This window comes from Equus quagga, chromosome 1 (assembly GCF_021613505.1).
Source record: "Equus quagga isolate Etosha38 chromosome 1, UCLA_HA_Equagga_1.0, whole genome shotgun sequence".
NCBI classification, from domain to species: domain Eukaryota; kingdom Metazoa; phylum Chordata; class Mammalia; order Perissodactyla; family Equidae; genus Equus; species Equus quagga.
Genome location: NC_060267.1, coordinates 17,918,995 through 18,063,173, shown reverse-complemented (window position 1 = coordinate 18,063,173; position 144,179 = coordinate 17,918,995). Strand labels below are relative to the sequence as shown.

Genomic DNA, 144,179 nt, shown 5'->3' with positions numbered 1-144,179 from the left:
ATTCTCAACCAGGAAGGGGGATGTAGTTAAATGAAAAAGCCCTCCAGATGTTTCTGGAATTTCCCCCTAATTGTTTTCCTTCTTCCAACTGGCATTCCCTTGGCCTCTCTTTCTGGTCTTATCCTCTGCTTTGTTGTCACTTGTTACCTCGATCTGTAACTGAAGCCTAGCCTCTCTGCCGAGATCTGTCCAGATCTGCGTATCCATCTGCCCGGTAGACATCATCACGGGAGCGTTGTGTTGAGCATCTTAATCTATACATGTCCACAACCCAGCTCATGATCTTCTTGTCTGACACTCACTGCCACGCCCACCCCCATACACACACAGTGACACACACCTGTTTCTTCTCATTTTCTGTTTCTGTCAACAGAGTTTCCTAACTTGGTACCCTGGAGGTAATTTCAGCTTTGCCCTAATCTATTTAGTAAATAAATCTTGTTCTGCTTCCAAAATCACTTCTGCATCTGATCTCTCCTTTTCTCCTGCTCTGCCTTAGCTCAGGGTCTAGGAAGAGTTTGTGTTAATTTGAAAATAGGAGAAATCTCAAGTTAGATCAGACAAGAGAAGGAAGCGAGGTTCTAGACACCAAGATTATGTCTGTTAGTAGGTGTGCTGTCACTTCTAGCCAAGCTATACCATCCTGTTTCTCTGTTGGCTGGTGAATGCTTCCAGCCTTCTTTCTCCAGCCCGTTGAAGAGGTGGTCCCATAACTGGATAGCGTCTGGCCACGGTAATAGGGGCTAGGAGGAGAGAGAATAAGTGACGGGGAGATCGAAGGCTGAGATCTCTTTGCTGGGAACTGGCTTACTGCCTTAGTGTCCTGCTCTGTGTGTATGTATTTTCTTCACTCTCTTACACCTGGGGTCTTTTCAAACCTCAGAAACTCTAAACAAAACCATTTCTCATCGTGAACCTGTGCCATTTGGTTTTCTTCCTCTGACCGTATTTAATGTCACTTTCCATAGTCACTTGTAATTATAATTCAAGGAAGCTGCGCCTCGGCTCAGCTTGGGTCCACCCTCAAGGACTGGCTCAAAGGCAGTGTTCAGCCCATGGGACTCACTCTTCGAAGCGTTTAGATATCTCACCCTCCTCCCGACCCCCTAACCAGCGAATCCTGGGCTTTTTCTCTTCCAGATTCTTGATTCTTAAGAAACCTGTTCTCACTAATTTCAGTCAGCCTTTTAATTTCAATTCTGTCAACAGAGAGGAGCCTAAGAACACCTTCAGAGTCCCAAATTGAGGAACGTTTTGTTCAGAATGAGAGATTCCTGCAGTAAACTTTCTCTTGTTCCCTAGCTCAGAATATCCAGGGAACAGTTAAATCAGAAGTAATGTATCTCATGCAAATGTGAGTTAAGAGTTTGCGGGGAACTTACTTTCTTTTTAGCTCCTGGGACAGGTTCTTGGTGTTATGTCTAGAACAGAGAATCAGTGCTGTAGAGGTTAAGTATAATTGAAATAATAGAAACGTACTGTTGGCACTGTCTCAGGTACATTTTGGCTTAAACAGATGCTTGAGGGCTAATCTGGGAGCCCAGCCACCATGAATGAGATGATTTTTGTGGGAAGCAAATTGGATATTGCCTAGCACGTTTCCATTTGATCCTCCTAAAGAGGATAATTCCCTGCTAATGTTTAATTCCTGCTAGCCAGAAAAACTGATGCACACTTAATGTACCAGTTAAGAAGGTTTCTAGGTGGTCCCTCCCAGTCACTTGTCCCCACAAACATGGAGGGCCAGCTGTTAGCTGTGACGTTGTGCAGATGCCCCTGGTTCCCGCTGTGTCTCTGTATCTCGTATGGAGACTTTATTTGCCCTTTTGAATCTTAAGAGTTCCCGAATGGTATCTTCCGGTATACGACTCTGCATACGTTTAGGGGCCGTCCAGAATAGACTAAGCAGACAGACAAAGCAGGGTGCAGAAGGCACAGAATGGCCCTAAACAGGGAAGTGGGCTAGACAGATGAGGCCCCATCCTCAGGTCTAAATCCAGTCTGTCTTTGTAGGGGACGACATGCCAACTGCCAAGCAACTCGCTGACATTGGCTACAAGACCTTCTCCACCTCCATGATGCTGCTCACTGTGTACGGGGGCTACCTCTGCAGTGTCCGCGCCTACCACTATTTCCAGCGGCGCAGCTCCCGGCGCCAGGCCGCGGAAGAACAGAAGACCTCAGGAGCCCTGTAGGACTGGGGGGCTTTTTCCCTGAGCAGAGAGGCTTGAGGCCTGCTGTGCAAAGACCTCACCTGCGATCATTCCCAAGTCAAGAGGACCAGGGCCTTAATAGTTTTCAAACCCTGCTGGGAAAAAATGCGCATGTTTTCTCTGGTACTGCCATTTTGGGGAGGCCGTCAGATCATTACAGGAATGGGAGGGTGAGGCACGCATACAGACATTAAATATTCGCCATGTCTCTGTCTTGGTGTTTTTGTGTGCTTAAATAGGGTATGGGCCACAGAGTGGGGCCTTGCCTACCAGTCTTGTCACAGACTGGATTTCCCTATCTTGAGCTCTCAGCACCCATGAAGTGGAGGCTCTATAGTTGTAGGAGTAGTAAAATCAACTCGCGTGATCTCAGAGATAAGACTGTCCCAGCCTCTGTATAAATCCCCTGAAAAGACTGTAATGACCGGATCTCTTCTTTGGTCAGTGACCGTTCCTGGACCAATGACTCTGTCAGGTAATGGGGTACTCTGGCCAGCGTGGCTGCACATGCAGCTCTTGCGTCAGGGACAGCGGAGGCCCTTGTTTAACAGCCCTGTCAAAATTGCCTGAAGTGGAGGAGGCATAGTTCCCAGGGGGAAGGGTTGGTGGGCAGCCTGTCGTGACGCATTCTACCTCCTTCGGCTCAGTGGGTGTGGGGTCAGCATAAGGGCCGTTTGCTCACTGCCACTGCACGGGAGATCTACCTGCAGGTCTTAGTGCAGAGCTGTGAAGAGGATTTGAAAGAAAACAGTGCATTTAAGGTGAAACCCAACTGTGAAGAGAGTCTTGCCACGTTCCGTTGTGGCCTTGAGGCTTGCTCGTTCATGTCATTCTTGGTGATCACCCAAAATATCAGCCCCCTCGGACACCTGTCCTCTCTCACGCTTCGTGTGCATACTGCTCTGAGCTTTGTCTCCCCACGCCTAAACCTTCACCTGAAAGCCCTCTTCCAGCTTCCCCATGTCCTCAACCCTGTTACTCCCATCCTCTCCGGTTGTGTTAACCAAGGTCTCTGCTGCCTCCTCTGTTTTCTCACTTGCCTGTACAGTAGGGTTGCCATTCTCCCAGCTCCCCGGTGCCACTTTCAAATGGTATAAAATCAGTCCTTTTTGAGGAGCTTTCCTTTTTTCTTTTTTGAGGAAGATTAGCGCTGAGCTAATGTCAGCCACCAATCCTCCTCTTTTTGCTGAGGAAGCCTGGCCCTGAGCTACCATCTGTGTCCATCTTCCTCTGCTTTGTATGCGGGATGCCTACCATAACATGGCTTGACAAGCAGTGCCTAGGTCTGTGCCTGGGATCTGAACCGGCCAACCCCAGGCCGCCCAAGTGGAGCATGTGAACTTAACCGCTATGCCACTGGGCCAGCCCCTTGAGGAGCTTTCTTACATACTCGTTTCCACTCTATTCTAGAGCTTGGAGACTTCAAATCTTTTGATTCCTTCTATTTTCCTCCAATCTATCAGCCCCTTCTTGGCCTAAACTGCTTCCCTCACCAGCCTGTGTCCATAGCTGACCCACTAAACACCTCCTCTGCAGTCTCTGCCCATCCTTACCCTTCTCAACCCCAGATCTTGCTCCGTTAGTTCTCTCTCCAACTCACCCTCTTCTTTCTTCTCAGTATATAAACTTAGCTTAAGGGTTTCTGCCCCCACCAAAACAAACTGCTCGAGATAGTTTAAGGAGAACAGGATGCCCCTTCCTCAGACTTAAAGTTCCTCCTACCTCCACCACTCCGTTGCAACTCCTGGTTAACATCGCCTCCATGGTGCCACACCCACGATGATTCCCGTCCTCCCCTCGCTGTTTCTCTGCTGCCCTGAAGCTCTGCTCTGGCCACAGGGAGGGACCACTGTCTGTTCCCTCCTACCCCCTTGACTTGCCCTTTTGATTTCCTTTGTGAATTTCTTTGCTCACTTTAAACACTGATAGGCTTCAAAGTTGTTTTTGGCCTGTTGCTCTTATTCTGTAACTTCTGTCCCTAGACTATTCAAGGCGCTCTGGTTTTAACCTTACGGAAAGTAGTTAAGTGCTCAGTGGTGGCATTCTGGCTCCATCATTATAGCTGGATTGCAATAGGCCAGTTACTCACTCTTAAATCCTCAATTTACCTCTGTCAAGTGGGGACCAAAAAATAATAGTTCCTAATTTTAAAAGATTAGTTTGAAGATTAAATGAGATAATTCACATTAAGTATTTAATACTCTGTCTAGCACATGATAAGCACTCAGTAAATGTCAGCTATCAACACCTGCTGCTGACCTCAGATCTGTGTCTTCCAGGCTGACCTTTTGAGCTCCAGATAATAACCAATTGCTTGACATAACAAGAGTTTCCTACAGTCCTCTCTAATTTGCCATGTCCATGACTAACAGCATTTCTTCTCATCTCCAGGACCTACTCGTGTGCTTTCCCCTATTTTAGTTAATGGCACTGCCATCCAAGTCATAAATATGAGAGTTTTATTAGACTATTCTCTGTACCCTACTCCCAACCAAGTAATTGTCTTATTTTTACCATTTAAATGTCCACTTAATCAGTTCTACCCTTATCATTTCTTGTTTACACTTTTGCAGAAACTTTTTACTGGTTTTGGTTCCAATCTTAACCTCATAAGCTTTATTTGTCACATTGCTATCCGAGACATCTATTAGGCACAAATTCGATTCTGACGCTCCCCTGCTTTAGATCCCCTCAACCACAGACAATAGGTTAAGAAGCCCTGACCCATAGGGTCAAGTCCTGACTCCTTACTGTGACATATGACGTCCTTAAGACCTCACCCACTTTATGCTCCTACCTCGTCCTTTATGCTCTGGTAATAAACTGCCCGAATGGTCACGTGCTATTTCTTAATTCCATGACTATCGTGCTTTCTCTCCAAACAGAACACCCTCTCTACCCCCACCTCTCTTTTTTTCCAAAAAGCTTTCTCTGACCCTTCACCCTCCCATGCTAGGCCAGGTGTCTGTAGAAGATACTACTTTTCCTCTAAAAAAATCTTTAAAAGCACAAGTAGCTGAGACAGTTTTGAAAAGGAACAAAGAAGATGGGTTGGGCCTACCAGATATCAAGACATAGTAGAAAGCTAATAGTACTCTGAATGGTATGGTCTCAGTGCAGGGGTAGACAAATAGACCAATGGCCCAGAATAGTAAACTCAGAGACAGGTCAATGTGTATGTGAGAAATTGAATATGATAGAGGATACTCACAAGCCCATGGGGAAAAATGAGGTTGGAAATACAAAACTATCCATACTGTGTTGTTTATGGGTACATAGATTATTGTAAAGTATAAACAATGGATTGAAAGGGCACACTAAACTCACAATAGCAGTTGTTATATTGGGGGTGAGGTGAGGTGGAGTAGGGCAGAGGTTAAGGGGGTCTTAAATGAAAACTGTTTCCTTTACTCACAACACTTCTGACACCAAGTGTGTGAGTTTTTTCCACGCCAAATCTCCAACTCTCTGGACACCAACTGGGTGTCCTACAATTCAGTTCTGCCACTAGCTACCCAGAGTGAGCACAGCCCCCACGGGTGAAGGACTTAGTCCCACAAGACTGCCCCCGACTTCAGATGATAATTGCAAGTAGCAGGTCCCCAGGTTACCCACACTTCTGCCTGACTTGGCTACAAATCGCTTCCCATGACCTCCTCATTAGGTTTGATAATTTGATATAATGGCTCACAAAACTCAGGGAAACACTTTATTTACTACTACTGGTTTATCATAAAGGGTGCCACTCCAGAACAGCCGGATGGAAGAGATGCATAGGGCAAGGTATGGGGCATATTACCCTATCAACACCTCAGTGTGTTCACCAACCCAGAAGCTCTCCAAACCCCATTCTTGAGGGTTTTTATAGAGGTTCCATTACATAAGCACAATTGATTAAATCACTGGCCTGTGATGATTAGCTCAATCCCCAATTAGCCCAACCCTCTAATCATGCCTTGGTCTGGTTCCTCTGGCAACCAGCCCCCATCCTGAAACCAGGTGCCTACCAAGAGTCACCTCATTAGCACACGAAAAGGTACTTATCACTCTGGAGATTCCAAGGGTCTCGAAAGCTCTGCCAAGAACCTGGGACCAAATGTATATTTCTTACATCAAACATCATAGATCTCTAATTTTTTGTTTCTTTTACGAATAAGATTGGAACTAAGACAAAATGTTAGAGCTGTTAATTCTGGGTATTGGAAATGTGGGAGCTTATAGTATTTATGTTTTTCTGCCTTTTTTTTTTCCCTGAGGAAAATTCGCCCTGAGCTAACATCTGTTGCCAATCTTCCCCTTTTTGTATGTGAGCTGCTGCACAGCATGGCCACTAACAGACAAGTGGTGTAGGTCCGTGCCCTGGAACTGAACCCCTGCTGCCAAAATGGAGCGCACCGAACTAAACCATTAGGCTACAGGGGCTGGCCTTCTGCATTTTTTTTTTTTCAATTTCTCAAAGAAAAACTTAAGGGGCAAAAAAATACTTGTGATGGCTTCCTATTATTTACTTGAGTGGTTCTCAGCAGAAGTGGCACTCCCCCACGAGAGAAATGAAGGTATTTTGATTATTGCAATGATTGGAAAGCATCTCTGGGATTTGGTAGGTGGAAGCCAGGGATGTTAGGCTGCTTGCAGTGCGTAGGATGGTCTTGCACAACCAGTTGTCCCAAGTCCTGCGCAACTATCAAATGTCCCCACAGATATTCAAGTAAGTGAAAAAACAGTTTATAATTAGCTGAGCCTATAACCTCTCTCTTAGAGATCAACAAAGTATTTTTTGCACCGTTTTAACATACTCTGAATTCTCTAGGCATGCAACTGCTGTATAAATGGGGAGAAGATTGTGCAGTAGTTTGTTTTATTCAGAACTTCTATTCACCATTTCAGAAAAGCATGCCGCTCGGGGCAGAGCTTCTCCCTCGTATTTGAGCCTCTAATACAATGGGATCAGTCTGCATTTGTAGCCCTTGTATTCATGGTGAACGTATGGAAGTGCAGGCATCTGAGTGCTAGCATAACTATGTCCAAATATTTATATATGGAAATCATTTTATTATAAAGTTTTTAAAAATTCTCCTTGGGGCCAATCTCATGGCTGAGTGGTTAAGTTCACGCGCTCGGCTTCGGCGGCCCAGGATTTCACCAGTTTGGATCCTGGGTGCAGACATGGCACCACTCATTAGGCCACACTGAGTTGGCATCCCACATGCCACAACTAGAAGGGCCACAACTACAATATACAGCTATGTGCTTGGGGGCTTCAGGGAGAAGAAGGAGAAGAAAAAAGATTGGCAACAGATGTTAGCTCAGGTGCCAATCTTTAAAAAAAAATTCTCCTTTAGGGGCTGGCCCCGTGGCACTGTGGTTAAGTTTGCACATTCCGCTTTGGCTGCCCGGGGTTCGCTGGTTTGGATCCTGGGTGCGGACATGGCACCGTTTGTCAGGCCATGCTGTGGTAGGTGTCCCACATATAAAGTAGAGGAAGATGGGCATGGATGTTAGCTCAGGGCCAGTCTTCCTCAGCTAAAAGAATAGGATTGGCAGCAGATGTTAGCTCAGGGCTAGTCTTCCTCAAAAAGAAAAGAAAAAAAAATTCTCCTTTATCTTACTACTAGGGCATTATGCTGATTTTTAAAAATTATGTGTGTAGGCAAGTTAAATATCTATTAATTTCATTTAAGGCTAGTAAAGGGAGTGTTAGAAATATTTGTTATACAAGGGAGGTGGTTTAGAAATAATCCATTCACATTTGGTCAACTTTTGCTATGGTGCTGAAGTGACGTTAACTTTAGGCATCAACTTGGCTAGGCTATGGCGCCCGGTTGTTTGGTCAAACACCAGTTTGGGTGTTGCTGTGAACGTATTTTTTAGATTAATTAGCGTTTAAATCAGTAGACTCTGAATAAAGCAGTTTATCCTCCATAATGTGGATGGGCCACAACTAATCAGTTGAAGGCCTTAAGAGCAAAGACTGAGAGTTCCCAAAGAAGGAATTCTGCATCAAGACTGTAACATAGAAACCCTGCCGGAGTTTCCAGCCTGTAATTCTTGGACTCAAGGCTACAACCTAAACTCTTACCTGAATTTCCAGCTGCTGGCCTACTCTACAGATTTCAGACTTGCTAGTCCCTACAGTTGTCTGAGCCAATTCCTTAAAATAAATAATTTTCTCTCTGGTGTCAGGAAATGTATGTCCTTAAATGCCTTCACATGAAAAAAAAAAGCAATACGTGTTGGGCTTTATAGAGATGAGTATTACTGGCTACTGGGTCAAGGTCAGATTCCCTATGATGATATTTAAAACCCCTTTTGCGCTCCATAGCAACTAGTACATACCCCCTTCCATAGCACTTGTAATATTTAAATAATACAGGGCATTCTCTTGTTAATGGCAATACAAGTTTGTACAGTCTTTTTCTATCCAAATTTAAAACGTCTCCACCCTTTGACCTAGCTATTTCACTGCTAGAACTCTAGCCCTTGGAAATATTCACACAACTGCTCAACATATTTGTACAAGGATATTATCTGCAGTATTGTTTAATAGCAAAGAATCTTAAATAAGTTAAAGAATTACTTAATGAATAATGGTATACCCATAAAGTGGAACGTTAATCAGTCAAAACCAACAGAACATGTATGGTATGATCTCATTTTGGTTTTAAAAGAAACATATTTTTATACATGTGGTTATCTGTTAAGTGGTTCTGGGAGACCATATACCAAGCTGTTAACAGTGATTGGGGCCTTTACAGATGCCATGTACTTCCTTAATTGCATTTTTTACAATAAGCATATATAGCTTTTATAATAAAAATAGGTTTTGAATTTCAAACATATACAGAAGCTGAGGGAATAGAAATAAAACCCTTATACCTATCCCTCGGTTTTAACTGTTAATATTTTGCCAGACTTGTTTCAAAAATAGTTTTTTAAGGGAAAAAAAGAAAGAAATGTATTCATTTGTATCATATCTACTAGTCTGTAAGCTTCTTAAGGTCAGGAATACAGGAATATATTTTCAATGTAAAATATTTAAAAATACAGATAAGTAAAAGTAGCCCTTATCACTTGCCCCCCAGCCCATTGCCCTTCTCAGAAATTGTGTTATCGTTTGCGTATTCTTCTAGACCATTTTCAGTGTGTTTACATGTACATAAAGATATATAATGCATGTTGATTGAGTTCTCTTTTCTCTGGTCTCTTCTGCTATTCCGAGGCCAAAGACTCAGGAGAGAAGCACTAAGGGGCAAGGCCTGGGATGCTATGGCTGTCCCCACCCTGTGCTAGTCAGGGTCAGCTTTGGTAGGGTTAGAGCTTGTTCTGGGAGCCCTGTTGGAGGGAGGGGACAGTGAAGGGAAGCGGCCAGGCAGACAACTAAGAGCCACAAAAAGGAACGTCTCCATAACTATGTGAGCCAATTCCTTTTAATAAATTACCATCCGACAGCAGAGCCATGTTCTGGCAAAAAGTTTAGTGTTACTGTTTCCTAAATGACTTTCATAGAGCAGTCATTTGAGTGAAGGCAGATCCCAAATCTGCTTCTAGGGCTTGTGGCTAAACTCTTCTTAGTGAGGCCTATCCTACCAGAGATGTTTAGTGAACAACAAGAAAAAACAGAACTGAGTGCAGATGGCTGAGGTGAAGGTGGTACAGATTATAACCTTACTATGTATTGGCCTATGCCGATTCATAATCCCCTTCTTCGTAAAGCCATTTCCCGTACCTAAGGTCTACTCCCAAGTCATAGGATAACCCTCTCCACGGCTGCTTTTAGAAGACTCATTTTGCTGCTTTAAACCTTTGACCTACTGGCTAAAATGTAACTCTTCAGCGTGATAGTCAAGGTTCTTCACAATCTGGCCCCAAACCACTTTCCTATTCTCATCTCCTGCCATTTTCATCCAATTCCAACAGATTACAATTCCCTGAAAATGCCATATACTTGTTTTTACATTAAAAAAAATTGAAATTATGAATTATTCCAAACTGATTGAAGAGCACCAAAAATCAAACATACCAATATACTCATCTTACCCACATCCTCCCTCCCCAAAGATAAACACCATCCATCCTTCAGTTGCTGTATGGTTCTACACTTTTACTAAAGTGCCATTAATATTATTTTTGGGTTAAAAAACTAACGTTAATTGCATCAAATGGGACATATGCTTTTGCAACTTGCCTTTTTCATTCAATGTTATGTTTTTGATGTTTATCCATTGTGCTGGTTAATTTTATGTGCCACCTTGTCTGGGCCATTGAGGGACCAGATATTTGGTTAAACAGTATTCCTGGTGCATCAGTGAGTGTTTCTGGAGGAGATTAACATTTGAATCTGCAGACTGAGTAAAGCAGATTGCCCTCCCTGCTGTGGTTGGGCCTCATTCGATCCATTTATAGTCTGAATAAAATAAGAAGGTGGAGTAAGAGAGAATTCCTTCTCTTCACTTGACTGTCTTCCAAAAAAATTGGCCATGAAAACCCTATGAATGGGTTTTATATATCAGACAGTAGAGCAGTGTCTGAGATAGTGGGCAGAAGGTGAGAGGATGGCACAAAAAGATTGGCAGGGTTCCGCTCTGCTGTACACAGGGTCACTAGGAGTTGGAAGTGACTGGACGGCACTAACAACAAACTTGACTGTCTTTGAGCTGGGATATTTGGTCTTCCCCTGCCTTCAGACTCAGACGGGAACTTACTCCATCAGTTCTCCTGGTTGTCAGGCCTTTGGACTCAGGTTGGAACTATACAGCTCTCCTGGTCTCCAGCTTGCTGACTACAGATCCTGGGATTTCTCAGCCTCCATAACCATGTGAACCAATTCTATATAATAAATCCGTTTAAAAACATACTATCTCCTATTGGTTCAGACTAATGCAGCCATATTGACAGGAAAACTTAATTCATTCATTTTAATTGCTATATAATATTCCAATTATATAAGTAAATCAATTTATCCCATTCCTCTAGTGAAAGATCATTGGGTTGCTTCCATTTTTTCCTTTTAATAGCAATGCAATGAGTATTCTTATATGTTTTCTTGGGCCCATGTGCTAGTTTCTCCAAAAGAGGAATTGTTACTAATATTTAGCTTTACTAGTTGTTGTTTTTCCAAAGCGGTTATGTCAGTTTCACTCTCACCAGCAACATTTCCCTATTCTGTTGGTGTGAAGTGGTTTCTATTCACTTTAACTTACATATCATTGATTTCCAGCAAGGCTGAGCACCTTCTTATTGGTTTATTGTCCATTAGCATATTTACCCTCTAGGAGATGCCTATGCTTTGCAATGCCCCCTGCCCCCTCCCTTTTCTTGCTATTGAGTTATCTTCGTTGTTTCTTTAATTATATGTATTCCGGATACTAGCATTTTACTAGTTATGTGTTGCAGGTTTGAGATCATCTTTTGGAGCTTATTTGGGGTGGTGGTGGTGTAATAATCCCACATCGCACCGTCACGCACGTGTCTTCAGAGCAGTCCCACAGACCTGATCGGAGACCAGTTTTCACGCAAGTTCTCACCTGGGGCTGGGGTGGGGGGTCGTGATGTTTCCCAGACCTCGCAGGAAGTGTGCATTAGGTTCTCAAATTCACATGAAGTGTGGGTCCAGAATTTGGGAAAATTCTCAGGAGTCTCCTGACCCCACAAGCCCAAACATTCAAACTTCCTTGCTTTCTCCTTTTGCCAACTGGGTGAATTTTTTAGTTTCCGTCCTTTCACTAAGGCTGTTGCTCTTTCAGGGTTCCAGCTTCCTGCGTGGGCCCACAGTCGTTTCTTGTCAGCATTCAAACTCAAGTCCTTAAGTTACTGTCTCCTGATCCCTCCAGCAATTGCATCAGCTGTTTCACCTTCTGCTCTAGTTTTCAATTCCTTTCTTTGTGTCTTCTGTGTCCCTTTCTTGGAAGCTCAACTGTGCATTAAAAAAAAAAAAACCAAAACAAAAAACCTTAATCCACCATTTCTAGATGTTTGTCTCAGGTTTTTAGTCTGCATTAAGCCAGAACTGATCTTTCATATACTCTCACCTCTCTTCTAAACATAGTATCTTTCCATTCCTGTTTTCTTGGCAAAACTCTACTCATCTTTAATGGCCCAGTTCTACTTTCAACTTTCCTCCCACCTTGCCAAGAACAATCTAGAATAGCTCTTACCGCATTGTATTATCTTTTTTTTATTCATTATTGGGGTATGAACTCTTTGAGGGTAGAAAGCAGATCTTGTTCATCTTTCTGTCCCTAGTTTCTGTCATCGTGCCTATCATAAAGTAGGCACTTAATAAATGTTTTATTGAACTGAAAATATCTCCCTGCAGGAACACTGGGTCTAAAGTCTGAAGAACTTGGTTTAAAATCAGCATACTATCACCCACTAACTAAACTCCTATGATTACTTTTTTAGGATTGTGACACTATGAAAACTCATGATACATGATGGACAATCTAAAGTGTTTGTGTTTTTTAAAGAACTTCGGAGACTCAGTTTCTTCATTGAGACAGACTGAATTTTTCAAAGATGAATGCAACTCTATCTTCCATTCCACATTCTCTTCTGCAGTGACCTTGCCACTCCTTCATCAAGAGGCAGAGCCTCTATCTCACCACCCCCTTGAATCTAAGTGGTCCCTGTGACTACTTTGATCAATAGAATACAGTGGAAGTGATGTGTGCCTGTTGCAGATGACATTTTTAAATGGCCAAGCAACTAATATGCTTCTTGCCTCTTGGAACACAACCACTTGTGCAGAGCCCAAGACACATGGAGGGGTCATGGGCAGGTACTTTAGTTGATAGCCCTGAGTGAGTTCCTAGGGAACAGCCAGCATTAACTTCTAGCCCAGCTAGCAAATCATCTTAGACATCCAGTCCAGTCGAGTCTTCAAATGACTCCATTCCCAGCTGCCATGTGACTGCAGCCCCATGAGCTGTCTCCAATTGAGCTCAGTCAATCAATCAAACCATGAGCAATAATAAATTGTTCTTTTAAGCCAGTGTATTTTAGGGTGGTTAGTTACTTAGTGATAGACAATCAGAACACTCATTTATGGAATGGGGATAATAACTCCTACTTTTACATAAGTGTTTTGAAGTTCACTTTTTTTGATGTATACGAAATCATTTTCTAAGCGGGAAAGCACTATACAAATGTTATTTTTTCAATAAAGTTAAAACCCTTTTATATTCAACAGAGAATAGAATAGAATTCTCTTACAAATATTCCTAGTTCTCTGGTAGTGATGCTGGGAGTCTGCATCTAACCTGCTCTCCACTGATTTGGGTCCTTCTTATCAGGCATGAAACCTTCCCAAGCCACCTATACAACTGGCCTCTGACAGTCTTGCTGCCCCAGTAACACTATTATCTTCCAGTTCTGTAATTCAAACCACCTAGCAGCCTCTCTCTCACCCCTCACTCCAATTGTATGCATACAGTTCCTTCTCAAAACAGGACCCTGTTCCTGTAATTGACCCTAATCTCAATTCACTCATCCAAGGGAAACTAACCAATCTATGCCTCTGGCTAAATGCTTCTTCAATATCTATTCTTCATTATTATGAAATCTTGGGAAGTGGTATAGTATAGTGGTTAAGAATAGACACTGGGTTTGACTCTTTACTAGCTGTTTGACCTTAGGCACGTTAACCTCTTTCTGCTTCATTTTTATCACATGTAAAGTGCTTAATACAGTGCCTGGCATGTAATAAAGAGCTATGTCTTAGCTATTACTGTTTTTATTATTATACCACTTGGTTGCATCTTTCGTCAGATTAACTGGGCCAACTAATCCAGATTGTATTTACAAAGCAAATGTTCAAATTTCAAAAGGCAAAAATATATATCTTGTCTGAATTTCAAAAGCATTTTCATTCATATTTCACAATTACTAGTCTATTCAACAATATGGCAAGATGAGGAACTGAATGTAAGACCTTAGTCTTTTAGTCTTCCTGACTATCTCTGACCAACTAACAGGATAAAATTTTTAGAACTTAATTTTCCCATGCCCCATAGTAAGTCTTTTTAAAATCCAGACACTCAGTAAGGTAAGTTTAGTAGGGTCAATATCCCAATAATGTTAATGAACATCAAGTGAGTATCTGATTCTTAGAACAATAACCTACTTCTTTCCATTTTCATCCATCTCCCTGACAATGAAGCATTCCATATGTCTTAATGTACACAAGAGCATCTGGAAATATTTTGATAATCTGAATATTCATTAACTGGAAAACTATTCTGAGAGATGAATACCACTATTGGTAATTTTGCCAAGATCTCAACTAGAGAAAAATCTGGATTAGGAAGACTGTTTCTCCATGGGCTAAAAAGAGAAAATAGAATTAAGAGAAAACATCTGCTCAGACTCACTTATCGCAATCTTAAAATGGGAACTGGCAGTCTCTGTATTCAGTAATATGGGAAATAGAGGCATCTAATTAAAGGTGTCTTAGCTCTTCAACCAGAGCCTCTGTTGGTTTTGGCAATATACATGCTTTTATCTGCTCAGTATTTTTTCTTATGACCACCATAAGTGTTTATTTTTCCTTAAAACTTAAAGCCCTAAAATGTAGGTACTCTCTTCCCAGCATGCACAGAAAGGAAAAATTTGGTGTGCAGGGGCCTTTAGAATCAGACGTGAAAAAATTCTTAATTAGCTTCTGGATTCAGGAAATTGGGGATAGAGTCACTAAAGAGGCTAAGACAGCAAAGGAGGGTTGAAGCACTTTTAATCACAGAATAGTAAACAATAGTACAAACCATTAACAGCTCACCCAGTGGCCGTTGTCCTCCTATAGCCCTCAGCTCACCCTCTCCCACCCCCAACTCCCCGCGTACCATTGAGTAAAGAGCAGGGTAGGAGGTGGATCCAGCTAGGGACCACAGCAATCCTAGCCACCCATCCATGCTTGTCTGTTTCTATACAACTTCACGCGAAATATTCCAGCTCTGAAGGAACCGTGCAGAATTTCGAGCTGAACTTGGCTGCTCTAATTCAGATGGCCAGAGCCATGGGCAGCAAGGGAGGGGACAGTCTGGAGCCAGCATAATTCAAGATGCAGCCAAATCTGGAATTGAGGTGAGTTCAAAGGGGACCAGGCAAGGCCTAGTGGCCCCAGTCCAGAATTGTGCCCCAACCCAGGCAATGAAACTCATGCACATGCACAAATGCACATGCACACACATACACACAAACACACACACAGAGCAAATAACATTATTGAAAGAACCTGGAGGCTATTAAATACAAAATGGCAAAAATTTTTTTAAAAGTGAAAATATATGCTTCTTTGATTCTCTTTAGTGCCCTGCAGACCCTGTAGTCACAGGAGGGTAGATGAGGAGAGGCCCAAGAGGAGTAGGCTGCCAGTGGGCCGACAAGTCCATGTGTGCTGAAGTCCCCACACCAAGTGCCTCACTCTTCAGCCCAGTAGCTGCCTCCCATGTGACCATTCACTCGATTGGCACCATTGCTGGAGTTACCGCCACGGGGGCTTTTTGTGCTGGTGGTCACATCTTCTTCCTCTGAGCTGCTCTCCACATCGCTGCGATCATCCTTAGATACCTGGGTGGGATGCACCAAAGGCAGAAAAGGTGAGGACGGAAGTTTTCTGGAATCATAAGACAGACTAAGCCCACAGAGCCCATCTTTGGGTACTATTCCCAATCTGGCCTACTTTCTGGTGGCACCTGACTCAAAACATTATCTGGACCATGGCTACTGTGGTGAATATCCTTTGTCTGCTTGCTGGGTTTCTCTCTCCTCCTCTCTGATTCTGTTCTTCATGGAATAAGAATTTGCTCTGGTAGAGGGGTGTATCTTTCAGGAGCAGCCTAAGAGAGCTGAAATCCTTCACTGAGGTTTAGATTTGAGGGAAACTCCAGACACCCGTTTCCCTCTTCCACCTCAAAGAACGGAAAAAGCCAACACACAATCCAGATGGCTGTCATCACTGCTTCTATCTGCTAGTGGCTGCGGCCACTGCAGTTCATATTGGTTATCTTAAGTTTTGCTTTATTGCCAAAGCTGATCCATAACTGGGCCTTTTTCAGTAGTTCTACCCTTCCTGGGCTCAACTATCAGCACGCTATGACATCATTTCTCCGAACTTCTCCCTTTTCCCAGTAGCAAGATCACTTCTCTTGTGCAACTTCAGCATCCTCGAGAAACAGATGGTGAAAAGAAAAGCGGATTGGCAGTCAGTGAGAAAAGAATCCCAGCCCTAATCATGCTACTATCTGTGAATCTTTATCTCTTAACCTCAGATTTTTCATTCTGTATTTTCAAATGAAGAGTTTGGATTAGAGCTGTGTCTTCCAATCTAAACTACCCTGCATATCAAGCAAACTATTTCAAATTCTCTACCATGGACCATAAAAGTAAAGGAGAAAAATCCAGTGAGACCTGTGTCAGACTTCTGACCTCCAGAACTGAAGGATAATAAATGTCTTTTTTAAAAAAAGGTGAAAGAGAGAAGGGGTGAAAAAGAGACAAAACTACAACTGCTGTTGCCAAGGAGTGGGGCACTTGCTTTGGTTACTGTAAGATTCTATAGCTGGTGACCTCTGAACCCAGACAACTAACTTACTTACTTGATCTTTAGGAAATTTCCACCAGAGGGCAGAGTATGTCTAGATTTGAAGCAGGGAGGCTCAAAAAGGGGGAAAAAGATAATAAAAAAGGAAAGTAAAACAGAAAGGAAAATAAAGAGTAACTCTGGGGCTAGCCCTGTGGCCAAGTGCTTCACGTGTTCCACTTCGGCAGCCCGGGGTTCACCAGTTTGGTGCCTGGGCACAGACCTACACATCACTCATCAAGCTGTGCTGTGGTGGCATCCCACATAGAAGAACTAGAATGACCTACAACTAGGATATACAACTATGTACTGGGGCTTTTGGGAGAGCGAAAAAAAAAAGAGAGGAAGATTGGCAACAGATGTTACCTCAGGGCCAATCTTCCTCACAAAAAAAACCCCCAAAAAACCACAAAAGAGTAAACTCTACTCTTGCCCCAATTTAGGAAAAAGAATCTGGCAACTTGAGCTCTAGTCAACAACGGCACCACAAAGCCAGGAGACAGCGTGTGTTCTGAGACAACACAGGGGAACAGAAAGGGAAACAGGAAGGAAGAGCAATACGTTCAGACAGACATGCTTCACTGAACACTAGGAGCACAGGTACACTTACATGCAAGAGATGAAACTGTCCAGCTCCCACCAGCCATAGAAAAAAGGAAGGAGGTGAGAAAAGAGTGGAGAGTACAGAGTCTGGGTTTAATCCTTCCTGGATAGGTCACCTGGTCAGGAAAGAAAAGCAAGGGAGAAGAGAGATGTCCAGTAGCTACAGCAAGATGCACACGCACACTGAGCAAGTTCTGAAACCAACTGCAGCCATAAGGAACAGTGACACAGAGATCATATATGCCCGAGTAACAGCCCATCCCTTTGTCCTAGAGTCAGTATCTTCTCTAGCAGAACCCCTTCCCCTTGGGATTCTGTATTACTGAAAGCTGAATCCCCAGCCCTTGGGCTAATCAAGGCCTGACTGCTTCAGAGCTTACAAAATTCAGTTATGAGTTTTAGCATAAATGACACCTTTCTTTGTGCTTTGGGCTCTTGGCATAAGATGGATTTGAAACCCTAAATACGCATCTCACTTAGGACCCTTGCCTCATACAACAGTGGGGTGAGGCTGGTACTTAGACCCTTGCATAAACCATATCTTGAACATCTCAGTGTGGTTATCTTGGGGTGGTTTATAAACTACCACACCACTCCTAGGCAATCTAACATCTCTGCTTTTATACAATTTATATCTTGGAGCTCTGCATATTATTTCCTTTGAAAAAAAGCTCCCATGTTAAAAACAAAAATATGAAATTCACTGGAGTAGGGAGGAAAGGGGTAGGAAATGGTTGAGGCCATCTCCAAACGTAATCCTGTTCATTATTTAAGGACAGTTATTCCTAAAGGACAGGAAGAAGGCAGATCCTTCCTCTTGCACCTAAAAGGTGAAAACTTTGGAGCCCTATGCTTTTTGCTGGGTCTGCTTGTATGGACGGGGCTCACCAGGCTAGACAGAGAGAGAAGGTCTATTGAGTAATACCTATCTTCCCACCCAGCCCCAAAGAAAGAAGTCATTTTCATCCTCACCTTTCCTCGGATCAAGGCTTTGAAGGCAATTCGCATGATTAGGTAGGACCAGATGATGTGCAGAACCTGCAGGATCAGGAGAAGCCCATTGAAGAGCCACCAGGAGGGATAGGGCCCGATCATCTCCCAACTCTCAAAGAGTGTCGTGTTCAGAACCCTAAAACAGGGAGGCCAACGGTCAGATTCTAGAGGCAAAGCCAGGCACGCAGGGATGAAGCTGAGTTCCCTGGGAAGCAGAACCCTGTGTGTTTTCTCCTGATACCTTCCATCTGTTGAAGTTCCAGGGATATTCATCCACAGTGAGAAAAGAATACAGAAACAGGCCCATAGAATTTTCTATCTTTAGGGACAGGTGAAAATATATAGATCTTAGGGACTGATGAAGTAAGTCATATTATTAATCGCTTCAAATGTGCAGAATTTCACAAAATTGGGACAGCAACAGGGTCATAATCCTAGGAATTACTCAGCTCCTTAGGCACATATGGGATAGTCGGTAGAAGATTCCGTCAGAATAAGAAGAATCTCCGACCCACAGAGTCGTTCACTTTGCACCATAAAGTAGCGAGTGTCGAAGTGCGAGTGTGTGTGCTGGTCAGGGTGGGAAAGGAAGAGGGTCCAGGGCAGGAAAACAAGCAAGAAGAGCCTGAGAATTTTGTAATTAATGCAAAAGAAGGGAAAGGAACTACTCAGGCATAAATGAGGACTCTTTCTCAGGATGAATCAGGAAAGCCACAGCTAGAAATCTTGTGCATGGGAATGGAGGTCCTGTGAGAGTCCACAGAGGGTCCGGTCAGGCCATGGAAAAAGCAGGGCAATAGAGTTACTAGTGATCTGTTCCCTAAACTGGCAAAAGGTATTATTAGCTACCTACCTATCATGGCTCTCCAGCCCTAACACTTACCAGAATGGATAGATTCCTAGACGAGTGGCCACAAAAACAGCACCGAAAATCACAAAAAGGGTGTCACAGAGGCGCTGATACTTGGCATAATTGGCCAGCTTGGCTGCCTGGAGAAAGGAAGATAAGAAGTGAGTTGGGGAGAAAGCCAGTTCTCACATAGCAAGAAAAGGAGAGAAAGAGAAGCATAATTAGGAAAGAGGGGTTGGGGTCTTACCTCCAGCAGGAAGTCTGAGGCATCATGTAGACACATGACCAGAGTTCCCACACGAACCATGTTGTTGATATAGGAGAAGGTGATGAGCCCGATGGTGGCCAAGTGATGCACAAACATAATCAGGAAGTCCTAGGAAGGAGCGGAAATAGAAGAGGCAGCTAAAGGCAAGGCCATAGAGATGCAATCCAACTAAATGCCCTGCATGGTTCTCTGAGGATCTTATCCCACCCATTAGAGGTTCCATTCTGCTTAGACTCTACTCTCCTTTAGGGCGCTCCCCAGCAGCTAAACCCAAACTCTTTACATTAGTGACTGACCCATAATCTATGTTAATATAGCTCAAAGCACAGGAAAGACCAATTTTCTCTGATAGTTGCAGAATATGTAGAGCATGGATGCTGAGCTGACACTTAGGAATAATTTCCCAGGTGGCAGTCAGACATACAAGCCTTAGATATCCCTGAGATTCGAAGAGTCTCCTACTTTGAGAAAGGAAATTTCAACCAAAGGGAGCTAAGAGAAAGGAGAGGTTTGTGGAGGGGCAAAGCTAAACTCTTCCAAAAAGTTTCAGAGAAATGCTAAATAATCCATCTTACTGCAAACACAACCTACTTTGATTTAAAGCTCTAATTTCTTCTTGGGTTCAAATGCCCAGGTTAGACCTGGAGAAATCTCTGAATACGTGGAGTTATCAGACACATCTAATAAATACTCGGCCCAGTGAGGGACAGAGAATGGGAGAAGACAGGTGAATTTGGGTCAGAGAAACAAGAATGAAAAGTCTGTGCTCCCCAAACAGACAAATGCAATGGTATGTTCTAGTTCTTGAGCTGGGGATAGGTTCACAAGTATAGATTCTAGTATGTTTTAAAACTTACATATATATTACAAACCTTTTTATATGTGTGATGCGTTAAAATAATATTATTATTTTTGGTGAGGAAGATTCGCTCTGAGCTAAAAACTGTGCCACTTTTCCTCTATGTTATACGTGGGTCACCACCACAGCATGGCTTGACAAGTGTAGGTCTGCGCCTGGGATCCCAATCCACAAACCCGGGCCACTGAAGCAGAGCACACCGGACTTAACCACTACACCACAGGGCCGGCCCCGAAATAAAATTTTAATAAGGGGTCCTGTGTCTCCTGACCACAGGAGAGGGAGAGGTATCTGAACTGAGTATCAAACTTCTAGGTTACACAACAACTAATAACCCAGATTAGTTTCAATCCATTCCCACAGATGCTAATCCTGGTTTTCCTCACCAAAGATAACCATGAGTTAGTGACAGATTAGGGTTAGAGCTGCTGGAACCACATTATGTCAGGTGGACACCAATAAAAGGTGAAGATTCTGTCCTTTCTGTCTGCTTATAAAAAACCTAAGTCATTTCCAACTTTGTCACTATGTGGGCAAGTCAATTCATTTCTCTGAATCTTTGTTTCCCCCAAAAAAGCAAGAAAAGGGTAAACTAAATTATCTAAAACCCCTTCCAGTTGACATTCTTTGAGTAAGTGAGGTCACCAAGATGTGAGAACAGAGAGAGAACAAGGGTCTCTAATGCCAAACAAAAGCCAGACCCAGCTTTTCTGGAATCAGGTCTTTTCCTGGATCAGGCCTTGCTATCCCTAAGTTCTAACTAGTTTTCTGAGGTTTCTACATGTAAGAAATTTGGAGAAAAATAAGGAAAAAGGTATGCTTCTTAGCTGGTTAACTGTTCTCATCCTGGCTGCTCTGAATGTCTCAAATATACCTCATTTCTGAAAACATGACAAAGAGCTAATAATCCCCTCAAACCTCCTTTCTCCCTCTTTTGTGATCCTATCAGGGCAGAGAAGCCCTCACAAATGGCAGTAATGTAGCTGCTAGAAAGGAGGATGCGATAAGTTAGGGAGTTGAGGGAACCGATGTCCTTACCTTTCTTTTAATGTCTGTAAACTGAGAAAACATAAGAGACCAATAGAAGGCCAATTCCATGATATAATAGTAATAAAGCCCACTTGTGAGAGACTGGAAGAGAAACAAGTAGTTAGAATACCAGCTAGTCAGAGATTCATTCCATTTCTGCAACTTTCTTTTTCTTGGAGGACCAATATTAGACTTCCTCCCTCCCTGTTATCTCCCTAGATCTGCAACAGCTAACAGACTTCGGATTGGTGTGGAGACTTCGACCTCTTCCCCCTGCCCTTCCACACACATATCTTCAGCTCTCATCTTTCAGAGATCAGATAAGGTTAACACATACTACAGCGCAATCAAATCAGTGCGCCTAGAATTCTGGGCAGTTAGCGCTTTTCAGGGGATTAATACACTCAGGCCTTCCCTTCTTCCTCTCTGTTAGCAGCCCCCTGACATTTTTCTAGTATAGATTAGAAGCAAGGTGCTCTTGAGGGGACTCCAAGTTATCCTTGATTCAAACGGGATGCTTGAACTAGAAAGCACCTCCTTAAGTGCCAGGAAACTGCTTTCCTTTCCAGCCCAATTAGGGTGAATATAATGGGGAACCTGGAACAAAAAGATCACTGGATTTCACTGCTGTGGGGGCCCCAGAAATATGAATATATGACTCAAAGAGACTCAGCCCCTAATCCCTCAAGAATATCAAGGAAACATGCCATCAGCCCTGGGACAGGCAAAGGTACTCGCCCCATCCCACCTGACACACCCACACAAGGCCCCTGTCTTGAAAGGGCTCCCATCCTACCTGATATGGATAGCTATGCCAGCACTGTCTGGTGTCCCAGAACCAAGTTGACTAAGAGAAAAAAGGAAAGATAATCCAAGTCAGCCTTCAGGATTCTCTCCTGGCTCACTCATGTAATTCCCTTCTTTCTAGGCTAGGGGCAAAAGACAGATGGGAAGGAAAAAGGAACCCCCTTGACAGAATTTAGGAATCCTTAAAGAATCAATAAATGGCTATACTTTTCTCCTAGAATGAGAAAGTGTTATACAAATAGAAAAACCATGCTTTGAGGTAAGTAAGAGTAAGGAGAATTCTAGGATAATTTTTGGAAACATCATGACTTGGGACATAGGAAATAGGGAGGCAGGAAGACAATGATTCCATTTGATAACCGAGAGAGATCTCCATGCTGAAGAATCAAAAATCAAAAGTAATCATCTCTAATGGAGTTTCAATTAAGTCCTTTAAGGAATTTGTCCATTTCATTTAAGTTGCTGAATTTATTACTATCAAATTGCTCATAATATTTTCTTATCATTTCAGTGTCTACAGGATCTATAGTGATAATTCCTTTTCTTCCTGATATGGATAATTTGCATTTTCTCTCTTTTTTTTAGGGATTTGTCAATTTTAATCAAACCTTTCAAAGAACCAACTTCTGGCTTTATTAACTTTTCCCACTGTTTGTCTAATGCCTATTTCTGGTTACTTTTTATTTCTTTTATTGTTTCTTCTAACTTACTTTGGTTTTACTTTGCTCTTCTTTTTCCAGATCTTAAAGTGGAAACTTAGATCACTGATTTTAAAGCCTTCTTTTTTCCTGATATAAACACTTAAGGTTAAATATTTCCCTCTAAGCATGTTTCAGCTACATCCCACAAATTTTGGTATGTTGTATTTTCAGCATCATTCAATTCAAAATATTTTCTAATTTCTTTTGGTGATTTCTTGTTTGATCTATGGGTTATTTAGAAGAGCTGTTTAACTTCCAAGTATTTTCTAGATATCCTATTATTATTGATTTCTAATTTAATCTCATTATCATCGAGAACACATTTTGTAAGCTTTTAATATTTTTAAATCTATTGAGACATTTTTATGGCCTAGCATATGGCCTATTTTAAGTGATGTTCCATCTACACTTGAAAATTATATATATTCTTCAGCTGTTGCTATAGTGTTCTATAAATGTCAATTAGGTCAAATTGGTTGATTGTGTTATTCAAATCGTCTATATCATTAGTGATTTTTTGTCTAGTAATTTAGTCAATTATTGAGAGAAGAGTATTAAAATGTCCAACTATGATTGTGTATTTGTCTATTCTCTTCCTTCAGTTCTGCTACTTTTTGCTTCATGTATTTTGAAGCCTCAATTGTATGACTTGGAAAATAGTGTGGTAGAGTGAAAAAAAACATGGAATCAGGAATCAAAAAGCCTGCAATTTTTGTTTGATTCTGACAATTAACTGGAAAGCGGGAATAATACCTGTTTTTCCCACTTTAAAGGGTTACTGATTCCACTTCTCTATCTGTCTCATCCTTGGAAGAACAGGATTTTTGTCAAGTATTTTGTAAACCATCACGTACTATGCTGATTTAATTAACACTAATATTATAAGCAGTATTTAGGGGACAAACAGTAGGGTTATGAGGCTACTGAAACCAGGCCCCAGCCAAAAGACAATCTATTTAGCATATAAACCTGGGCTACAGGCATCACAGAGAGGAAGAAAAAAGATCTAAAGGTATCTAACTCTTATCTCTAGAGATGTCAGCATGATAGAAGCCAAGAGAGGACCAGAGAAAGTTTAGACTCACCGGCCAGAGAAATCTAATTCCGTAGCAGAATATACATAAATAAAAAGTGAATCTCCACCTGGGAGGGCAAAGAGGAGAGGTCAGATGAATATCCACTCAAAAGAAAGTCTTTGAAGCCAGGGAAGTCAAGATAGCGGGTATGGGGATAAGACAGTTACTGGTGAGAAACAGAATAAGTTCCCAGAATAAGGACAAATACTGTTGCCTGAAAAGCCAAAGATAGAGATACCTTCCAGCTTCTATTTAAAATAGATTTCCACAAGGGTATTCTGGCTTTGATCTTTTCTTCCATATCAGACTCCCTGATGATAGTATCTAATATTTTCTTTTTACATGACAATGATAAATACAGTGCTCTGTTTCCAGAGGATAATTAGTAAAAACCCAGTAAAATGAGGTATAGTATGTCCAGAAACGGGATGCTTCCCATCAAAATGTCAATGTAGAGCAAGCTGGCTCTATGCGCATCAAGGTATACAAGGGTGTGCACGTCTACCCACGTAAGTGCAGTTACAGGAATTCACTCCCAATCTATTTGGGAAAGGGGAGTAAAATGGAACCACATCTACCTTAGTGGGAAGCATGTGCAATAAACTAAGGGTGACCAGTCTTCTAGTTCTCTTCCTTCCTGCCTATAATAAACTAAGTTAGCCCTCCACATTCATCAACTCTTGTCCTAACAACAGAAGTGATTTCCAAAAAGAAAACTTTAGTACAGTCATACCCCACCCTTCTCCTCACTCCCCACCGCCCTCTGCACACCTACATGCTTTCACAGAATTTGGTGAGCGTTGGGGGCTTGTCCTGATTCCTCCGATGGCGAAACCAGCACTGGATTTTTCGGACATCCCAGTCCAGTTGCTTTGACAGGCCCTCCAGCCTTTTCTCATCAGGATACTGTAGATGTACGACCAGAGTCAGAACATCCCTTTCTCTTCAAACCGTTTATTAAATCCTTTTGACTAGCTGAGTGGCAAAGAGGTGATAACTACAGCAGATTAAGGGATGTTTTATATTTCCAGGATTCATCCCAGAAGTCATTTTTAGTAAGAAGTCCTATTTCACATATCAAGGACCTCTGCCACTCACCTATACACATCCTTGTTTAGTCTTCTCCTTTCAGCCCAAGCTGAGTTAAAAAAGATATTACAAACCCAACCTGCAAAGGCTATCAGTATGTCCTCATCTTAATTATGCACCCAGGTAATGATGGAAGCCGGAGCAGGGAAAAACAAAATCAAGATATGATGTGGGGGAAAAGGGGTGGTGGTGGCTGCTGGGCGTAAAACTCAAATGTACATTAACTCAAACGTATGACTTATTTAAGGAATCCTGGCCCAAAGCTATTTCCCTGAGGGGATAAAGTTTTCCTTATAGCTACATGGACTACCCAAATGTGAAAGATCATCCCATCCTATACTTACTCTTGGAGATACTTGCTCTCTATCCTCCCCTGCCCTATGGGGCAATCCCTCACATGAATCTTCCTCTCTGTTTCTTTGCCCACTTACCTTGGTAATAGATATGAACACCTTTTCAAGGATGGCATTGGGTTGGGTCTGATAAGGACCACTGTCCTGGATGCCAACATGGCGTGCACAAGGTTTGGCAATAAATCTGTAATAGAGAAAACCCAAAAGCCAATTCTAAATATGGTTTGCTAAGCATGAAGGAAAGATCCTGATTAGGGGACCAATGAGAGGAAAAGGGGGAAACACTTGGCTGGGAGCCAGGACATTTTGATTTAGTCTTGAATTCTGCCATTGACTCACTTGAGAAGTGACCTGTTTAAGAAATATTGGAACATAAGCTCTCTTTCCATTTTTCCCTGGCTTCTTATACCACATGTTGAGCTTTCGAGTCAGAAAGACCTAGATCAAATCACTAGTCTACCATATAGTGACTGTATGAACTTGGGTAATTTATTTAATCTCTGTAAGCCTCAGTTTTTCATCTATAAGATGCAGATAATATCAACATCCTTGCTACTCAGTTTAAGGTCCACAGATCAACAGCATTATTGGCTTTTCCTGGAAGCTTTTTAGAAATGCAGACTCTCAAACCCCACACAAGACCTGCAAAATCAGAATTTGCATTAACCAGATCCCCAGGTGATTTATATGCCCATTAAAATGTTAGAAGCACTGGTCTACTTTACAAGAATCTTCTAAGTATTCAGTGAGATAATATATATGAAGACCCTGGCAAAATGGAGGTGCTTAATAAATAGTAGTTTTCCTTATATCAAAAGATCAAGATCTTATTTGGAGGGAAAGTAGAACTGAGATTGAGCTCTTCCTAAATACAAATATCCTGGGTCATAGTCACCTTTCTGCCTAATCAAAAAGTTATGAAAATACTTAGAACCTTCAGAAGTCCTGGAGACAGAAGTCAGGAAACCAGGAAGGACGAGGAAGAAATTATCTATTAGTACTCAATTCTAGTCCCAGATCGACCACTAAGTCACATCAACTTGGTCAAGTCACTTAACTCTCGGGTCTTGGTTTCATCATCTAAAAGAAGGGGTTACATGAGATGATTTCTAAGATGTTTTCCTATATCTAAGATTTCATGTTGTTATTGATTCCAATTAATTCCTAACTTTTAGATCTTTGAAAACTGAGGAACTATTCCCTGGTTCTTCAGGAAAGATCTCACTCTTCTCCACAACCATAGATTTTTGTGAGTATCAGCTCTATGTAGTCACTTTCAGGATAAGTCAAAACCAGTTTTAGCTCTCTCAACATCTTAGGGAGTCCCAGGATGAAACTATGACTGAGGCAGCATAAGATAAAATGCTCCTGACCTATTTTCTTGATCTGCATTTGAATCCAGAATTTATCTCTAAAGGAAGGACTGAGAATAAGAAACTTTGTTTATTATCCTCCTCTATGAAAACTTCTTTTACCCTTATCACCAAAATTCCTGAGCCATGGGGAAACATTTATTCCGAGCACAGTTAGCCACATCTGTAACCCCTTCTCTCCTTTCTTTTGTACAAAAGAGTTTCATTCAAAGGCAAATACTAATAGATACTTTAATTTATATTTGCTGGTATATTATTCTGTGTACAAATATTTTCACTTCCACTCATGCTTAAACTCCTTGTAAACAGAGAATACCGCTTTTGTATTTACCAAGGTTCTGTGCTTAGCAGCTGCTCAGTAACTGACAAGTGACAGGTCTAGCAAATCCCACCATTGTTTTATTGGAGCTCAGATTGGACCCAGGATGGATCAGCATCCAGAAGAGTAATTAAGGCAGTCATTCTTTGCTGTTGAGTTGGTGCCATATCAGAGACAAAAGAACTGAATCATCTCTCCCTGTCTCCTCCCATTTACATTAACTGTATGAAGAGGTACATCCAAAAACAAAAACAGCCTTTCCAATTCCTACTCTTACCCCTGATCCAGGACTCTTCCTCAATCCAGAAGCAGTCAGGTGATTAAAGCTCCTGGAATCAGACATATTTTGCCCCCTAAGAGACTCTGTGGAAGTTACTCACCTATAGAATGGGATAATAATATCTACTTCACAGGCTTATTTTATTTATTTTAAAAGATTTTATTTTTCCTTTTTCCCCCCAAAGCTCCCCAGTACCTAGTTGTATATTTTTAGTTGTGAGTCCTTCTAGTTGTGGCATGTGGGATGCCGCCTCAGCATGGCTTGATGAGCAGTGCTAGGTCTGCACTCAGAATCTGAACTGGCAAAACCCTGGGCCACCGAAGCAGAACGCACTTAATCACTTGGCCACAGGCCGGCCCCCTCATAGGGTTATTTTAAAGATGAAATGAAAGGATGCATGCCTAGCCTGCACTTGATACTTAGTAAATATTCGTTAAAAGGCATGGATTATTATTCTTATTAGAAACAGACAGTTCAGTCTGAGTACTCCCTGATGGCACCTCCAGCAGAAGGCAGGAAGAGCAAGAAATCCTCTTTTATACAACAGAAACAGGTTTGTACTCTGCTCACCTGGGTGAAGCCAAGATAATTTTTTATTATCTGGACCTTGGAGCGGACTTAATATCCTGGAGTTGTCATTAACTCACATCATGCACTCATTAGTTCAGAGTTCAATGAAAGACATAAAGCTACTGGCATCTAGTCAGTTCTAGCTATACAGAACCTAAGCAAATGTATTTGATAAATATTTATTGGGCACCTGTTTTGTGCTACAGCATGAAACATAAAAACAAAAATAAGGACTTATGATTGAAAAAGAATTTTTTTCTATGATAAAAAATTAAATACATAGATTTACTTACGTATTTAATGAATTACCTTAATGAAGAAAGTGAATTATTTTAAGTCAGAACTCCGAGGAAGTCCAGACTTAATCGTGTATCCATTCTACATCATTCACCTGGCATTTAATATAACTTATAGGTATTTAGGTTGGTCAAACTCAAACAAAGAGGCTGGCATTCGTCCTTTCTGCTAGATCAGCATTTCTCAAAGCATGCTCTGGAGACTCCCAGGGGTCTCAGAGATCCTTTCAGGAGGCCTGCAAGGTCAAAACAATTCTTAAAATAATCCTATAATTTCGTAATAATTATTTTCTCTCTCATTCTCTCATGGCTGTGTGGTGGAATTTTTCACAGGTTACCTGACATATCACAATAGACTAAATGCACAACCTGACAGGAGAATATAGCTACCAGATATTAAAGAGACTTGCAAAAATGTAAAATAATGCTATTCTTCTCACATTTGTTTTTATCTTGGAAAATAGTTATTTTTCATAAAATGTCAGTTATATTACCAATATAATCAATTTATTATTTATAAATGAATTAATAAATATATGTTAACATTTTTTCCATTTTAGTTTCTAAAACAGTACATATTGATAGATATTATCCATATAAACAAAAATTCTCTGGGGTCCTTGATAATTTTTAAGAGTGTAAAAGATTCCTGACATCATAGTTTGAAAACTGCTATGCTGGATGACATTGCGAAATCAAACTTATCTTGTGATTTTCTGTCTTCTCCAGGATCAACTTGTCACTCAAGTTTTAAAATAATTTGTCAGACCAGGCTTTCCTTTGCCTGCAGGTCTGAATAAGTGGTGTATAATGGTAAGCTATTCCCTTCCACCTGCCAGTCCAGGAACATGAGTCTAGTGACCTAACTTGATTGTAACATATCTATCCTGCTTTGTAGAGATCATTTCATTCTGCCCTTTTCCTGCCCTCAGATACACGGCAGCTGCTGACCTAAGCCTGGGTTAATTAAAATGAAATTGCTTACTGCTTTGCCTTTTCATACCAAAGATAGGAGCTATACGAACAATTCTAGGTTTGTGATTCATTGCAACATCATTGATGGATATGAACTATATACAAAGAAATTTGAAAGTCTAGATCAAGCCTCTCAATTGGTGTATCATGGCAAGTAACATAAATGGGCTATACTTATGCTGGGATATTGCAGTTAGCTCTCAGGGTGGTCCATGGGACCTGGTGTAACCAGAAACCCTTAGTCTATAGCCTTTGGCTTCATATACCCTACTGTGCAATGCAAATATTATTTTCTACGTGTGCAGCAACATGATCCCGTTGGAAAGCACTGGCTTAGATCAATTTCTGGAAAAATATAAGTAGTCAAAATTTTTATATAAAAAAGAAAACCATCAAAGAAGTTGAAATAGGGAATGGGATGAAGAAGGGAAAAATACAATAAAAAGGGGAAGGTGCTATACAGACTGATGAGGATGGTGTATCATTAGGTGACGAGTATTGAATAACTAAATTATCTGACCCTGAATGTTCCCCACCACATACACACACCCCCACACACAAGTAAAGAAGATAGCTGAAATGTTTAAATAAAGATTCTTAGGGCCAAGTAAAGTTTGTGTAAAGAATTCAATCCTTAGGGACACAAGCAGCATTTGAAAATTCTCCCCTGAAACATATGTACCTCCAAGAGGCAAAGGCAGAGACCCACAGGAAACAGATTCAGAAAGTCCTTTCCCTTTACAACTGAATTCTTAATAAACCAATCACATAAAAAATTTGAGTGGCTTCTGTAGGGTGGAAAGAGAAGGAAAAAGCAAAAGAAATGACATTCAGGCAGAGGGAACAGCATGTACTAAAGCAAAGAGATAAAGTATGCTTAGAGAACCGTGTAATGTACAAAGTGGGGGCGGGGTTAATGACAGTGACAGGAGAAAAAACTATACGGGTAGTTAGGGGCTAGATCACAGGTGCCTTTACCTTATGCTAAGCTTGAAACTTATCCTATAGTTGATGGAGAGTCATTGAAAGGCTTCAGGCCGGGGGCAGAGAGGAGATGAATGGATCTGTATATTAATAAAGAAGCATGATCAGCTAAAGGCTATTGTAAAAAAAATCCATGCTGTAAGTGATAAAGCACTGAACTAAAGCTATAGAAACAGAAAGGAACGGATGGATTCAAAAGATGCCAAGGAAGTAAAATTGATAGGACTTGGTGACTGATTAGATGTAGGAAGCAAAAGAAAAGAAAAAGTCAAGTGCTCCTTCCATGTTTCTGGCTTGGGAAACTAGGTTGATTATGGTGCCTCAACCTAGCAGAGAATAAGATAAGAAAAGCAAATTTGGGAGTGACAGATGAGTGTGTGTATGCTGAATTTGAAGTACCCATGGGATACTGAAATGGAACTATATAGCGGGCAAATAAACTTGGAAAAGAGGCTTGAGTAAGATACACACACACAGATCTGACAAAGAGAAAGAGAGAAAGAGAGCGAGAGAATGAGAATCTAGTTGGTAACTAAAATTGTGGAGGTGGACGTGACTGTATAAGAAAGGAACGTAAACTGAAAAGAGAATCAAGGTCAGAATTCTGGGAAACACCGGCATAAAAGGTGAATTTAGGGGACAGGAAGGCCAGAGGTAGAGTCATATCAAATAAGGCAGAGATCAAGTAAGACAAGGATCTTAGTATCCGCTGGACTTGGCAATTTGGAGATCTATGGTAACCTTAACCAAAGAAATTCCAGCAAAATGAAGACTCAAAAAGACAGTAGTGAATTAAAGCAGTGAAAGATATAAGGAGGAGGATGAAAGAAGTAGAAATAGCAAAGACTCAAGAATCTCGGCTAAGAAGAGAAGGGAATGCCTTCAACCTCCTGCATCAGAACCACTCTATCTAAAACTAATATCCCTGTGCTTTAGATCCATTCTCTTTCTCATCAGAAATTTCATTCTATTTATTCCTCCTTTTTTCTATTATCTTCAGCCTCACTCTCTACTTGTTTCTTCTCGTCAGACCTTAAACATGTGCGAGTTTTTCCCATCTTAAAACTACTCTCCTTAGAGCCCAGAAATAAACCCATACATCTATGGACAACTAATTTTCAACAAGGGAGCCAAGAACATACAATGGAGAAAGGAAAATTCTCTTCAATGAATGGCGTTGGGAAAACTGGGCAGCCACATGCAAAACATTATCTTACACGATACACAAAAATTAAGTCAAAATGGATTAAAGACTTGAATGTAAGACCTGAAACCATAAAACTCCTAGAAGAAAACATAGGCGGTAAGCTCTTCGACATCAGTCTTAGCAGTATCTTTTTGCATACTATGTCACCAGGCAAGGGAAACAAAAGAATAAACAAACAAATGGGACTACATCAAACTAAAAAGCTTCTGCACAGCAAAGGAAACCATCAAGGAAACAAAAAGACAACCTAGGAACTGGAAGAAGATATTTGCAAATCATTTATCTGATAAGGGGTTAATATCCAAAATATACAAAGAACTCACACAACTTACCAACAGAGAAATAAACAACCCGATTAAAAAATGGGCAGAGGATATCAACAGATATTTTTCTACAGAAGATATGCAGATGGCCAACAGGGGCATAAAAAGATGTTCGACATCACTAATTATTAGGGAAATGCAAATCAAAAGTATAATGAAACATCACCTCCTGCCCACCAGAATGGCTATAATTAACAAGACAAGAAATAACAAGTATTGGAGAGGATGTGGAGAAAAGGGAACCTTCACACTGCTATGGGGAATGTAAACTGGTGTAGCCACTGTGGAAAACAGTACGGAGATTCCTCAAAAAATTAATAGAACTAAAATATGATGCAGCTATTCCACTGCTGGGTATTTATCCAAAGAACATGAAAACACTAAGTTGCAAGGATATTTGCATTCCTATGTTCACTGCAGCATTATTCACAATAGCCAAGACTTGGAAACAACCTAAACACCCATCAATGGATGAATGGATAAAGAAGATGTGGTATACACAATAGAATACTACTCAGCCATAAAAAAGATGAAATTTTGCCACGCGCAACATGGATGGACCTTCAGGGTATTATGCTAAGTGAAATAAGTCAGACAGAGAAAGTCAAATGCCATATGATTTCATTCACAAGTGGAAGATAAAAACAGCAACAACAAACAAACACATAGATACAGAGATTAGATTGGTAGTTACCAGAGAAGGGGGAAGGGGAGAGGGCGAAAAGAGTAAAAAGGTGTGCACATGTGTACAGTGATGGATGGTACTTAGTCTTTGGGTGGGGACATGGTAGTCTACACAGAAATCAACATATAATGATGTACCCCTGAAATGTATGTTATAAACCAATGTTACTCAATAAGAAAATAATAATTTTTTTTTTGAGGAAGACTGGCCCTGAGCTAACATCCATGTCCATCTTCCTCTACTTTATATGTGGGATGCCTACCACAGCATGGCGTGCCAAGCGGTGCCATGTCTGCACTTGGGATCCGAACTGGTGAACCCCGGGCTGCCAAAGCGGAATGTGCGCACTTAACCGCTGCACCACTGGGCCAGCTCCCATAAATAAATAATTTTTAAAAACTAACTCTCCCTGTTCGTAGCACCCTCTGGCTCTCTCCCACCTCACAACCAGTTCTTGAAAAAGTTCTCTCCTCATGACTTCTCTTTTAACTCCCACTCATTCTTCAACCCTCCTCCCTCTCTCCTCTGACTTCTGTCTCTACACTCCACTGGAGGTGCTCTTGCCAAAATCATCAATGGTCTCCTGACTGTGAAATCGAATGGATGCTTTTCAGTCCTGTATCTTACCTGACCACCCAGCACATTTTACATTATTGACTACACCCTCTTCCTGAAATGCTCTTTTCTCTTAGCTTCCTTACTGCGATATTCTTCCTAGTTTTCTCCCTCTGTCTTTCTGGCAGTAGAACTAGACTACTTGGTATGTATTGCTAGTTGAGTCACCTTGGACAAGCTACTTAACTTTCTCTGTGCTACAGTTTTCTCATATGCAAAATGAAGTATCTACCTACCTCATAAAGTCACTATGAAGAGTCAATGTTTAGCACTTAGAACAGTTCCTGGGACAAAGTAAGGACTTATTAGATGCTATCTACTGATATGTTCAAATACTGCATGGCTGTCATACTTCTTATCTCCTTTTGGGTTTCTTTTTCCTCTCCCTTGTCCTAAAACACACTGTTTCCTCAAGGTTCTATGCAGATTCTTTTCTTACTCTACACACTCACCCTGGGTGATCTCATTCAGTTATGGCAGAGGGTCTCAATGTATGTTCTGTAGACCCCGGGGTCCTGAGATACTCTCTGGGGGCCCATAAAGTCAAAACCATTTTCATAATAATATTGAAACATTATTTGCCTTTGTTACTGTGTTGACATTTGCAACAATGGTGCAAAGCAAGGGTGGGTCGAACAGGCCACCTGAGCACAAACCAAGGCAGTGGCCCCAACTGTAGTAGTGGTTGTAATCCTCCTTGCTATGTCCTCTGAGATTTAAAAAAAAGCCAGTTTCCCTGAAGAATGTCCTTGATGAAACAATGTAAATGATTAAGTTTATTAAATTTTGACCCTTGAGTACATTTTTAAAGTATTCTGTGACAAAATGGGAAATACACACAAAGCACTTTTGCTGCACACCCAAGTATATGGTTGTCTGAAGGAAACGCCCTCATTTGACTGTGAGTTGTGTGCTGAACTAAATCATTTTTTTCATAGAACACTATTTTTATTTGAAAGAATGACCAACAGGCAAAGTAAGGTTATTCAGATGGGTATTTAGGAAACATTCCTTAAAAATAAATGAAATAAGCCTGTCACTTCAAAAAACAAACGTTGTTGCTAATGATAAAATTGAAGCTTTCAAGTGAAGACTAGAATTTTAGAGAATTTATATCTGCCTTTGAGTTTGGCTACTTCCCAATACTTCAAGATTTTTCTGATGAGATTAACTAATATGATTTTTTAATGTTGTATAATAAAATGTATTGACACTTGCAAGATCTGTATAACTCAATGAACCAATATTTTTCAAATGACTGATACATGATATCCATTCAAAGTGCAAGACCATCAGTGGATTTTCACACGAGAGAATGAAAACCTCACTGATATAGTTTCACATTCCACAATGCAACCAACCTTTAAGAAACTACTACTTGTTGTATTTCAAAGAAACAATACTTCTCCTTTCCAGAGACAAATCTGCGCGAGGCTGGCGTTTATTTATATACTTCAACCAAAACAACATATCACAAGAGCTTGAACGCAGAAGCTAGCGAGGAGAATCCAGCTGTTTCTATTAAGCCAAACATTAAAGAGATTTGCAAAAATGTAAAATCAACCCAGCCATCCCACTACTGGGTATCTATCCAAAGAACTTGAAATCAGCAATTCCAAAAGTCCCCTGCACCCCTATGTACATTGCAGCATTATTTACAACAGCCAAGACGTGGAAGCAACCTAAATGCCCACCAACTGATGATGGGATAAAGAAGATAAGGTATATATATACAATGGAATACTACTCAGCCACAAAAATGACAAAATCGTCCCATTCACAACAACATGGATGGACCTTGAAGGTATTATATTAAGTGAAATAAGCCAGACAGAGAAAGACGAACTCTGTACGACTCCACTCATAGGTGGAAGTTAAACATAGAGACAAAGAGAATTGATTGATGGTTACCAGGGGAAAGGAGGGGTGGAGGGAGGGCACAAAGGGTGACTGGTGTACCCACAACGTGACTAACAATAATGTACAACTGAAATTTCATAAGGTTGTAAACTATCATAATCTTAATAAAAAGTTAAAAAAAAAGGAAAATCAATGCTGTTCTTCTCACTAAATATTTTTTCTTTTGGAAGATCATTTTTCAAAAATATGTTATTTATGTTAACACGTAATAGGTTTAGTATTACTTTTAACAAAATAACTACATTTCTTAAATATCTCAATTTTAATTTTAAATATGGAAAAATTGGTGGGTATATGTAACCCACATAAACAAAAGCTCCTTGGGATCCTCAATAAAATTTTTAAGAGTGAAAAAGAATGAGACCAGCCCCGTGGCTGAGTGGTTAAGTTTGCTCGCTCCACTTCGGCGGCCCAGGGTTTCGCCAGTTCGAATCCTGGGCGCAGACATGGCACAGCTCATCAAGCCACGCTGAGGCGGCATCCCACATGCCACAACTAGAAGGACCCACAACTAAAAATACACAACTATGTACCGGGGGGTGGGGTGCTTTCGGGAGAAAAAGGAAAAATAAAATCTTTAAAAAAAATTAGGGAAACAGAAGGCTGAGAACAAAAAGTTTAAGAATTACTAAATTATACTAATACTATTCATTGATGTGCTGGTGACTCCCAACCACACATTATTTTGTTTATTCCCTATACATATGCACCCATGTCAGTGTATTTTTCTGAGTAAATTCTTTTTTTTTTTTTAAAGACTGGCACCTGAGCTAACAACTATTGCTAATCTTCCCCCCCCTCCAAACCTCCCCAGTAAATAGTTGTATATTTTAGTTGTGGGTCCTTCTAGCTGTGGCATATGGGACGCTGCCCCAACATGGCCCCATGAGCGGTGCCATGTCCGTGCTCAGGATCCGAACCCATGGTCCCGCAGCGTAAGCAGAGCATGTGAACTTAACCACTCGGCCACTGGACCAGCCCCTGAGTAAATTCTTAGGAGGAGAGAATTTGCTGTGTACAAGCAAATGTACTGTACACATTTTTTGTACACACGTTCTTTTAAAAATTTTTTTCTGCTTTTTCTCCCCAAATCCCCCCAGTACATAGTTGTATATTTTAGTTATGGGTCCTTCTAGTTGTGGCATGTGGGACGTCGCCTCAGTGTGGCCTGATGAGCGGTGCAACGTCCGCGCCCAGGATCCAAACCAGTAAAACCCTGGATCCAGAAGCGGAGGGGCCAACGTAACCACTCGGCAGCGGAGCTGGCCCCACGTGTTATTGCTGTCTAACAGGTACTGCACTTTTCAAGGACACCTATTCACCAAATCCAACCTTTCTTGCATGGTTTGTGCATAAGAAATCTTTGCAGTTTTTTTTGAGGACTATTTTTTAAAATTGGCAGATTTGCTCTTAAATCAGAAACAGACTAAAAAGAAAAGGACCTCTATGACATATACTATCCTAAACCACAACAAGGCACACACTGTGGATTTATGCCAGACTATCCTTCACTCCTCCTCCAACTTGCAGGGAAGCTATTTTCACTTAGTCCTATAACAGGGCCTTAAAGAATTAAGATGACTAATACCTCTGCACTTTGATGAACCTACTAGGTACTGTGATGAGAAAGAAGTATCAGACTCCTGCTTACATCTTAACCTTATTATAAGAGAAATAAGTTTTAAGACAATAAGAACTACTTAAAGTATGTGAGTATGTTAAAATGCTTCAAACAGACACTAATTTAAGACTAAGTTGTTTTATTGTACAGTAGCTAGTGAATATTTTACTTGCTACAGAGCAGCAGTTCTCAAAGCATGGCTGCAGGATAGCTGGGAGTCCATGAGACTCTCATTGTTTAAGAATGCCTCCCTTTTCCAACTACTACATTTATATTTCTTTCATTAAACATTTTTATCTTTTTTAAATGGATGAGTGATTATACAACTTAAATGTATTTGCTTAAAATAGAAACACACAAATGTACATGTGCCAAACAAGGGGTGGATTAGAGAAAAAGGTTAACAAAAAGCTCTTTCTCAACAAGTTTTTACCATCCTTCATAGGCCAAGAAACAAGTGTTTGATAGCGAGACATCAATCCTATATGGTAGATAACAACTGTTAAAAGGAACTGAATCCACCTGCTCCAGACTTCCATAACTTAACCTTGTGCACACACTTCTAACATTGTATTTTAACCACTGATTTTCTTGCTCTCTTCCTGAGGATAGACACCATGACTTACTTACCTTTTTATCCTTGGCACACAGAATTTAGTATCTGGCATATACTAAGCTCTCAACAAATAATTGTTAAAGAATGAACAGATGATAAAATGGGTAAAAATTTAATTCTCAACTAAAAGGTGAAGTGTTTCAAGGAAATGTGCCACCTATCGTCCTGGGTCATCAGATAACCAACCAGTTCCATGGAGGAGAAGGTCATTGATTTCTGGAGAATCAGTAGAAATTCAAGTTAACCACTTTCTGTCTATAACCGGAGATTTCCCCCAAAATTAAACACAACCACACCAATCTGATTTAGTTTGAGATCCTCTGTGCCTATAATGGAGACTTCTTACAAATGCTGACACTACCCCAAAGCTAAAGACTATAAGAAATACCCTTTTTAAGAAACTCCATAATTTTGAGGAGATATAATAGTGATTATTCTTAATACCTTATTAGAGCTGTGCAGCCCCCCATGTACATTTAACTACTTGACAAATTTGTTTGTTTATAGAACATTAACTACTAGACTGAGAAGATATATGCAGAAAAGCAAAACTACAGAGCAATGCTTGGCTAGAAGACACTGTCAATCGAAGATTACTCAAAATAGACTATAACTAGTTATTTAAATCATTCAGGAAATGATTTACAATTTAAAAATCCCATTTTTACTAAAATTTTTTAGAAAGACCTGTTGTCTAAAGCATAGTCTGATATACTTAAGATCGATCACTTTCTGGTCCTAAAAAGCTGAACCAAATGTGTTTACATTCAAATTCTCTTCTTGGTTATTAATATTTGTTTGAATCGCTCTCATCAGCACTGCTCAAAGAAATATAATTTGAGCCACATATATAATTTAAAATTTTCTAACAGCCACATTAAAAAAGAAAGGTGAAATTAATTTTTTCTTCCCCTTTTTCTCCCCCAAGCCCCCCGGTATATAGTTGTGTATTTTTAGTTGTGGGTCCTTCTAGTTGTGGCATGTGGGATGCCACCTCAGCGTGGCTTGATGAGCGGTGCCATGTCCGCGCCCAGGATTCAAACTGGCGAAACCCTGGGCCACCGCAGTGGAGTGCGCAAACTTAACCACTCAGCCACGGGACTGGCCCCTGAAATTAATTTTGATAATATACTTTATTTAACCTGATATATCTAAAATACGTAATCAGTGTTAAAAATTGAGATATTTCACACTTTTTTTTTTCCTGCACTAAGTCTTTGAAAACCAGTGTGTATTTTACACTTAGAACACATCTCAATTCTGACGAGTCACATTTCAAATCCCCCAAAGCTAACAGCTACTGGTACTAGCTAGTGTCTACTGTACTGGACAGCACAGTTCTAGATAATTCAGAGAGTACTGTTCTTCATATCTGGGGAAACTGGTTTCAGATTCTTTTTTTTGGTTAGAAGTGATTATGGTTAACTCCTTTTGCAGTAACCCCTCAATTAATTTCCCCAAATGTAAAGTAGGAGTGGATTCAAGCAAAAAGAGCCCAAAACAGTGAAATCTTTAGAAGGCAGCTTTTATCTGCCTAAAAATAACTCGAGAGGCCAAAACAGGTATATCTCCCCCTTCCCACTCTATAAGGAGGGTACAGATTTCACTTGTTGCCTCCTCTTCATTAATTTCTTCTTTACCCATGTAGGAGATCCTAGTTTTCTGAATCAGGAAGTGGCTAAAGCAAAACTATGTGACATGTTTCCTTTCAGTGAGGAAAATATTGTCTCTAGGGATAAACCAGGAACCTGACCTCAGGCATGACAGTATTCAGAGTTGTCTGCAGAGCATCAACACCCACTGTGCAGAAAGGGTTGGGGAAAGAAGTTTTCCCAGAGAGAAGAGGGACACATGAGGCTTCTGACCATCTGGAGCTTATTAAGAGGTGGATTCTTAGGTAAGGGCAGGGCCATGTGACGATCTTTTTCAATCTCGCTCTGCTGGATCTGCAAACCTGATTTCATTCTGTCATTTACAATTCAGTGAGGCCCAGCAGAATACCTTTAGGGATGCAGTGGAATGGGCAGTCTCCCTTCAGCCTAGTCAGCAGCTATGCCCATTCTTGCCAAAGCCTCTCTCCCATGTCAGGAGGACCTACTAACACTGGGTCACAATGCTGTGACATGACATGGATCTGCGAGGAGGGCAGCAGGCCTGTCATGAAGAAAAAAAAGTTCTTCCTCCACTTAGACAGCAGAAGTGGGGGAGAACAGGGAAAAAAAAAGGCAGTATGCAGCCGAGGTAGCAAGGATTACAAGAGGAAGATGAAATAAGTGGTTAAGAAACGTGCATGAAAAAAATGAGTCACTAGTCTTGTTGTCAGTTACAGACAGGCCAGCAAGTGAGTTTGTTCAATCCCCAGTGAGAGAGAATGGTACTGAGAAGCCTCTTTAGACATCCCAGTAAAGTTGCCTTGGAAGTAACAAGAGAGAAGAGGGGATTGGAATAATGAATAAGCAGCAAGGAGAGTTCTAATCTAGCTCCTGTATAATTCACAAAGTAATTTTCTTCTGGCAACATAAAGCTCGTATTGCAATACCATATTCAAAACAAATGAGCCTATATAGCTCTGATGGTGTCACTATTAAGTCTCAAGCTCCCACCTGATCCCAAGGAGCAAGTGCTCAAGGGACCAGATAGTAAATTTCAAACAATTTTATCTTTAAGATAAAATATCTTAAGATCCAATTTAAGTAAGACACAGCAGACCTAGCTTGCACCACTCTTTCTCTCAGATCTCAATTATCAACATAATATTAAAAGAAGTTTTAAAAAACAGATGGAAGAGTTTCTCATCTCTCTTTTGAGAGGGTACAGGGTACTCTGTACAGGTATAGGTAGCATGAATTTATATGTGGGGGGAGGGGAAAAAGAGAGAGAAGCTGTAGAAAGGTGCACATGTAAATATAGTATAGTGAAATTTAACCGAAACAAAGGAATTATAGTTTTTTCTTTCTCAGTCAAGCCAAACATCTATTTCAGGTTAAAGATCTACATTCTGGTTACTCCTCTGAGTATCTCAGTAGAGGAGGGTGAACCCCTCTCAAACATTTGGAAAGTATTGACCACAAGCTACACCAGAAGCAGTTTGCAAGGTGCAGGCCACTACAATGCAGCCAGTCAGCAGAGGCCCACAGAAGAAAGCCCCTGTTCTTTGGTAGGTAATGATCTCCCACCCACAGTTCTTTAGCAAAATAGTTAGCTAAATACTTTATTTATGGTCAGGTGGCTTTTCAAGTCATCCCTGTCAGGTGAGGCTGCTGTTTTCCAGGGAATATGGGAACTTAAAACCCTACATTTATTCTTTGGGACATTCTTAAAACAATACAAATAGAGATAATTTGTCACGGGACATAGTGTAAGACACTAAAATATGCAGAACATTTGAAATGAAAAAAAAGGAAAATTCAAGTCAAGCACATTATTTTTATTTTTATCTTTTTTAAGATTTTATTTTTTCCTTTTTCTCCCCAAAGCCCCCAGGTACATAGCTGTATGTTCTTAGTTGTGGGTCCTTCTAGTTATGGCATGTGGGATGCCACCTCAACATGGCCTAATGAGCGGTGCCATGTCCTCGCCCAGGATTCGAACTGGCGAAACACTGGGCTGCTGCAGCAGAGCACGTGAACTTAACCACTTGGCCATGGGGCCGCCCCCCAAGCACATTATAGTAAATAACCAAGAACAAGATGAGCATGGATTTGTTTTCCAAATCCTAGGAACTGGGAATAGGAGGTTAAATCTTAACCCTTGAAAGGGGGTTAAGGAAAGACAGCCACATCATACAGTGGAAAGAGCATGAGGCTGGGGAAAATGATCTGGATCTTAGTTCTAGCTTCTCCCTCAGGTGAGTATGCAACCTCCTTAAAGCTGCAGGATGCTTCTAAGCCTTAGTTTATTGTCTGTAACAGGAGGCTGGGGTTGTAACTCTTACAGTCCATGATTACTACATGAATTGCTTCTAGAACCTAAGTAGGTGGGATTTGAGAAATGATAAAATGTAGGAGAGATGACTAACTGTACCAATATTTCTGATATATCTTTTACTATACTTTAAGAGTGGCTTCTATTACCTTTATGCAAGACTAGCACAGTAAAAGAAGAACTGGTAATCCAGCAGCCAATTCTATTGCTAACTAAGGTATTAGGTCTTGAAGAGAAACCAAACAGCAAGAACGCTTCTAGAGTTAAACATTCCTAAGACCAAACACAGGATGAACAAGGTACCTGTCCTTACTAGCCAAGAAATATACTAGAATGCTTTCAGCTCAGTGTTCCCATCCACCCCCTCTCCCCTGACACTGGAGCACCATAGAAACATTCAGATAGAATTCCCACAGGTAAAGGATCTTTTCCAGTGGCTCTGCCAGGGGATATATGTCTTCAGCTATCTGGGGGGAACTCTTTGGAAATCTGAAGATATACGTAAGTTTATATAAAACAAGTGTTTACAAGCAAGCTATTTCCTCTTACCACTAATGTGGAGAAATTTCCATATTGGTATATATTTATATGAGAAGCAGAGATTCTTTTCCTAGGACAATGAACTTCTTTTTTCCTGTCCTGAACTGTATATTTTCCTTTTTACTTATTACATTGTCCTTCTCTTTTTTCAGCCCTCATATACAGAGGTTAAGGTGGAAAGTACCTGGATCTAGGTTACCCCTAAGAGAGAAGTGGTTTGTGCCTCTGCCACAAGAATACTTAATACAAGGACTATACTTAAAAACTGCGGCACTAAGTTCGCAAGGACCCAGAAAAGGCATTTAGAGCTTTGGGTTTCATTTGATTCTTTATTTTTGCTCTTGAATGTCTTCCAGAGCACTGTGATGACAATATACAAGCACTAAGAATGCATGGATGAATGACCAGTTAGTTAGTTACTAGCTAGTTACATATAACAAGTATTTTTTGCAAGATTTCTGTGTCAGAAATAGCAGGTAAATCAAAGAAGTAATCCAAAAACAGATAATCCTAATTTTCCAGAGAGTAACAGATTATTGTATCTGCACTATATTCCCATCCTAGAAAGGGCAATCCTGCTCTAGATAATGTCCAAATGCACACAAGATGTCAAAAGTGCCATCCTCATTACCTGAGACCTATGGGGAAAGAAGTTTCTTTCCCTGAAGTGTGAGTAGACTTGATCAAAATCACTCACAGCTATAAATCCACATTACAAAATCACCATGTTGTCCTCAGTGCATATCTTTATCTTTGACGGCAGATACAATCTACTCCTTCAAAGAAAAGTGAAATCACTTTTACCAACAACACGTGGTCCGACAAAGTATGTTGCGATTCTGCTACACTGACTTAGACGCTGGCTCAATACAGCTGTCCTCTAATAAGCCCTGAAGCTCTCCATCCTTTCAAGATGACGGCTCCTCCTTCCACCTCAGGCTTCCAAGGCCTGTTCTGCAACTCATCTGACAAGCTTTCCATACTTTGGAAGCCTCAGGCTCCACCACACCCTACTTCTATGAGATCTCTACTCTCCTAAGGGCTCTGGCGGAATTTCATTGACATACATACACACAGACACATAGATATATACATACACACAGATGTTCATAAGATGACAAACCAAGGCTTAGGGCCTAACTAATCCTGTTCCCTTCAACTCTCAGAAACCAGCATCCTCACAAATCTTAGATTCCCATGAACCCGCTCCTTTGGCTTGGAAAGCCTGGGTCTTGCGTGGACCCTTCAGCTCCCATGGCCACAACTAGCTCTGGCTCGTGTGGCCCTTTCTTGTTCCTCGCTTCAGGTCTCGGCCGCAGCTCACACTCAACCTGTTTCCTCGTCTGTAGAATCCTTGGAGATTGGGAGGAGGCCTATAGGACCCCCCAAGCCACCTCCGGGATCTAAAGCTGAATGGGCCCAGCGAGCCCCTCGACTCTCTCTTTCACGTGCCCACGCGCCAAATCCCTGTGTTTACCTAGGTTCCACGACCACCTCGGCCACCCTCTGAGCATCCGCGCGGCGGCCCGCGCTCCCCTAGACCCCTGCTTCCGGGCGTTCCCTGCAGTTCTGCTTCCGGTGCTCGGCCTCCCCCGCGCAGCCGCCCCAGCCCGCGCCCCCGGCTCCCCGCGCCGCCCGCTCAGGGGCTCTCACCGCTCGAAGAGCCGCCTCACGAAGAATATGCCCGCCGCCAGCGGGAACACCGAGAGAATGTGCCGGGCCCGCGGGTAGCCGTAGCCGTCGGCCGGGCCCTCGAGATCGGCCCAGCTCACGTTCTGGGGCAGCCAGAAGCGTTCGCTCCACAGCCAGCCCCACAGCAGGCCCAGGGCTCCCGCCACCGCTGTCGCCATCTTACGCCCGCCCTGCGGCCACTGCCGCCGCAGCCTCAGCTGCCGCCGCAGCCAACGGAACCCGCCGGGAAGCGGCCCCGGGGCGGGGCCGGACTGGCGGCCACCCCCTTCCGGCCCCTTCTTGCTCCCCGCGCATCTCAGCCCGCCTCCTCCGTAGGGCCCGGCCTCTTCCCCGCCCATCTCACCTCCCCGCGCACCTCCCTCACCGCAGTCTCCGGGGCCGCCTTTCCTTGGAACCCCGCCCCCAATCCTGGCCACGCCCCCCGGCGCCACGCCCCGGCCCCACCCCCCAGGCCCTCCACGCTGGCGCCGCCCTTTTTTCCTACCGGCTTCGGCCGCGCTTCTCCTCCTTGCTCCCTCACGCGTCCGGCTACGACCACACCCCGTATTTCAGGCCCAGCTCCCTTACCGGGACATTCCTCTTTCCGTGCCCAGCCGAAGCTGTTCCCGCTCCAAGGCAGGCCATACTTCTCTACACCCAGCCCCGCTCTCGCTCGGGCTTCTCTCTGCGTCTCAGCTGGTCCCGCCGCCGCCTCCATCACCAGTGTTCCGCTCCCAACCTTTTCTTCAGTTAGTGCCACTTCGCGATCTCAACCCCCTTTCACTGTTTTATCCCTTAAAGTGGACTTTTAAAAATCCTTTTATTCTCATGGGGAAAAGGAAATGGAAGATATACAAAGGATATCATCCAAAGGAAAATATAAAAGAAAAAGGAAAATAAATGATAGCCAATGTTTAATGAAGTTTACTATGTGCTAGGTACTGCACCGAACATTTTACACAGGTTAACTCCATCACCCTATGAAGTAGGTATTGTTTTATTTACTGTTTTATGGATGGGTAAACTGAGGTCCAGAGAAGTCAAGCAGCTTGTCCAAGGTTATATAGATAAGTGGTAGAGCTGGGCTTCTGAGCTAGAAAGTCTCTAGACTGCAGAACCCTGAGCCTTTATCCTATAAACTTCCTTACTTTTAGGTTTCCACATTGAAATCTTTTGTGGACCTGCATAAACAGGGATGGGAGCCATAGACTAGGAACAGTCAAATGGCTAAACTCTCCATTGTCCCTCAGCTGCGGGAGAACCCTGAACCCTGGGTGCTATCTGTTAAAACCTGGCTACAAGGTTAATTACCACTGGCTAACTAGACAGATCTGAAAAAAGATTAAAAGAACTAAATCTCTACCTCTTGTCCGAGGGCAGATAAAGTAACTCTATAACTAGTAAGACATGCTTAGACCAGAAGTTAGAGAATTTCAAAGGGAGAGGAAGAAGGGGAAAAAAGGAGCCAACCTAAGGATATAAACTAGAAGGTTTACTTTAACTCAGTGGCTCTCAAACCTCAGTGTGCCCTAGCTCAGACATCTCCCACATTGAGAGTTTGCTAAAGGTTTTCTGGACTCCACCCAAAGAGATTCTGATTCAGGAGGTTCAGGCTAGGGCCCATAAATATGCATTTCTCATTTCTAACAAACCCACAGGAGATGCCACTGCTGCTGGTCTGAGAATCACTGCCTAAAGCCCTTTTTGTCCAAATCCAGCAATGGCTTAATGGTAACCAACCTATATTCAAGATACATTTTTTTTTTTAAGGATTGGCACCTGAGCTAACAACTGTTGCCAATCTTTTTTTTTCCCTGCTTCATCTCCCCAAACCCCCCCCGTACACAGTTGTATATCTTAGTTGCTGGTCCTTCTAGTTGTGGGATGTGGGACGCCGCCTCAACGTGGCCTGATGAGCGGTGCCATGTCCACGCCCAGGATCAGAACCCTGGGCCACTGCAGCAGGAGCGCGCGAACTTAACCACTCGGCCACGGAGCCGGCCCCTCAAGATACATTTTAAAAGAAGTAAGCTCCTTGATCCTATGGGAATTCAAATCAGAGTCCCAAGGAAGAGAGAACATGCTAACTTGGCATGCAGGAACCAGCACACAATGGTCTGGATCTCAAGATCTAGCCCCAGAAAAACACATTCATACCATTTCACAACTCTTAGCTGTTAGGATTGCTGATGAAATATCATGAAAGCGAACTTTGGTACAGCTTTCCCTTTGGCCAGGAGTGATCTGACCAGGAAGCTGGTGGAACTAGGTTGGCCCTGGAGCAATCATAAACAGTCTCCATAACCATCTCAGGTCCCAAGCTGGCCCCTTTTCCTGCTTCAAAGAGAAAAACTCACATCATCCTATTGCCACCACTGACATGCCAATTGGAACAAGCTGCCTTCGTTCAGAGAGCTGTGAGAATAAACACTTTTTGTTTGGCTGTAGGTTATTTTGTTCTCTAAGAATGTTTAGTGTTATCTGGTCATCTCTTGCTAAGGACATTCTTTTATTATATTGATTATAGCACTAGTCCTTCTCTACCTATAATATGTCTATCTTAGCCCTTGAAAGGCATATAAAAGCTTTCTTCTAAGGGTCATCTCAGTCCCCACGTACCTGATATGTGGTGACATACTCCACTGATCTCCATAAATGCTGGCTGTAAGCACTCAGGCTTTTTTGTATAAAGTCAATAGATATGATGAGTACCATGTGGGCGAGTTAGAGTAGCAGTGAGTCACACAGTTAAGGTAGCTAAACTCAAGCCAGGATTGGATATTTCATGAATGTCAGCAGGAGCTTCTGGATTAACTGTTCAGGGAACAGGGCTTTCTAAATGACTTGAGCCTGTCGTGGGGCCAAGAGCAGAAGGTAGTAACCTGCCATCCACTCAGAAGACCAGGCAAGACCCTGGAACACACACTGACCCTGGAAAATGTAACAGATGACTCAAAAAGCATGCCTATCTCCAAGAAAATCCACACTCCCACAGTGCCATTAAAAAGAAAAAAAAAAGTGCCTTAACAATTGGGGCAGTTGCTCCTCACAGGCAAGGAAATCAAACAGCCAATTATGCCTCTGCCCAGAGTGGAAAACAAGCCCATTTTCAGCAGAGGGATTTGAAAATTCTATTTAGCATGTTAGGTATAATTGTACGGCGAATTATTAAATGTTGAGTACAATTAACAATAAAAAATCACCACTGGATTTTGAATTGGTAAAACAAACAGCTTGTTTTGAATGTACACGCTAATTCTCTTGCCAAAGAGAAAGCTGCTTTTAATTTTCAAGAAAAATTTGTCTTTCTTTAGGAGGATGAAGGTCCAAGATCAGCCCAACACCACCACCTAATGGTGAGATGTATCCATAGCACTTCACTTAACACACTTTAGACCCATTTGTCTTTTCCCAAACTGCTAAGGCAAAAAGTAGGTCTGACAGACTGTAACAAAGGAAAATAATAATGGAAAAGGAACATTGAAACGTTCAAATGTAAATTAAAAGCTTTATTGAATAAAAATGTTTCAGACTAAGCAAGACTGTAAGAAAGCAGAATATTTTACATCTCTAAAAAATATTAGAGCTAAATTTCTAAAAATGCAGTACAAAGAAAAGCCTATGGCTTAAAACACCTGTCTCCCCGACATATGATTTGAAGTATCAATTATGTACAACAAATGTACTCAAGTTTATAATGTTCCAAAGCCTTAATACTAGAAAACCAACCCCCCAAAAGGCCTATAATTGGTTTAATTGCACCCCGGGGAAACTGTCTGCCATAAAAATCAATACATTTCTGAGCTGATGAAGTATTAAAAAACTAGTGTCCCAGAAAGGGGACATCAGAAGTGGAATATAGGGTTTGGGGATCTGAGCTCAAGTGGTTTAAGGCGTTTGTTTCTGTTATTCCTCCTTTAAATGCCTCACTTTGCTCTAACATGCAACATGGCAAACAGCAGTACAAAAGATCTTGTAAAAATATTGCAGCTTTCAGTAAATTATGAGCAGCACAGATACCACCAGAGAAAAAAGCAATCACTTGGGGTGTAGTCAAACTCATTGGCAAATACCATAGCTTATTTGGGAGACAGTAGATCTCTCCCAGCACCACAGGGTGCTCCAAAAAGATGGTTGTGTTCTATCCCAATAATCCAGTTCAGGATGTGATTTAGAGAGCAGGATGCAAAGCAATAAATTCCTCATATATATCAGAGTAAGAAAATTAACCTAAAAAAATTTTTTTAAACGACTAAATATTTGATCTCAACAGATGAATACTAAACAATTAAACTGGTATTCATTTAAAAATATATAAACTGTGCCCTTTATACTAAAGTGCATTCAGTCATAATGTTTAGGCCCCTGAATCCCTTCTGCATGTTCCCTAATTCCATAGTTGAATTTTCAGTGTAACAATGTACTACTAATCATCTGTCTATTTTCACACAGCCTTTTGGGAATACAGTGGAATCTGGACTACATCAGTTGGAATATTCTCTCCCTCCCATAAGACCTCAAAGCACTTATGCATATCATCATTGCTAAAATAGAAGATTTAAGTAATGTTATCTCTCATATTTAGAACTGATTCACTTAAGCTGCAGTATGGGATTTTTTTGAAGCAAGAACTCTTTTCCAAAGATACTTCCACATAAATTACAGTTCATGCTAAGATATCTGTTTACGTGCATCACTTTGATAAAGGGCAGTGGCTCACTAACACTAACATAAATTTAAGGCCCAGCACCATTGTAATTTGTCATTCCTCATCCTCATCCTCATCATAGTACCGATTTCTCTTTATCTGTTCCTCCACAGACAGCTCTTTGACTACTTCTCCCTCCCAGAATCCCGCATCCTGGGATTTCTGATTCTGGGTAGTGAACTCTTTCGTGGAGGCGCTGTCTGCAAATCTGGACCAATTTGGAGACTTGGGTTCTAGTGGAGACTGCTGTTTGAGAAGGTTTCTATCATCGTCATCTAAGTCTGCACCATGTTCTGTTAGATTCTCACTCCCCAGCTCCAAACCATGAACTTCCTTACTTCTCCTCCCCGCCTCCCTTCCTTTAGATTCCTTTTTTTGCCAGGTTGTTTTTCCCACACTCCCATTCTTCTCAGAGGCACTGGCATTTTCCACTTGTTTCGTCTCTGCTGCTATTTCTCCTACAAACTCCTCACTCTGCTCTGACATGCTCCAGCCTTTTCTGATAGGCGGGGACAAGGTTTTGGGGCTCTTGACCGAAGCGGTTCGAAATGAAGCTGCTACGGTGAATGGGCGGCTTCTTTCCTTCAGTGAAGAAGATCGTCTTAGCTTCTTCAGATCCAGATCTACATCCTCAGGAGCTTCAGGCTTGCTGATTTCATCCTCAGGAGGCCATTTGGGCTTGGATACTTTGATCCCTTCCTCCAGGCCACTTCCTGAACTGCCAAGTTCAGTGGGGGGCGGCCAGGCGATCCTTAACTTCTTGGTTTCAGCTGGCTTGTCTTCTTTCTCTGGCTGAGAGGAGGCCTTGGCTTCCATACTTGCAGTCAGCACACCCACCTTAGCAATGGGGGCATCTTCTACCCCTGGGCTCTGAGGGGTCTCCCCTGCATTTGGAATCTGGGCTGGTCTCTCCAATGTCTCTTCGTTTTCATTTTTGCTTGCCCACAGATCCTTGTGTGGTCTGTGCCCAAAACCTTCATCATAGTTGCCTTTCGATTTAAAGAGTTGATTGAAGTGAGGCTTGCAATAGATTCTCCCATGTAAAGATGCGTATGTTCCTAGACTGTTGTTAAAAGAAAAAGAGCATTAAGTTATTTAACAAATCTGTGCACTCTTATTTACACCAGCAGGCTAAAACTGGCAATTCCAGTATTTATAGATGATGTGTCGAAAAATATCTTTAAAAAGCATATCAATCACCCAGGATTCTCCTTTTAAGCACATTTGTGGGGGGTTTTTTTGCTGAGGAAGATTCACCCTGAGCTAACATCTGTGCCCGTCTTCCTCTATTTTGTATGTGGGGCACCGCCACAGCATGGCTGCTGACGAGTGGTGTAGGTCCACACCTGGGAGCTGAACCTGGGCCACCAAAGTGGAGCATGCCAGACTTAACCAGCAGGCCCCGGGGTGGGCCCCAAGCACATTTGTTTTATTATTGTTATAGATCACATGCTCACTCTCAGGCCTGAACCTTCACGAGAACTTCTTCCACCTGGTACATGCTCCCATTTTCAAATGATTTCACTCCCCTCTGTTAAAACTGTTAAAAAAAATTACTTCTTCCAGGAAATCTTCCCTAAGGAATCCTACCTAGCCCTGATCACTCATATATTTCCTAAGTTTTTATAACCTAACTATTTGTAATGATATTCCTTTGAATCTTTTCCTTCTAGTTTCCCATTTATGTTATAATTTAAAAGCACATCTCTACAGGAATGGGTATAATGCTCTGCAATTGGGTAGCACTCAATAGATGCTACTGACCGAATAACAGTAAGCTTTGGTCATAGGAGAGCAGTGAGAAGTAGCCAGGAAATCTTCGCAGTGTCAGCGCTAGACAAGCCTTTAGGAGATTTGGTGTTACTTGCAGGGTAACAAATTTTTTTTTAAGTCTTTTTTTGCAGGGGAAGAGTCACCCTGAGTTAACGTCTATTGCCACGGCAACTGACAAACGGGTTGTATGGTTCTGCGATTGAGAAGCGAACCTGGGCTGCCGAAGCAGAGAGTGCCAAACTTTAATAACTAGGCCATCAGGGCTGGCTCAGGGTAACAAATTTTAAAGGGGGTATAAAAACAACAGCATTTCCACAGAAGAAAAATAAAAATTTAGAAAAATGTGCTTTGGCGAAAAAAATTAATACAGTGGGCAGAAAAAGCAGCAATGAATGGAAGTTACAGAGGCACATTTTGGCTCAATAGAAGGGAACATTGTTGAGCTAGAGCTATCTAACACTGGGACCAGCTGAGGTGAGGAACCAACCCCCACAGAAGTGTCACACAGATTCCAGGACATCTTCCAAGAGTATTTTAGAAGGGGTGCTTGCTCTGGAAGGAAAGCTGGAGGAAGTGACATCCTGGTCACTTCTTTCTCTAAGACTCTATGATTCAAATAAGTTAATATGGAATATTTCCCCCAATTTGCCATTTATATCCATATTTTGAGTTACTTGGAAGAAATGATATATAATAATTATTTTCTCAGAAATAAAATGAAGCAACATAGAGAAAAATACAAGCTCTTCACAGCCTATTATTATTGCTATTATTGCCATTTACACAGTGCTCGGGACGTTTTGAAGAAAAGGTTTAGACAAGTATCTTCTTGAGATTTCATAACTTTATGATTCTATGATCCCAGGGGAAAACATTCTACTAAATTAGGTCACAGGGGGTTTTACCTGCAACCCATATGGTTTAAGCTTCAGTCCTAACATGTAAATTAACATATAAGTGTACCAAGAAGTTTCAAATACCATGACCATTTGATATGAAATCTTGTCACTAAATGGTACTTTTCACTTTTTTTAAGGGCCTTTAACAGCACACTATTAGCATGACAGCTTTTGGTACCTGTGCTCTGGAAGCCAAAGACTCCCTCCAGAGCTCCAACTATACAGAGAGATGGCTGACCTAAGTTTGTTGTTGCAATAGGAGCAACGGAAGCAGCTGATGTGAAACACCTGCTGGTTGGCCAAGAGACGCTCCATCGGGTAGACTGTCTTCTGACATTCCACGCAGGTCTCTCTTGCAGGTGCCTGAAACTTCTAAGAGAAGGAAAAGGACAACTTTAACTAGGAAAGGCAGTGATGAGTTAATACTCTGCTGAGATGGGCCCTGGGATTTACTTAGTTATCTAAGGGCTCCCTTACCTGGTCTGTCAATTCTCATAGGAACACTAAACCTGCTAAGATTCTAAAGCCAAGAGGCTCTCCTGAATTCCTTTCCCAAGTTGTCTGGCTGCCCTAAGTGTAGCAGCCACTGAGGATGGGTGGAACTAGGGCTGGACTGCAGAGAAAGGCTCAGACAGCCACAACACACACACAAAAGTACACATAAAACATTTCCACAGATAGGAAATTAGGGGAAATGTCATCACACACAGAAGAAAGAAGTTTGATTGTTTGATTCAAGTGCCAAGTAAAAGCAGGACAGACTTTTATAAGAACAGATTGGCTTTGAGCATTAGGAAAAGACACTTTGATAAAGCATCTTTTAGTCTCCTCTGCTTATAATCTTGACTTGTTCAATCATCTAGGCATAATATTTTTAAATAAGTCAGAACTGACATATAAATGGAATAATTTAAAAGGGATACAAACTATTTCATTAGGGCTCCAGAAGAAGGCATAGCACAATAAAGCTATAGGTTCTATAATCTTTTTAAAAACCAGTGGAGAATAAAACTAATGTAATCGGGAGTAGGAGGTTATAACAGACTGGGAATTCATGAACGTAAAGTGCAGAATAAGGGTGAGGTGAGCACAGCTGTTCTACCAGGTCAACCCAATCCTAAAGAACATAAAGTAACTGCTATTTTATGTTCTGCTGAAAGCACTGATAGAAGCCAGAATTCCAAAACTATAAGTTTTTACATGATAAGAAGTGGTTACATGGCAACTAGGTGTGGGGTTAGGGGTAGGGGTAAAAAATCCCTGGACTTGCCCCAGCAGAAACACCTCAGCCAGAAAATGCAGAAGCAGCTCAGGTTAAGGTGACTGGGAAGCTCTCATAGGCACCTTGGAGGCCCCTTTGCTGCCAAGACCAGTGTGGTGGTAAATAATGCAAATGAGTCCCAAGGCCCAGGACCTGAACCGTTAAGGTAAGCCTAAAATAAACCAGGTAACGGGCAAGATAGAATTTTGATTAAAAAAAACAAAAATAGACCCATAAAAAATTCAGACTGCTGGTTCGCTTGCCACATGATTCACTAGGAGGTGAAGCAAACATAGGAATGGTTTTCCAAGTAGATTGAACAGGAATTGAGAGTAGAAAATGGACCTAAAATGGAAGTAAAGGGAAAGAGCTATGAAAGGGAGTTTAATAAAATTAGTGGTAAACTCCCAAATAGCAACCAGGGATTTAGGAACTGAGTGGAAATGGTTAAAGCACTTCCCTCCACGCCTAGGGGTAGAGTCCTAAGACCACACGCTACAACCTAGTTTACCAAGCATGAGAGAAGCGTTTAAATGTGATCAAATATTATTGTATTGAATGCTGTTGGGAGTAATTAAGGCATTATTTGGAGCTCAGAATTCTTTTTTTTTTATATGGATACTTCCAACAAGATAGGACCTAAGTGGACACATCCTTGCATAGTTTTAGTTAGGTTTTCTCTAAAAGGACTAGGTCCTTGTCTAGTAAGCAGGACATACATTAAAATGCAGAACAAAATTTGGGTATAAGAGTATAGTTGAAGCCATTGGAGAGAGCCTGTACAAATCACAATTCACGTGATGTAAAAGTAATAGGACAAATGTATGTATCAGAATGAAAATCTTTTTTTCAGCTGCAGGGTGGATTCTCTATTTTTAATACTTGACTTCAGAGAATAAGTATTCACTCTGATCAGTAAAGACAGCAGAAGACAGAAATTTCACATGGTATAAGAGGAAATGGATATTATTCTATTAAGGGGAATGGAGGCCCTAGGAAGCACTCCTTCATTACAAACACACAGAGAGGACACACTGGAGGAGAAGGATGCAGCCCAGTGAATAGAAAGGAGAACCTGAGAGAAAGCTGAAAGTTGAGCTCACATTAGGAGGAAAGTGGAAGGCAGGAGCAGAAATTAGGTACCAGGAGCAGGAAGCAGAAGCTGGAAGAGACAAACAGGAACCTTCAATGAATACACAGCATTTAGCGTGCCCTGGAGCGCTTTACCGAACCTAAGCTGAAACTCAGTTATAGCCTCAGATCCAAGAATAAGACCAACGTTTTCTTTCTTTTTCAAGTAACTCTGCTAATTGTGGTAAAACCAGCCTCACTCGTATCTGCCTGAGGCTGGAATATATCCCAGCTCAGGAGAAAGAGCTTTTCTGAGTCTTCACCCACACAAGGAGTGTCTCATTAATGATTCTTTAGTGTCTTACTACCTCCCACATCTGAGCCACAACAGCTCTCTCTCGAATGGAGTCTTCACCCACACAAGTGAAAAGTCATTCCTCCTCCCTAACATCAAATTAATAGACTGCTAACTCACATATCTGACTAACCACAAGCTTCTAACTAGCGAGACCTACCAGATTCCCATTACTCCTATTCATTTTTTACAACCCTTTTCAATATTATTTAAGGTTTATGCAGCAGCTGCCCAAGGGCCCTTGTAGTTTCATAAAGACAAGAGGATCCCAACATGGTATAATGCCAAGTCAAAGTGGCTGCGCTGTGCCTTCCCTTTATTTCCTTTGTCCTGGGCTCTCAGCCACGTTTCTGTAATTGCCCCCATGTCTATTCAGACAACAGGAAGCATAGTCAGTGCCCAGAAATCTCGACCATTATGGTAGGCCTGGAGTACATCCTGCCCATGCCTTCATGGCATGCTCAGACTTGGCACAGCTATGTTTAAAACACTGCCAATATCAGAATGTTAACATTTTTTATCTTTACAATATATTTTTTCAGTTAGTAAGATGTTTTTTCCTCTCCCCTCCCTCATCATTTTTCACATGGAGAAACTAAAGCACCAGAATGTCAGGTGCCTTATCAAAGCTCACACAATCGGTAACAGAATTAAAATTAAAACTAGGAACTCCCGACTCACAAATCAATAGAGCATTTTCTAAATTGTCCTGGAATGTTAAATTTCCATAACTAAAGGAAACTCTTTGGGGAAGAGAGCAGATGCTAACCCAAAGGAGAATAATCTCACTAGAGCACTTTGAACAAACTACAGTCTTCACTTTGTTTCAAATTAAAATATGTAGATAATATCTTTGGGATACACAGGAATGAAGTAACCTATAAATAATTGATGTCCATAAACACTGTCATGTCCTTCCCATATGAGGGATCTCATAAGCCTTCTGTTGATCATCTATTGAAAGTTATTTTTCCAATAAATTTGCATGACTTCATCTACATTCTTTCACCCTCTTGTCTTACATATATTTTTCAGTCCAATGACGGCTCTGGTTGGGGAATATATGTGTGTAAGGGAGGAGGCAGCAGCTGGCAACAGGCAGTGAAGCTAACTAGCCTTTAGATAGTGCAATCAGAAGAAAAACTCTGCATCATGTCAGGCCTCCATTCCTCAGATAGAACATCACAAAACGCCTTTCATGCCCTCCTTCCAATTTGTGCAAAATATCTAGGTAATTACACTGAGATTCTTCACCACACAGTAAATAGTTGGGCTGGCTCTGCGCAGCCTTAACCCTTCCCCTGGATTTCTGTGAAACTCTATTTCAGCTATCTGGCCAGTGTTCAAAATACACAAAATCCTTACTTGTAAAACCAGTATCGTTTTCCTATGTTTTATTAAGCTAAAATTTGAAATGAATTAAGGCTTTACCTTAGATGTCCTATTTTCAATAACAGACAGACAGGCAGTACAGAATAGTTTTTTCCAGGATGTGTGGGATCTAAAAATCTACTCCAAGTGAACAAGTCTATTCTTAGCTGTATATAATTTCCCAAAATGTAGAAACAACTTCTGTTGCATGATCTATAGCCACGAGACCAGTTACGCCAGCAGGTCTTCCCATAAACACTTACTAAAGTGTCTATATACTTGCCTGCAGAAAGGAAAGGGTAACTTTGAAGAAGAGAAAATAAACTGCCCTTAAATAAAAGTGTGATGTGACTGGGTCCCATCTCAGGCTTTGTACCACAACCATTTGAGCTTTGGACCATAAGCAAATATAGGGAGCCAGGCCAGTTTACTCCAGTTGTTATACAATGTTCAAAACCTGAGGTGTATGTCCGGTGAAAACAAGTCTGCATTCTACTGCTGAGTGACCATGGACAAAGAAGTAGGCAAGGGTCTGGGGCAGGTGCAGAGGGACCTTTATCTCCATCTCCTCTCCCTGGTATGCCACGAAGACCTAAGTGAGGTGAATTCCTTCGCACATTGTTCATAAGCTCAGACCCTGCAGTTTGCATCAGGAGGGATCTTGAAGGTCCAACCCAGTACACCAGGAGGTCTAGCCTGGCAGTTGAAGGAGGGAAGCAAGACTGGGCTGAGAATTCAAATATACTCAAGAACAGATTTTAGTTCTTAGATTAGCCACAGCATTTCCCTAGTCCCTCAGTCACACAGAATCCATGGCCAAGTCAGATTTGCTAGCTGTTCTTGAACCAGAACCGCAACCCCAGGACTTACATCTGGGCAGGGTTGCTGCTGGAGAGGAAATTAACCCCATGGCATTTGCTACTTTGTTGGATTCCAAATACTGGGGGGAAAAAGTGTGATGACAGCATCAGCAGACCATGAAGGCCAGAAGAGAGGGTCATGTTGACTACATGCGCAGATTCAATCATAGTAACTCAGTTCTTTCTGCCTTTACTTGCTTTCTCTTGCTACTTTCTTCACCTTTTGTTCCTATTCAATAAATCTTACTCTCCTCATAAAATCTCTGCTTTCTTTATAATTTTCATGATTACCTTCTTCACTTCTCCATTTTAAAAATCCATCCTTAAATCCTGGCTTCTCCCCTTTCCTTCTTTTGTTCCAAACTCTAACCTACATCCTCTTCTCTTCATCCTTTTTGTGCACCAGAACTTTCACCAAGGGACCAATCATGCCCACTGTTAAGTGATAAAGCATGGCAGATGCGTGCATGAGGCTGGGGCAGTGTATACAACCCTAAAACTCATTCTACCTATTGAGTTTGTCTCAAATGTTAAAACTTTTGAAATAAAACTTGGTTATTTAAGAGAGCACCAGAGGAGAAAGACACTAAAGAAATGTGGGTATGTTTGGTTATTAATCCAAATGAGTAAATTAGTACAGCATTAGCAAAACATTCAATTAAAACAAGTCAGGTAATAAGCCTAAAATAGGTGTTGAATTTGTTTTAGCTTTGTGTTTATTTTTATGGGACTATATATTTGCTCATAGAAAGGGAAAAGACTGTTTTTAAAAATTGGTGAATAAAAGGAGACCATCGATTGAGCAGCTTAGTAAAATTTTTTAAGGTATAAGAATTTTGTACATTCCTTAATATCTCATGTTATACCCTAGAATAAGAGCTACTTGAATGCCCATTTTTACAGCAAATGGGCTGGCCAACCCTCAGTGGAATGTACACGTTTTTTTTAAATATGCTAACCAGCAATCACGTTATGATCAAGTTCCTCAGACCAGTGAGCCACTTTCTTTAAGTTGACATTGCACATTCCTGTCCAATGGGCTGATTTTAGTTAAACAGATTTCTCATATTTCCCATTTTGTGGGCTTTTACTCATTCACAGATTTATAAACTTGGACTTAAAAAAAAAAGCAAATTATTTTAACTTTGGGTTCTCTTAAAACTTTCATGAGTTTTCTCTGAGCAGAAACAGCAAGATTTTCATGGAAAGTGACTGACTTAACTGTGCCCTTATTTGGCATTTTCACCCCCAGGAAAGCAAAAACAGGTTAGAATGAACATAATGATAAAAGTGCAATGAGCTCTACCAGTAAACCAATGTCTAAAGGTTCGGAGAGAAATTGCCATCATACCTTCACTGCTTTGGGAGGAGAACTTTCAGAAAGGCTGGAGGCTCTGGCATCTGGACTTAGTGGCTTGGGATGGACAGGCTGCTGGACTTCCCTCTTAACCTGGGAGTTACCTGCTTGAGTTACAAAAGGAAGACATTTTATACTATCTCATGGGAAGTTTCAGCAAAGGTTCCTCTCCAAAACAAAGTTTAGTCACTTCCACTAATGACAAGTCCTTTCAACACCAACAAAAACACTGCTTCTCTGTTGAAGAATATTCTAATGCTAAAAGCTATGCTCTTAGGTTCTCTCACAGATTGGGGTCTCAGCTGGGAGACTTTCTCTCCCTTTGCCACAAACAGCAGGAATCCAAACCAGCTTATATAAGGAAATTTCTCCTCTGTAGCATTTGTCATTTTTTAAGGCTATATATAGTCTTTGATGACTTCTTGGTAGTTAACACTCCCAATAACTCTTTCTAGGGTGTTTCAATTGAAGTTGGGAAAATAGGGGAACATGAGGGCAGAAATTTCATACCTTGTGCATTCATGTGTGCGTGGCTCTGTGTGTGTGTGTGTGTGTGTGTGTGTGTGTGTGTGTGTGTGTCATCTGAAATTGTCTTTTTGGTCAGTCATATAGCAGATATCCATGAATGAAGATTATGGAAAAAGGCTCCATGAAGTTTTTTTCATAATCACTGACGTGTCACCTGCATAAGTTAATTTCCTGCCAATACATTCACTATGTGGAAAACTCAGAAAAGGCACAGAAAAGTCAGTTACACAGCTACCAAGGAACCATTAAAGAATTCCTTAAAATCTAGAGTTAAGTCAACAAAGGACTAAAAGATTAGGCCTATTTTTCAAAAAAATGTTTTGCCAACCTAGTCAAAACTCAGAAAAATTTCTATTCCAAGCAAAATGATTGCAAAAGGAATGTTCCTGGATTCAAGCAGCAAGAGTTTCTCTGTGAAATTTTAAGGGAGGGCTGACTAGAGACCTGTTTCGTTCATACTTCTACTTCAGACACTGAGTTTTCAGTGTCTAGCAAACTAATAACCTGGGGAGAAGCTAGAAATCCATATATAGTTTAAAAAACAATACACTGAAAATCAGAATCAACAGTGGACATAGTAAAGAAAAAAACCAAAGGTTTTTGTCCTTGGGAAAAGTGAGGTTCAAAATGACTCCAAAATAGAATGAAAAGGTGATCAAATTCAGCACTAATAAGAAAATCTCTAGAATATGGCTAGAGGGCAGACTATGGAACACATTTAGGTAAGCAGGGAAAAGATATTTTTAAAAGGTTACTCAAATACCAATTCTTTCTCCTTGTAAATGAATAAAATTCTTTCTGGCCAAACTTCTATCGAAATGAAACTTCAAAATTAGTTCTTACAGCTTTAACCCTGAAAAGGTTTGGTATAAGAGGTAGAATAAGTTCAATGATAGAAGCATCAAAAGTATTCAGTTTGCCCCAAGTTAATCATATTTAATTGAATTTAACTTCTCCCTAAGCCATGAAATGTGCGAAGCGTATTCAAGCATCAGTATTTAACATCAAGTGAAAGATCTGATCAGCTAAATTACTGGATTTCATGTTACTTTCCCAGCACTTGGCAGCAAGGGGGACACCTCCCAAATCAAATACCGGAACAACCACCTCACCCTCCAAATCTAAGAACAAATGCTTACGGGAGTCATCTTCGGCAGGGGTGGAACGGACTGCCAGGCTATTCTCAGTTGCAGAAATCTACAAAAAAGGAGGGGATTAAGAATCGCATTAAAAATAAAAGAGCAAACTGCTGTTAATGTCATAAAAACCTGCTGACTCCAGTCAGTCACTGGCTGCCTGGGGGAAATAACAGGGCCCAGAACAGCTGAGCATTTAAACAAGAGGCAGCAAAATGTCTTTTATGAGGATATTAACTTGCCTCTCAATTACAGAGTAACGGGAGAAACAGACTGCACTCAACTGCCAAAAGTGTGCATCATCTCCCTTTATAAAAGGAGTTCCAAACCATAACCTACTCACAAAAAAAAAAAAAAGGTAAAACAAAACCTGTCAGGGAGAGCAAAGCTTCTCACCATATAACCATAACTCACTCCAAGGCAAGATAGTCTTTACATAGAGGAACTATTCTTATTCTTTTAATTTCCTAATTCCCTATTTCCCACCAAATACATCTGCTGAAACAAGTTTGCCAGTATAGAAGACCTTTTGAAAGCTATAAAACAAATTTACCTAAAACCAATCTCTGGTATTATTGTCAAGGTTAGTTTCACTTTTTAATCCCAGTTGCAGAATGGCAGTGTTTAACAAGATTGTGGATCCTACACATCCCTCCCCATACAGTCATCCCTCAGTATCCCTGGGGACTGGTTCTGGGACCATCTGTGGATACCAAAATCCACAGATGCTCAAGTCCCTTATATAAAATGGTGTATGTAGTATTTGCATATAACCTACGCACATCCTCCTCTCTACTTTAAATCATCTCTAGGTTACTTCTAATACCTGATACAATATAAATGCTATGTAAATAGTTGTTACACTGTATTGTGTAGAGAATAATGAAAAGAAAAAAATGTCTGTACATGGTCAGTCCAGACGCATAGTAGACCTTTCAATCCAAGGTTGGTTGAATCCTTGGATGCAGAACCTGCAGATACTGAGGGCCAACTGTGTATCTTTTTCCCAGAAGCCATCAAATTTAAACAAAAGAACTTTCTACTAGCTCTTTCTCTCCTTTCTACTGGCCCCTAGGCCTTCCTAGTATCCTCCCCTTCACACTTAAAATCATGAAGGGTCAATAGATGACCCAATATGGAATAGACTCTTCGTGTAATAGTCTATCATTCAGATGTCAGGGATTTTATGGGTGATGCCGAGTGTTTATATAAGGATGTCTAAGGTACCGAATAAATTTACAATGGAGATTAAGCTGTTGGCTGACAGCACCTGAACTTTAGCATGATCATGTTTTTCCACTCCTCTCTTTTCATTATAGGAATTCTGCCATGGTATAAAATGAACCAGTATAATAACAGTCAACATTTACTAAGTGTTTACTAAGTGCCAGGGCAGCTACTGGAACGATCACCTTCAGGCATTCTTTCATTTAATGATATGAAATAAATTTTCTGAAAGTTGTGCGTGACCATAAAAAGCTTTTCAGTTCTTGCTAATTAATTCATAGGTGCATCCATCCCAGGATGTTCTTCTCTCACCCTAAATTTGGTCACCTTGAACTTGCAAGGTAATCTTAAGGCCAATCATGACATCATTGGACATGCCTAACCAGATGACTTCACTGCAGGAACAGCCAGGAGACGGCACGTGAGATTTTGCTCAAACATTTCATTAAAGGAAAGCACAAATTCATTCACAAGAGGAGAAAGGGAAGAACATTACCTTGACAAAATATTCTATTTCAGGCAAGTTTACCCTAGCATAAATGTCCTTTTCTAACAAGCTGAAGTTCAAATAGTTTTTAGGTATTGGTTAACAAAAGCCAGGCAAACAGCCAAAAGGATAGCTGTGTCTCTGAAAAATTTTCCGAATTTTAAGGCAGCCAAGGGTTTATGAACCTGCAGTGTGTGCTTGAAAACTATGCACTATCTTTATCTCCTTTCTTCTCCACCCACTCCCCAATTTGTGATTCAGTTTCACTGATGCCCTTTTAAGCTATAATTAAAATGTTCTGATCCTCCAGTTCAGCTCAGAGTTCCAGTTTCAAATCAGCATGAAGACAATAAAGAAGGAAACATGAAATTAGATATAGGGACAATCCAAGCATTATTTTCCAGATGATCCCTTCTCAAACTACGCTCCTAGAGTAGATGAGGGGATTTCAATGCTGGGAATATTTCCCTCTTCTTTTTCACAGTATATAAGAAAAATTCCAAACATATTTACTCAGTTATTCTTAAGACAATCTCCCTCTTTAAGAAATGGGAGGGGGCAGCCCGGTGGCGCGGTGGTTAAATGCGCATGTTCCACTTCTTAGCGGCCCGGGGTTCGCCGGTTCGGATCCTGGTGCGGACATGGCACCGCTTGGCACGCCATGCTGTGGTAGGTGTCCCACATATAAAGTAGAGGAAGATGGGCACGGATGTTAGCTCTGGGCCAGGCTTCCTCAGCAAAAAGAGGAGGACTGGTAGTAGTTAGCTCAGGGCTAATCTTCCTCAAAAAAAGGGGGAAACCAGGTAGTCTATCGAGAGAACTCACTTGATATCTGAGATGTGACCCATGGGACTAATGCCTGAACCCACTGTTGCAAGGATGTATATAATATATTTGATGATTTTAAGATTATGAAACACATTACTGCCAAGAATTTTGTCTTATTATTTCAACATACATTTGTGATATGTTTTTGTAAAACAAAGTGATTTAATTTTTCTAATTTTTTCCTGTTCTATTCTAAAATCCAAATTTTATAGCCATTAATCTGAGACCATTTTTCTGGGTGCCTAATTTGGTCTAAGTGTATCTCAAGAATTCCTATTGGTGTTCTGTCAATACACCATACTTTTTAAAGTCTGTTATAATCAAATAAGTTTGAGAACTATTGCTCTTAACCCACTCTATTTTTTTAAAAAAAGATTATATTTTTCCTTTTTCTTCCAAAGGCCCCCGGTACATAGTTGTGTATTTTTAGTTGTGGGTCCTTCTGGTTGTGGCATGTGGGATGCCGCCTCAGCATGGCCTGATGAGTGGTGCCATGTCTGCGCCCAGGATTCAAACTGGCGAAACCCTGGGCCTCCGAAGCAGAGTGCTCAAACTTAACCACTCGGCCACGGGCCGGCCCCTTAACCCACTTTGATTATCTTCTCACCTTTGGAAGAATGGCCTCAAGGGTGTCAATATGTGGAACAGAAACAATGGTTTTTCTCCTAAGATTAATCACTGTAATAGATTTGAAAGTTCTTTCTCCTTATCTAACCTATTTGATTATCATATTGATGGAAAGACCAAAGAGATCGGGTAATGGATTGGCAGAGAAATGATGAATTCACCTGACATAAATATTGTTACTTACTTCAACCAAGCCATTCATCTAATGATAAGCACATAAAACACAAATTTGACTTGCTTAAAATCTTCCCGTGGCCTTCCACCTTTTCAGTACTACATCCAATCTCTTAAGGGTGGCATACAAAGCTTTTCAGACCCACCCTAGCCCTCTCCCTCCACCTGTCTCTCACTATTGCCTATATGTACCTCATGCTCCAGCCAAGCCATCCTGGTTTGGAGCTCTGATTTCTAAATCTCTGTTGTGTCTGCCTGAAATGCCCTTCTTTTTCTTTATTCAATCTTCCCCTTATTCACTTGGCCTATTTCCACACATTCTTCAAGACTTGGCTCAGACATCACCTTCTTGAGGAAGTCAGGTTAACTGTGCTTAGTCTGAGCTTCCAGAGCCCTGCACAGCCCTCTCACAGCACTTGTCATACTGTTTCATGATAGCAGACCTATTCCTCCTCTCCCTCCACTGTTAGCTCCCTTGCAGACAAAGACCACATGGAATGGTTTGTTTGTATTTCGTTTTTAAGTTTAGCATTTCCTGTGCTTAGCATAGTGCTTAGCTTTCAAAATACTTTTGAGTGAAAGAATGAAATTTTCTTGCATAAAATGTGTTAAATGAAGAATATACAAATACTTTGAAGATAACATGTCTAATTAAAACAGATTTTTAAAAATCACTTTAGCTCTATGCCCTCTGAGCATACGCTGAGCAAAGGAATTTTCCAGTGAAGGTTCATGATTTGGTCAGTTGTAAGCTGCAAAGCTCCCCAACCGAAATTGACCTGCAAAATGACAATCTGTCCTGGCAACTGTTAGCAAATTCCCAGACACTCTACAGCCTAGAGTTAGAGTTGTTTCTAATTTTAAGCATCTAATTTAGAACACATGCTTCCTTGGCAACTGGACAGCAGATTTTTCAACCCACCTTTTCTCCATCCTGATGGGAGATGCAGACCTCAGGACCTGGGGGCACATTCTCCTTTTGCTCCAATTTATGAGTTTTGATTTCACCACCATTGGCTCTCAACTCATTCTACAAAATAAAAATAGTCTGTGAATTAAAAAAAAAAAATCACTCTTCTATTCTCTTCATAGCACATCTATTAAATAAACTTGGTATGTTAAAAAAGAAAATTCTTTTAAGAGGCCTCAGGTCAAATCAACCCCCTAATTCTTACAAGCAAAACCCATTAACTAGTGAAATGACAAAAGCAGCTTTGTGGACACATACCTCTGAGTTAAATAATTGTACACTAGTCTAAAACTGGATGCTCATTAGAATACAGACATATCAACACAGACACACACAGCAACAACCCCCAGCATACAATGTTCTTGTGATTCACTCTTCTAGCAGCAGAGCTTGTGGGAATGCAAAGCTTGTGAGTTTTATCAGAAAAGACCATTCTGGAGCAGGGGAAAGGAGATGCCAAGTGCCAATAATTAAGAAAATATACTGACCATATATATAAATGCCCGGCCTGGAAAGAGAGACAGGGATGATGTATACATATAAAAACTGAAATTATATTTAATGATATCATAAAACAACTATTTTTGGTGAGACATTCAAAAACATGGTTTTCGCATAAAATTCATACATTGCACTAAAGACATACCTATTCTACTTCTCATAACAGAGCCTCAACACAAAAAAGCAGGCATTAATACTGTCATAAGGAGGAAGCATAATCACATTTTTTCCTTGCAAAGAACACTTGGGGTCAAATGTTAAAATTAACTTTATCTACTAGATCCAAAGTCAATACAGAGGTAGATGAATATGGCCATTTCCTACCTTTAGTCTGCTAGTAAACTAATGCCTTTCTGTTCTCTGTGATTCTTTAGGCATGGGGTGGAAACTAGTAATTTACGGCCAAAGGGCCAACGAAGAGAGTATGAGTGTGACAGATTTATTATTCAGGTGTGGAGTTCCAGATTAAGGCACACAGCTCCAGAGGTGCGTCTATGAGGAGGAGCTGGCAGCCAGCACTGCAGAAGACAACAGTACAGCCCAACAACTCATTTCTGACCCCAACTCAAAGCCCAGCCTCTAGAATCACTGCCAGAAAGTGTGTGCCTTATTACAACCACTCTCTTGTAAGGGGCCTGAGAAATTCTTTTGGGATGAGATAAAAACGTACTTTTTACAAGAATTCCTAAAGACTTTTCAACTCTGAAAATTTACAGAGCAGAACTGCAATGCAGAAACTCCATTAGGAGTTTACAAAAAGGGTCACTGAACAGGTTTTTCCACTTAGGAGAGTCACCTGCTCAGAATGGTTACAGCAAGAGGGCATCGAGAAGCAGCAAAATCCTGTAACAAGAAAGAATTGAGCTCCACAGATTACCTATTTGCTGTATCTTCTAATCTGCCTTCTAAGAAAAGCCTAAATTTGCTTATTTTTCACAATCACAGTAAATAATGAGCTTGTGCACTTCGCTATTGATTTACACACATCATCTCTTCTTAAAAGTATAGTGAAAAAACAAGATGAGGAGCCGGCCCAGTGGCGCAGTGGTTACGTTTGAGCACTCTGCTTCAGCAGCCTGGGGTTCGCAGGTTCGAATCCCAGGCATGGACCTATCACCACTTATCAAGCCTCGCTGTAGAGGCATCCCATATAAAGTAGAGGAAGATTGGCATAGATGTTAGCTCAGACCCAATCTTCCTCACAAAAAAAAAAAAGAAAGAAAGAAAAAAATTTTAAAAATCAAGATGAAATTATTCATTGCCCAGAGACTTAGGCCGCCAATAACCAGAGAATGCACACTTAATAATGTGGGGGAAAGCAGGATCAACTCCTGGAATACACATTATGACTTCTATTAGGCACCAGTCCCAGTATGCCTGGGAACAAATAAAATTCATTACTATTCTTCCAACTTTGTTAAAAAATAGGACATCAAGAGATTAATGTGTGATTTGAAATCTTAGAATGAACAAATGTTTGAAAGATACATATATATGTATGTGTACATACAAATAAATGGCTTTTAAGATGTAACTTCAATTCAATTGTAAATTCAATTCAAAGCAGTTCTGTAGTGTCAACCTGCCAGTTAAACCCAGGAAAGTATAAAATGGAATGATCCTCCATTCTATTGAGAATACCAAATCTTTGTGCTTAGTGAGCATGACATCATCTTCCTGTCATTTCTCCCTCCTTTTCTTATCCACTATTCTATTTCTTTAGAAAATCATTACATCATAAGACGTAAAGATTAAGTAGACCATATAGTATATGATTTCATTTATATGAAATGTCCAGAATCGACAAATCCATCAAGACAGAAAGTGGGGACTTGGGAGTGACTGCACACGTATGGGGTTTCTTTTTGTGTGAGGGAAATGTTCTGAAATTAGACAGTAGTGATGGTTGCACAACCTTGTGAATATACTAAAAATCACTGAATTGCATACTTTACAATGGTGATTTGATGTCATGTGAATTATATATCCATAAAAAATTGCAAAGAAAACCCCACCCCACATTAATGTTGAATATATCTGATATTTCTTTCCAGTATTCTGCCTTTCTTCCCTCAAAAACAAAAATAATAAGTAGAAGAGATAGGAAAACTCTCAATGACATTACTGCATGGGAACATCACAAAAAAACAAGACGGGTGGGAATGAGGAAAGCAAAGTCAGGATTAGGACATGGTAAGGATTACGAATGAAGCTAGGGTAGGACTTCTATGAAAGGAGAATGGCTGGGGACCAGGAAAGGAGCCAGAGCTCACAGGCCAGGGTCCGGGAGACATTTCTGGTTCCACAGTCAGTGACCACTGGCTGGATGAGTGAATGAATGAATGATGCAGGACACATACTGTATAGTTGGTGGAACTGCTTTGTTTGGACACAGCTGCCTGGTACTTGGCCATTCGATCCTTTATAGAGGTGTCTGACAGGCGTGGGAACTCCAGATTTCGCCTACTCTCGCTTTTCTCTGAGTTGAATGCAGAAGATGACAACTGACCTGGAAGCATGCAAACAATGTGCTTTATTAGAAGGTAAGATGTGACTGGAATGGGTTCAAGATTCTAAATTTTGGGCTACTGTAATCTAATGTAATCAATTTCTTCTATTAAAACTACAAAGAAGGAAATCAGGAATATAACTGTTATTTATAAGGTAATATTCATTAACTTTCCCAACATTAAAATGAGAACGCTTGCCATAACTGAGTATTGTATATTTAAAATTTCTGGCTTATTTAAGATGTGAAAAAATTAGATCTCAATGCCACTTTAGTTTGCCTTTCTTTGATTACTAGGAGGCTGATGATTTTCCTGTTGGTTCATTTTATTTTCTGTGAAGTGCTTGTATATGCCCCCTGCAAAACACAATAATTCTGCTTTCAAGGTGTTATGTTACCACTGGTAATACAGGATAACTAAAATCGTGACTGGGGATACCGCCCATCCATGGGAGCCCTCCAGCCCCAGATGACTGTGGAGGCAAAACTGTTGGTGGTACTTCCCTTGTAGTCCCGCAGAGGTATTCCTTGGTTACCCAGGTTACCATTGACAAGGACGGATTGAAAACACAGAGAAGCTATTTGCAGAGAGCAACGACACTTGGGAATGGCTTGTATCTAACAGACTTCCTTTTAATTTGTGCCACTCTTCCTTTAGAAGCATTGGCTTTGAGGCCAAAAGGTACTGCTACTAATGAGTATTTCCTAGAGAACTTCACACACGTGGAACTCTCTGCTTACCTGGACCTACTTCCAAATCGTCCAGAGAATAGCTGTTTTCAGAGATCCTCCTTCCAACCGCACTTCGGCTTTTGGCCCCAAGAACCTGTTTGGAAAACAAAACCCAGAAATAAGCTTTGGATAGAAGATGGGAAATCTGGATGCAATGTTCAAAAAGGAGGCCTGCAAATCTCCTTTATAAACAAAATCCAGAAGTGATGAGACTTTATGTTAGTTTTTATATTGCACAGAATGTGTTTTTAGTATTATAAATATCAAGCACTACATATTCACAGGTGCCAGGGAAAAATACGTAACTCTATATAGGTAATGCTCTCTGCTAATGATCACTGCCTAACCAACTTAACCAGAAAACCTTGTAACTTAAACAGTCATTGGAGAGGAATCCTCATGTCCTCAGTGACAATGACATGTTCCCAAATTGCCAAGCTCTGATGGCAATATCTGCTATTTCCCTTCTCAGTCCCACTTTATCCCTGCTGTGGCTACCTTGATACATGTCTTCATCATCTTTTTCCTGGACTATTGAATTACCTTTCTCATTGGTTCTTCTACGCCTTCCAATCAAGTCTCTATGATGCTGCCATCACCCCAAGTAACACAAAGTAATTATCCCCCAAAATAGCACTATTGTTATTCATTGTGTCAAATGCACCCAGATAATACCTTTGCTTCATTTTTAGAAGCATATTCTTTGATCCTTTCTAAATATGACAATTTTGTAGTATCATTTTCTACAGAGAGAATAGAAATATGATATAGTCTTTTTTCTAATATGGTTGATTGAAATTTGTTTTTATTACTAATGGTTGGAATGCATAAAAAGAGAAACTTCACCACAGACATACTGGCTATTTTTATTATTGCTACTGCTTTGTGGCCTACAAACACAAGAATTCTGATAAATTTAAATTTGTGCACTACCATCTATTTTTTTTTAAGATTTTACTTTTTTTTCCCTTTTTCTCCCCAAAGCCCCCCAGTACATAGTTGTATATTCTTCGTTGTGGGTCCTTCTAATTGTGGCATGTGGGACGCCGCCTCAGCGTGGTTTGATGAGCAGTGTCATGTCCGCACCCAGGATTCGAACCAATGAAACACTGGGCCACCTGCAGCGGAGCACACGAACTTAACCACTCGGCCACGGGGTCAGCCCCCACTACCATCTATTTTTTAATTTAAAAATATATATTTTATGAGGCCAGCCCAGTGGCGCAGCGGTTAAGTTCGCACGTTCCACTTTGGCAGCCCGGGGTTTGCCAGTTCAGATCCTAGGTGCAGACATGGCACCGCTCATCAAGCCATGCTGTGGTAGGCGTCCCACATATAAAGTAGAGGAAGATGGGCATGAGTGTTAGCTCAGGGCCAGTCTTCCTCAGCAAAAAGAGGAAGATTGGTGCAGTTAGCTCAGGGCTAATCTTCCTCAAAAAAAAAAATATATATATACATTTTATTAATGTATATAATCATGAACAAACAGGATCTTTGGGACATTAAAGTAAGAACAAATGGCCAAAAAAAAAGTAATTATCCCAAGATATAAATCTATGTTACTTTCTCGTTCAAAATTCTTCAAGGATTCCTAATCACTCCTTGAATGAAATCTAAAGTGCTTAGTATGTCACAGAAGAGCAGTTCTAGATCTGGTCCCTCCCTACCCTCTCTGGGTATTCTCTTCCTCCTCTCCTCCCTTACTCTGGGAAAAAGCAAACTGTGAGGTCTATGATCTTGTAAATGAGTTCCCCTCCACTCGGGATTACCCCTTTTTATCCTTCTGTTGTGTAGCAAATCCCTGTTTCTTCAAGACTTAGTGTAGGGGCTGACCCCATGGCTGAGTGGTTAGGTTCGCGTGCTCTGCTGCAGGCAGCCCAGTGTTTCGTTGGTTCGAGTCCTGGGCACGGACATGGCGCTGCTCATCAAGCCACGCTGGGGCGGCGTCCCACATGTCACAACTGAAAGGACCCACAACGAAGAATGTACAACTATGTACCAGGGGGCTTTGGGGAGAAAAAGTAAAAAAATAAAATCTTTACAAAAAAAAAAAAAGACAGTGTAAGCTAAGAAATATTCCCTGTGCAAAGTCCGCACTACCTCTCCTACATAAATCTAAGCAGTCCTTCCTCTGTTCCTAAAGTACCTAGTCACACTGCCATTACAATGCTTATCAAATTGCTGTGGGTCCCTCTACTGGACTAGAATCTTATTGAAGGCAGAGACCATGTTTTAAGTTTATTTTTTAATAGAAAAGTGGACCACAGGCCAGCCTGGTGGCATAATGGTTAAGTTTGCATGCTCCACTTCAGCAGTCCCCAGTTTGCCAATTCAGATCCCAGGCGTGAGCCTACGCACAGCTCATTAAGCCACTCTGTGGTAGGCATACCACATACAAAATAGAGGAAGATGGGCACAGATGTCAGCTCAGGGCCAGTCTTCCTCAGCAAAAAGAGGATTGGTGGCAGATGTTAGCTCAGGGCCAATCTTCCTCAAAAAAAGAAAAAAGAAGAAGAAAAGAAAAGTAGACCATACAGATTTTTTGAATAAAGTATTTTGTAATTTCTGTAAATTACTACATTTATATCTCTCATATCTAGAGTAGATCTTTAAAGTTACAAATTACAATTTTTAAGTCTGGAAAAGTAACTTAAGAGAAAGCTACTTAGTGTCGCAGAATGTTCCCAGGCAGAGTACAGAGTTTGTCACTTTTATTCAGCTTGTAATGAGAGCCTTCAACCAGATCCTATCATTCAAATCTCTATTTCCATATAACCTAAGTAGGAAAGATATCTGAAAGCCAGTATGACAGGAGATAAGGGTAAAAGATTTAGCACCCTTTTGAATTCAACATTAGTAAATAATTATAAACCTTTAAGTTTAAAGGACTAAGCAACTCAACAGTAAAATTTAAGATAGTGAACTATCTTTTTTACGCCCCCCCCCCCCCCCCACCGTCTTGGAGATAGAAAACATACTACTTCAGAAATCAGAGCCAAGGACTGGTTTGCTTGTACCATACAAATAATAATATATTTTCTTGCAAATTCAATATATTTAATATAATTTATCTCCAGTCAGCTTTGCTATTTACATTATTAACTGGATCTGTTTTTAATAAAAACCAAAATAAGCTGTAGCAGCTCTAACCTTGCCACATCACACTCAGGTCAGCTGCACCAACATCAGCCACATGCCCATGACTTGCATGCGGCAACATATTCTTGCTCCTCCGGGAGCAACCCCCACCTGGAAATAAAGATCACTAGCCAAAGTGAAAACGTAAGTTTGGCAGGGTACTTTTCATCGACATTTTTTTGTTTTCAAAACATTTCTTACTTGCTGATTATTAAAGTAAAGGAAACTCCAAAGATTTGTTCCAAAAGCTGCTGCACTATAAGATAATCACTATAAGAATTAGAATTTTTAGGGCTCAAGAAGGTGGAAACCCTAGAAATACACTTTTTTTTTTTTTTTTTTTAACCAGAAGGGAAGGGGCTCTGCATGCCACAATCTGCAGAGTTCAGTTTTCTGTCTGTACTTGTCCTCACCTGTGAGGTCCCTGCACTGGTGTTACTAGCAGCAAGATCATTTAGAACCAGAACGTATGCCCTGCCAGGGCAGAGGAGTTCTTTGGTTTTAGATGCATAAAATTTCTCATCTTTGCTTTTTATTTAAACCTTTGGGTAAAATAAAGTAACAGCCCCTTTTTAAACAAAACAAAACAAAACAAAAACCTTCTGGTCCATGAGGGTATCAATATTATGAATTATCTTCTTTCAAGTGCTAAAGAAGTGAATGTGCAAAGCTATTTGGTCTTAGAGAAAAAGAGAGAGAAAGGTTTCTGGAAATTAAAATGACACTGACACTGGTTCTGAGGAGGAACACAGCTCTGAGATGAGACGGTTTTTAACGAGATCCCAGGCGAAGCACTAAGCATTTCTTTCAATACCTTTTCACCTCCAAACCACTCAAACATTAAGAATAACAAGCTCTCAAACGCATTTCCAAAAAACGTTATGATCCTCATTTTCCAAGTGGTATTCTGAGGTACAGGAAGAAGGAGGGGTTTCCTTCACCATTTCTCAAGGAAGCAGAGCAGCAGAGAAAGAAAAAAACCAGGATTCTGGTACGGAAATACTCTCCTATAATACATTTTTATCACATTTCAGCCCTTTTTACTCAAATGCCTAAGGGAGCCTTAATCATCAAAATCTGTTAAGAGAAGAGAGAAAAGACAAGACACTTCAAGACTTTCTGGAATTTCCTAAGGCTTGGCCTCACTCCACCCCCACAAGTCCTCCTTCCTGTCAGCTGACAGCAGTAACTCTCATTAGTGTGAACGTCTCTTAAATATTCTCTGTGAATCTATAAACGTGTACTAATAAGAAAATAAGACTTTGGGGCTTTTAGTCAGTAGTCCATAGAATTTCTTTTCTCTGGCAAATTTTTTAAAGAAATAGAGTAAGTTAGGTCTCAAATGACAAGGAAAAAGCAGGATTTCCTGCCGCCTGGACTCATATTTTCAAGAAAAATTCTCTTTAAAAGTTGATTCTCAACACTGTAATTTACTGAAAGCCTCCCATCTCTCTTAGCCACTTCCTCCAACGTTTCAACTTTAACCTTCCTTCAGACTCTCTCATCTCTCCAAAGTCAAAGGTGGCGGGAGGATGACTTTTAGGGAAAAATGGGACTTTGCTGAACTATGCATGGGGATCATAGGGTGTAGACAAAACCTGGCCTTAATTTCTTAAAGAATTAAGAGAGAAACATTTCCTTCTCCAGAGACCCTCTTAGAAAAAATAGAACTCATTTAAGTAAAACAATACACACAGAAGGAGGATTTATTTCCAGCTGGTGGGATTTCTCTACATTTTCTGTATTTCTAAGTGTTCTACAAAAACTATATTTTACTCTTACAACTAGGAAAAAAAGGAAGGAGAGGTGATACTTCGTATTTATTAAATTAATATAAACAGATAAAAATGATCAAACCAAATGCTGATGAGGTTCTCGGGAATTAAATACGTCTTTAGTTGTGCTACTGGTGTGTTAAAATAGTATAATCTTTGAGAACAAACTGAAAATATGTAAGAAAAATGTTTAATGAATTATATCTTTTGACCATGATACCATCACTTCAGTGACATAGCCCTCCAAAAACAACTAAAAACAAAATGTTTCTGCCAAGACACTCAAGAGTTTTTTTTATTAGGCTAGAAATAATCCAATTACTGGGGAATGATGAAACCATATAATGAAATGCCATATTGCCACAAAAGGGTAACTACATAAACTAGGAAGATACACAGGTAGGTCTGTATAAAAAAGACCAAACAAAAGATAAAGCAAACAAAACAGCACACAGTGAGCAAAACCATGTAAAAACTAATTATTCAATGGTAAGGATATCACTGTGCACAACTGGTGGAGATTGCTCTTTTTTCCCCAGTTTACTTGGCTTTTTCTTCTGGTTTACTCTGTGTGTGTGAGATTTTTCAGATGACTATTTAATTCACGTAAGAAAAACAAACCTCCCAAATCCTTGTTTCTAAGTGAAGAGTTTTAGTACAAATTTCTTGCATTCCAATTCATTTCTTCTCTTCATTGCCCTGATGTTTTATATACAGTTACAAGACTATAAAATGTGGGAAGAGGGAAGATAGAGAGCTAAAGTCTTTAAGAATACAGCTGTTGATATGTTCTAAATTTTTCGCGGTTTCCTTAGATTTCAAAGATATGCAAGGCCATGGCCAGTTGTTTTTATCCAATAAACAACTATTATAATATCCATGAAGATAGCGTTATATGGTGGAAGGGGTACTACACAATTTCAGTCCTTGTTCTGATATTAATTAGCCACATGACATTGGGCATATAAATTAACTTCTCTGATCTCAGCTGTTTCCATCTGTACAACAGGGATTTTAATATCCTAACTGCCTGAGGGCAGTAAGCTGGATTAAGTATCTCTTACAGTCCTTTATAGTTCCAGGATTTACGTCAACGATCTTGATAGAGATTTCTCGCTCACTGTAAGTCATCGATGAGTTAGACAGCTAGAGGAATCGACTAATATATTCAGCTGGATACACACCCATGTTGTCTAATCCAGGAGTGAGTCCAATAGCATGAAGACAAAGGTGGTGATATTTGGGGGGTAAATGAAGACTTTCTGGCCCCTCCAAACTTTAATGTAGACAACATTGATTAGAGAATGTTCCTAGAACCCTGACATTACTTTCCAACATGTTTTATTGTAATGAAACGGGCTAGAAACCAGTAAGTAGTTGGCATGAAAGTAAGCAGAAAAGGGATGACAGGTCTCCAGCTGGCACATCAAGGACAACCTCTAACAGTGAGAAAAATCAGAATTCCTCGAGTGGCATCTTTACACCTGGATCCATTATTATCTGACCACAAAAGACCAAAGAGTTACTAACCAAGGGTAAATAAAACAATTTATACTGGTATGAGGTCTTTACAAGAAATGATCCTCTATAGAAAGAAATCACTCAAAATAAGTCTGAGAGCAGTCTTATTTACATTTTGAAATTACAGAAGAAGCTATAAACTATAGGTGAATATAATAAGCAGCAAAAAATTAGTTTTAATAGGATATATGAGAAAGACCGCATTGACAGAAAAAGATAATTCTTGTGTTTATTTAATAAAACTAGTTATCCATATTTAAAGCATTACCAATGTATCTACTGGAGGCTTAATGTTGGGTCAACTCAAGATTTATGATTCACTGATAAGCAAATTAAAGATATACCCTTCTACATTAGGATGACTATATCAGACTCCACAGTGACGTTGACAGTTATTCAAATCCCTTTACTTCCTAAGTCCATGTTAAAATTATGACTTGGGGCTGGCTCCGTGGCCGAGTGGTTAAGTTCGCGCGCTCCGCTGCAGGCAGCCCAGTGTTTTGTTGGTTCGAATCCTGGGCGCGGACATGGCACTGCTCATCAAACCACGCTGAGGCAGCATCCCACATGCCACAACTAGAAGGACCCACAACGAAGAATATACAACTATATACCAGGGGGCTTTGGGGAGAAAAAGGAAAAAAATAAAACCTTAAAAAAATAAAATAAAATAAATAAAATTATGACTGAAAAATATGCAATTAATACCAATTATGAACATCCTCAGAACTGTCTTCTTCTAGGACTATAATTCCAAATAATTTTATTAAAGATATTAAGAAAGCATAAGAAAACTCTTATGAAGATAACATTAAGAAGATAAAGGAACACATGTAGTTATTAATCAAAGAGGAGAAAATAAAATCTCATGGATAATTTTATAAGAATGTAGGGATTCCCTATGGACACCTACCCGTTCTTTGAGAAGGCAAATATAAATTGTTTCTTTGATGCAGATTATGGATGGGTTGGCCATGGCTAAAATTTCTGATGAACACAGATCAGACTTTAGCTTGGTTGCCTTATCTTCTCAAGGACTCACTCCACTACACCAACACATATACACTGTTAGGTACCACTGTTACGCAAAGCTCAACAAAGACCAAGTGTCACTTCCAGGAACTTACAAGAAGAAAACCACAAAAATGCTGAACGGGTTGAAGAAGGATGGTATTACTCTCATACTAACAAGTGCAGCTTTTGTTGGCATTTTGATGCTAGCCATTCGTATAATGATCCCGGTGATAAGAGGAACAGAAATTCTAAGGGAATTTCAAGGGTTTAGGAGAGACATAGCTAACAAGTGAAAAGTGGGATGGGACAAAGGAAACTTCCACTTTTACTTTAGATTCTTCTATTTTAGCTGAATCTACTGTTTTATCTTTGTAATATAAAGCAAGTTAACACAATTAAAATATGAATAACTGGAGGCATTAAAACATACCATGGAATAATGGGGAAAAAAAGGGAGAAAGAAAAAAACGTCTTTTCTAAACAGTTTTAATTCTATTCACTTATGGACAAAGTTATCATTACCTTCTCATTACTATCTCTTATCCTTTGTTAGTCCCCAAAGAGTGAGAAAGTGAGTGTGTTTTAGGAAAGAGGGATTTTTGGTGAGGAGGTATTCTCTCTTCTCTTTCCTCTTTTCTTTCTTTTCTTTGAGGAAGATTAGCCCTGAGCTAACACCTGCTGCCAATCCTCCTCTTTTTGCTGAGGAAGACTGGCCCTGAGCTAACATCCTTGCCCATCTTCCTCTATTTTATGCAGGACACCTGCCACAGCATGGCTTGACAAGCCGTGCATAGGTCCGAACCTGGGATTCGAACTGGTGAAACCCGGGCCACCGGGTTGGAATGTGGAATGTGCGAACTTAACCACTACACCACCAGGCCAGCCCCTCCTCTTTTCATTACCTAACTCCTCTCCTAGACGATGGAAACACTGCATGGAAGAAGCAGTAGTCAGCACCTGTGCAAAAGAATCAAGGGATATCCATATTCCAGCCTTATTTTCTTGCATTACATCTAACTGGGTCAATCTTCACCCAAAGAAAAGACAATAATTTAAATAAGTTATGAAGGAACAAATATACCATCCAAATATTTGGTCTTTATTCTACTGTTCAAGAATTTGTGTGAAACAAATATGTTAGGAACCAAACAGAAAGAACTGAGCCTTAAGGAGCCTGTCATATGCTCCCTACATTGCTTGGTCACTCCTGGGCGTGAAACAGTTACTTAGTTTTTGAATAACCACATCTTGGCTTTTAAAGATTATAGATTCAAATGTCAATATGATGATAACTGAACTCTGGTTATAACTAGTTGATCAGCTATCATAAAAGGATGCCCAGAATAGTTACCTCAGCTACCTAAAACCCAGATCAACATATACTTGAAGTTAGGGATGTTGACCCACATTCAGTATATGTCACTGGGAGGTTTCTTTTTCCTAGTAATGATGATATGTTACATTAACTCATCCACTGTTCATTCACTCATAGGAAGTAGAACCATCATGTTCAACTAAATCATCTAAACTGAATAACCTGTCTATTCACCAAAGGTAGAAAATAAGTGAAGAATAACTTTTATTGATTCTTATTATTTATATGTTGAATTCTAAGCTTCTTTTCTTCCTTTTATTAAATAAACACTAAGAGTCAAGTCATTGTGCTGACCACTGGGGGAGAAAATATCATTACCTTGAAAGAAATTATAGACTGAAGGGTACAAAATTATATATAACTATTAAAGGAAGCATGATATAAGTGTCCAAAGAGAAGTAAAAAGAAAATTCTACAGGAGAGTGAGGAGGGTTAATTCATTTGGGAGAAAATGAGGTAAGGCCTCACAGTCTTAATAGATCTTAAGGAGTGAGATTTCAAAAGGTAGCAATTGGGAGACAGGCATGAATACTTTAGAGAATGAGGAGTAATCCAGGGTTTGAGTATAAGATTGGCTATGAGAGTGGAAAGGTAGGCTGCGCTCAGACTGCGGAAAACCCAAACATTAAATATGGATTAGTTTGAGGCATCAAATTTTCTGATCAAGAGAGTAACATAATTTACAACTACATTTAAAAAAATAAATAGCAACAGTGTGGAGGATGGATGGGAAGAGAGAAATGAAAGGCCAATGGGGAGGTTCAGGATAGAATGGCCCATACCTGAGAGAGGTATAGAGGGCAGACTTATTTAGATAGCTTAGTAAGTGATTGACTGGGAAGAGGAGGCAGGCAGAAGGAAGAACTGATTCCAAGCTTTACAGACTAGGAGATTTGGTGAATGATGATGCATTAATGGACACCAGGGGTAAGGCAGGTTTTGGCTGGAAAGATAATGGGTTCTTTTTTAGCCTTCTTGAATTTGAATGCCTAAGGGATATTCACAGAGATGTCTGATCTGCAGGCAACCAGAAAAGTATGGAGCTGAAGTTTGGGTTAAGAGTTCAGGATTAGAATCTATTTTGGGAATTCATCTCTTGGAGTCATGGAAAGAGATAAGATTACACAGGGAGAGAGGAAAAAACAGGAGCGCAGAGATCAGGAAGATAAGAGGACAAGAACAGAAACCATCTCAGACAAGTAGCAGAGAGACTAAGAAAAGTGGAGCTCAAACCACTTAACTGTGTCCCCTGTAAAAAACTGATAAAAAGATTTCCGAGGACATGACATTAGACCATGTATTTCTGTTATCCCGTGGTCCCTGACCTGGCTTAGCTAATTAGTTGAGATTCCATCTAGTTCTCTAAAATTCAATTATGGAACCAAAGACTCACATGATTTGTACCTAATATAGTCATTTGTCTCACTGAAGTACTAATTTGTTAGCTCTGAAGTATATATTCCTACTTGTATACTCTTGCTCCTAAAAGGAATCCTAGTGTCCCTACCATATTTCTTAGAGCTTCCTTCCAAAGATCCAATTATGCAACTCCTTGATTAAAGCGTTATCCATGATAAAGCTGAAATTTGGTAACAATAACCGTAACCTAGTTTCAAACTGATTAGTTATTCCTTAACCTAAAGTAGATAAAATGGTTTTTTAACGGTTTTATTGAAATACCAGACAAAACTTTTTAAAGTAATCTAGACTATTTCCAACATGGATAATGATGTTTAGAAACAGCTATAAAACAAGAGCAGCTGTGTTTTACACTTCCTAAGCAGTCCATTAAGTGACAAATGACTATTTAATCAGGAAGTTTAAAAAGGTGCCGAAAAAGTCCAGGTCAGTGTTAGAACCTCCCCCATCTTCCGACACTGTTAGCAATCAGGCTGCCCAGTACCATCAGAGATCTAGTAGGCTCTTTCTTTGTACGAGGGGTTTTTCTTCATTCTGACTGGCCACAAAGAGATAGGCTTGTTCTGACCCATCTCTCACCAGACATTTATGAGAAAAAAAGTCTCTCACTAGATCCTTACACATAATCAGCATTTTTGTTTGCTGCAGTCCCAGTCATTTCCTACCTTAGGCCAGTTTTGACATGCACCAGCCTTTTGCACTGAATCCACATTGTGCCTGCTGGCATGACATCAGCTGTCCTGCCCCTAACAGGGTCTGTGAGAAGGAGACTTACAATGGCGCTTTGAGTCACAACAAAGCCCCTTCCTCTCTATTTAGGATTTCTGACATTTTTTTCCTTCCATTTAAAATTCTTCTTCCCATAAAAAAAAAAAAAAATTTTTTTTTTTTTATTAAGACCATAAAGGGGAAAGAGGGAGTTGGCAGGCCTGAGAGGACTAAAAATTCAGAGAGATGAGAGTTTAAGAAAAGTCACAAAACTGCTTTGTGGTTGCAACTTTTGCCAACTGGTTTCAGTGTTAAAATAGAGATAAAACTCATGCACAGAAAAGGGTTCTAGGTTTGCAAAACTTTAAAAATTCTTTCTACATCCTCAATTAGATGATCCTTAAACACTCAAGAACTTTTCTGGGCAGGAAAGCTGCACGCAGTTTGAGTTAAGGGAAGAGACTAAGCCCCACCAAACGTAACTGAGGATTATAGGATGAGTTACCTAATTTTCATCTCAGAAAGAATGCTTCAAACCATTACTTCGCAAATGTAGGGATTTGGGCCACATATTTAGCTTTAAAAATTCAGCTTTCCCATCTAGATGGAATCTAGAGTAAACGATAGCTTTGCTTCCCGGCAGATCTGTTTATTTCATTATAATGACTGCTGTAACAAACCATCCCCATGTACAAAGCCAGCTATGCAGGAAAGTATGAGAAAATTGGAAAAATTTACCAGTTCTGCAGCCCTTGGATTGTTTTATAAGTCACCAGCATATGTAACTCATTTTCTAGTTAAGTAATTCCCTTTGGGGACCTGGTCTGCAATCCACACGAAGGATCAAATTTCATTAGCAGTTGTAGGAAAATGCAACCCTGTGGCATTTGCAAGTCAAAACTCCTGAAGGCTACAGGCTAGTCTGGCTATCTTCATTGATTTTTCCTGGGAGAGGATTTTAGCTGATAGAAAACATTTGTTGGAAGGCACAGATGAGGAAGTTGAGAAGAAGAGAAGGGATTCAGCTAGCAAAGAGACAACTAAGCCTCAGTCTTAACGTTAAACTCTGGCCTTAACACTCAGCCTGCAGCTGTGTCCAAGTGGAGAGAGATTCAGCAGTAATTCCACCCCCTCAAAGCTACAAACGACAAAAGGCACAGGAAGACAAATTAAAAGGGCAAGTGTACAAAAACACACAATCCAATCGGCATCAAACTCTCTTCATTTCTAGATATCAACCTGAATCCCAGTGTACACATGATTTCACAGGAAATTGGGTCAGAGACTCATAAATCTTAGCATCTAGGTAAAGAATTCGACACTTGTAATTAACTTATTTAACTTGAATCCAAAGACGAACTGACCACATGTTCGCCACTACTCAAACTATCCAGATTAGAAAAACAGCTATGTTTAGTTACTGGAATTGGCGTTCTCGAATTCTAAACCCGGCCAGTCCTTACCTTGGTTTGAGTTGGTTCACCTTTCTCAAACATCATCTTCAGCCTGTTCAGCGGAACATTGTATTTCTCAATTTTGTTGGCAGCTTCTGTGTTTTCACTGATTTCAGGTTTTCCTCCTTCATGCCTGGATTCTCCTAGACAATTTTCCATTTTTTTGCTTTCTGTTGAGTGGTCTTTAAGGTGCTCACTGTCCTCGAGGCGGGGATGCGGATACTGTATAGGGGCTTCAGGAGGTGATCCGAGTCTAGGTCTGGGGTGGGCTCGTTCCTCTCGGTCGGCTTCAGCCCCAGAGGCAGAGTTGCTTGCCCGTTCAGCAGGAGGACGGCTGCCTCCGTGCCTGACCTCAGCGCTGCAGTTTTGCAGGGACTCTGTGGGAGACTCTGCTTCCAGCACTGGGTTCTCCCACTTCTTCTTTAACACAGTTAGGTTTCCCCGTCTAAAGTGCTGGGGGAGAGTTTCAGTGTTCTACAAGAACAAGAAGTAAATGCCAGTTATAACTTGCCTGCTGAAATATTCAAACATGTTGTTCTTTGCAAAATGAAAGTTAAAACTCCAAGCTGCTCCTGGTCCACTGGCGTTTCAGACAGACAGCTGGGAACAGTTACAGCCTTGCCACATGGAGAACGCACCCACCCCAGGAGAGGGAGAGGGGAAGAGAGAAAAAGTCAGGAGCTCAAGCAGGAAGTGATAAAACAGGATAGCCTTATAAGGACAAAATGAGAAGAAGGGAGAGCCCAGATCTAATGATAGTTACATTGGAGACAAGGGATTTTCATCCAAAAATTAATGAGGAAAACAAGAAAGAAAAAGCAAAATACTAGGTACTTTAAACACTGTAAATATGCATTAATAAAAGTTCATCATTACATGCCACAAAATTACATGGTGTATCCTGTTTTTTTTTCTTTTAAATAAAACAAAGATACAGTATATACAGTATAGCAGAAACTACACAATACCAATAATTATGTATAGAAGCATCAAGGATTGAAACTATTTGTAAAAATTTAAAGAAGTCACCAGACTTTTACATGTATTTGCATAAATATTTCATCATATCCGATAATTTACATGCATATGAACAGCCAGATTTTATTTTTACCTAAGAACCTAATTCTCTCTTTTTCCTGCTCTTCTCTATACATTTGTCCATGTATAAACTCTCAGTTAACAGAAAATTCACTACTTTATAGATCCTTTGGTTGAAAAATATGTAGGCTGCATATGAAATACCACTACCCATTCTCTTGATTGAAGAAAACATTTACAAATCTAAGAGAGGTCACTTTCACCTGGGTTAAAATGGAATTAATTTACACATATAAGACAGATTGAAAACAACCTGGCAATTGTGACGGTTGTTTGACACTAAAGAAAATATGCTTGATGAAGTTAAATTCAATGTCCTGTACTTTGAAAGTACTCCTTAATAAATTGAGCAGCACTACCTTCCCCAGAAACCACGAACTCCAATACCTGCTTGCCTTCCATTCCTGTAGTCTGTGACTCACCGGTTTTTCAACGAAGAAAGAAAGGACAAACCACCTAGGACTGAAGACTTCGGGGAATTAAACAGGATTAGCAGCTATATTGGGAATTAAGTCTCTCACCCTATTACTCTTCTGAATGCACTCTGAGAGCCACTTCATCAAGTAGCATCAAGGCTTAAAAAAAAGTTACAGAAGAACAACTGCTTGATTTTAGTGTTTAAATCTTTGCTGACTAGATGTTTTGTTGGAGGAAAAGCATGTATGCATCAGAGACAGAAGAAACATGAAAAGTTTTCTTGTTGGAAAAGAGAGAATGAAAACACAGCTCCGGAAGCGGGCACTACCCTAACTGCCAGCAGCAGTCCCAGCTCTGTGCTACCTCCTGCCACACAACGGGGATGAGTCATCTGGGTCTCCGGCTTCACCTGCCCTGCCCTTGCCCTGCCCAAACAGGAGCCCTGAGAATCTAGTGGCATTTTACCTTGGTAACTGGACGCTACTTTTCTCAGAGACAGATCATGTGATCGAAGTATATTTATTGACATGGAAAGATGCTTATAAGATACTTCCGAGTGAAAAAAGCAAATTATAAGACAGCATGACCCCATTTTATAATATACATATATATTTCTAAATATAAGCATAGAAAAGTAGTTGAGTACAACCAGCAAGACCACAACTAGAATAGACAACTACGGACTGGAGGGCTTTGGGGAGAGGAAGGAAAACAACCACAAAAAAACAAAAAAAAAAAGGAAACTGTGTGGTCTGACGGCATTTAAGGCCCCACACCCTCAAATCACTGCGGGCGGCACTACCCAGTCCATGCCAGCTGTCCAGGTCTTTAGGACGCGAGGCAAGCAAAGATGGGGAAGAAGCAGTGGCTACAGTCTTTCTGGGGAAGAAAGAGAAGCGGGAAGGCACAGAACAAAAGCGATAACTAAAAGCAGTTTGGGCAGCACAGTGAAGAGTACTGAACTGAGACAGCCTGGGTTATCAGTGGATAATGGATTTTGAGCCCCTATATTTTCTTCCCTTTCTTTGTCTGTACTTTCTACAATGAACATGTATTACTTGTAAAATCCAGCTCTACCCAGCCAAGTGACCTTGGGCAAGTTTCCTAATTTCTGAAACTACCATACAGGGCTATCATGGAGAATAAATGAGACTGTACTAAAACATGTAGTGTAGTATTTGACATAAATAGGCACCTGATAAGTGGTGACAATTATTACTAAATGGGTGGCCCTCCCTATTCCTCCAGCCACACCTCACAATGGTGATCAACCACAGTACCCAGTCATCTCCCAAATCCTGAACTTGGGTTACGGTCGCTGATCGTTCTTTCTACTCTTCCTTTAGTCTCTACTGTTCCAAAGTGGGGGTGAGGGCACAAAATAAGGTGAAATTCTAGACAGTGTCATTTGTATCGAGGTTTTAACTTTTTCCCAAGTATTTCCTAGAATAAGGCAGTGGAAAGTCAAGGAGGCTGCAACTTTGCAAGGGCCTCATTAGTCGCTACACTATGACAGCGTCCTTTCTCAAGTGACATCCAGCATGCTGTTCATTCTACCCAGCACGGCTGAGAATCATGGCAGATGTTGCCTCTGGACCATAACTGGCTGCCTGAATCCAGATCAAGCACACCCAGGAGATGCAGGAGAACTCGACTTGGACCTGGGATGAGGCCCAGTTCTGTCATTCTGATATGTATGACCTTGGACAAGTCCCTTCCTTTCTTTGGGTCTCAGTTTTTCCACCTGCGAAACAAAGAGGCTGGGTCAAATGGGCTTTAATGCTGAAATCTTGGCAGGGGAATCTTCATCTTAAAAGTAGGAGGATGTTTGGTAGGATACAGCCGTGGGGTTGGAAACATGGTCTACCTGGATGTACAGCCTCCAAAGAACGGAAGAAATTCTCAGAAAAGTGGTATCCAGTCCTTATGGAGATGGGTGACCAAACAGCACAGATCTCAAGAAGTGGAATATTCCATGCTTGAAAGGAACCTGAAAATATAACTGCTAGTGGTAGTAAGGGTCTATGTTACTGTGTCCTGGGTGTAAGTGGAAGAAGAGAAAAGGAGGAGTAGACCTCTCGGAATCCAGGCTATCACGTAACTCGATCCCACTATTTCCTAAAGGAATAAATTTACCCACTTGCTCCTGAATATTTCTCTAACTTGCTTTCTACGGTAGAAGGTAAGATTCTTTCACATGGTCAGTCACTTCTATAAGTTGATATAAACATTTCTTCCTGTTCTTCAGGAGACAATCCGGACTTCTTACAAGTCTACTGGATCTTAAAAGCAACCCTCTGTCATTAGTGGAAAAACTGGTGAGATTTGAGTAAAGTCTGTAGTTTAGTTAATAGCATTGCACCAATGTTAATTTCTTAGTTTTGATAAATGTACCATAGTTATGTAAGATGTTAACACAAGGGGAAGCTAGGGGGAGGTATATGGGAACTCTCTGTACTATCTTAGTAACTCCACTGTAAATCCAAAATTATTTCAAAATAAAGTTTGTTAAAAAAAAATAATAATAATAACCCTCCTGAGGCCAGTCCAATGGTATAGTAGTTAAGTTCACGTACTCCGCTTCAGTGGCCCAGGGTTTGAGAGTTCAGATCCTAGGCACAGACCTATACACTGTTCATAAAGCCATACTGTGGTAGCATCCCACATACAAAATAGAGGAAGACTGGCACAAATGTTAGCTCAGGGCCAATCTTCCTCACCAAAATAAAATAAAATAAAATAAAGAGTAACCCTCCCTCAACTTTATATCTTCCTCTAGCTATTGCTGTTTCTTGCATTTCACAGTTAAGGGTCTTGAAAGCACAATCTGTAGTTGCTATTTCCACTTGATCACTTTCCATTCACTCTAATTCTACTACCAAAGACTTCTGAAGTAGCTCCAATCAAGATCATCAATTACAGGGGCCGGGCTGGTGGCCCAGTGGTTAAGTGCACACGTTCTGCTTCAGCGGCCCAGGGTCCACTGGTTCGGATCCCAGATGCGGACATGGCACCACTTGGCAAGCCAAGCTGTCATAGGCATCCCACATAGAAAATGGAGGAAGATGGGCACGGATGTTAGCTCAGGGCCAGTCTTCCTCAGCAAAAAGAGGAGGTTTGGTGGCGGATGTTGGCTCAGGGCTAATCTTCCTCAAAAAAAATTAAATAAATAAATAAAAAATAATTAAAAAACAAAAGGGGGCCAGCATCTGCTGCCAATCCTCCTCTTTTTTGCTGAGGAAGACTGGCCCGGAGCTAGCATCCATGCCCATCTTCCTCCACTTTATATGTGGGACGCCTACGATAGTATGGCTTGCCAAGCAGTGCCATGTCTACACCCAGGATCCGAACTGGTGAACCCTCGGCAGCCGAAGCGGAATGTGCGAACTTAACCACTGCACCACTGGGCCAGCTCCTGCTGCCATTCTTACTTCCTCTTTTTCTCTTAACCTTCAGAATAAACCCTGACCACTTGTCATCACCTATATATCTACTACTCCAGTCCAATCCATTATCATCTCTTGCCTAAATCATTACAATTATCTCCTAATTGGTCTCCAGGCTTCTGCCATTTTTCCTCTAGTCTCTTCCTCCTCTCTTTTGAGGAAGATTAGCCCTGAGCTAACATCTGCTGCCAATCCTCCTCTTTTTGCTGAGGAAGACTGGTCCTCAGCTAACATCTATGCCCATCTTCCTCTACTTTATACATGGGACGCCTACCCCAGCATGGCTTGCCAAGTGGTGCCATGTCCGCACCTGGGATCTGAACCAGTGAACCCTGGGCCGCCGGAGCGAAACGTGCGCACTTAACCGCTGCGCCACCGGGCCAGCCCCTCTTCCTCCTCTTTTTAAAATTTAAGTCAGATCACATCACTTTTTTGCACACAAACCCTCCAAAGGTCCTCATTCGATCAGTTAAAGTCCAGGTCCCCACAACGGCCCTATATGACCTTGTTCTTCTCATTCCTCAGACAAACCAAGAACATTCCTGCCTCAGGGCTTTTGCATGTGCTCTTGTCTTCTGCCTGAATCATTCTTCTCCCTGGCTCATGTCCTCAGATATCTGCTCAAATGTCCCCTTAGCGGAGGCTTTCCTTGACCACCCTACACTCTATCCCTCTCACCTGCTTCATGTTGTTTCATAACTCTAATCACCACCTGACACAATTTCTATATTGTCTGTCTCCCCCACCAGAACGGGAACTCCATGGTGGCAGAAATTTATTAGTGCCTGAAACAGTGCTTGGCACATAGTAGGTACTCCGTGAATACTCGCTAACTGAATGAGTAAAAGAAGGAAGGAGGAAAGGAAGAAGGGGAAAAATAACAGGCAGAAGAGAGGAGGAGGAAAGCAAAGAAACGAGCAGTTGAGTGAAATGATGGTCGCTTTTTCTGACAGTGCACCAGAGAGGATCCGTTTTTGAATTACAGGAAAATTAAGCCACAGACCTGGTCAGCATCGCCCCTTAGAGAGAACAAAATGATGGGGGCACGCTATGTACTAATTTAAATAGGTTAAGTACTGAAAATTGCCAGGGGGATGCTTTTGTAATGCTGGCCAAATTACAGAATTCTTGCCCAAATATGTGAGGTTTTTTTTTCCTTCCTAAGATTAAATCAAGTAAGATTTCAAAAGAAATCTACTATCAGCCCAGCTGGAAGTTAGCCGGCGGGGAGAGGAAGGAATGGGTACAAGCAGAGAGCTTGTTCTGAGGTTTTAGCCTTTGATGGATCCTGTGACCAAGAGACTGGCCAACTAGACCAGGTCCAGAAGTTTGCTTTAAACAAAGAACCTAGAGGATGACAACAGATGCACAGCTGCTACCATTTAAATGCAGAGCTATAGAAATTCTCGTTGTTTGATTTGGAAAAAAGGATGGCAGCCTAGGAAGCCCTGTATGCCCATTGAAGCAGACGCAGTAGCTATGCGACTAACTTCAGGCAAAGCACTTGGCCTTTTGTGCTTTACTCAACTCGGGGGTGGGAGGGAGGGGGGGTGGGGGGGGGAAGTGGCTCAAAAGGAGAACTTTAGTGAAAAAATAAGATTCCCTGCACCTGAGCCAAGTTCTCCAGAGCAAATGGCTCACCGATCAGACCAGCTGGCATCAATGCCTGACAGGGCTGACACGGAGCCCAAGCCCCACAGAGGCTGCAGGTGGCTGGGCCACACAGGCTCCACTCACGGAGTTCCACATGCCGCAGGGCTTCTGAATACTTACATTTCTCCTCTTTTCCATGCTTGCTTCTTCAGCTGCTTTCTGGTACCTTAAGAGAAGGGGGGAGAAGAGAAGGTCCTCAAATTAAACTTACATTTTTACTCTTTCAAAGAAAACCACTTCTGCCTACCTATTTCTGCCGGCAATTGTCTTTAATCGACTCCAGCAGAAGAGGCAGAGAATCAGAGCAGCCCTCATTTCCTGCGCTGTTCCAGTCATCTGCTCTGATATAACAGAAAGACGCAAGTCGATGAGGTCAACGCAGGGAAGTAACTGGATGGAGCAGAAAGTCTGGGATTTGAGTCCCAGTTTCATCGCTTATTAACTGTAATCTCCGGCAAGTCACTTAACCTCTCTAAGCCTCCGTTTCCTTATCGAAAATGGCTTTATATATCTACTTTCAGGGTTACTGGGAAGATTAAATGAGATCATGCGTGTAAAAATGCTTTGGAATTAGTCAAAGGATATAGCATTGCATTAATCCTAGGATGCACATCTCCCTCACATTATTGCCTTTGAAATCTTACAACGCTCGTCAGTCAAATGATGCAGAGGTAGTCATACTGCCTCCAGACCACCAGGCCAGCCCCAACCCTGGTCCTTTTAATTAGCAGTATTTTTTCTTAGTGATGCAAAAAATAGTGGCCTACAGTCCGTGGCATCTTAGATTTGATCAACAAGCATAAATAATTTTATTTTTTTTAATTTTTAAAAATTTTAAACTATTTTTTATGTTTTTGGTGAGGAAGATTGGCCGTGAGCTAACATCTATTGCCAATCTTCCTCTTTTTGCTTGAGGAAACTTGTTCCTGAGCTAAGGTCTGTGCCAATCTTCCTCTATTTTGTATGTGGGTTGCTGCCACAGCATGGCTAGATGAGCAGTGTGTAGGTCCACACCAGTGATCTGAACCCACAAACCCCAGGCTGCCAAAGTGGAGCACGTGAACTTAACCACTATGCCACCAGGCAGGCCCCCAATTTTTAAAAAATAAAAAATATGGGATAATATTATACATACTATTCTGCATCTCCTTTTCACCATTTTAGAATAGCTAAAGTTTTCATTCAAGAAATATGTTCTTGGGGCTGGCCCCATGGCCGAGTGGTTAAGTTCGCGCGCTCCGCTGCAGGCGGCCCAGTGTTTCGTTAGTTCGAATCCTGGGCGCGGACATGGCACTGCTCATCAGACCACGCTGAGGCAGCGTCCCACATGCCACAACTAGAAGAACCCACAACGAAGAATACACAACTATGTACCGGGGGGCTTTGGGGAGAAAAAGGAAAAAATAAAATCTTTAAAAAAAAGAAATATGTTCTTGGGTGCCGGCTCCGTGGCCGAGTGGTTAAGTTCGCGTGCTCTGCTGTGGCGGCCCAGGGTTCGGATCCTGGGCGCAGACATGGCACCTCTTGTCAGGCCACATTGAGGCGGCATCCCACGTCCCACAACTAGAAGGACATGCAACTAAGATATACAACCGTGTACGGCGGGGTTTGGGGAGATAAAGCAAGGGGGGAAAAAACAGATTGGCCACAGTTGTTAGCCCAGGTGCCAATCTTTGAAGAAAAAAAAAAAAAAGAAGTATGTTCTGGGGCCGGCCCAGTGGCGTGGCAGTGTAAGTGTGCACGTTCTGCTTCGGCGGCCCGGGGTTCACCAGTTTGGATCCCAGGTGCAGACATGGCACCGCTTGTCAAGCCATGCTGTGGTAGGCATCCCACATATAAAGTAGAGGAAGATGGGCACGGATGTTAGCTCAGGGGCCAGTCTTCCTCAGCAAAAAGAGGAGGATTGGCAGCAGATGTTAGCTCAGGGCTAATCTTCCTCAAAAAAAAAAAAAAGCAGTGAAAGAAATAACCAATAGAGACATTAGTTCCTGCTCTCAGACAGCTTACAGTTTAGACAGTAAACATATAAGCACACAAATATATCCAGTCATATGCCTCATAACGTTTCATTCACTGATGGACCACATATAGGACGGCAGTCCTCTAAGATTAGTACCATATAGCCTCCGTGTGTAGCAGGCTATGCCATCTAGGTTTGTGTAAGTACACTCTATGATGTTCACACAACGACAAAATCACCAAACAACACATTTCTTAGAACGTATCCCTGTCATTAAGTGACACATGGCTGTATATATACACACACATATACAAACATATATATATACACATGTACATACACACACATATATGGTGATAAATCCTTCAAAGAAAAAGAGTATTATTAAACAACCTAACAGAGAAACCAAACTGAGAAGGCAGGGGGTGGTGTGCGTGGTGTGTGTCAACAAAAGCCTCTCTGAGGAAATAACCTTTAGGCTGAGATCTGAAGTTTAGCCAGAAGGAGTTAGCCAGGCAAAACAAGGTGAGAGAAGTATTCCAGGCACAGAAAAAAGGCACAGAGAAAGGCCCCAAAGCAAGAAAGCATCTCATGTGTATAAGGTACACAAAGAACTCCAGTGTTGCTGAAGCACACCCGGAAAGGGGGAGGGCAGGAGAGGATGCTGGGAGGCAAGGGCTTTGCAGGCCATGCTAAGGATTTTGAATTTAATCCTAGGTACAATGAATGGGCATTGACATAATTCATGTTTTTAAAAGAGTGCTCTGGATGCTGTGTGGAAAATGGAGTGGAGGGGGCTGAGAATGGAGGTGGCATCAGTGAGAGATGATGATGGCTTGGCCCAGGGTGGTGGCATTGGAGACAAAGAAAAGTGAATAGATTTAAGATATATTTCAGAGGTAGAACCAATAGGATTGGTAACCAGGGGAGTGAGAAGAAGCCAAGAATGATTCCCAGGTTTCTGGCAGCTGAGTTGATGGAAGTACTGTTTACTGGGATGGAGAATTATGAAGGACGAACAAATTTGGGGATGGGGAAGATCAAGAATTCAGTGAGCCATGTTAACTAAAACATCCACTTTGTGGTGGCAGTGATTACACACATGTGTCTAGAGCTCGGAAGAGAGAGCTGAGCTAATAATATAATTTTAGGACTTGTCTGCCCACAGATGGTCTTAAAGCCAGGGGAGATCACGGTATCATCCACGAAGAGTGTGTAGTGCCAGAAAAGGCCCAGAATTCGGTCCTGGAGACTCTTAACATTTAGCACTCAGAAGAGAAAGAAGAGGTGATCAGACAGAATGATAAGGAACAGACAGAGAGTTAGGAGGAAAACCAGGAGACTGCCAGAGAAGCCAAGAGAAGAAAATACGTGGGAAGAAAGAAGTGGTGAGAAGTCATGGAAGACAAAGGCCAACAAACATCTCAATTTAGCAACACAGAACCCTTTGCTAACCCTGGCAATGCTCTTCCATTATAAATATAATTAATTAACCCATAGTCCTTTTAATGGGCATTTGGATTGTTTCCAGTGTTCCACCACTACAAATAGTGCTTTGGTGAATGTCCTTGTACATTATTTTTTCCCATTTGGACTAATTTATCTGTCTGAGAGAGACCCTAAAAATGGAAAGGCAGAAGCACAGTGGATTATAGCTAGAAAGGAACTTAGACCAGCCTTGAACTTGTGTTTCCACACCCCTTGGGTAATCATCTACAGTACATTACAGTAATAATACAATATATGAAAGCCAGAGCCAATCCGCAGACAGGTTTATTCTTAGCCAATTGTTTTCCAAGGCAAAGTATTTACACTGTGGTTAGTTGGTTAAATAAGCTCAGAGGTTTCCCTTCTCTTTACTCTCCTAAACAGAAATATAGATTTTTTTTTCTTCTCCCCAAAGCCCCCCAATACATAGTTGTATATTCTAGTCGTAGGTCCTTTTAGTTCTGCTATGTGGGATGCTGCCTCAGCGTGGCTTGATGAGCAATGTTAGGCCTGCATCCAGGATTTGAACCAGTGGAACCCTGGGCCACTGGAGCGGGGCGCACGAACTTAACCACTCAGCCACAGGGCCAGCCCCCAGAAACACAGATTTAAAGAAAGAAGATCAAAATAGTTTTCATCTTCAGTCCTGTCCTTTTAGCACTGAGGCATCCATAAGACACAGGTGTAACTCGCACTCAAATATCACTATGCTTTATTTGTAATGAAGTACTAGCTAAAGAGTAGATACACGGGGAGAAATGTTCCACACCACTGCTTTCTTCCTAGTCAGGTCCGTGGTAACTTTACATCTTATACTCTCAGAATGCTAAGAGATGCTGAGGTGCAATACTTCTGAATTTAGTGTTAGACCAGGATTCAGGCCTCAGACTTTCCTCAAAGGCATTTAGGGCAACTAGCATCATTCTGACACAAAATATGAAGGTCACTGATTTGGGGATGAGAGGAAGACATTTTGAAGATCCAAATTTGAGGGAAAAAATATTTGCAATGAGATTTCTAGAATTAAAATCTCATCCCTCTTCCCTTCCCAGCTCATCTCGTCCTCCAGTCTCCTTTTCTTCACATACAGAATTTAATCTTGCAACTGCTCATTAATGCTCAGCTGGGAGGCAGGCAGCTGATGGAGGATGCTAAAATTATCTGGGGGGTAATAACAGTGTCGCAAACTTTCTGAGGCCAGAAAACAGAGTTCCTGAGCCATGACTCTTGCTTGTATGCCCTCAAATAGAGCAAAGGGGACACAGAGCCAAGAAAGGGAAAATGGAAACTCCCAAGTTTTAGGCAATGCATTTTCTTCTGGAACAATTTCACCACTAAAATGTTACAGAGAAGCAAATAAGTTAACCAGGGAGATCTAGACGTTAACCAGGGAGATCAATTTTTTCTTAATGAAGAACAGTCACAGTAAACTAAATACAGATCCTGTTCTTTTTTGGGACTATGGAATGGGTAAAGTTATAACAAGAGTGGGAGGAGCTGTGACATGGGGGAAGGGATCTGTGTGCTGGATTCAGCTCTGCCACTATCTTGGGGTGTGGACTTCAGTCATAATTGCTAGACATCAAGTTCCTTATCTGTCACAGGAAAGGGACAAAGCTTAGCCAGATCAGTGGTTTTTAAATTCTTTGAGCTGCAGAATCCTCTTTTCAAGTGATATCTTATTTAGAACCTAACATATAAAACGGATCAAAGCAGGACTGCTGGGGCGGAAGGTTGCAGACTCAGCCCTTTAGATCTTCTCGTCTTCCCAGAACCGGCCCCTGAGGTTCCTCTGAAGAACTCAATTAAGATAGTTGGGAAACCACTGGGCTAGGTTCCCTTTAATGCCAAAAATGTATGAGTCAAAGAGGAATCTTCTGCAAAGAAAACAACTTCCACCAAAAGAGCCAAATTTTAATCAAGCAAAGGATTATGTTACGCTCAAGTCAATGGTGAGTGAAACCAAAGCTAGCCATTCAAACTGGCCCAGGAATAGGACCTTCCTGACCTCAAATTTAATGATTCATGTAGTACAGAGGTTTAGCAAAAGAAGCCTGTAGCTACAAAGTACTCATGAAACACAAGCTCTGATGCTAGAAAAATTACTCTTATGTACAGGGGCCTGCCCGGTGGCGAAGTGGTTAAGTTCACACATTCCGCTTCGGAGGCCTGGGGTTCACTGGTTCGGATCCCAGGTGTGCACTTACGCACCGCTTGTCAAGCCATGCTGTGGCAGGCGTCCCACATATAAAGTAGAGGAAGATGGGCACAGATGTTAACTCAGGGCCAGTCTTCCTCAACAAAAAGAGGACGATTGGCAGGGGATGCTAGCTCGGGGCTAATCTTCCTTAAAAAAAAAAGAAAACAAAGAAAGAAAAAAACCTCTTATGTACATGTAAATGTAAAATGTATTGTTAACAACTAGAAAGTAAAGCTGACCTAATTCTACAAACATCAGCCAGATTAAGCTTCCTCCAATACCACTTTGCATTAGTCTCTGATCAGCAAACTTCCTAAGGTTTCCTATGGTCTCTTAACTAGGCCTGTATAGGATTTACTAATTCCAAACCCCATAATAGAGAGCGTTTCAAAATAAGAGAAAATCAGGTCACTAGGTATTGAGAGTAGACATGTGTATATGCTTTGTGGAATACAGTCCTGCAGTCCCTTTGGGAACCTAGTGAGTGAGCTTTAAAAGCTTTAAGAAATATCAGAAATATGTCTCTACCGAGTATGAAACCTGGAGAAGAAATCCAGGCTGGTTCGCTGGTTTTCACTGTCTTAAGTGCACCTCATGGCCTGTCCTACTTCTGTGCCTCACCTCCTGTTCCCCTTCCCCTGTGACAAGTAAAAATGGCAAGCAATAGGATATATTGGAGAATATGAGGAAGCCATGTGGTATAAACCTAATTTGGCCTGACCTTGTCTTTCCAAAAGGGCCTGACCGAGGCCGTTGAGCATGCATTGTATATCTGCTTTAGAGATTCCCTATGGCAAGAGCAAAGGCCCTTGAGATAAAGGCGCAACCTCCCTCCCCCTCCCAACTTTGGCGTCTCCTTAAGGATTAAGCATCTTTCCTTAGGCTAGAAACTGATTGCTGCGCTCACCTGTGACTGCCCAGCTCGAGACAATAGACTTGCCTCCTGCTACGCCCACCAAGCCCACCAAAATAGCAGACCCACTACCTGCTGTGTCCATCAAGCACTGTGCCGACAGGGCAATCTTGTGACTATTGTGGGAGGGACATTTCAATCATATGTAAAGCACCCTCTTTGGGGGTATATAACCACTCTGTACACCTCATTTCTTTGGTGCCCTTTCTTCCTCCGGGAAGAAAGGCCCCGGGCCATGGTCCTCAGATTTCTGCTCAGAATAAACTCACCTAAATTTTCATTTATAGATTGGTTATGGATTATTTTCATTGACACCTGCAATGTCACCACCATCCTCCCAGCCTACCAAATAAAATTCTATTCATCCTCCAAAACCAGTTCAATGTGTTAGAATATATGTATCCGATTTCTTCTAATACTAGACAGAAACAAATCAAAATATTAACTTGGGCAGGTTACTCTCTACACCTCAGTTTTCTTAACTATAAAACAGGGATAATGTCCCTGCCTTATACAGTTTTTGTTAGGACTACAAATACAATCATGTGTCGCTTGACGACGGGGATACGTTCTGAGAAATGCATCGTCAGGCGATTTCCTCGTTGCGTGAACATCATAGAGTGTACTTACACAAACCTAGACGGTATAGCCTACCATACACCGAGGCTACGTGGTGCTAACCTTATGGGACCAGCGTTGCATTGTGGTTTGTCATCGACTGAAATGTTGTTATGCAGTGCTTCGTTATAGTATCTGCTTCTACCAAGAGTCTAGCATAGCGCCTGGTACATTGACTCTGATTAATGGGTTCAGGATTTACAGTTGTGCAGAATTGCCATTTGCTCTTATAATCTTCACAGAGAAAAGACAGTCAACCTACTATGCTATGAGAAGGTGACCTCTAAGGTCCTTTTGCACTTTCTCTCTACAATATTAAGAAGGCCTCTAAGACGAACAGCTTTTTCCAACTTCCTAACTCTCATCAGTGCTATTACAAGACCCAAATCCTCTATCTTGAGAATTGGCTGGCTTGGACAATGAGAGAATAAAGGAGTGAGTAGAGAACTGAAGAAGGGGTGAGAGTGACTGACCAAGTTAGGGAGGGAACGAAGTGAGGCCAGGAAGGGGACTGACATCCACGGCCTGGGTGTCCTGGTTTGGCCAAAGAGCAGGGTCAGTGTAAATAAGAGACTGGAACAAGTGGAAAGCTCTAAACAGAGAGGAGGTGTTCCCAATGCACATTTCAGGGATGGACTCTGAGTGATGGTAAGGCTGGGACTGGATGCAGGGGCATGGGAGGCTCGTGCAGGTTAGAGAAGTAGTGAAGATCAAGAAATCATGAGTCCAGGGTATCACACAGGTCATTTATGTGGACCAGTGATTTTTCACTGGAGGCACTAGTGGCTCCAAGGGACATTTGGAAATGTGTAGAAATCTTGTTGGGATTTCTCTCTCACCCCCTTTTCTCTTTTTTGATTGTCACAGTGTCATGGGGTGCTACCAGCATTTGGCGGAGAGCAAGATGATGAAGACCCTGCACAAGGAAGATCTGCCTCATCCAAAATGCCAACAGCATCCCCCATTGAGAAACACTGAGAAGAGAATGAAGCTAGAAGCTAGTGTCCCCAAGAAGGAAGGAGCTTGGCCTGGAGGCTGGTACACCGCTGCAATGAAGGGGAGGATAAGAAGAGTAGAGTATAATTAGATGTGAGCCTCAAAGCATAGGTTGAGAGCTTCAGAACAAGGCACGAAAAACAACAGATGGGAAACAGCAGTGGAGATGTTGAGGAGTAGCAACCCTGACTCCTGGTCCCAGAATCTTCCAGGGAAGCATGTGCAGAAAGAGCAGGCAGCCACTACCCAGAGACAGATGCACGTAGAGGGGAAGCCAGCTGCAGTTAAAGAGAGGTGGGGCTAGGGAGGGTGAAAAGGGTAAGAATGTGGAGAAGTTTCTCTGCAAAACAGGGAGTTTCCAAGTCCCATTAATCACATCTCAACACTGTCTCAGATCCTTCTTTTGTTTTCCATTCCTGCTGCCCCTCACCCTCAACAGCTTTCACTTGGGTTCTCAAGAATGCCTTATAACCTGTCTCCATACTATCAATCTCTCACCTTTCCAGCATACCTTTTACCCTGTTGCCAGAAGCATCTTTCTAAAGTACAAGTCTGATCACGTCATTCTCCCCGCATGAAAACCTTCAATTGTTTCTACTGTTTATCTAACTAAATCCTAAACTTAGCACGGCATTCGAGGCCTTCCATCATCTGGCCCTAACTGAACTGTACCGGTCCCTTCTCCCTTTTATATTTCTCCATGCCAGACGGCTTGCTTTCCTATTCCCTTTATTCCTGTTCAGTTTCCACAATCCTTTGCTTGAACCTATCATAAATCTTATTCATTCTGCTTTATATTCAAGTTCACTGCTTCAAGTTCACAAGTCCATCTCTTCTACAACCAGTGCTTCCTAAACTTCCCAGAAGGTAAAAATCACCCGGGATACTTGTTAAAAACACAAATTCCTGGGCCCCATTCCAGACACAACAAATCAGAATCCTTAGGGAAGAGGCCTGGGAAGCCATTATAGGATGATTTTAAACATGTCAAAAAATATCTTTGACACTCCTCCCATTAAAAGTAGAGTCAAATTCCCCAAATTTTATTTTTATGTTAACTTGCTTATCAAATTTTTAATGGATATGTGTTGTCTTGGTCAAATGTGTATGACTAGTCATTGTTAAGTATGGCTCGTAGCAGAAAAAAAATGTTAAGGACTCAGAGTAGGGTAATCAAAAAACTTTTAAAGCATAAGTATATCACATTAGGATAAAGTTGTATGGAGAAAGTGAAATGGAAACTGAGTTAAAAAGAAAAGGAACAAGTAAAATTTCTGCCAGTTAAAAAAAGAGTTTATTTGTGTATTTTAAAAAATGGATGATGATGGGTATCAAATCTCTGTGGTATTTAGATTCCACTGGATATTTTAAAAGTGATGCTACGACTTTTAATTAAAATATCAATATTATTATTCAAATTACTATTTAAATACAATATCACTATTTAAACCTAAGGAAAAAAAAAAAAAGTAGAGTCAAATTCCCCTCTGTCTAAATATGAGCCAGCCCTAGAGACTCGCTTCCAATGAAGAGAATGTGGCAAAAGTGATAACTTCTGAGGCCAGGTCATAAAAGGCAACACAACCCCTGACTCCCTTCCTCCTTTTTTCTCTCCCTCCTTCTGTCTCTGGACACTTGCCCTTGGAACCCAGCCAACCAAGCCAAGCAGCCATATGGAAAGGCCATGTGTAGGTGTTCCAACCACAGCCCCAGCTGAGATCCCAGATGACTGCCAGCATCAACCGCCTGACTTGTTAGTGAGCCTCTAGACGACTACGCCCCCCAGTCTTTAAGCCATCCTGGCTGATGCTGATGTAAACCCTGCCCAAACTGGAGACTCACAAGCAAAATAAATGTCATTATGTCAAGCCACTAAAGTTTGGAGGTTTTTTTTCTCATGTGGCAAGAGATAACGGGAACACTATATTATTAATAAGTACTCCATGTGATTCTTAAGATGAAGGAAGTGTGGGGACTTCTACTATATAAACTATACTAAACTATACTGTTAAGTTCCTTGAGGTGAGGGACTAAGTCTTAACAACACTCCAGATCTCAATGCTTTTTTTCTGAAATATCTTTATTGATTTTCTTTTTTTGATAAGACTAATGCATGTTGGATATAAAAATAAAGCAATTTAAAACACATAACGTAGAAGGCAGAGGCCTATGCAGTCTCACCCCACCTTCACTCCACCTTAAACAATAACCAAGGTCAACAGTTTGGAAGGGCAGTGTTTTCCACATAGGAGGTGCTTGCTGCAGTTGTTGCTGAAGAAAAGGTGACACTGTAGATTACAGAAACCTCCTATTGGTATTCAGCTGTATCTTAGATACAACTCCCAGAATCACTTTCTTCAAATCTTTACCATCTTTCTTCTCTTAAATATATCATAGCTTCCTATTAATTAACAAACTCTACTGGTGAGGTAAACCTACCACCTGCCTAAGTTCCTCCCTACCATGGCATCTCCAAGTGAAGTCAATGTGTTTACCATCCCTGCTATACTATTGACATACACCATTCTTTCTACGTTTGTTGCGTGCCTACTGTCTTCCAATCACTGTGCTACACATTAGGGATCTGCAATAAGCAGGAAAGCTGGCCTCATATCAAAGAACTCATCATCTAGAGCCGGGGTCAGCAAACTTTTTCTTAAAGGGCCAGATGGTAAATATTTTAGACTTTGAGGGCCATACAGTCTCTGCTACAATTCTGCTGTTGTAGCATGAAAGCAGCCACAGACAATACACAAATGGACATGGCTGTGCTCCAATAAATCTTTATTTACTAAAATAAGAAGCCAGTGCGCTGTAGTTTGCCTATGTAGTTTGCACTGTTCAACAGAACTTTGTGCAATGATGAAACGTTTCTGTGATGTCCAACATGGTAGCTACTAGCTATATGTAGCTATTGGACACTTGAAATGTTGCTAGTGCAACTGATGAACTGAATTTTAAATGTTGTTTAATTTTAATTAATTTAAATTTAAATAGCCACATGTGTAGTGGCTGCCATACTGGATAATGCAGGTATAGAGTGCACCTAACATTCACTGCAACTAAATCAAAACTTGCCTCAAAACTCTTCTCAACCAGAAAGCCTTCCTGATTGGCTTCTGCCCACGAAGGCCACTCCCTCACCCTTATTCTGTATATAGTCCTTACTCCTGTTCATTTTGGACTGATTGACATTTTGTTTAATAATTATGCGTTTATAATTATCTTTTATGTTTGTAACTTTTTCCTTCCCCAACTAAACAAAAATCCAAAGACAGAGAATGTGTCTCTTGATCATTATCATCATCCTCCTTCTCCACAGTGCCTTGCAAGGTGCTTAAAATCCAGAAGGTGCTCAATACAGCTACTTTATATCACACACTTCCTTTACCAGTTTCCCTGACAGGTGGTAATGTTTGCTCAAGACAGATGGTCCTTTTGGATCAAAATCAGTACTTACTTGGAGAATCTTTCTGCAATAGCTGATGACTTGTTCTTGTTGATAAGAGAAAGTTCTTTGGCTGTTACCCTCAATGATAGTGAAGCCCATTGCCGTCTATTAAATGGAGTTGATTCCATCTTGTCTCAGATACTCAAAAACCTATGCAATAAAGAAAGTCAGAATATTAGACACAAAAGAGGATTCTCCAGCATCCAAGGACAGGCAGCGGCGTGGTGTAAGCGAGATAGCAGAGAGCCCTAGACCAGGAGACCACACTCTTCTACCGGTTCTCTCAAAAACTGTAACCTTGGTCAGATGATTCAATATCTTTGGGTTGTAGTGTCCTGTAAAATGAGAAGCTTAGACCAGATGATCTCTAAGGTCCCTTCCAGTTCCATCATTTTATGACTGACCCCACTGTGCAAATATCAATTGGCCTTTCCCTGAACTTAAGTCTGTTCCAAAGTCACATTTAGAGTGGAATGTTCCACTCTTCTGAGTTACATCCCAGGGGAGGTACAATCAGCATCTCTGCAAACTCAGGTCCAAATTAGGTCCTACCTACATCCAAGTTTCTTTTGGCAGCCCTCTCTCCCCAAGCTCTGCAACACTGACCACTCACTGTTGAGGAGAGAGCTGAGAACACAGCATGGTATAATACAAAGAGTGAGGGCTTTAAGGAAAGATAGACTTCAGTTGAAATCATAACTTTGTTACCTTGAACAAATTATATACATTATTTTCAGTTTTAGTTTCTTTAGCTGAAAAAAGAGGATACTAGCTACCTTTATAGGGTTTTTGATGTGGATTTAAGAAGACATATTTAAAATACTAAGCATGTTATAGTAGTATTACAAGCATATTAAGTATAATATATTAGTCTTGGCTTTTGTTACAATTCTTATTATTTTAAAGCCTTTTAACAATTGGGGAAGAATAACACATTTTAAATTCAGAAGATAAAATCTCTATACTTAAATTCTTTTCTAAAATCCCTTCAAGTCAAAGACTGCATAAAGCCATGCCCTTAACATCGCCTAGTCCCTATCCATCAACCTGGATCGCTGGGTTTTGCCCCAGTAATTACCAAAGGAGTTCCAACCTTTGTCCAGAAGAGGTGAGATTAGCAATGAGTCAATAGTTTCCTCATTTGAAGAGTGAAAAATATAGATGAAAGCACTACTTGCAGCTCTCTTGACAACAGCAGAGCATAACTGATCTGGTAGAATGTATGGTTCATCAGGTACTGCTTCCAACAACCTTGACAACAGCAGAACATGCAGTGTGCTTAACCAGGCAACCTGGGCTTCCATTTCACACTAAAAGTCCTATGATGCAAAGTAAGTGATAAGCAACCCTAAAAGACCACACTACTTTTAACGCATGTAGTATTCATTCTTCCAACTAAAGCCTTGTCTGAAAACAATACTAGTTTAGGTTTATTTGTTTGTTTTTATCCCCATGTTGGAAGGCAATACAGTACCCTCTAATGATAAGAAGCTCTGAGATAGATGCATTTACATGGGAGTGTTGGCCCCATCACTGAAAACTGTGTTCCCTTCCCTAACACTTAGATTTCTCATCCATAATAATAGTACTTACTTCACAGTATCTTTATGAAGAATAAATAAGATAAAGAAGAAAAGACCCTAACATAGAATAAGAAACAAATGTTAGTTTTTTATATTATCTCTTCTCCTTAGATAAAATAACCTTAATTTTACACATGGTCTTTGACATAAACTTGAATGTATCAAGTAATACATGATATTTGTCTATCTGCTTTCCAGTTTGTATCTGACAGACCCACCAAACACTGTCAGCCTTTTCTCCAACAAGAAAACAACACAGAAGCAACGCACAATTCAGCTAAATTTAATTATGTAAAACCACAATAATGACTCTTTAAGCCATGTTAAGGAAATACTAACCAACACTTTAAGATATTATTGGTACAATTTTGCTTCCAGTATAGGTATGGGTACAAATGTTCTCAGTTCTTCTACAGTGATCAATTGTGAATCAAAGAAAAAAATACAGAAGATATGTTCTCAAATGTTCATAAAAAAGGGAAAGCACTAATTATTTTGAGGGACTGAGTGTAATAAAGAAAAAAGAGTTTAATTTCCAAGTCTAATTCCATGGTTTTGATTACTCTCAGCCAGAAAGCCAAGAAAAGTCAGGACATCTATTTTGGTATAAGGCTAGGACAAACACACTTTACACTCAAGGAATGAAGTAGCTCATATCCTGATCTCACTTCTCCTCATAGAAGTAGACTGTTATTTCTTAGCAATGTGATTAGTACCCTATGAAACAGATAAAGGTGACAATCACCAGGTACCAGGTTACTGAGTAACTACTTCCTACAGGGGGTAAGGAGAGGGCCCTGCCCAAATACAGCACCTAATCTACTGGGCTTGCTAATGTGCACACAAACAATTATAGCAGAAGGCAGAATGGGTTAGAGGCAATGCATGGTCTAGGAGTACAGGTTTTTCTGGCTTGGTAGGAGGGAAAGGAAAAGACATCCGATTGACTTTGGACTTATGGAATGGGCAGAATTTCAACAAGAGAGGGCAGAAGAGGAAAGTGCTTCCCAGTTAGGGCGAACAGCATTACACTGTTAGGGAGTTGCAATAGGACACTTCAAAAGAGTTGCATAGGACACTTCAACGGAGTTAAGACTCTAGGTGCAAGAGAAGTTGAGGCTAAGGTAGGGAAAGACAGAAGGGGGAAGAGCTTTGAAAACCTGTTAAGGAGTTTGGGCCATATTCCAATAGCAGAAAGAACTAGCCTGTGAGTGAGCAGAGATGAGGTCTAGTCTTAAGGTGACACTCTCTAGCACATGTGTGACCTTTATGGCAAATAAAAAAAAAATAATTTCCCTGAGCCTCAATATCCAAATCTATAAGAAAAGAACTCTGTAGTGAGTTACCCACAGTCTCTATGGTGAAACACAGAAAGTTTTTAAAAAAGCAAGTAATATAATAAGAGCCATGTCTGAAAAAGATGATTGCGCATCAGTGTGTAACTTGATAAGACGGGAAAAGATTGGAGTCTAAATTACTAGTCAAGAAGATCCGAAAACTCTAAGTGAGAGGTAACCAAGCTTTAATTTAGAATAGGTGGGGGGGGCCACCCAGTGGCATAGTGGTTAAGTTCACGCACTCCGCTTCAGCAGCCTGGGGTTTGCCAGTTCAGGTCCCAGACGTGGACCTACGCACTGCTTATCAAGCCATGCTGTGGCAGGTGTCCTACATATAAAGTAGAGGAAGTTGGTCATGGATGTTAGCTCAGGGCTAATCTTCCTAAAATAATAATAATAATTAGAATAGATGGGAATGGAAAGGTGGAAAGAGAGATTTGACAGTTTTTAGAATAAAATGAACTTAGGATAAGAGAACGAATCAAAGTTGGCATCATCAAAGTTGAATGATCAGAAGGTTGTTGATGCCATTAGCAGAGAAAGCAAATACAGGAAAAAGAGGGAGAATGATGAGTTTTTGCTTTACACACGTTGAGAAATACACGTCAGCAAGAAAAATCCTAGCGATCAACAGGAAGCTAAAATTCAAGGGTAAGGTTAAAAATTAGACTCTTGTAAGGAAATGAACAATCTAAAACATCTACTTACGTAAAGCACATACCGCACTTAATCCTCACAACCACTTTACGAGATTGGTTTTATTATCCCATATTTATGATGAAGAAACTGAGATTCAGAGATATTAAATAACTTTACAATGATCATTTAGCTATAAAGTAGCTGAACTGGGATTTAAATCCATATTCTGTTTGATTCCAAAGTCAATCTGTCACCAGTGCATTCCCTAAGCAGCTCGAAGGACGTCTAAAAGTGCTTAACACTCCCTCAAATTTCTTTTTCAGAGCTATGTTGGGAAGAATACCAGCATCAACTGGCTTGAACCAGATCAAGCCCCACAGCAAGGGCAGCGCTTGCGCAGATGGCCAGGGGATGACCAAAAGATGCCCTTTACTTCATTTTAATACTAGAATCACTGCCCTACAGGAGCCTAGGCCTTATTAGCATAACATGTGATGTATGTGAGAGCATGTTTTCAGACTGCGCCTGAACCAGCTAATACCCACCTCTACATGTGACAACAAAACTTCCCTTTTAAACATTCATTCCCCACCCGAAATAAAAGACATCTGCTTCCCTTTGTTCGGAGAGCCATGACTTTGGAAATGATTCTCCATTGTCTCCTATTCGCTGCAAATATACTCTACTTTGTGTGACAACCACTTCTGGGGGAGAGTCTGATTTTAACTTGCCAGCAAAGTGGGTCCAGCAAACCCACTTTGGTTTGGTAACAAATCCTCTTTCCACTACAAGTAATGTATAATGATTAAAATCATCACTTTTAGCAAGGTAGAAAATTGGGTAGCAAAATCTCTGAACTACTTAGCTGCAAACCCATGCAAATTATCTTTCAGTAAGAGCGTAGTGGCAAGTATCTTCCCAGAACGTGAGCATCAGAGATAATCATCCAGTTCTTTCAGAAAAACTTAATGTGAGCTTGGGCCCTCATGAAATACTCTCCACTGTGAGTAACTGGGCTTTCATGGGCTTGCGTTAAAGGTGTGCTATCTCCCCCGACTTACCTGCTCTCATTCAGATGAGAGTCCCATTCTCAGACTTTAGTACAATTTCCTTAATCCTAGAAATCCTGTCAAGAGTGAAAAGAGGGGGCCGGCCCCGTGGCCGAGTGGTTAAGTTTGCGCGCTCCACTGCAGGCGGCCCAGTGTTTCGTCGGTGGGCGTGGACCTGGCACCGCTCATTGAGCCACGCTGAGGCGGCATCCCACATGCCACAACTAGAAGGACTCACAACTAAGAATATACAACTATGTACTGGGGAGCTCTGGGGAGAAAAAGGAAAAAAATAAAATCTTAAAAAAAAAAAAAGAGTGAAAAGAGCATGTACCAACACCTGGAAAGACCTGTCCAGAAGGAGATAGTCAGTCTGGGCTAAAATATCCTTGAATATTTTTTCCAGAAGCCCAGTGGACTTTAAGATCCATTCCACTGCATTGCCACATAAAAACACTAACAGTAGCTGTCACTTATTGGGCACTTACTAACTCATTTAACCCTTACAACCCCCCTGGAGATAGAGTAGTGCTATTTCCATTAAAGAAAACTGTGATTTATTAATGTTAAGTAATTTGCCTAAGGTCACATAGCTAACATGTGGCCCAGGAAGAATCTACTGTCCAGACTCTAAAACCCAACCTCTTAGGTCATATGCATTCTGCGACTACTTTGACTGTGAAGGAAGAACTGCTGGATTGGTTGACAGTTGTGTGCAAGAGATAAAAGAAATGGGCATTACAAAAATAACTTTAAGATTTTTAGCCTCGGAGACTGGAAGGAGAGTGGTAAAACAAATAATAATAGGATACATAGAAAGGGGAAGCATTTGCTAAGAAAGAAGATGCCTTCAGTTTTAGATACATATGGCAAATTTTTCCATCGAGAGAAGAAATTAAGTAACCAAATCCCCTTTTTTTACAGTAAGGGAATTGAGCCACATAAAGTTCCCATAATTTTCCCAAACTCACCAGCTAGTTAGTATGAGAGCCAGAGTTCTAATTCCTGGTTCAAAGTTCTTTTTATCACACCAGGTAGCTTGAAGTGGGACAACTAAATGTCCTTATGGGTAAGCTGCAGCCTGGAGATAAAGATCTCTGGAACTAAGGTCCTTGAAACTTTGAGGGTTGGGCAATGACTCACCGGGAAACTTGGCCTCAGGTATCTGCCTCCTTAAGCTATTGCTTAGGGTGAGGCCTGTAGCTGCTCCAGGAAGCCTGCTCTAATAAATTCATTCACAGCAAGTGAACTGTCTCCCAGAAACTAGGCTGAGCCAAAAGCAAATGAGCTGCCACGAATCAAATCCTGTTCTTATACATCAGTCTCTCTTTCTCTTTCTCTCTCTCTCTTAGAAGTGCTGTTTTACTTATTTTTGCCTCCTGAGATGATTTCTTGTGCATGAGGCATACTTGCCTGAACATAGCCTCAAAAAACTAGAAAGAACAAAGCACAAACTCACTTGTTAAGAGAAATTGTTATGTTTTAGAAACAGATTGTAGAGTTTTAAAGTCTTTTTTTTTTTTACCAAGAACTCTTTCCCATTTGAACATCAACAGGTAAAAGGAAGCAATAATTAAAAGAAAGAAAAACAACCTAAAAAACTTCAAGGTGCAAAAGGAAATTTAAAACAAAAGCAACACGAAATAGGTTCCCACATAATGTTTTTTCAGAATATAAACTACATATATCTCTGAGGGTGTATTTTTGTAAAAAAGATAGTGACTAAATTCACGTACTTGAAAAATTTTTTGAAAGTTAATAGCTTTTGTTAACCTTTTACTTTGAAATAACTTTAGATTTACACAAGAGTTGCAAAGATAGTACAAGAGTTCTCATAATATACCTTTCACCCAGCTTTATCTTACATTATCACAGTAAAATTATCAGAATTAAGAAATTAACACTGGTACGATACTATTAACCAAAGGGCAGGCTTCATTCAAATTCTACCAGTTTTTCCACTAACGTCTTTTATCTGTTCTAGGATCCTAAGTCTCCTCCAATCTATGACAGTTCCTCTGTTTTTCCTTGCCTTTCATGACCTTGACACTTTCGAAGAGTACTGGTCAGATATCATGTAGAACGTCCCTAAATTTGGGTTTCTTGGTTTCTCCAATAAAAAGAACCAGGGCTTCTCAGAGAAGTGGTTGATTGTAGAGCTGGGGCAGGGCAAATACAAGATGAGTCTAGAGCATCTGGAAATGCTCAAAAAAAGTTTGTTGCTTTTTTAAAAAAAATATGATGCTTCCTCAGATTAGATTAAGTTTATAGAATTTGGGGAAGAATGCTAGAGCTGATGTGCCTTTCCCAGTGCATGATATCAGAGGGTACAAGATGCTGAGGTCTTATTCCTGGTGATGTTAACTTCAATCACTTGGCTAAAGCAGTGTCTGCCAGGTTTCTCCACTGGAAAGTCACTATTTTTTTCCCTTAATAATTCATAAATATTTGGAGGGAGTACTTTAATCCTGTTCCTCTTTAAACTTTTACTTGCCAATTTTAGCATTCATGGGTGAATCTTGCCTTCAGCAATTATTACTACAGTGTTCTAATGGTGATTTATTATTGTCCTCATTCCTTCTATATTCAGTAATTGCAATTCATTTATAAAGAAGAATTGTCCTTTCTTCTTCATTTATTTATTTATCCAATCATTTATTTATATTAGTATAGACTCACAGATATTTACTTTATTCCCTGGGTTGTAACAATTTCTGGATTATTTTATTCTCTAGGTTATTTTATTTTGTTTCTCAAATTGTTCCAGCTTTGGCAACTTGGAGTTCTTTCAACTTGGCTCCGGTGTCCTTTCAACATGCCACCTCTTTTTTTTTTTTTTAAGCACTTCCTCACTTTCTAGCACTACAAGATGTTCCAGACTCATCTTGCATTTGCCTTGCTCCAGCCCTGGAATCGATCACTTCTCCAAGGAGCCCTGGTTCCTTTTATTGAAGAAACCAAGATCTGGGTACTAGGTGTGTTCATTGTTACTGAGATGTCTCTGCTTCCAGGCTCTTTTAGGGGACAGAACCAGGAAATATATGTCTATATATTAACTCATGTATATACACAGATCCATATTTCTATATTTATCTCTGTATCTACCTATCTGTAGGTATGTGTATATATACACATATTTCTTTAACCATAAATTCATAGTGATACTTCTGACTCCAGTCTAGCATCCCAAGATTCATTCTAGTATTCTCTTTTATTTATTTGTAACTTTTTTCTCTGATAGTGAGAAGCTTAAGTCCACAGAATTTTAATTTTGACGTGAAAAGAGACCTAGAATCTCCAAAATTATGCTATTACCAGTTTATATTCCCTCGATACACCAAATATTTTTTCATTCTGCCTGGAATGTTATCCCTACCTCAATCTATTCATCTTTCAAGACTCAAGTGAAAGACTACCCCCTCAAAGGACCCTTTTCTGAACTGCCCTAGCCCTAGACCCAATCAGCATAGGTCACTTCCCCTGCCTTATCATAATTTTATAAATTCTACTCAATAGAAAGATTCTTGAGGTTAGGGGACAGATATACTTTGCCTCTTGCCCTCCTAGCATCTAGTATAATGCTTTCTAAATAGAAGGAACTCTCTCTATATGTCTTGAATGAAATTGCACAAAGGTTTAAATTTTATCCAAAACACTATCAGTACAAAAAAATGAATGTTTATTGCAGTCCGAGGACTAATTGTTGAGAAAGCACATATCAGTTTTCAGAACTGTGAGTTAGTAATTTTAGCTTATTCAAACTCAGATAAACTCAAGTGATATGAAAAAAATGGAACCACTAAATAACTTCAAATACTATACATAAAAGGCTCATTGCTTTATTATTCAGCAACATGGTGACAGACAAGGCTGTAGGCATGTTAGAATAATCATTGCTACTGTTCTTAAAAGAGCTTTAGCTAGGTCTCTGCAGAAACATGCATCCTAGACAACAGGTAAATTGTAACAATGACCAAATTCCCAGGGGTCAACAAAGATGTAGATATTTGCATCAGGACAGAGTCACTTCAATAACATTTTGTCTCTTTTTTTTAATCTCCTTTTAAGAGTAATGAAAGAGAAGGTGTTGTAATGAGCAGCAATTTTACTTCTGGAAACTGCTCACCAAAGAATCAGAGCAACTTTCACTTGGCGCTTGCAAACATTCACCCTTAGTGATTTACACTTCACCAGTCCATAGATAAAAAGAAGAAGAAAAGAAAGCACCTTCAGATATCATCTCTCCTTCCTCTCGCCTGCGTCTGGGGAAAAACAAGTGTCACCACAGCCCATCTGAATGCCTGATCTTTCCCTTCTACCTTTCCAGAACCTCACTTCACCTCTACCTCTGACTTTGCCTTTTCTACTTAAAAACATGCTTACATTTCTGGGGGAGTGTGTGTGTGTGCGTATACATATCTGAAATTTGTATGTATGCATTAAATAAATAATCCTTTTTTCCCTTGAACCTCCCCCCCCACCGCCCCGCCCCCGCAAACTACCACCTCACCTTTGTCCTACCTTTACTGCCAAACCTTAGCCTCCAGGTACTCATTGTTTCCACTTCCTTATATTCTATTCATTTCTCTGCCCATTTGGGTCTAGCTTCTACTCCACCCATTCTACTCAAATTATTCTCCTAAAGATTACTTACTGCCAAATCCAAGGACAACTTCTCAGTGTTTAACCTTCTCTGTTGCCATTTGAATTGTTGATTAGTTCCTCATTTTTGAGATGGTATTTTGCCTTGTTTTTTCTTAAATGGAACTCTCCTGATTCCTTTCCTGTCTTTCAAATCATTCCCAATTTTCTCACTGAATCCCTTCTCTCTTCCTCTACTCACCCCAGTTCCTAGGCATTACTGAAGGGTTAGTTTCTCTCCTCTTTCTGGGTGAGCTCAACCACTCTCAGTCATCAAAGGTCACTTAACACCAGATGATTCCCAAAGCTGTATCGTAAGGCATAATCTTCCTGACTTCCATTCCTAGAATTTCTACTGCATGCTGGATAGCCTCAAATGTCCCATAAATACACAGCATAACATGGCCCAAATCATATATATCATCCGCTCTTACCTCTACCCCTCAAATTAAGTTTATTTAACCACAAATACTTTTTCTCCAAAGACGAGCAGGCACATGAATGTTTGCTTATATCCAAGCAAATAATATAACATCAAAGATAGTATGATATAACAAAATGTACACAAGTTCTGAAGTTAAAAAGACGTACCGGCTCTTACTCTGCCTTTTTCTAATTCTGGTGACCAATGGCAATTTAGTGACCTCTCTGAAGACTATACCGTCACCTACCTTAGCTCATCAAAAGTTCCATATAAAATGTCTAATATAGTGACATATAGAGCAGAGAGAAAGGCATAGAGACTGAGAGCATAGGCCATGGAGTCCAAATCTAGCTGTTCGAATCTCACACCACTTACTAGCTGTGTGATCTTACGCAAGTTATTATACTCTAGTCTCAGTTTCCTTATCTGTAAATCAGGGATAAAAGAAACTACCTCATAGTGAGGAGGATTTTAGGCTGGTTAATTTTAAAACTGCAGATGAGAAGCAGGCTTCGAGGACTGGAGTTTGATTGCCCTTTGTTGAGAAACATTTACACTTGTAAGGGAAACCTCCATCTGTAAAGATGCCTCCCTCTCTGTGCCAGGAAGAAGGGGGATGGCCTTATCTCTAGAAACTCTTAATGGGGAAGGCAAGAAATTGGTTACTGTCTGGCAACCTCATGTAACTGATTTAGGGTGGTGGCTTCTGGCCTTTACTTAATCCGATTTGATTCTTATCTAAAAATTGTGGGACCACCCAATGGCCAGACCTCACTGATACCATTTTAACTTTTTTACATGTTCTTTCCTTTGTCTTGTAAAGAGATGGTTCACATACCTACGCCTTAAATTTAGCCTTACTCTCCACCCACGTTTGCAGCAGTAGCTGGGGCAGCAGCAGCACCTCCTCCTGCCCGTGGGCCCTGTCCCCATGCAGCATCTCTGACTGCCCATGGGTCCTGTCCCCATGCTATTCTACACTATTCTCTAAATAAAAGAGCACTACTGCCAGATCTTGAGAGTCCAAGAAATCTTTCTTTCAACTCCTTGGCTCACCGACCCCGCAGCAATAGCATTATTCTGAGAATGAAAACAAATTCCTAAAAGTCAAGTAGGTACAACACTACCCAGCCCCTAATAAATGCTTAATAAATCTTTATTATTATCATTAATCAGTAAGTATTTTGTCACATACAATCTTTATTTTCTTTCACACATGGACTTTGTATAAACTTTTTCTCCATGTTTAGGCAGGCCCAACTTACCTCTCGATCTCTGGCCTTTCTCCATACATGCTGTTTACTCTGTCTGAAAACGCTTTAGACTCTCCCTGGCCTTATGCTACAGGTCCTAGCTTAGATGACACTTTCCTCCAGATGCCTTCCCTGACCCCTCAAGCCTGGGTTAGGAGGTTCCTGTTAAGTTCCCAAAGTAGTAGATCTATCCCTAACACTGATCACACTGTATTTTTTTTGATCACTCTGTATTTGAACTCTCAGAACAGTGCTTGACACACAGTGGGCACTCAAGTATTTGTTTAATAAAGGGAGGGATACCAGGTATCATTTATTGGATTTAGCTTTTTTTTGAGGAAGATTAGCCCTGAGCCAACATCCGCCACAAATCCTCCTCTTTTTGCTGAGGCAGACTGGCCCTGAGCTAACATCCATGCCCATCTCCTCTACTTTATATGTGGGATGCCTACCACAGCATGGCTTGCCAAGTGGTGCCATGTCCGCACCCGGGATTTGAACCTGCAAACCTTGGGCCACCGAAGTGGAATGTGCGCACTTAACCACTGCGCCAATAGGCTGGTCCATGGATTTAGCTAATTTTATAGACTAGTGCTTTAGGGGAAAAGAAAATGCAACAGAAGAGTAGGTTGTGTTTCTTCCAAGATAAATCATTCCAGATTATGGGAAGCCAGCGGATATAACCATCAAAAAATGGTCTCGGGCTGGCCCCATGGCCAAGTCGTTAAGTTTGCACACTCTGGTTCGGTGGTTCAGGGTTTCGCTGGTTCGAATCCTGGGCGTGAACATGGCACTGATCATCAAGCCATGCTGAGGCGGCGTCCCACATGCCACAACCAGAAGGACCCACAACTAAAAATACACAGCTATGTACCAGGGGGGCTTTGGGAGAAAAAGGAAAAATAAAATCTTTTTTTTTTCTGCTTTATCTCCCCAAATCTCCCTGGTACATAGTTGTACATCTTAGCTGCAGGTCCTACCAGCTGTGGCATGTGGGATGCTGCCTCACTGTGGCCTGATGAGCAGTGCCATGTCTGTGCCGAGGATCTGAACCAGTGAATCCCTGGGCCACCGCAGCGGAGCATGTGAACTTAACCAGTTGGCCATGGGGCTGGCCCCTAAAATCTTTGGGGGGGAAAAAAAAAGTGGTCTCTAGCACTAAATTCAGGTAGAAAAAAACCTGAACCCTATCAATACAGATTGTTTCAGTTAAATCCCTCTGCTGGCATATTCAGGTGTTTTCTTACAATGCTATTTCTTATAAATAACCATATGGCTTTTCAGGTAACAAGGCCAAATAGTAATTCTAGAACCCAAAAGAGAGCTAAGGTGAGAAATAAAAGTGAGGGAGAAATAATTAATTCAGTAGGTCACAACCTTGAGTGTACATAAGAATCACCTGGGCCAGCCCAGTGGCGCAGCAGTTAAGTGCACATGTTCCACCTTGGCAGCCCAGGGTTCACTGGTTCGAATCCTGGGTACAGACACGGCACTGCTTGGCAAAGCCATGCTGTGGCAGGCATCCCACATACAAAGTAGAGGAAGATGGGCACGGATCTTAGCTCAGGGCCAGTCTTCCTCAGCAAAGAGGAGGAGTGACAGATGTGAGCTCAGGGTTAGTCTTCCTCAAAAAAAAAAAAAAGAATCACCTAGGAGGTTTGTTTAAAATATTGATTTCCAGGTCCCATCCTACAATTCTGAATCATTAGGTCTGCAGTAGGGCCCAGGAAGGCCATATATTAACAAGAATCTTGAAGTGATTCTAGTGTTGGAGGTTTCTATAGCACATGCTGGAAAACACTGAAATAAAAGGGCTTAAGACCTATATGTATTCCAAGAAAAATGGAAAAACAGCAGCACAGAATATTTTTATATTGCCCACTTCAAATTTGGCAGTGTAAAGAAAAGTGCTGCCCTTTAAAGGTAGGCTAAGGTTTGGAGAAAAATTAATCTGGGACGCTGAACTGATAAATTTGTTGCTCATCACCTAGGTTTACCTAGAACTTCACTGCCCAGAAGGCTCAAAATCATTGTGTAGACCAACAACTCAAGATAATACAATTTTTTAATTCTTTTTTTCTCTTTCTTCTTTCAATTTGGTTTGTTGCTGAACTTAAAACGCTGCTTGAGAAAAATATACAAGGTTAAAAAAAATGGTATCTGAACAGAAATTCCAATTTGTTTTTATCTACTGAATATGAGGGCAACTATAATTTATTGAGATGTCAAAACTAAAGCAGGAAGCCAACAAGCTTGGGCTCTAATCTTTAATTTGTCCCTAATTAGCAGTATCATCTGCTGAACGAGTCATCTCTCAGGGCCTCAATTTCCTCTTGTGTAAATGAAGGGGTTAAAATAGCCTTATGTTTTTCTAACTGGAGGTCACAATTAGTGAGTTGTGAAATCAATTTTAACTGGGTCAGAACCAGCATGTTTGTTTGTTTGCGTTAATGAAAAAGAACAGAATGAAATAGAAAATGTCAAAGTGCACCACACACAGTATAGGTATTCTTGTATAAAGCCTTTGTTTCAGTGATTTGTGTGTGTATAAACTGGGTAAGAATGTAAAATATTTCTTATTGTGGGATGTGGTTAAAAAAATTATAGTTTGACAAGTGTTGGCGAGGATGTAGAGAAACTGAAACCCTCATACCCTGCTGATGGAATGCAAAATGGTGCAATTCCTTTGGAAAATAGTTGGCAGTTCTTCAAAAGGGTAAACATACAATTACCACATGACCCAGAAATTCCACTCCTAGATATATATAGATATATATGCCTAAGAGAAATAAAAACATGTCCACACAAAAACTTGTACATAAATGTTCATAACAGCATTATTCACAATAGCCCCAAAGTGGAAACATTCCAAATGTTCATCAGCTACTGAATGGATAAACAAAATGTGGTCTGTCTATATGAAAGTATATTATTTGGCCATGAAAAGGAATGAAGTACTGATACACGCTATAACATGGCTTAACCTTGAAAACATTATGCCAAGTGAAAGTCACAATAGATCACACATTGTATGATTCCATTTATACGAAATGTCCGGAATAGGCAAATCTATAGAAACAGAAAGGAGATTAGTGGTTGCCTAACACTTAGGGCTTAGGGTGGAGGGAACTGACTGCTAATGGGTATGGGCTTTTTCTGGCAGGTGATGAAAATGCTGTAAAATGGTTGTTGTTGACGGCTGCACAATTCTGTGAATATACCAAAAACCATTGAATTGCACACTTTAAATAAGTGCATGGTATATGAATTATATTTAAATAAAACATTTAAAAAATTATAGTTTGAAAGTCACTAGTCTAGATGACAGATGATCACTAAAGTCTCTCAGAATTCTCAGTGTGCCCTCCACACAGGGCTCATATCACCCATCCTTACACCCTGGTTATTTGAAGGCAGAGCTGTGTAATGGAAATACCAGCTGATTCCCGTTCTGATTCCAGCACTAACTAGGTGCATGGCGACCTCTCTGTATCACACTTTCATTCTACACAAAATGAGAAGGATAAACCTACCTTACAAGGTTGTTCTAAAAATAAAAGGAGATAATAAATGCAAAACAGTACCTGGCACATTGCTTGAGGTCAGAGCCAGATCTTGTCAGTCTTCGTGTGCTTCTGTGTCTAAGACACATTCAGTAAACATTATTCTGAAGGTTTAGTTAACAGAACACATATTTGGGCTTAGCTTAGTTTACATGTCATATTGTCTTAACAAGGCTTATGTCATAAGGCTCAAATTAAAAATAATTCAGGGGCCAGCCTGGTGGCGCAGCGGTTAAGTACACACGTTCTGATTTGGCGGCCCAGGGTTCGCCGGTTCGGATCCCGGATGCAGACATGGCACCGCCTGGCAAACCACACTGTGGCAGGCATCCCACATATAAAGCAGAGGAAGATGGACATGGATGTTAGCTCAGGGTTAATCTTCCTCAAAAAAAAAAAAAATTCATAAACGTAACATTTGTTTCAGCAGTTTGACTTTTTTAGTGCAAAATCTACTCTCTACATTATATATTGGAGGTAGTAATACTAGTTGAAAAGAAATTAGTGGTCTCTAAAACATTGGTGGTCTCTTTATGAAATTTTTATTACATAATTATTAGAAAAACTACCTCTCTCTTCTTAAATGTTTGTTTTGGGCACTTTGAGCAATTACTTTTTGCAGTTTTTATTCAACGGCCAAATTAAATATGAATCACTTTTTTAGTATAAATGTAACTAAACTGCAAAAAGGATAAATCCAGATAACAAATGTTGGGCCTTCATAAGGTTCTTGTGCAATTTAAAAAATTTTAATCTTTAATTAGGTCAGTGGTTTTCAAAAAGAGCTTCCACAGCCAAGGTAGAATCCATCAGCATGCCTCCCATCTCCCCACACCACCACCTCCTTCACCCTCTTCCCTTCCTTTGGGGAACCTCTCCTCCGCAGGTCTCAACAAGCACTCAAACTGGAGCTGCCATTTTTTTCACTGTCTAGCTTCCTTGGTCAGAGTGACTGGTCAAGGGATGGACCTGCTCTTCATGTCCATCTGTATGCGGAAACACACAGTATAAGAAATAGAAGTCTCTGCCTGCTCTCGCCTGCCCCTCCCCCCAAGCCAATTCTACCTCCCACAGGTAACCTCCGTCCCAGTTTGGAGTATAAACTTTCTGATATTGCTTATAATAATAGCAAACACATAACAATATGTGTCAGTCGCTCTTCTAAGCATTCTACATATATAATCTCATTTTATCTTCACAACAACTCATGAGGTGGATACTATTATGATGATGCCTACTTTACAAATGAGAAAACTGAAGCACAGAGATGTTAATACACATCACACATAAATACATAAATTTTTTTTAAATTACAGTGGTTTTATGTTAATGTGCTGCTCAGCAATTATTTACTTCCTCTTGGACACCTTCCTACATCAGGACACAGGGATCTACCTCAACCTTTCAGTACCGTATACTACTTCACTCCACAACAGTCCGTGACTTATTTAACCAGGCACCTGTCAATGAACTTTTAAGTTGCTTTAGGTTCTTCATCATTAAGAACAAGACTGCACTGAACATGCTTCCACTACTGCCTGCTTGGAGGTGTGTGCATCTATGGTGTAAATTCCTAGAAGCAGCATGTCTAGTTCAAAAGACCTATGCATTAAATTTTTAATAGACATTCCCAAATGTTTCTCCAAAAAAGTTGCATCAATTTGTATATATTTTTGCATCAATTTACATTTGAACCACTGGCTATGTAAGAAAGCCTATTCTCCACATCCTTTTCAATATTGAGAATTATTAATCACTTTTACTTTTTTCAATCTGCTATCGGTGTGAAAAATGGTACATTGTTGTTTTAGTTTCCATTCCTTTAATCATGGGGGAAGATTGAGCATATTTTCAAATGTGTATTGGTCACTCAATACACTAACTTTTTGAAACATTTATTTTTTTTTTTATTTTTTTTTTAATGATCAAATATTCAAATCTTTATTGAGAATTTTTATCCATAGCTAGGTGTCCTTAAGGCTAGAGTCCAAAGCAACCTTGATTATTTTTGCATGAAAATCAAGGCAAATATGTGGAGAGAACTTGGTTGTATTCCTTTTATTTATTATTGAGATGTAATTGACACATAACATTATATTAGTTTCAGGTGCACAACATAATGATTCATTATTTGAAACATTTATTTTTTAAATGTCCTTTATAAATTGTTTATTATCTCCAGAACTTAATTTCTTTTTCAAATTGCACAAGGACTTTCTGAATATCATGTGTAACTCCTTGTACAATTCAAATTGCCCCTTACAGCAGCTGTCCTTTCCTGGTGTCTGATTCCTATCCAGACCTCATTAATATTCTTTCCAAATAGAAATGTCGCTTGACTATACAGATGAGATCCTCATTTCTGTAGAGGTCCCTTTTGTAGGGCACCCACCCCTTGACAGCTCATCAATATTCCCTCCAGGGCACAGCCCTGTGAGAAGCCTGGCTGACCCTACGTGACAATCCAGGCATTAAGACCACTGCTTAGGGTTGTGCTTCAGCTGCTACCCCCAACTCGCCAGTCCAGTGCTTCTCAGTTGTGCGGGGGTGGGGAGTACGCTCGGAATATCAGGATCATCTTTGGAACCTGAATCTCTCCTGTGGAGTCCAAAGACATTCAAATTTTCTGAAAAGGGTCCCTTATGATTCCAATGTAAAACAGCTTTGGAAACCGGGTTTTGGCTTGATCCCAGGGTTATTAAGCCAGAGCAGGGAAGGCAAACACAGACCCTGATCACCCACCACCTAGATGGACCGTCTCAGAATCAGGTAAAAGTTTGGGCCACCTTGGCATAAGCCTAGGGATCGGTTATTGAACACTAGTCATAAGCAAGGCGATTCATTCCATTTGATATTCACTAAATCCTTATGATACCTTGAAGCAAAAATTATTTTCATCTTACAGAGGAAGAAACTAAGGCTCAGAGAGGTTAAATAACTTGCTCAAGGTCACACAGCTAGTAAGTGGCAGAGCTAGGATTTGAAATAATCTGACAGACCCTAATGTTCACGTTCTAATGACTTACTGCAACCACATCTTCCCAGTATCTGGGGGTGGTCTGGGCCAGTCTTGTCTTCCCAAACTTCTCGAAACTAGAAATGCTGAAGGCTGGGCCAGATGCCCCAGATTGTTCCACATCTAAGCTGACTCTGCCCCAGGCTCCTTTTAGCTCAGGTCTACTTCTTGAGTCTACCACTTACTTATTGGGCAACATTAGGAAAATTACTCTAAGCCTTAGTCTCATCATCTCTAAAGTGTTCTTTGAACCCAGTGCTAAAAATAAGTGCTTAATAAATAATGATAGTGGTGGTGGTGGTAATAAAAATAGCTAACATTTACTGAACATTTACCATGTGTCAGGTACTATTTTAATTGTTTTGCATATATAAACTTCTTAATCCTCACAGTAACACACTCAGAATATTACTGTCCTACTTTACAGATGAAGAAACTAAGGCCCAGAGAGGTTAAATAAATGTTAGCTCTTATTCTTTTTTTTTTTTTCCCCTTAAGAAGATTAGCCCTGACTAACATCTGCTGTCAATCCTCCTCTTTTTTCTGAGGAGGCCTGGCCCTGAGCTAACATCCGTACCCATCTTCCTCTACTTTGTATGTGGGACGCTTGCCACAGCATAGGTCCGCACCCAGGATCCAAACCGGTGAACTCTAGGCCACCAAAGCAGAACATGCAACCTTAACCACTGCACCACCAGGCCAGCCCTTATTCATTTTTTAGGAGGCTGGGATGGAAGCAAAATGGCCTCTAACACAGAAAATAAACCAGAAATGCAGTTCTAGTGTACACTGTATTTGAGGATCAACTTGTTTTTGTTAAATCAGCAATAATAAAAAAAAAAGAGCACACGTAATGTCATCTTTGAGAAACGGGTAGTGACTACCTGGAACACCAGATCTGCTTAAAACTCTGATACCATTTTCTCTGCACAAAAATGTTTAAATCTCTGTCAAATTATACCTTGTAAGGGCCAAATTTTAGGTGTTCTCAATGCCTCTGTAAAAACTCCAAGTCAAAGATGATATAACTATGGCCTTCCTACATGGCTTCTATTACTTTATTCACTCATTTGAATATTTTACCTTCTTGCACTTTTTTAATCCAAATTTGTCTTGTACATAATTGTTGTAATCTTCATATATCTTATTTAGACAGGTAAAAGAATAACCTCCAATTACAGCCTTTAAAAACTGACTTTGGTCTAAAATTTTTAGGTCATAAAGAACCACCCAGGCACCTTTCTTTTTTTTTTTTCTTTAAATTAAGGAATTACTAGATCTAATCTAAATTCAATTCTACCTCTCTCTTAAATCTAATTTGTTGCTTAGTCACTTGGTTCTTCTCCTCCCTCCCCCCTGGATGATAATTAACTCATTGTAAGGGCAGACATAATCCAATGGACCGAGGCTTTTTCAGTATTTTTGCACACATCGTAAAGAAAAATCTCTATCAGTAAATAGAAAAACAGAAAATTATGTCAGTAACTTCAAATTTAAAGAGAAAAGCACAGCTAATTGTGAAAAGAATGTGGAAATTTAAAGTTAACTAAGGCATTACACAAGGCACTCTGAACAGCCTGTTTCTTCTTTAACCTTTGTACCACTCCACACTTGAACATCAGATGCATCAAATATCAGTGCCTGGGACTGTATATCGGCTCAGTAAATATCTGGTACACAAATGAAAAACAGTATTACGCTAGCTCTCAGCTGCCACATATCTCAACAGTCTCACCGACACAACTGAATATCTGCCTAGAAACTACATGCTCACAGGTCTTGCCAATTACATGCTTAATTAAGACAAAGTAGCTAATTAAAGAGTCTACAATGTCAAAGAAAGAGAAATTATACACTTATTTTAAGAAGGCTGCTTCCATTAAAGATATAACCTCCTTATACCAGTCCTTTGTCCTTAATAATTAATCAAGTTTTCTCCAAATCCAGAGCTTCTTAGTTTTGCTCCTGGCCATTTCCAGGAAGGGCCTGGCTTCCATTCTTCTTATCGGAAATTTTAGATGATGTGTTTTTTTCAGGATTTGCTCAATCTGAAAAGGAGTTCAGATCAATTTAACTAATCCCTTCAAACAAGAGAATTAAAATGGGTTTACTGAAAAGTGACTCTTCTCTAGGCAAATTCCCTAATCTTTCCTTTCTGTAAAAATCTGAGCAGCTAACCCAGAAGCTGATGCTGGTCACATAAAAAATTACCTAATCACACAGCCACAGAAGTAATAGAATTTTGCTACTAATCTGAACCAATACCATGCATCTTATTTCTTAAGGACTGGTTACAAATATATTAATGTTAATGTTTTAACTAAATTTTACCGTTTACCTTCTAAAATTACATCAAACTATGGTGCTGTTTTAAAAAGTTATTGAGAGGCATTTACTGGCCAGTGGTCTTTTACCTGGCATGGGAAAGTCAATCAACTTCTTTAGGTCTCAGTTTCTTCATCTCAAAAACAGATAATAATTTAAGATGATGGTTATGAGAATTAAATGAGAGAATAAAAGTAAAAGTACTTTGAAAACTATACATTACTATAAAAACTACTATAATTTTTAATAAAATTTCAAGCCAGTTTCAAGCCAAAGAATAATGGAATTAAAAAATAAGTCTACCCAACGAAGGGAAATTGGAAGAAATTAGAACTGATTAGTTGCACTGTCTGGTTCAACTAGAGGTTAACAAGAAACTCCTTGTTTAAAGCTATTCCTAAAGAATTCTCTCATCAATACACTGACCTATTTCAGGGTGTGTAGTAAGTATAATGAAAATATACTTTCCTTGAGGATTCCAGGTAGATTTCTTATTTTTTTCCTAAAGAAAGAAAGCAGAAGAAAACTTCTGGTTGCTTAAGGATTCTAGTCAGTTGGGTTCTAGTTGCGCTACACTTGCCTTAAAACATGCAGTAAGAGCTAACAGACGAGCACTGGCCAGCAGTAATAACCCTGAAAGGAGATGCTGACAATGGTAGTAAAATAGTGGCCTGGATCCTGGGAACACCTTGGAAAACCTGCACTCAAATGGAACTGAATCCTGGCTATCACAGTATCCAAACCTTTGTCCTGCTACCTTCAGAAATCCTCAGAGACTGCTACCTGATTTGAACCCTGATGGAACTACCTCAGCCGTTGTCCATAAAGAAAAAACAACTTGGCCAGCCCCATGGCTGAATGGTTAAGTTCACACGCTGCGCTTCGGTAGCCCAGGGCTTCACGAGGTCGGATCCTGGGTGTGGACCTAGCACCGCTCATCAAGCCATGCTGAGGTGGCGTCCCACACAGCAGAACCAGAAGGACCTACAACTAGAATATACAACTATATGCTGGGGGGCTTTGGGGAGAAGAAGGAAAACAAAAAAAAGGTTGGCAACAGATGTTAGCTCAGGTGCCAATCCTTAAAAAAATTTTCTAAAAAAGAAAAAACAACAACAAACTTTGGATTGCAAACCCAAACAAGACTTGTTAAAATGAGAAGTCTATCTTCAAGGCTTATTTGCTCATTTAATAAACATTGAGCAGCAGTGCTCTATGTGTTAAGGATATAACGTTGACAGAAAAGGTCTCTGCTCTCATGAAGCCTCCATTCTACCGGGGAAGCAGGACAATTAAACACTGTGATTAGTGTTGTGAAGGAAATACAAAGAGTAACCAGAGTGGTGGTAGGAAAGGTGACAGCTACCTTAGACAGTGGTCAGGGAAGGCCTCTTTGAGCGAATGACATTTGAGCTGAGACCTGAATGATGGGGAGGAGAGAGGCAGCCAGCCAGGTGAAGAGAAGAGATGAGGGAGTTTTCCAGGCAGAGGAAACAGCAAATGCAAAGGCCCTAAGGCAGAAAGAACATTGCTAAGGAGTGAGTAAGGAGAGAAGTATGAGATGATAACAGAGATGAGTGGCAGCCAGATTAAATAAGGACTTATAAACAACGGTAAAGGATTTTAATTTTATTCTAAGTGTGATGCAAAGCCAAACACCGCTGTATAACAGTGTGTTTGCAAGATGAGATATATTTCGCACACTCTATGAGTATTTAATTGTTTATTTTATGTATAATGGCTACAAAATGAAAAGGAAAGGCAAGGTTCTCACACTAAGAAGGCTTATAATCTTTAAGGAAGCAATAATTCATAAATAGTGACAGCATTAGATAAGAAATGAAGTAAAAATAAAGTGCTAAGTGAAGACTGGGGAGGGAGCCACTGATTCAAATAGAAGAAATCAGAAAAGGCTTTATAAAAAAAAAGTAGCATTTTATTTGAGCTCCTTAGGAAAAGGATTTCAGCAGAGAGGGGGAGGAGCATGAGGCTGTGGGAACTGAATGAGCAAAGGCACAGAGGCAGGAAAGGACAGGGTGGGTCCAGGAAACTCTGAATCATTGTATGGCTACAGTGCAAGGTGGGTGGGTAGAGATGTAGGAGATAAGCCTGGAAAAATTGGCCGTCAGGGTGTGGAGTAGGGGGTCTTAAATGGCATGCAGATGAATTTAGATTTAATTTACTCAGGCATTGGTTCCCCTTGAGTGTGTAAATGAATCTTTTGAGGTAGTTGTTAAAACTGCAGATTCCCGGCCCCATTCCCCCAGATATATTGATTTGTAGGTCTAGGTGGGACCTGGGAATCTACCTTTTAACCAACACCCCAGGTGATTCTGAAACAGGTAATCGAGGGAACGATACTTTGAAAATCAGTGTTCTGTTTTTTTATGACAACTCTGGATTGAAAGGGAAAAAACTGAAGCCAACTCTTAAGGATTGCTCAAGGACTGTAGCAAAAAAGAGGGATCTGAATAAGAAGACTGATAAAAGAGCCATTATTACTGATGGGGTAGGACCAACTGAACTTGGGGATTGAGTAAATGGGGGAGGAAAGAAGGACTGAAGTGTTTAAGACAACTTCAAGCTTTCTCCTTAGGGAAACTAGGTGGACGCAGGTGCCTGGTGCATAGGGACTATCCACATGGTCTACTTGGTAGTTGGAAATATGGATCTGGAGCTCAGAACATGTGCAAAGGCACTAAACACACTGGTTTGGTACTCCCAAGTAAATTCAAGACAAATTAAAGAAGTACACACAAAAAATAAAACCATAAAAATTAGAAGGAAAAGTCAACACTTAACCCCATGGCTTGCAAAAGACTTGTAAACATAAAAGCAACAAAAGAAATCTCAAAGAAAAGATTTATAGATAAGTAATAATATACCATATCCAGAATTAAAAGGCAAATAAGTAGCTAAACATTTGACCACAGGACAAAAAAATCAATCTTAAGATGAAGAGCTTATACAATCACAAAGAAAAAACACTAAGAAGCGTTTCTGTAGGGAATAGTGAAAGCTGTTAAATAATTTGGCTTTGCAACTTAAACTTTGTCATAAAATGAGACTTGCTTTACATCCATTAGAGATGATGGGGTTTTGTGGCACAGATCAGCAGGGGTCTTATGACTTACTTTCTCAGGCTGCCAAGTGTTAGTCTATGAAAGTGCCTAAAAACTTCCAATCGTTACAACTTCTATTGTCCTGAGGGCACCAACACATTAAATTGTCCCCAGACTCCATTATGCCTTGCTACCCCCATGGAAATTGTCTTTACTGAATTTAGTCTTTCCTCAGGCTCTATATATCTAAAATAGGTAAAGGGTTAGGGATGGGACAGAAAATTATTCCAGAATGTCTAGCAAGCAGAGGCTTGTAAGTCACCCTTTCAACACAGAGGTTGATGGACTTTGGGATCAATAGCCCAACCCTCTCGTTTACAGATGAAGCTCAGAGAGGATGAATGACTTCCCCAGGATCACCCAAGTGGTTGGTTCCTAACGCCAAGCTGGGAACCCTGAGTCTCAACCGAGCATCCTTTCCATTTTCAGGTGCTGCTCCACAATCACAAGCTCTGGCTTCTCATAACAATGGGCATTTAAAACATCACAATTTCAACTTCTGTACACTTTCTACTTCACCACTCCACTCACTCAATTTGGCCTAACAAAAACCTGTACTCCATTCCCCAAAGCCCCAAGTAAACAAAAGAACCCCAAACAAAAAAACAACATAATTAAAATGTTAAGATAAGACCCAAATAAAAACGGGAATGAATTAACCAAAAGACAACTCGCAGAAGAAATGGAAATGGAAATAAATATATGAAAAATGTTCATTTTCTCTTATAATTAAAGAAACACAAGTGAAATCACTTTTGCTTATAAATTAGTAAAGATAAAAAAATAAGATTCAACATTATGAAGGACGCTTTAAGATGGGCATTCACAACCACTGCAGGTGCCAGAGCTTCTAAAACCTGTATAATTTCCTAAGTGATAAGAGAAACAGGAACATCATTTTTATAATATTTGGGGTTTGTGAACCATAAGGGTGAAAACAGCATCTTTTGTTATTCATAACAACACCTGAGAGAATGTTAGTCTTTATAAAAAGCAATTTGGCAGCATTAACATTTTTTAATTTACATGCCCTTTGACCTAGTAAGTCAACTTTTAGGACTCTAACCTAAAGAAATAAAGAATGATTTGCACAAAGAGTTATGCATAAATTTGTTCTCAATTTTTTTAACCTATCAATAATGTTGTAACAATCAAAACAACCAAGTGTACAGTTAAATTACACAATATCAATACAACTGAGTATTAAACATTCATTGAAATTGTTTTCAAATAATTTTGATGCCATGGAAAATTATGACAAAATGTAAAGTGAAAAAGCAAATACAAAACAATATCTACTGTAATAGTATGAGCTAATTATCTTTGTGGGTTTTTTTTAAAGATTTTATTTTCACTTTTACTCCCCAAAGCCCCCCAGTACACAGTTGTGTATTTTCAGTTGTGGGTCCTTCTAGTTGTGGCATGTGGGACACCGCCTCAACATGGCTTGATGAGCGGTGCCACATCCGCGCCCAGGATTGGAACTGGCGAAACCCTGGGCCGCCGAAGCAGAGTGCACGAACCCAACCACTCGGCCAAGGGGCCGGCCCCTACCTTTGTGTTTTTGTGAGTGTGTGTGTGTATCAAACAAAAGAAAAGACTAAAAGGAAATACACCAAATGGTAGTTCTCTCTGGAACAGATTATGGAGTATATTATCTTCTTTATAATTTTTTTCCCCAGGTTTCCTGTAATGAGCATACATAATTCTTATTCTCTAAATGTGTATGCATGTTTGTATATGCAAAAATAAAACAAGAATTACATACATGATATGAAAAAAGGTTTTAAAAAAGATAAATTTGCAAATCATTCACATGGAGGTGTTAGCTGTAGTCATGGAAAGAGGTTAGGTTGCACAGGGAGAGAGTAAAGTGAGAACAGGTAGTTGGACAGGGTCATGGCAAACACCCACATTTAAGGGGCAAAAAGACTGAGTTAGTGAAGGAGTATGGGAGGAAACTGTTAGATTAGAAGATAGAGAAACAGGTAGAGTCACAGCAAGAAAGCCAAATGAAAGGAAGAACCAGAAAAGTTGTCCACTTGGTCAAATGTTGGACTCGTGACAGTGACAGGGCCATTAGAGAGAAATCATGGGTGCTATGCATGGACAGAGAGGTTTCCTCTAGGGCTGGAGGTGGGAGCCAAATCTAAGCAAACATTCCCTGTTCAGTAAAACTGATGCTGAGGAAAAGAAGTTCTGGGCCATTTGCCTAAATTTCACAGGAAAAAAAGATTGTAGAAATCTAAAGCCAAATAAAAGCATATCAGGATTACTAGTCTATGGGTAATGAAATGAAAATTGGCAATACTTTGGTGTGCAAGAAATAACATGTTTGAGGGATTGCAAAGGTTTCCATATAGTAAGCTCTGTTAAACGATAAATAAGGGAAAAAATAGCTCCACATGTTCTCAGAGATTCAAAAAAGTTGCACCTTTTTTTGCTAAAGATGAAAGTTCTTAGTTTCAGAGTAGCATTATTAAGAAATTCTTTAAAAATAAAAAGAATGTAAAATTTCATGGTATCATTAACTTCTTATGACTGGATGTGTAAAGTCTCTACAAACATTTTCAAGCATAAAGAAATCATTTGACACGCTAAATAATGGATTGCTTTTGGGTCAAATCTAGTCCTTTTTATGAAAAGAGATCTGCATTAGCACAATAACTTGAGTGAGTCTCAAGGACTTTGTATCCAGCCACAGAATAAACACATCAGTATGGTTCTACCAGGAGTACTATTTACTGCAGAATCTCAATTCCGCAATCATTATGTGAAACTACTCAATTTACAACCACTTATTTGTTACAAAAGAACCTTGAGAGTCTGTGTTAAGTAATTTAACATCACCTGGAGATTACTGTACACAATCCAAAATAAAGTACTTTAACTTCTTATCAAAAAACATACAGTGAAAGACTATAGCAACCTCAGGGAAAAAAAAGTCTTTTCTTAAGGAAATTCCTGACTTAGGAACCAAACCACACATTTTCCTATCTGCAGAAAGAGGACAATTTCAATCTAAATGAAAGTCATCTATTTCTGAGTGTATAGAATTAAGAATGTCTGAAAACTAGTTTCTCTGTCAACATAAATAATGACAAATTCTCCAAATTTGTGGTTAGGTGGCCTTTTATGGCAAAGATGTCTAATGGTCTCCCACACTCTCAACATCCTTTTGTGTCTGTGTGTATATGTCTTTGATGAACTTTTCTGGTACAGAAAATTCTAAGTTAATTACAGTATATTGTTGAAAAATACCAGAGGAAAGTCAAGAATTTGAAACCCTAAGAGGAACAATAATTAAAATTTTACTTGAAAACATTTTAAGAAAACAATATAATCATTGTAGATACCCCAAACACATGCAAATACCCACTACCTTCCCAAAAATTCCTGGTGGAGACCACTTTCCTAGAGTGTGAACAGAAAAAAGGAGGAATGTCGAAGAAATGTGTTTATCAAGTACCATGGCTCAAATTACCCAATGAAACAACCACAATCTGTATTATGAACTCAAAATCTCTATTTAAAAAATGAAAAACGTAATCATATAGAAAGGACTGTGTCATGTTCATCCTCTGTATACTAGAACACGGGCACACAGTAGGCAATTAAAAGCCTGCAGTCACATGAAGAGCCCTCAAGACTACCACAGACTTCAGATCATGAAAACTCCACAAAGAATCTTGAAACACTTCTGACCCTTTCTTCCTCCACCCACCTACCCACTCTGGCGCCCCTCCAAAAAAAAAGAAAGAAAGAAAGAAGACATTTTGAGGGCACCTTAGCAAGAAAAAGTATCCTCTGTCACCAAGACGTGCCGTTAATAGAATTGTTTTCACTTTTGAAGCTTTCTCTTCTTAGAATTATCAGAAGGTTGAAATTTGGCCCACCTTTAACCAGAGTCTGGAACAAAACTTGAAGGTACCAAGTTAAACAAAATTACACAATGGAGTAATTTTTACAAAATGGCACTGCTTTGCTAGTGTTGCCAATACATTATTCTCTTCCCAGAGGCTCTACAGTTCAGGGACTATGTGAAAACAACACTTCCACGCCCAATACAGAACAATGAAAATAACTCTACCAACTCTTTACTAAACTGCCACAGAATTAATGACCAGTCCTAACCCCATCTTCAAAAGGCCATCATGTCAGCAGAACACAAGGTGAGAAATACGAGTGACACGAACACATGGACTGAAGTGAATCACTCACTATTACTCAAAGGTTTTTGTTATCGTTGTTGTTTCTTTTGTTTTTAAGGCAAAATAGAAGAGGGAATTTCTAAAAAAAACTGTAAACTCCTGTACTTCCACAGCACTCTGGGCTGATCTCTAGGATAGAACTGGCCTCACTAATACTATAAGTGGTATCTTTTGATCTGCCTAACACATTTGATTTTAAGCTTTTTTAGAGTAGGGAGTTTGGAACTTTGAATCCACAGTAGGACTGACAAAACAAGAGGCACTCAGTAAATGTTTTGTCCAAAAGTGAAATAAGTTCCCAATGTAATTACCTAGTACCATGTTTTGTGTTCTACCCATGCAAAACAAGGAAATATAGACACACACACACTTTTTCTTTTTAACCTTCTCTCCTGCTAGCTCTAACTTTTTGGAGGTCTACCTAAAACACGATCATCTTTCATCCAGGCTATAACTTCTCAGGAACTTGGAAAATGTTTGTTGAGGGTCATCTTTTATGTCTACGTCAGACCTCAGAAGAAAGTCTTATTTCATGGTTCCTAAAATATTTGTCGTTTGTGAATAGTATTAGTAACTATGCAGATAAGAAGTATTCCCTTTAACCATTTAAACCAATAGCAAAAGAAAGAACACCTAATGTTAAAGGCTGACAACTCCCTAAGTACCTCTGACTAACTTGAAAAGTCAAGTCAATAGAACTATCTGGATTAGGCAGACTTTTGAAAACTGGAATTAGGTGAAAGACGATAGTAGTTCAAATATCTCTCACCAGGATCAGCTAAACTTCTTGTCTTAAGCACCAGTAAGGAGGCAAGGAAGGGCGCCAGATGGTTCGCTCCTAACACCTACAACTTCAAGCTTAGTAAGGGTAGCCAGCAGTGTACAGTTACCTTATATTAACACCTACGTATGTTGGTGACAGATGCTAGCGATATATGCACGATAGCGATTCAGGGATGACACATCCAGCTGCAAAAACTGCTATATTTTCAACACATCTCAAAAGGGTAAGTGTGTTAAATAGAGTCCAGTTAGCAGAATGGAAGGGGAGAAAAATCGAAGAGGGAGGGAATGGCTGAAAGTGAAGAAGGTAAAAGAGCAGTTGAATATCAGAATATTTCCCCGGGAGACTATTCTGAATTTTGATGAACTGCCACCTTCCTCCACTACACCAAAAAAGTATATAGTTAGAAAGGACTGTTCCCGGCGGAAAAGGAGGGGGTCCTCCCAGCTCCCGCCCTCAGGCACCAAAGGCTCAGCCCTACATAATTACTCCCAAGCCCAGCGCAGTACCCCAAAGTGAGGAAAGAGCAGAGGGTCAGCGACTCCTCCACTCCCCCTTTCGAGAGGAAGGGATTCACGCCCCTTGTGTCGTCGTCTCCGTCCCCCCAGTCCTCCGCCCGAGAAGTCGCGGGAGAAAGAGGGTGTGGAGGGAAGCCAGGGTCTCCGAGCACTCCCCGGCTGTGGAGGATGTGGAGAGAGAAGGCCCTTACCTGGCTAAAAGCGGTCTCTCGTCCCCGCTGCTACTAGCCCTGCCACGGGTCCCAGGCGCTCTGCCTCGCGCACCTGTCGCGACCTAGCTGCAGCACCTACAGCTCCTGCGGCCCCGCCCCGGTCCTGCTCAGAGCCCCGCCCCTCGCCCCGCCCACCGCCGCGGGGGCGCGCACGCCGGCCCGCCTCCCGTGCGGCCTCGGGGCGAGCGTGCGCGCCGCCGGCTGCGTGCCCTACCCTCTTGGCGGCTCGCGTTGCTACGCGGCTTGCGGCGTCGGTGTTGTGGGAGGCGTGGCTGCTCTAACTGTCCACGCTGCTCTCTGAGGAGTCCATGAGTTTTCACGGCCTTGGGCTGTGTGCTTCTCCACCTTGGCGTTAGCCCTGTGACTCAGACTTACCGCAGTTTGACTCGGGAGCGACTGGGAGGTTTGTCCTAGGCTCAGCTATAGGCCAGTCCCCAGCCAGGTTCCTGGTGCTTTCGGGGTAAGTTGTGTGCAGGGAGGAGGCCGTGTGGTGTAGTGGACAGAGCTATAAATCAATCCTGGCTCGACCGCTTGACCTTCATCCGGTCGCTTCGCCTCAGTAGAGCGGAGTTTCCTCATAAACATGAAGGAGTTGGACAAGGGCAGATGTCCTGGTTCTCCGACAGCTCTAAACATTATTCTTACGGTTAGAATAGGAGCTGTGCGAAAGATTTAGAGAAGGTCCGGAGGCCTAGCACTTGGCCAACCTGCCCCCTGATTCTTGCCCCGGTTGCGTGCGGCTGCGTGACTGCCCTTTGATGGTGTCCTTTCCTTCTCCTGCACCCCAAGTGCTGTAAAATTTCAGACCCTAGGTTTTCTAAAGCTTTTCGGAATTCACGTAGGTTGATGAGTACTATAAGGGGCTCGTAGTGGTGAACGCCTGTATTTACACTTCCTGAAGCAGTTAAGGAAAATTTTTAAGAAGAGAAATTTCCAACACCAGATGATGGGTAGATAAGTCAGTTGTTCCCTTCTGCCTTTACATATCCAGCCTAGACTGGTTTCTGGGTAGGTATCAAGCATCAAGACTCTCTAGCAAAACTGACAGGCAGCATGGGGATGTGAAAGAGTATGCATTGTCAATATAGAGTGGTACTCCAGAACATGCATTCCCTTGCGTGTGGAATTCCCTCAATATATGTCACTCTCCACCCCCATTTTTTTTTTTTAATCGAGCCAATAAGAGCTGTTATTCTCACCAAGAAGACTAAGCCTAACCTGGAATAGAGTTCTGGATCTACATTTTAAGTCTTGACTCAACCGCTTACCAACTAGGCAAATTACTTGCTCTCCCAAACCTTCCCTTAGTGCCCTTTTGAAAACAGAGCTAGTAGTACACCAAAGTTGGCTTTGACCAGTTTGCAGAGCTGATTGCTAACTTTGGGGGGATTTTATGAGCCAGTTGTTAAAAGTCAAATTATATAAATTTACAATTAAATATGTTAAAAACAGGAAATAAATACTCAAAACTCGTCGCTTTGTTTACTTCATTTTGCTGGTAACTCTGCTCTTGAGGTTCTCTACTACCTGTATGATGGAAATACTGTATCGTGTTGTTTGCATCTCTTCCCAACTCTGTTCAGAGATGTCACATTTGTAAGACGAAATTGGCTGCAATCAGAGTGTTTACACCATGGAAGTTGGCAAATGCTACAAATCAGGGCTTCATTTGTTGTTCTGTTGATTTTCTAGACCAAATATATGCAACTTTTTCTGTAAAGGGCCAAATAGTAAATATTTTAGGCTTTCCAGGAGTATAGTCTTTGTCACAAGTACTCTTACGTTAAAAATGGGAGTAGCCACGATCCAGTAAAGGTTTATTTACAAAAACAGGCAGTAGGCTAGTGGAGAAAATGTTGATAATGCAAAATTTAAACTTAAAGGTGTATCATATCTGTGGCCTTGATGTTATGAATAAAACAAAAACTTGAGGCAGTATTCTTGAAATATTTGAAAACTATTATCCAATTTAGCAAAGAAGTTTCTCTTGCCGTCGATACATGAATGAAGTTCCAATATACCTCTTCACTGTTTCACTTTTGTCTTACTGATTATCTTAAACAAAAATATCAACCAATATCCGTGTCTGAACTACACTTCTTTGGCAATGATGTGAGCATCTTTTTTCTGAATCAGATCGTAATCAAGCATTTATTCATAGTCTGATTTTGTGAAATATTGCTGGAAAAAGAATTAGTCAAAACTGATGTATTTTCAAGAAATAGCAAGTCACACTGAAGGTATAAGTATAGACCAAAAAGTAAAGTAAGTATTTTAGTTTAAAATTCATTATATTTCTAAAATCATAATCATTAACAAAAATATAATGTTAACCCCCAAGTAGTATTGTGAATTTTACTAACATAACAAAATTATTTTTCAGATTCTTATCCCTAAAATGCCAAAGAGACACAGTGACTTAAGTTTTTTTAAATCTGAAGAAGTTTAAAATAGACACAGAAAATAATGATAGGAGTGAAAATTGTGAGATACCTAAACTAATGGAAACAAATTTCAGAGTTGTTGAACAGCCAATCATTGAAGAAAAGCCATCATGTTCATCAAAGGAAAAAATAGATAATCTTGTGCGTCTAGATTGTTGGAATGGAAAAGTGTTATGTTTTCAGAACAGTACAAATGGCTTGAAATAAAAAAATATAAATTAGAATGTAAAGATAGTTTGATAGTTCAGCATTTAGGTGTGACAGCAGAAAAGCGTGAGTCCAAAGAATGGAGGACATATTTAGTAATCCCAAATGATATTAATAAAACTACTAGGCAAACTTCTGCAAAAAGAAAATCAGGGAACATGATATTTCCAAAGACTGTACTAAAATTCAAGATTTGTTAAAAGAATAAACTAATGACTCAATTTCCAATTTAGTGTATAAAGTAAACAAAATATGCTATTATAGAAGTTTTTAATACTCTTTACGGTTTAGTAAAACATGATAGGCCTTTCTCTGATAGTGAGAGAAGCAATAGAATTAAAAGAGAAAAATGGAGTAGATATAGGCAGTTGTTTACACGAACAATACAGTGCAAAAGAACAGCAGAACATATTGCAAAAGAAATTATATGAAGTTGTTTTGGTTTTTTTTTTGAGAAAGATTAGCCCTGAGCTAACTGCTGCCAATCTTCCTCTTTTTGCTGAGGAAGACTGGCTCTGAGCTAACATCCATGCCCATCTTCCTCTACTTTATATGTGGGATGCCTACCACAGCATGGCTTGACAAGAGGTGCCATGTCCACATCTGGGATCCGAACCGGCGAACCCAGGGCCGCCAGAACGGAACATGCACACCTAACCGCTGTGCCACTGGGCTGGCCCCTGAAAATATTTAAGAGTATCATAGATGAGAATGCCAGATATGTGCTATAATTGATTAGGCATCTACACTTTTGAAGAAATGCACCTAGTGATTTATCTCCAGTACACAGTTGAATCCATTTCTATACTGGTACTGATATTTATAACTTTAAAGAATTGGTGTCAGCCACAACAGAGTGTATGTCTAATACATTATTGTCTACTTTGAATGATTGTGGCTTTGGTAATGAATACTTGAAAGTGATCATAATTGGATTTTGTTCTAATGGTGCTTCTACAATAGTGGGAAGGAAGTCTGGAGTAGCTACAAATTTGTTGGAAAATTTTCCTGAAGTCATCACTTGGCACTGTTTAAGTTACCAATTGCAATTTAGTATCTGAAGTGAAAAAGTAATTTAAAAATATTCTGGATAAAATGTATTATATTTATCACCAATGCAATAAAAATAAAATTGAGTTAGAAACTGTAGCTAAAGAACTTGAAATTATTAAAACTGGTCAGGGGCTGGCCCCATGGCTGAGTGGTTTAGTTCGCGCTCTCCGCTGCAGGCGGCCCAGTGTTTCGTTGGTTTGAATCCTGGGCGCGGACATGGCACTGCTCATCAAACCACGCTGAGGCAGCGTCCCCCATGCCACAACTAGAAGGACTCACAACGAAGAATATACAACTATGCACCGGGGGACTTTGGGGAGAAAAAGGAAAAAATAAAATCTTAAAAAAAATAAGTAAATAAAACTGATCGAGTACTGGGGTTGTGGTGAGTGGCATGTAGTTTATGAACTGCCACTGCTTTATGTGAGGCATGTCCTTCATTATATATACATTTTTCTCATTCCTGTTATTCTGGTTTGGCAAAGAGATTAGCTAATGTTAATTTCTTTCAAGACCTTGCTTTAATGATTGACATTTTTGAAGAATTTTCATTATTTTCAGTTGCATTACAGTCAAGATCAACTGACATTCAGAAGGTAAAAAAATTAAATGCACCATAAAACCTTGGGAAAATTTAAACTTGTTATTAGAAAGCATCTGATGTTAAAGATTTTTCAGATAAGTTTAAAGACATTCCATTTAATAAAAAATAAATTTGAAGTTCTGCCTAGGAATCTGTCACTAAAAAGTAATGAATTTGTGTCTTTTATTAGAAACAAAGCATTTTTATTATTTTGATTTATTAAAACCATCTCCTCAGCCTTATGAAGAACTAACTTACCATGGATAGCTGGTGGAAGAAAATTGTATCATTTAAGTTAACATTTTATTATTATTTTTTTTAGATTTTATTTTTTTCCTTTTTCTCCCCAAAGCCCCCCGGTACATAGTTGTATATTCTTAGTTCTGGGTCCTTCTAGTTGTGGCACGTGGGGTGCCGCCTCAGCGTGGTTTGATGAGCGGTGCCATGTCAGTGCCCAGGATTCGAACTGACGAAACGCTGGACCACCTGCAGCAGAGAGCACGAACTTAACCACTCGGCCACGGGGCCAGCCCCTAAGTTAACATTTTAAAACATGAAATTAATTTGAATGATTTTCAGGATTTTGTAAATAATAATGTAAAATCAAGCAATGTACAATCCCGGCAACTGTATGAAAAGCTAAAAAGAGCACTATTGCAGTCAGTGGTGCTAAAGCTGAAAGAAGTTTCATTTTAATGAATTTGTACGAGGTGAAAAATGGTAGTTCTTACATCAAATAGTAGATCATGTATCAAACTTAATGACAAGAAATTTTATTGGGAAAAGAGTTAGCAGGTGGGGATCGTCAAATTATGGTTATACCATTATTCTTGCTTTTCTCCTGTGTTGGCTCCTTTGTTTGTGTACTCCTAATTTCTCAGCATTGGCACTGTTGATGTTAATTCTTTATTCTTTATTGTGGGGGACTATTCATATTCATATGTGTAACTCTGATTCATTTTTACCTGCTTTGAAGTACTCCATTGACACATATGTCACTACTGATGGACATTTAGATTAGTTCCATTTTTTCAGTATTATCAGCCATGTTAAAAGGACATCCTTGTACTTGTATGCCAAAGTTTCTAGGTACATACCTCCAGTTTCCCTTTCCATTCACAGTGTGAGATCTCATTTCTCTACATCCATACCAAAAGTAATTACTGTCAGCTTTAAATCTTTGCCAGTTTGATGAGTATGCAATGGTAATATCATTGGTTTAACTTGCATTTGTCTAATCGATAGAATAAACATCTTTTTTGGTGCTTATTGTCCATTTGGATTTCTTTGTTGTGAATTGCTTACTCAAATCCTTTGTTCGTGTTTTTCCTAGTTCAATTACTGTGGTTATTTTTTTTATTTTTATTTTTTTTGCTGGGAAATATTCACCCTGAGCTAACATCTGTTACCAATCTTCCTCTCTCTCTCTCTTTTTTTTTCCTCCCCAAAGCCCCAGTACACAGTTGTATATTCTATTTGTAGATCCTTCTAGTTCTTCTATATGAACCACTGCCATAGTATGGCTACTGACAGACAAGTGGTGTGGTTCCGCACTCAGGAACCAAACCTGGGCCGCCAAAGCAGAGTGCACTGAACTTTAACCATTAGGGCTGGCTTGCTGTGGTTATTTATTTATTTATTTTTAAAGATTTTATTTTTTTCCTTTTTCTCCCCAAAGCCCCCCAGTACATAGTTGTATATTCTTCATTGTGGGTCCTTCTAGTTGTGGCATGTGGGACGCTGCCTCAGTGTGGTTTGATGAGCATTGCCATGTCCGCGCCCAGGATTCGAACCAACGAAACACTGGGCCACCTGCAGCGGAGCGCGTGAACTTAACCACTCAGCCACGGGCCAGCCCCTGTGGTTATTTTTTTTATACTTCCTCTTGGCACTTGTTCATTGGTATACATATTTTCCATTGCATTAAACAATTTTTCATCCTGTTTGCCTCAACTTCATTGATACTTCTTCTAAGTAAAAGCCATTCATTTTTTCATTGAGTAAATATTTATTGAGTGCGTACTGTATGCCAGGTACAGTGTTAAGCACTGAGAGATTCACTGGAGAACAAGACAGTGATTCAGTGGGACAAATAATTAAGTTAGTAGAGTACTTTAGATAAGTACTGCTATAGGGGGAAACACAGGAGGCTATGGTAGCCCTTAGAAGGGGTACTTAACTCAGTCTTGGGGATCAGAAGTCTTCCTAGAGGAGGGGCCAGCCTGGTGGCGCAGCGGTTAAGTGCGCATGTTCCACTTTGGTGGCCCGAGGTTCACCGGTTTGGATCCCAGGTGCCCACATGGCACCGCTTGGCACGCCATGCTGTGGTAGGCGTCCCATATATAAAGTAGAGGAAGATGGGCACAGATGTTAGCTCAGGGCCAGTCTTCCTCAGCAAAAAGAGGAGGATTGGCAGCAGTTAGCTCAGGGCTAATCTTCCTCAAAAAAAAAGAAGTCTTCCTAGAGGAATTGATGTCTAAACTGAAGGGTAAATAGGAATTAGCAAGGCAGAGGTGTGTGTGTATTTGGTTGGTTCACAGGAAGGGATAGATAGATGGGGTGGGGATCAACAGGGGAGAAGAAAGCATAGAAGGGCTAAACTTACTTTATTTTTTATTTTATTTTTATTTTTTTCAAAATCATCAGCATACAGATTGTAACGAAGGATCGTAGGAAGGATAAGATTGCCTTAGGAGAACGTACAGAGTTAAAAACAACAGAGGTCTTATTATGTTACATGTAATTTTCCAGGCATGACTATTATTTTAAATTAGATGTAGAGAAAAATCAGGGAAAAACATCTTAAAAACAAAATAAAGAGTTTGTGGTCATATGACATACTATGGTTTAGTTGAAGTTAAAAACTTCATATGTCTATATTAAACTATTATATAAATTTGCCTTTTTGGGTAGACACATGAGGAGTCATTTTGATAACTGTATATGAAAAAATTAAATTCTCGGTGTATTCTTTCTAAATCTTAAAAGAGGGATGAAGATTTAAGTTGAGAAGCTTTGTTGTTCTTAATACTTTTAGAATCAAATATTTACTGTATATTTATATAATACATAATATATGTAGTTACATAATACTTGTCATATATAATACATAGATAAGTGTATCATTTACTCTTTGCCTCAAAAAAATCTATTCTAGTTCAATCATTGACCGCCTTCATTCTTAAAAATTGTCAAAGGAAATCTTTAATAATGTCACATGATCAGAAATCTCGTGTCTAATCTGAATCTCTGATCTCATGAAAGAAGAGGACCATTTTTTAAAAATCAGCTTTATTGAGGCATACTTTACATACATTAAGATTCACCAATTTTAGTACACATTTCAATATGTTTTTGACAAATGTGTACAGCAGTTTTAACTACCTTGACAACCCAGATATACCATATTTCTGTCATCCCCAAACGTTCCCTTTTGACCCTTTGCTGTCAATCCTCTCCCCTAATCCTTCACCTGTACCCAGTGCAACCGCTGATCTGCTTTCTGTCATTACAGTTTTGACTTTACTAGAATTTCATATAAATGTTTGTTGTCTTTGCGTCTAGCTCTGGATTCTTTCACTTAGCATAATGCTTTTGAGGTTATCCATGTTGTTTCATGTATCAGTACTTCATTCCTTTTTAATGCTAAGTAGTGTGTTCCATTGTATAGACATATCACAATTTATTGATTCATCAGTTAATAGACATTTGTGTTGTTTCTAGTTTTGGGCTACTATGAATAAAGCTGCTATGAATATTTACATACCAGTCTTCACATGGACATCTGTTTTCTCTTGGGTAAATACTTAGAAGTAGGATTCCTAAGGAGTGGGTTGCATTGTAATGTGCATTTAACTTTTTAAAAAACTGCCAGACTTTTCCAAAGTGGTTGTACTATTTTGCATTCCTGACAGCAATGTATGAGAATTCTAGTTGCTGCCCATTCTCCACTGTACTTGGTATTGGTTTTTTTTTTTGGGCTTTTGTTTTGTGAGGCATAGTGGCTGTGAGCTAACATCTGTTGCCAATCTTCCTCGTTTTGCTTGAGGAGGCTTGTTGCTGAGCTACTATCTATGCCAATCTTTTTCTATTTTATGTCGGATGCCACTACAGGGTGGCTTGACGAGAGGTGCTAGGTCCGCACCGCAGATCTGAACCTGTGAAACCCAGGCCACTGAAGCAGGACTTGGGAACTTAACCACTACACCACCAGGCCAGCCTGAGTACTTGGTTTTGTTGGTCTTTTTAATTTTAGCCATTCTAGTGGATACTGTGATAGCTCATTGTGGTTAATTTCCCAAATAACTAATGATGCTGCGCATCATTTCATGTGCTTATTTGCCTTTCATATATCTTTTTTGGTGGAGTATCTGTTCAAATCTTTTTCCCATTTATTAATTGAATTGTCTTATTATTGAGTTGTAAAAATTGTTTATATAATCTGGATATGTCTTTTATCAGATAGATGCTTTGAAAGTATTTTCTTCTAGTTCATGACTTGTTTCTTAATTTTTCTTAATAGTATCCTTCAAAAAGCGGAAGTTTTAAGTTTTGATGAAGTACAGTTTATCAGTTTTTTCTTTTACGGCTTGTACTTTTTGCATTCTAAGACATATTTGTCTAACCCAAGGTCACAAAGATTTTCACTTATGCTTTGGATCTTACCTGTGGGTCTATGATTCATTTAAAGTTAATTTTTTGTTACATGGTGTGAGGTAAGGGTCAAGGTTTTTCCATATGCATAGCCAGTTGTTCTGGCACCATTTGTTGAAAAGGCTACGCTTTCACCCATTGAATTACTTTGGCCCCTTTGTCGAAAATTAAATGAATGTATTTGTGTTGGTCTATTTTTGGACATTCTATTCTATTCCATTTAATTATTTGTCTATGATAATCTTTTAGTTATTAAAATAATTTATTTTGCTTTGGTGGAAAGTATTGAGAAGTTATTCTTGGATATTAGGAATCCTATACATATGAGCAATTTGCATTTTTCCCAAACATCCATTTCTCTAACCAGAAATGTATATGTGCATTAAAGGTATTTTCCCATAAGTAATTCCTAGGATAGTAAGTTATCATTGTAAGGAATATGTATTTTTTTATGTATAAGAAGTAATTATTCCCCTGAGGGCAGGACTTAAAAACAGAAAGAAGTAACTAGGCATACTTTGCTTGTAGCTTCATTTTCTCAGAATATTGAAAAGGGAGTGAAATAAACTCTTGTCATGTGGAAATTTTTTAAATAACCAAAAATATGTTCTATTAAGGTAAAATGAGAAAATATTGAAAATTTCAAAGGATAAAGTAGAATAAATTCTCTTCTTTTGGGAATAACAGCCACATAAATACCGCAAATCAAGGAAGGGGATTTCCTGACTTCTGCTTCCAAGCAATTCCCATAAATGAAGGAGGAAGTGATTTCCTTTTTAAAAAACTTATTGTTGGCAGGATTAGTGTACTTCCTTGCACACTTTTTGGATTTTAAACACATGTACACTAATATTCCTGAACTTCATAAACCTTTGGGATTTTGCAGGAGGTTAAATTGTTTCAGGAAAAAGTCACTCTGTTGTGGAAATGTTACATAGCCAGGGAGATGATGCATTACCAATAGGGAGGGAAACACCCAGGTATTAACACTTGACTGGGAGGGATCTCTTGCTCTGGTGGAATAAACATAGGTTTGGAGTCAGAATGCATTTGCATTTCATCTCTTTCACTTTTTTTTTTATGCTGAGGAAGATTCGCCCTGAGTGAGTCTTCCTCTTTTTGTATGTGGGCCACTGCAACAGCATGGCTACTGACCAAGGAGTGGTGTAGGTCCATGCCTGGAAACAGAAGCTGGGCTGCCAAAGCAGAGCTCAATGAACTTAACTACTAGGCCACTGGGGCTGGCCCTTTTTTTTTTTCTTTTTTGAGGAAGATTAGCCCTGAGCCAGCTGCTCCCAATCCTCTTCTTTTTGCTGAGGAAGACTGGCCCGGAGCTAACATCCATGCCCATCTTCCTCTACTTTATACATGGGACGCCTACCACAGCATGGTGTACCAAGTGCTGCCATGTCCACACCCGGGGTTCCGAACCAGTGAACCCTGGGCCGCCGAAGTGGAACATGTGAACTTAACCGCTGCACCACCGGGCCAGCCCCAGGGCTGGCCCTTTTTGACTTCTTTTTCTTGAGGAAGATTAGCTGTGAGCTAACATCCACCACCAATCCTCCTCTTTTTGCTGAAGAAGTTTGGCCCTGTGCCAACATCTGTGCCCATCTCCCTCTATTTTATATGTGGGCCAGTTGCCACAACATGGCTTGATAAGCAGGGCGTGGGCCGGGATCTTGGCCGCAAACCCTGGGCTGCTGAAGCAGAGTGCGCAAACTTAACTACTGCACCTCCGGGCAGGTGCCCAGCTCTTTGACTTCTTAACATGAGTCAGGAAGCAAGTTTCTTTTTTTTTTTTTTTAGGAAAGTTAGCTCTGAGCTAACTACTGCCAATCCTCCTCTTTTTGCTGAGGAAGGCTGGCCCTGAGCTAACATCCATACTAATCTTCCTGTACTTTATACGTGGGATGCCTACCACAGCATGGCTTTTTGCCAAGTGGTGCCATGTCTGCACCCAGGATCCAAACTGGCGAACCCGGGCCGCCGAAGTGGAATGTGTGCACTTAACCGCTGTGCCACTGGGCCGGCCCCAGGAAGCAAGTTTCTTAGTTTCTCCAAGTCTCAGCTTCTTCTTTGGCAATAATAATACTTGGGTGACAGTATTGTCATAAGGATTAAATTAAATGACACCTAGTACTCTGCTTAGCATATAGTACATATTTAGTAAATATCGGATAGCTTTCCCACTTCCCCCAGTCTTTCCTCATATAGGCTGAGAAGTTTTCTGGAGGTAAATTGCATACCCCACAGCAGAAGCTGATCTGTTGGTTCTTCCTCATTCTTTTAGTAACAGAATGATAGAAGTTTGAAAAGTACCGGAGAACAGGAGAACATCTGAGCTCAGGGATCAGACTCTAGGATAAGAAACTAGTTCAGCAGGAAGTGTGCACTGTCAGCCCCTTAAGGATCATATGCTCAAGGTGTCCAATCCCATCTCACATGTGTAATACCTCAAATGTCACTTGATGGTAGAAGACTCTCTGGGGAGCTCTGTGAGAACAGTACCCAGCTGTAGTGGAAGGCTGACCTGAGAGCACCTTTTAGTCTTTCTCTATCCTTCTTTGTCCTCATGTAATTTAATTATGGCCTCTCTTGCTACAGCTTTTAAATTCAAAGATACTTATTATTAGTGTCTGTCACCTTAAATTACCAGATTCTGGCCCTCATCACCTCCTCCCACCTTTAACCTATGAAAGAGACAGTGGTACTGCCTAATTTAAATTGCTTCTGGTTCCTTCTCCCTTCTCCCCAACACACCTGCCCTTTCACAATTAATTTTATTCCTAAAATCAGGAAAAAGCTTTTCAAAATGCTCTGGCTATTTATTGGGAAGACCTCCACATCCCTATTAGCAAACAACAGACTCTCAGTTATGTGTGAAAATATCGTAATGTACTTTTGGGATATTATAGAAAATTATCAATTTTTATTTTGAGATATCTGGGAAAACACAAAATATTCTCAATTAGACTGATCATACTAGCTTATTGTTATATCTGTATCGCTTCTCCCATTCTGTTGAAGAACAAATGAAGATTAGACTTTCTATATACTGTTTATGCACTGTATTAGGCCCTGAGAATATAAAAAGTAGAAGATTTGGAACTTATGGTTAAGTCACAAGGAAGGCAAGCCAGGCCTAGAACTCGAAGTCCCTAATTCAGTTTTTTGCATGTATCAGAATTTCATTGTTTAGTGCATTGGATCTATCTCAGACATAAAAATACACAGAACTCTTTCTCTGATTTTATATATAAAATATATAAACGATGGGCATGGATGTTAGCTCAGGGCCCGTCTTCCTCAGCAAAAAGAGGAGGATTGGCAGCAGATGTTAGCTCAGGGCTAATCTTCCTCAAAAAAATAAAAAAATATTGCGACAACTGGCTATTCATGTGGAAAAATAGGAAATACCATCCCTATCTCACATCAAAATAAATCCCAGATATAGTAAAGTACTAATATAAACAACACCACAAAGCAGAGAATAGAAGGATTTGGAGCTGGAGCTGAGAGACAATAACTCAGCAATTGGTACAGTATGTTCCACCTGGTACCAGTTGATACCAGTACGTCCCATCTCTCACCTGAATTATAGCATGTAAAACTTCATTAGCTAGTATCTCTATATCTTGTCTTCTGTCTTGTCTCCTCCAGTCCATTCTGTATACCACTAGACTATGTGCTCTAAAATGAAAATTTTATTGTTTCTCTTCAGCTTAAAATCCATCCATGGCTTCTCACCCTCAGTATAAAATCTAAAACCCTCCACATGGCCTGATGCCTGCTTATATCTCTAGCTTCATCTCTTTATACTCTACCTTCACTCCCACTTCCCTGTAAGGTAGGTTGCAGCTCTTCTAACCTTCTTTCTTTCTTCCTGTCTTTTGCTGAGGGAGATTCACCCTGAGCTAACATCTGTTGCCAATCTTCCTCTTTTTGCTTGAGGAAGAGTCAAGCTAACATCTGTGCCAATCTTCCTCTATTTTGTATGTGGGTCGCTGCCACAGTGTGGCTGCTGCCAAGTGGTGTAGGTCCATACCCGGGCCACCGAAGTGGAGCACTCTGAACTTGATCCCTAGGCCATGGGTTGGCCCCTCTGACCTTTAGATCTGTAAGTACACAATTCTCTGTCTGGCCTCTGCACCTTTGCATGGTAGTCTCTTGAATTGGAATACTTTTTCTTCCCCTATTTCACTTGATTAACACATCTTCCTCATTTATTCTCATCCTAGGGGTCATTCCTCTGGAAAACTTCCTCTGACACCCTATATTTGGATTAAGCACTCCTTCTGTAATCTCCCTTATTAACCTGTAATTGTACCCACTGTTACTGCATTTATTAAACCATACATGTAGTAATTGCTTATTCATCTCCCCTGACTACTTTCTTCTAATCCATGAAAGCAGGGATTATTTATCTGATTGTTCACTGTTATAAGACTCATGCTTAGCGTGTGTAGGCATTCAAATATTTGTTAAATTAATGATCTCAGATACAGTTTCCTCATTCTTTTTCTTTCCCCTTTAACTGCCCGTAATATGACTTTGAAGTATATACATTTTGATTATCATATTCATTGAAAAATATTATTTCTAGAAATGTTTTCATGATAGCTGAATCCACTAGAACAGGGGTCAGCAAACTATTTCTGGAAAGGGCCAGTTAGTAAATATTCTAGGCTCTATGGGGCACATACAGTCTCTGTTGTTTCTCCTCCTCCACCTTTCTCTTCTCCTTCTTTTGCCTTTATAATTCTTTTAAAATGTAAAAACTGTTTTAACTTGTGAACCATATAAAATAGGCCATGGGCCAGATTTGGCCCACAGGTTATAGTTGCCAACCCCTGCCCTAAAACATAGAATTTGAGTTCTGTAGATTTTGTTAAAATGAGCTCAGCCAACATTAAGTCATTAATTGCTTATGGTAAGCTTACGATTTAGATTGAATATTACTATTGCCATTTTGGAAATTGGAAATTAAAGAGAATTTAGGTGACTTGCCTAAGATCATTCACTCTGTGTAGTAGACTTCAGACTTGTTACTCTTTTGTATTGTATGTGTTTTAAATTGGTGCTAAAATATTCTATCTTTGTAAATAAACTGAGAAAAGTGGGGTAAAAGGAACTACAAGTTTTAGTTATTGTAACTGTCAAAAATATTATTAACATTTTCCAGATCCTAACATAAAATGAACACCCACAACTAGGTCCATTGGATAAGAAGATTGTGTGGAACATTGGATTGTATTAACGCATGTTGAAATAAATATGTATAATGCCTCCCCAAGAAGTGAGAAAAGGTCAGTAACCTCATCCCAGCCCTATGGGAACTGACCTCATCTAGAAAGTGAAGCATTTACTCCAATTGTGTAAATATGATGGAAGTTTGTGATGATTCAGTTCTGGCAGTTGGTTCTAAATAGTGATCCTCAGATTCTTTATCCTGAAAGTCCCAGATGTGCCCAATTTATCTCCTTTCACGGGAAATTTTTTTTATTAGACTTATTAGAGAAGTATAGAATTGTGTTTTAGGGTTGCTTGATTGATCTTGTTTTTTAAGTGCTAGATAATGCTAGGACCTGGTAAACCTGAGTTTTTTAATAGAAGGTGAGTAGAATTAGAACTATGATCTCCAATTAGTTCATTTACCTAGCAGAATTGGAAGCCAGGACTTTAGTTCAGCAGTCTTATAATTATAAATTAGTACTTGAAATGAAGGCTGACCATATTTCTTTATCTTGTTTTCCATTAGGTAGTTTATTTATTGAACAGCTAAACTAGATAGAAAAAAAGGAAAAGATACGGTGTTTTATAAGTAGCTTTTATCCTAATTGGAGACAATTACTGTATACATAAGAGAAAGACTCAATACTTTATACTAATCCTGTTATTCTGTCCTCTGCTTGAGGTGCTTGATCAAGGCAAAGCCCTTTAAACTCAAGTAGGACCAGGTCCAGATCCTTAAATTGCACTATCTTTAAAATGTCTTTGTCTTCCAAATAAATCAGATAATGTTGGAACATTCCCATTAGTGAGTCAGGCTGACCAAACATAGTTTCAGTGTATTTCTTGCTGTAACTTTTTAATTTTCCTTTTTTTCCTTTCCTATACCTGTTGAATGACAACTATTACTGCAAGACTCAAAAGTTAACAGGCTCTTGTGTAGAGTATTTTCATGAGTTAAGAAACTTCTGTTATCTGAGCATTGACAGCAGACTGTATATTCAAGGATCAATTTTTTATTCTAATAGAGAAACAGTCCAAATTTTTACTTTTGGTATAGGGTCTGTGGTGCTTTTAAAACATAATTCACAAATTCTTTGATATTCCTCCCTTCAGAAGGAGCGCCCCCTCCCCTTGAACACAGATAGTACTTAGGGACTTGCTTCTAATGAATAGAATGTGGCAGAAATAGTGAGGCACTTCTGAGACTAGGTCATAAACAGGCATTGTGGCTGCATCCTTTCTGTCTCTCTTGGATTATTGAGAAGTCAGCTACCACATTATAAGGATACTCAAGAAGCCCTGTGGAGAGGTTCATATGGCCTCTAGCCAACAACTATGTGAGTGAGCCAATATGAAAGCAGATCCTCCAGCTCTAGTCAAGTTTTCAGATGACTGCAACCTCATGAGAGACCTTGAGCCAGAACCAGCTAGCTAAGGTGCTATTGAACTGACCCACAGAAATTGAGATAATATATGTGTGTTGTTTTAAGCCACTGAATTTTGGAGGTAATTTGTTAACGCAACAATAGATAACTGATATACCATCTTATAACATTTTGTAGCAAAAGATTGATAAATCTTTTATCCATCTTATAAGACTATCCATCTTATAGTCCAACGTTGTTTAGTTCTCCTAAATTCTTGCATTTTTTGTTATTTCTTTGGACTGTCTTTGGACGGAGAGATATGCATTAAAGTTATTAGCATTTTTCTGCCATTTCCCCAATCTTCTCCTGTCGTTGCTACTTTACAAAATTTGTAGCTGTATTGTTGCATAGATATTCATGACAATTGTATCTTCATAGTGAGTTGTAGCTTTTAGCACTATAAAGTATTCTTGTTTGTCTCATTTAATACTTTTTTGCTTGAATGCTACCTGTCTGATATTAAGATTATAATCTTTGCTTTTCTTTTTTTTTTTTTGAGGAAGATCAGCCCTAAGCTAACATCTGCTGCCAATCCTCCTCTTTTTGCTGAGGAAGACTGGCCCTGAGCTAACATCCATGCCCATCTTCCTCTACTATATATGTGGGATGCCTGCCACAGCATGGCTTGCCAAGTGGTGCCATGTCCACACTCGGGATCCTAACTGGGGAACCCCCAGGCCACCAAAGCAGAATGTGCGCACTTAACGCTGTGCCACCAGGCCGGCCCAACCCTTGCTTTTAAATTTGCATTTGCCCAGTACATCTTTGTACATTCTTTTATTTTAGGCTCTCTTATATACATCCTAGAGATGGGTTTTATTTCATGAATCAATCTGAAAATCTTTTTCTTTTAATAAGTGATTTAAGCCCATTTATATATGTATATTTATACAACTGCTATATTTGATCTCAATTATGTCATCTTTACATATACAAAATAATGCCTAAGGGGCCAGCCCCGTGGCTGAGTGGTTAAGTTCATGTGATGGCCCAGGGTTTCACCGGTTCAGATCCTGGGCGTGGACGTGGCACTGCTTATCAAGCCATGCTGAGGTAGCATCCCACGTAGCACAACCAGAAGGACCTACAACTAGAATATACAACTATGTACTGGGGGGCTTTGGGGAGAAGAAGAAGGAGGAGGAGGAGAAGAAAAAGAGATTGGCAACAGATGTTAGCTCAGGTGCCAATCTTTATAAAAAAAAAAAAAAGAGCTTTGGAGAAAAAAACAAAAATAATGCGTGGTCTTCCAGTAAACTGTGTGTTCAGTTTCCTTTGCTCTTTGTTGTTATTTGCGTGTGTTCTCTTGATATTTAGGGAAATTTATATTTTTGTTCTAATGATTCCCTTTATACCAATACTCATATAATACCTTGGTCCTCTTTTTCTTTATACATTGACTATTTGTTTCCTACTTGGAGCAGTAATGAAAGAACTTGAAACCACCTCCTTCTCTCTCTCCTCTGTGCCCTCCACCATCCAATTTTAGTTAATAGTATTATTTTTCTTAACGTTTATTCTTGTCCTCCTAAATACGTTTTGGTTTATAAATTCAGTTTTTTGGCTTTAAATGACATCTTTTAACTACCACTTTTTACCTGTTAAGACAATCTGAGCTATTCTACTGTTTCTCTCTCCCCCTTCTCTCTCTCTCTTTCTCTGTTTTTTTTTTTTTTTTTTTTTTTTGGTGATTACTACATTGTCAGATCATATAAAACTTATATACTATTCTTACTCCTACTTTTGTTTTAGTTGTAGATATATAGCTACATGTATTCAGTGTGCACCACCAGTCTTTTTGCTGAAGTTTTCTCAGTCCTGCCTTAGTTGAGTGCGGTTTGTTCTCAGGAAGGACTTATGAGTATAATAGTCCCAGGGGTTTATCATACTGAAAACTTTTTTCTGTAGCCTTCATACTTATAGGATAGTTTGTCTGCATTTAAAATCCTAGGTGCACATTCTTTCCCTTGATTGTATTATAGATGTTGCTTTACTGTTTTCTGGCTTTGACTCTTGCTGAGAACTTTGATGCCAAACTGCTGTGCTATCCTTAGAAAGTAACTTGGTCTTTCTGCCAGGAAGTACAGGTGATTTTCTTCCTTTGTATGAAAGTATAATAATTTTCCAGGATAAATCTAAGTGTCGACCAATCTGGGTCCATGTAAACCTGGTATATAGTGTGTCCTTTCAATACGTAGGTTCGGGGGCTGGCCCAGTGGTGCAGTGGTTAAGTGCCCACGTTCTGCTTTGGTGGCTCAGGGTTTGCCGGTTCGGATCCTGGGTGTGGACATACACACTGCTTGTCAAGCCATGCTGTGGTAGGCGTCCCACATATAAAGTAGAGGAAGATGGGCACAGATGTTAGCTTAGGGCTAGTCTTCCTCAGCAAAAAGAGGAGGATTGACAGCAGTTGTTAGCTCAGGGCTAATCTTCCTCAAAAAAAAAAAAATCAATACGTAGGTTCAGATCTTCTTCCCCTCCCCCAAGAAAAGTGTTGTTGTATTATAATTGTAAATGTTATTTTTTCTTTCCTTTGTTTTTTGAGGA

At 40.4% G+C, this 144,179-nt stretch overlaps 3 protein-coding genes across 8 annotated transcripts in view; 1 reads left to right on the top strand and 2 right to left on the bottom strand.

The window, feature by feature from the left end:
* LOC124239807 (uncharacterized) overlaps positions 1–2,421 on the top strand; it is a 4,369-nt gene extending 1,948 nt beyond the window's left edge. Inside the window, exon 2 of the mRNA XM_046662141.1 lies at positions 2,014–2,421. Within this exon, the coding sequence (XP_046518097.1) occupies positions 2,014–2,195 (182 nt within the window). The 3' untranslated portion in view covers positions 2,196–2,421. The remainder of the gene's footprint in view (positions 1–2,013) is intronic.
* Positions 2,422–14,923: 12,502 nt separating this feature from the next.
* On the bottom strand, positions 14,924–43,632 carry CERS5 (ceramide synthase 5). Of its 4 annotated transcripts, XM_046684480.1 has the most exons (11): positions 43,318–43,632; positions 25,495–25,600; positions 24,750–24,880; positions 23,984–24,041; positions 22,187–22,237; positions 21,400–21,492; positions 19,482–19,610; positions 19,268–19,374; positions 18,364–18,520; positions 17,399–17,507; positions 15,638–15,776 (listed from the first exon to the last, which is right to left on the bottom strand). In XM_046684480.1, exons 1-11 carry the CDS (start codon positions 43,512–43,514, stop codon positions 15,769–15,771), a joined length of 1,146 nt encoding a protein of 381 aa, XP_046540436.1. In that variant the 5' UTR covers positions 43,515–43,632; the 3' UTR covers positions 15,638–15,768. The 4 variants fall into 4 exon arrangements, with proteins under 4 accessions (XP_046540434.1, XP_046540444.1, XP_046540452.1 ...); XM_046684478.1 differs by lacking the exon at positions 17,399–17,507 and having other exon boundaries at positions 14,924–15,776; positions 43,318–43,629; XM_046684488.1 differs by lacking the exon at positions 17,399–17,507 and having other exon boundaries at positions 14,924–15,776; positions 24,746–24,880; positions 43,318–43,456.
* A 3,197-nt stretch (positions 43,633–46,829) lies between these two features.
* LIMA1 (LIM domain and actin binding 1) lies at positions 46,830–126,128 on the bottom strand. 3 transcript variants are annotated; one of them, XM_046669295.1, is made up of 11 exons: positions 126,010–126,128; positions 97,363–97,503; positions 85,848–85,893; positions 79,123–79,587; positions 66,719–66,803; positions 65,829–65,977; positions 62,920–63,027; positions 58,658–58,715; positions 56,985–57,097; positions 50,954–51,087; positions 46,830–49,106 (listed from the first exon to the last, which is right to left on the bottom strand). In XM_046669295.1, the coding sequence occupies exons 2-11, from the start codon at positions 97,479–97,481 to the stop codon at positions 48,098–48,100; spliced, it is 2,286 nt and encodes a 761-aa protein (XP_046525251.1). In that variant the 5' UTR covers positions 97,482–97,503; positions 126,010–126,128; the 3' UTR covers positions 46,830–48,097. The 3 variants fall into 3 exon arrangements, with proteins under 3 accessions (XP_046525251.1, XP_046525269.1, XP_046525259.1); XM_046669313.1 differs by having other exon boundaries at positions 56,985–57,094; XM_046669303.1 differs by lacking the exon at positions 126,010–126,128 and adding an exon at positions 102,933–102,953.
* Between the last annotated feature and the right edge of the window lie 18,051 nt (positions 126,129–144,179).

Bases quoted from the DNA above. Each gene is read 5' to 3' on its own strand.
- CERS5 (XM_046684478.1), bottom strand. From the start codon at position 43,514: ATGGCGACAGCGGTGGCGGGAGCCCTGGGCCTGCTGTGGGGCTGGCTG. The intron at 21,493-22,186 runs GTAGGATGGGAG...TTTCTCTTCCAG, and splicing joins GGCATAGCTATCCATATCAG to TCTCTCACAAGTGGGCTTTA. The intron at 18,521-19,267 runs GTAAGTGTTAGG...TCCCTGTTTTAG, and splicing joins CTAGGAATCTATCCATTCTG to GGTTCTGAACACGACACTCT.
- LIMA1 (XM_046669295.1), bottom strand. From the start codon at position 97,481: ATGGAATCAACTCCATTTAATAGACGGCAATGGGCTTCACTATCATTG. The intron at 66,804-79,122 runs GTAAGGACTGGC...TTTTCCAAACAG, and splicing joins GTGAACCAACTCAAACCAAG to GTTCTTGGGGCCAAAAGCCG. The intron at 63,028-65,828 runs GTATGTGTCCTG...TTTATTTTGTAG, and splicing joins GCAGTTCCACCAACTATACA to AATGAGTTGAGAGCCAATGG.